The following is a 144179-nucleotide window of genomic DNA, read 5'->3' on the forward strand; positions in this document are numbered from 1 at the left end:
ATGGCCTCTTTAGGGCTAGAGCAGCTTGTCTCTGCCCAATTTAAAGGGCCAGTCCCAGAACGGCATGCTGGAAAAAGTTCCTAGATGAGGGAAAACTTTCACAGAGAGAACTAGCAGGGGGAGGGGCTACTTCTGTACCATTTGTCTCCTCTCCCCCACTTGTCTTAGTAAGGTTCTTCCAGTTGCGTAGTCTCTAATTGCTCTTGGGCTTTACACCTCAGCCCTACCCCACTGAATGGCACGTTTTGCTTTGAAGCCATTTGAGGTTCCATGTTCTCGCAGGCAGCAGGAGCTAGGGCAGCAGATGCTGGCTGAGGGTGGGTGTGGAAGGAGACACCCCTGCAGAGCAGCACACCTCATGGTGCTTACAATCACCATGCATACATGCATGCTGATGCCTGTAGAACGAACTCCTGTAAATTGTCACCTGCTCACAGCCTGAAGCATAATCAACAGCAGAGCTAGTGGGGGACTCTGTGGGGCACCCTTCCTGTGCCCGCAAGGGCGGGGGATGAGATACCAGCGAAAGGAGGATGCTCAGGCCTAAGAATAGTAAACTACGCTTTATGGAAGGAAGAACTTACACGCCAATCTGCGCGGGGAGCCCCTAGGATGCGCGGAGGGGCTGCAGGGGACTCTGGCCATTTGGGACAGCTGACCAGGCAGGACTCCACTGCGGGGGGAGTCCTCTGCAGCGCTATATTCTCCGTGCTTATCTCAGAGTTACATGGGGGCAACAGCTGGTTATATTCTTACATGTATGATGTATGCTTGTTATACAAGTGTAAGCAGAGTCAGGATGAGCTCTACCCTGACATCTGATGGTGAGTCGTGGTGGGTTATGGAAAATAACTTCAGGGGCTGATCTCATTTGCATAGGCACACCCACCCCGCCTAGGTGGTCACTTTGGCTGTTGTAGGAACCCCAGTTTCTCTGTTATTGGGGCAGGAAGAATAAACTGTTATTATTCTGTTTATGTGAATCAAGGACAGTGGAATTGTACTTGGCCTTTTGTTATGATGGAGGGACTCACCATCAACTAAGCAGCACTCGCTAGGCAAGGGTCATGGGTTCCAAAACCCAGTGACTTGAGAGAGGCTGTGTGATAGGTATTAATATTAGGTAGTATGGGCCTCCTGATGAGGGCCCTATATGCTAATTACACCTTCTTCTCTCTATATGGTAGAATATCAGAGCTAGTTTTGATTCCACTATGAGTCTAGTTACAGGCTGCTGAGCTGAATTCACTTTGGGCCAATGGGGTACCAGCACTGAGGTTCCCCTACTACAAGCTGAAATCACTAAAGACATAAAATTACTAAGAGCTGAAATCACTGAGTGTTGCGTTAAGTAGTGGGGGGGCCTGAAGATATATGGTGGAGCAGTTTGCGGGATGGCTGGGGGAGCAGAACAATTTGTGGGGCAGCTGGTGGAGCGGAGCCCCATGGAGAGGTTGGGCAGTCGGCTTTGGACCACGTAAAGTGCCCCTTAGCCCCCCCCATTTCTACCCAGGTTGGGAGGTAAAACTCTGCAGATAAACTTTTGAACTCTGGGGCTGCACTGACCAGGGACAGAGACTTTTGGGTTGTGGGACTTTGGGTGACTTTTGGGTTGCTGGACTCAAGAACCAAAGGGAAAGGACATGGCCCAATTTGCTTGGGGTGAGTTTTGGCTCATGGGTTGTGTTATGAATCCTGTTGGTGGTATTTTCCCAACATAATGCCACATTGTTTCTCTCTGTTATTAAAAGGCTTTTGCTACACTCAGACTCTGTGCTTGCGAGAGGGGGAAGTATTGCCTCTTAGAGACTCCCGGGGGGGTGGTATATATTTGTCCCAGGTCAGTGGATGGGGCTCAAGCCGGTTTTGTGCTGTGTTATTGGAATGGAACCCCTAGATACTCAACCCAGCCCTTGTTGCTGCCAACTCTGATGGGCAGAAGGGTTACACAAACTAGTTCACAAGCAAACATATGCTGAGCTATGATAAGATATCTTTTGGCAGGGTCTGTCAGATAAAGGTCATTGAAACTGCCTGCATCCTCCGCTTACATCCAGTCACGTACTCAGTCCACCACTTAGCTCCTTGCTAATCTTCCGCAACCTTGCCCCTACACTCCACCCCTTGGAAGACTGAGGTGTATTAGTTACTGCCACCAGTGCACGGTGAGCGTGCGCACTGGTTTGGGGGTTGCTAGTCGGGCCAGGAGGGCAGAGGAGGAATTCACACAGCATTGAAGAATGACAAACACACATACAAAGCCCAGTAGTCCAATCAATAGCAGGAGCCTGATGCGTCTCCCACAGGTGTCAAGATCCGGAACCCAGGCGGTTAGCCACTGTCAAAGGTCATCCCATATAGAAGTCTCAGAGCCCATGTCATGTAACACCTTCAAGTGGTCCATCATATTATGAACATCAGTCTCGATACGCTTATCCTGATTTGAGTAAAAACAACAACTTTCATTAATCAAGGCACAAATGCCGCCTTGAGCGGCTAATAAATAGTCCAACGCCATATAATTTTGTAATACAACTTGTGACAAAGAAGCTCCTTCTAATTGCAAGGCTTGAATTGCATCTATGGCATTATTCTCTGTAACCTCTACTGTGGCTGAAATATTTACAATAGCCCCCTCCAGTTCAGCCACCCCTAGCCAGGGGAGGAAAGCGCGGACAAACTGATGAAAGCCCATGGGGCTCTGCACAATGGGGTTTGGGCTCCGTCGTGGACGTGCCACCAATATGTAATTCTGCACTGCATGAGCGTGCATGGTTTGCATTCCATACGTATAGGGGAGGAGCCGTCCCAATGTGCATGGTCCACACCATTGGTTGGGTAGGGTTTTATATGCCCAACGGCTGCATAGCCAGTGCAGCCCCAGCAACCCTGCTGTGGGGAGCCATGTGCTATCTGAGGTGTTGTGACACCAACTATCAGAGCTTTGGTTACACTGAGACCAGTAATGTGCACGCGGGGTTTGCCCGCACCTAATTGTGCTGAGGGACGTTCTCCATACGGGGGCACTGGCATTGTAGGAATACAGAAAACCACGGGTATGTAGTCCCCACTCGCCCCAATGCCACCACTGATGGCGAAGGGTGGTGCCATAGGTATAAGTCAAATTGGTTTTGGAAGAACCGGAGCAATTGTTACTTGAGACCCACACCTCTCCAGTCATCCACTCGCTGTGCAGTTCAGGTGGGCCAGCAGTAACGTTAAATTGCCCGGTGTCTGGCAGGTATTCTGCTATCACTGCACACGAGGAAAGGGGAAGTTCTCCTATGGAATGAGAGGTGTCTGTCGCCGAAGGCTGTTGAACACACCAATACGTGTCTCCCAGTACCACTACCGGTGTCCCTTGGCGCCGGAAAGGGGGCGTTTCATTATACTTAGTGAGAAAGGTGGTGTCGTTAAGGGCCCAGGATTCATTCCATGGCACTGCGGCCCATGGAATACCAGCGCTTGCCAATTGGGGGCATGTGCACAGTACCAACAGTCCGATTTGTTATCTTCTAGAGCCACCGATTGCATCCACTGGATGGCCAAGTTCTGGTGCCATGTGGCTTGGTCACCTATTGCAGCTAAAATCAGTTTGAGGATTATGCTGTAGAGAACACGCTGTAGGGCCATCGCAAGTGTCAGCCTTCGGGTGATGCAACCGGGACACTCCATGGACCCGCCTGAACTTCAGTGCGGCAGTTATGGTTGCCTGGAAGAAAGACGCTTAGAGGGCACATAAATTGGGGCATCTTCCCCTTTTATCAGCACAAGATGAGTATCCCAGGGACTGTCAGCTAGGATTTCCCCTTCGAGCGGGTTATGTTTGGTGGGGTCGTGAACCCAAACTACAAGTCCAGTCGAGCCAAACCCTCCCGCTCGAGTGGTGGGTGCAAGCGCATCCACCGCCTGGACATCAGGCAACCCAATGCGCTCGCAAATCAACTGCGCAATATGTTTGCCTTGGGGAAGGGTTACTGCCTGCAGGCTGTTGTGAACCAAAAGCACCTTCACCTCCCCGGTATAGTCAGCGTCAATTACTCCCGCTGCAACATCTATGCCCTTAAGGGCCAGACTGCTGCGTGGGGCAATGCGCCCATAATAGCCTTGTTGGAGTTCTATGGCCAAGCCAGTACTTACGAGGTTCCGGCTATTGGGCTGTAGAGTGAGGCCCTTTTGAGGGCCTGCAGATCGAGACCAGCACTTCCCGGGGTGGCCTGAATGGGGAGGTGGGCTTGCGGGTGCAGGTGCTGCACTCTCAACACACGGGGCAGCTCGATGACCTCCCCCGTGAATCTAGTGTACGGGGTGGAGCCGTACAAAGGGCAGTCATTGAGCTCAGCTGTGGCCTGGTGAAGATTATGGCTCCACCTGGCCAGGGACTCAGTGGGAGATAGTTTGCATAACCGTTCTTTAAGCAAGCCGTTCATGTGTTCAGTGAGCCCGGCGCCCTGTGGGTGGTATGCGATGTGGAACACCCACGCAATCCCCTGTCCCCTAGCCCATTGTCTTCATTCCATTCCTGTAAAATGGGTTCCCTGGTCACTTTGCACCTCGAGGGGGGATCCGTAGTAGCAGACGAGTTCTTCCAACCCCTTTATAGTCTGTTCCTGTGTGGTGCTTGCGCATGGGTATACAAAGAGCAGACCTGAATACGTGTCTACTGCAGTTAGCACATATTTATGTCGCTGACTTTCAGGCAGCGGGCCGATGTAGTCCACCTGCCATACTTCCCCAGGTTTCTGGCCTCGCTTCAGGTACCCCTTTTCTGCTTTTAAGCACTGGGGGGAGAGCCTGGTACACTGTGGGCAGTGCTGACGGGCGTCCCGCTGTGCACTGATTGTGGTCTGCAAGCCACGATCAGTGGCCCACTGCATTGCTTTTTCCCCTCCCAGATGACCACTCTTTTGATGTATCCACTCAGCCAGGCCGGGGGCAGCTACTACATATACTGTGACTATGTTGTCTACCTCTCTGTTGAACCGGGCCTCCTCTGATTCCTCCATCAGGTGGGCGTCTACATGACAAACAGCAATGGACCTCTGGCTACAGGCATCCCAAACGGCAGGCCACATGGCGTAACCCCAAAGGGGTTTGTCATGCACCTTCCAGCCAGCCACATGCCAGATGGCCATCCATTGAGTCATGCCTTTGTAGACTGCCCTCCGTATACAGCTAAAGGGGCCCTGGGTTCTCTGTGATGGTCATAAACGCTGCTCGTAGCTCAGCCCACTGGCTAGACAGGCCAGGGCCGGTTTCGAACAATATTTCCTCAAGGCAGGGATTATATGCTGCCGCTCACCACCATCATTCTGCCCCCCTGTACGAGGCCGATCCATCAGTGAACCACGCGGCCTCTCGTTGTTCGGTTAAGGAGGCGTAGGGAGGGGCCTCCGTACAGGGGGGTTGAGGCACTTTGAGCAGGGGAGCATAAGTGAGCTGGCCTCCGGAAGGCAGTTCCTCAAAGGTGGCAGCGCCCCGAAGCTGCGCATGCACATCGGTAACGCTTACCTGGGTCATTTGCATACGCAGCTGCAAATAGTGTTTCCATTTCCATAGGGTCTGGGCTACCCCAGTCCGTGTGAGCGGGCTTTCGTCCCGGACCCAATCCATAATTGGAAGCGGGGTATGCACCTTTACAGGCTCCGCGCCCGTTATGGGCTCAGTTTGCTGCAGGGCCCATACTACTGCAAGCAGCTGCTGTTCAAGGGGTGTATAACACTCAGCCGAGCCTCCCAGGGATCGTGACCAATCCCCTATGGGCTCCTTTCGAGACGAAGCTTGCTGCCACAGCCCCCATGAGGCCACATGGTCAACCACCGTTACCTCGAGTTCCAAGGGGGTGCCTCATCTGCCTGGGCTCAGCACTGTGTGCTGGCTGAGCGCCTCTTTAGCCTGCTGGAATGCAGCATGCTGCTTGGCCCCCCGACTAAACGTGGCTTTCTTCCGGATTACTGCTTGTATGGGCTGCAAGATGTACCCTAGATGGGGAATAAATGTGCACCAATATCCAAGGAGGCCTAGGAAAGTTTGGGCTTGGCTTACACTAGTGGGCTCTGGGAAGTGGGTAATTATTTCAATGGCCTTTTGTGGGATCTTACGTTGAGGCCCCAACCAAAGTATACCCAAGAAGATTACCTCCTGGCTGGTCCCCTGAATTTTACCAGGGTTGACAGCCCATCCCCTGGCCGCCAGAGCCTGCAACACATTGTTCTTGGCCTCGGAGAGTGCCGCCTCATGGGGCCTGCTCAGCAGGACATCATCAATATAGTGCTTTAGTACCACTCCTTCTGGAAGAGTCACTGGCTCCAGGCCTCAACTAACCAACTGGTGGCAGATGGTAGGGCTATGCTTGTAGCCCTGAGGCAGCACAGTGAATGTGTACTGCCAATCCTCCCACTTAAAGGCAAATTGATCCTGGCTCTGTGGGGCAATGGCAATGGAGAAGAAGGCATTTGCCAAGTCCAGCATGACATGCCACTGCCCTACTCGCATTGTGAGGCGCTCCATGCTGGAGACCATGTCAGGAACTGCCACTGTCGGGTTGGGGTGACCCTATTTAGGTTGCGGTACTCTACCATCATGCGCCAGGTTCCGTCCTTTTTACGGACTGGCCAAATTGGGCTGTAAAATATGCTCATGGCGGGGCAAATGATGTCTGCCTGGAGCAGACCTTTAATGGTAGGAGTTATTTCCTCGTGCCCACCAGGTATCCACTACTATTTGATGTTGACTATTGTGGTGGGGGTAAGAAGCACCATGGGGTTCCACCGCGGGTGCCCCCGCAGCATGGTTACAACCGCCCAAAGGAGCCCAAAGGAAAAGGGTCCCCCTTGGGTACCTGTGGTCTGCCCTCAGAGGAGGTCTATACCCAATATGTATTCATGAATGGGGGCAATTAAAACAGTGACTCGTATGGGGGGTCCTTCCCGATGGCCAGCCGTAACTGCATCGGCACGGCTCGAACGTCCGCCCCTCCGAGGCCGCTCACAATTACCGGCCGGCCCTGACGGGGAAGGGTGCCATGCAATATAGTCACCTCTGCTCCTGTGTCCACAAGGGCCATTACTCGTTGTCGTCCCCCGCTAGGCCAGTAGGTCTCCCCTGGGACCTAAGGGAGGTGGTCCCCCACTACATAGCACCTTACCTCCAGGGCAGGGGGTAAGGGGGACCCACCACCCCATCAATACTGGGAAGGCAGCCTCCTTTCAATATAGTCTGCTGGCGGGGCAGACGGTTGGGGCTGCCATCGACCTTGTTTTGGGGCCCCCCTTTCATCGGGGCCCCCATCCTCTCCTTGGTACGCTGTTTCGGCTTAAGCTGTAACCAGTGTTTTAACCGCTCAGCATTAGTTTTCCCATCCACTTCCCTCAGAGGAATCCCTGGTTTCAGTTGGTCTTTGAACACAGTATTGTGGCTAACCCTCTCCTTTTGCTTCACATTCACCTGCCGCGGCTTTGTGGTTTTCATCATACCGTCAATTTCCATTAATTGCATCATAAGCTGTGCCGCATCTCCCACCGACCCTACAGCCCCCCCAACCATCGGCAGGATCAGGTGTGTGTGTGTGTGTGTGTGTGTTCCCAGAAGCCAGGTGCGGATGGTACAGGTCAGCTCTACATCAGGCCCTTCAAAATCCTTGGACAATATGCCGGTGAGCATGCCCAGCTGTCGGAGCTGGCTAACCCCTTCTGGGATGGAGGCCCACTGTTCCAACCCATCATCCATGTCTGCAGGCGAGCTCCAGCTAGCTTTAACAGTCATGGTCAACCATGCCATAAGGGAGGGATATAGGTAATTTGCCTCCGAGCTGGCCCCTATCTTGAGACTCCTGCGAAGGAGGGGGTCTGTAGTGGGTGAGCCATCCTGCCTAGCTCAGCGGGGGTAAGGGTAATAGCATCCACCCCATCGTCCCACAACCGTAGCAGCCAGGCCAGCAGCGGTTCCTTGGGACGCTGCATGAAATCCTGTATCTCAGGATTTCAATTCCTGGATAGAATCCCTTCCTACCATTTGATCATTCTCCCTGTGCGGTCCCTCGTATCTTGACAACAGGCCGCAGTTGTGGGTACAGCCCCGCCTTCCTGCTGTCCCCTCCCCGGGGGACTCGTCCTCGCTTGTCTCCCCAATGTCCCCATCCCAGGTCTCTGGATCCCAATCGCTTGTGTGTATCAGTGCGCGTACGGCAAGGGGACGCACGTCTTGCTGTCCTCCCTTTCACCACCACCTCCCTTTCGCAATGTGAGCTGCCATAACTGCATCGGTGCTCTAACTGCTAGGCCCTTTTGGCCGTACTAGCGATGACTTCTTGGGTTAGCGAGTGGGCCTCGTTTGCTTGCTGCAAATCAGCCTCTAATCTTCCTATCCTCTGGTGCTGAACCAGCAGCGCCTCGTCCACTGCGTGGAGCAGTCAGGAAGACCCATCCCAGGTCCCCCGCCGCTTTTCGCTCTGCGGGTCCTACTTTGTGCAGCCGGAGCTTGGATATCAGTTCCTCCAGCCTAACTGGAGTAACCCCCAGCTCCTGCTCGAGCTCCGGCCATGCAGCGGGGCAACCAATCCCGCCAGCTTGCGAGCCACCAATGCCCACCAGCCCGTGGAGGGCCACCCGAGGATGCGGCTCTCTCCCTCCCCATTATCCTTCCTTCCCCAAAGAGGCATCCCTCCGCTGGTATCCTGTTCGTGACACCAATTGTGCCTGCGGGGGCGGTGGGGAAGATACCAGCGAAAGGAGGACGCTCAGGCCTAAGAATAGTAAACTACGCTTTATTGAAGGAAGAACTTACGCTCCAATCTGCGCGGGGAGCCCCTAGGACGCACGGAGGGGCTGCAGGGGACTCTGGTCATTCGGGACAGCTGACCAGGCAGGACTCCGCTGGTGGGGAGCCCTCTGCGGCGCTATATTCTCTGCGCTTATCTCGGGGTTGCATGGGGTCAACAGCTGGTTTTGAGAGGGGGTGGATAAAAGGGCAGAGGAAAGGGTGGGAGCGGTAAGGGGGACAAGGTGGAAGTAGGGGAGAGCAGGAGAAGATAAAGAGTGCTGTTTGTGAGAGGAGTGATGCAGGAGAGGGGTTATACATTATGCCACAATATCCAGATTATAAAGTCTTTAACTATAAAACCAGCGATGGTCTTTTCTCTCTGTGAATCATATTGTAAGAGTGGTTTATTTGAGTCACACAATAATATCCCTTAAAAACAGAATTTATAGTTGACCTATTATAATCCGTGCCCTATAAGCATGACATGCAATGAATGAAGCACAGGTGTTCCACATTGTGCTGGCTTGTCACCCAACCTGTCTGGAGGTTGAGAGGTGTATGTCCATTTTGCAACACTGTCTCTACTGCTCTAGTCGGGAAGCAAGGAACATTTGTACTTCTGCATGTTTGAACAGACTTTCTTGCGTGTTCAGTTGTTTGAGTGAACTCTAGTAACTTGATCTGATCAACTAAAAAGCTGAGTAACATTTTAGTGATCTTTGATGTAAAAAAGTTTCCTTATAAATTAATTTCCCCGTGTATTGTATGAGAATTTCTCATTTGACTGGCAACAGGATATGGGGCATATTGGCTTAACAGTTCATATTTTCTCCATATAGGCCATCACTGTCAGGTAAGTTGATGGGATCAGTCCAGTTCCTGGTTTTAGTGCAAATCTCTGTCTAAGAGGAGGTTTGCTTGCTTTCACAGCACAAACGGCAAGAACTGAATGGCCAGAGGAACTGAATTGCCTGTGTTTGGAGGAGATCAGGAAGGAGGCACACTGGGATATGCTCACTGCTGGTGCCTTGCTGTACCAAAACAAAGGACTTATTTCTCAAGGGCTAGCAATCTAGCACCTTTTGCAAGCACCACAGTCACTTTAAGGGGTTGGGGTAAAGCATCAATTAGAAGTCAGTGTAACGATTCCATAGCGATGTCAGGCCCCTGCCACCTGGGATATTCACAGCATGCTGTGAACATCACATACAATTGCAGCCAGATGGCTGTTGTTTGGGAAATACCTTCTTTACTGGAAGGGATGGTAATAGAAAATTAGACAAACATGATAAATACACACATGTGGTAAGTGTTCTGCATGAATGCATTTTCCATCTTCTGCAACTGAAATATTTATTTCCCGTAAATATGTTTATAAATATGTCAATCAGCATGAGGGAAGGCTTTAGCAAAAATATTTCTAGGGTGTTAATAACGGAGATTGGTAACCTGACAATTTTGTCCATTTGTTGGTTAGTCTTCCAGGGCCTGATTCTCATTTACACTAAAGACTCTACTATAAATGAGAATCAGGACTTCAGTATTCTGAAAGACAGTACAAGGCTCTCATCTTCTGAACTACATGATGATTGACAATTTTTACCGTTCTTGTCAAGAAAAATAACACCCTGCTCAAAGCCAGTTTGATTTCTTCCCTTACCTTTCAACTTTCACTCATTTCTAAGGGCAAATAAATCTGCTGCTGTTTGCACGGGCACATGAAGGGTAGCTTAAACCTTCCACGGGGTAGATTAAACTTTTTTGCTCAGTTCCTGGCTCCCTCTTTCAAAAGAATGAAACGTTCATAATAAACCATAAAAAAAACCTCAAAGGCAAACCTACCTTTTGCTTTGGACACGTTTAAAGAACTGTCAAGTTTTCTGCAGAACCAACAGAAGATAAAATTCCAGTTTTGCTTCAGGCACAAAGGAGTTTGTTTCTTTTTGCACACCTGTTTTATGTGACACATGCAGTGCAATGGTGTATGCTGCAGAATGACAGTTTAGAAAAACTATTTGGGTGACAGGTGAAAGTCAGACAATGTCATCACAACTAATAAAAGAATTTATTGTAAACTTATGTATATTACACAATTTTACATTATAATACAGAATGTGGAGGATTTAAACACTCAACATTTCAAATATGGACAATGTTTGTAAGGAGATCTTTGACTGACATTAAGACTCTTTAAAAAGTCACAGAGCATATAGGGGAATATTTAGAAATATTCCAATATCTTCCACACTTAACTTGGTTTACCAATTTTTACAGCCTTCCCCTTGTTGTGACACAACTTTCTTCCCTTCAGTTCTTACGGAACAGATTATCTTCTCATGAAGAAATGTCTATCCCACCACTCTTGAAAATTCAAAGACCTTCTTGCAAAAATGTCCTACATTTGGAGGACTAAACAAATGTTATTATTGGTAGCTGCTTTTGGTTTCAATGGATAATTTGTTCTTAGCAAATTTCACGTTGGATTATTCTCCTGGGGTAACTATATTAACCTGGGTTTGCTCAGAAATGAATCAAGAGACTCAATTGTAGCTCCTTCAGAATAGATGCCTTGGTTTAGGGGCCTTTTTAGAACTCAAATGCTGAACACTTCGTTCTCTAGTGTTACAGAAAGATCATGTGGCTCAAGCAGTTGGGGCAAGACTTTGAATGGCAGGTGCCCAAAGATGGGCTCCTAAGTCCATAAGAAGTGCTGGGTGCTCGGCACTTTGGAAAACCAGGCAACCAATGAATAATTTAGTACTAAGGGATGGAAGTGCATGTGTCACTCCAGAACACCAGTGCACTGGCTGCCCAAAAGGCCAACTGCCACATAGGCTCTGTAGTCCCATCCCAGGCTGCATAAAATCTTCTTCCCTAACTTAGAAATTGTGTACAAGAGTACCTAAAAGGTGTCAGAGGCTTGACTTCCCTACAGCCTGCAAATAAAACAGCAAGGATGAGAGGCTGCCAGGCCGCAACAGCACTTTGGGAAGCTACGATAGGGCCTGACGTTCCTAAATTAAACTGATTCCTCTCTGCTCTCAGCACTGGCCCAGCCACTGTGCTCTAGCAAGAGTCCCCACAGCAAGAGTACTTCAGACTACTGTAGAGCAAGGGCTGGACTGTGCAGCTGTTCCTAAGGCAGCGACGCGCTCTCATGCAACGGATCTTGCTGGGTGCTCACTAGCACAAGTGAGAATTCCACAGTTGGGCCCCAGAGTGTTTAAAACATCCCCTCCAATGCCATCAAAGCGCTTCATCTCAGAGCCCGACTCCAATTCCCTCTCATCAGTCCCATTTTCAATTTTCAAAGGGCAAACTGAGTAGTACTGGACTCTAGTCCTGTTGATTTCAATGGGGCTATCTGCAGACGAAGGTTCTCTTCACAGTGGGCACCAATGGCCAATTCTGGCCCGAGGAGGACAGTGTCAAGGGTCTATAGTTTAGAAACTAATTTAATTTTATTCTGGTTTGTAACTGCTCTTTGAAAGCCTGAAACCACCTTTTTTCAGCTGAACCACTCTCCCTGGAGCATGCACATAGTTGTGTTTAACTGCAGAGCTCCTGGCATCAAGTTTATTAAGCTTTCTAGTGAAAAAAGCACTCAAGTATTAGTTTTGAAATACACCCTGTTCCCCAACAAAATAAGCTTATTTAGCACTTCTAAAATGCTTTACAATTTGAAATTGCTGCACAAATATTAATTAGGCCTCAGAACACCCCTATGAGATAGATATCCTTATTCCTAATTTTGAACATGGGGAAACTGAGGCACAGCGCAGTGACACAACTTCCTCCAGCCCAAGCAGCAAATCAGTGACCCAGGTGGGACCAGAACTCAGGAGTCCCCAGCTCCCAGGCCCTCATTCAATCTATTATGTGGTACTGCCTCAAAAAGACAAGGACTTTGAAAGCTTGGTAAAGTAATAGTCAAATTTTGGACCCTTCAACCTTGACAGCATGTTTACAATATTGCCAAATACATACTGGGAAGATTTTTATATTCCCGGTTAGACCTTCTTACAACAATTAGCATTCACAAGGCTGCAGGTGTGCCCTTCAGATGTGGCATTCACAAGAAGGAGAACATGGCAATACCTAATGTACGTGAGTGGTGGGACCGGAAGTAAAGGTTCTACCCACAGCCATGGTATCAGATGCTCCCATGTCCAAAGTACCCATGTTTTCCCCAATCCTACTGGGCATCTTTCTGCTATACAGAGTTTAAACCAAAGCTCTGTTGCTGTCAGTTCCTCACAATCTGTGCTGATCATCGACTAATGTTCTCCAGAGATTTAAACAAGTATTACAGAGCTAGTGCCTTGCTCTCCAGCTCAGTAACTAGGATTCTTCCAGCACCCAAGGTCAATACTTGCTAGGAAAGCAAAGGATCTCGCCAATCAACGCCCAGAAATCTTGACACAGAGTTCTCTGTAAAATGAACCACGCATCCAAGTCACTTTACTTTTCCCCTCACATAGATCACATGCTCAGTTAGTCTCTTTAAATTTGACGTCAGTTATTCATCTTGGCCATGCCCCCAACCTACCATCACTGGGATGTCTGAGGTGCTCACTCAGTCCCTCCTAAAGGAAGGAAATATTTGTTACCGTACAGTTAGCCGTATGGTTGATCCTGCTGTGTAACAGAAGCCATGTGCATGGTGTTCAACTGTATCGTCACAAATCGCTCACCACAACATCAGCCGCCAAACAAACCAGCTTCCAAAGCTGCCTATTGCTTTGCATGTATTCGCAGTACCTTGGGAAAATGGTCTCCAATGGCCCCCCAGCTCATAGCAAAACCTGTACTGGTCTGTGGATTGCCTCAAAGGGAGCTGAAGTGCCAAAGAATCATCTCCATCTTAAAAATGCATCACCTCAGCAAGCTATCCAGTCATCAGTTGGAGAAGGCTTATTTCGCTGCCAAGACTTTTTCAGCTAGCAACTGAATGCAAACTGACGAAGTTTGCTCATCCACTTACTGACTAAACGACACTGCAATCTAACAACTTGATTTGGAACAGAGCATCATTTTGTTGCATTAAGGTGCATCTTTAATTGGAGGTAACGATCTAATAGCCCAACATTATAAAATGTATATAATAGCGTCCCACAGAGACAGTGGAATTGTCATTAAATACTTCACTCTTCAATCCATTGTTACTACAGCATCTTCAGGTTATTTCACTGTTCTTCATTTAATATCCTCATATGTTTGTTTGTGAGGAAATCAAGAAAGGGAATATTGCAGATGGCTTGGTGAATATTCATCACTGTGATCTCTCTTGGAATCCTGCAGAGAACGAATCAAAGAAACTATTACAGTATGCAAAAAGCCAACTGACTCTGAAGTGCCAGGCCAATAAATTTACTAATGGGGGGAAAAAGCCAAAAAAGGATAATAGTGTTACAGCTACAGAAAAAAGGTATTAAAATGCCCTAGCACAAAATGTATGCTAATCAGAAAATTTGGAGGAATACTCCTTGGGCATAAGCATACGAAAATTAAAGCGAAGTGCTGAAGTATCAGTTTTGTGGAACAGGCAGTATTTTAATTAAGCCATTTGCTTGCACATATTAAACACTAAGGGTTTTTTTTTTTTTTTTTTTTTTTTCCCAATTGCAAGTTCTGCTAGAACACTATGAAGACAGGGCGAAGAACTCCCTAAATCAACTAAACAAAAGCAGAATAGTGTTTGGATCAGGAGTAAGAACTACTTGATTCCCGTGCTACTATGTAGGCTACTGGGGTCTTGTCAGGCCACTGGCAGATCATTTGTAGGTCAACTTGTTTTGATCAGGGTGGATCAAATATTCCACATCCATCCCAGAATCCTGAAGACAGCCGCTTCCCCCTTAATTTTCATCTGTAAGTCCTTGCATTGCCCCCCACTTGCTCAAGGGTGAAAAGCAGCACTTCGCTAATTCTCCCTTCCCGACTGACTGAGGATGAATTTGCTGCTTCTACAGAAAACTCGAGCCCCTGCCAGCCCAGGAATCATAAGAATGGAATGCAAACCTTTGTAAAACTGAAGTTCTTCTGGTGAAAATACTGGGCCCACACTTACAGTCTAAGCTGATCACTTTAAAGTTAGTTTTCAGGCGACCAATAACTTTACACCCTCATATGTACCGGTCATCTTTAAAGGAAGACAGCCTTCAATGGAAGTGGGACCCCTTACACAAGCCAGCAACGGAGTGAAGATTTTTGTTCAGTAATTCTTGTAGTAATAATAAAATTATAAACGGTTTAACAAAGGTAACAGACATCCTGCAAAGACCAAAAGTGTGCATGCTATAAGACAAAGGAAAGTGTAGGTCCTCTACGTAGCGGGGAAGGAGAGCTAATAAGTGATGACATCAAGAAGGATGAGGTATTTCATGCCTATTTTACTTCAGTCTAAAAAGCTTAATGGTGACCTGTTACTCAACACAATTAATATTAATAGCATAAGAGAAGGAACACAAGTCAAAATAGGGAAAGAACAGGTTAAAGAATATTTAGATAAGTTAGATGTATTCAAGTTGGCAGGGCCTGAAGAAATTAATCCAGGGTACTGAAGGAACTAGCTGAAGCAATCTCGGAACAGTTAGCAATGATCTCCGAGACAGCTGGACTGCTGAAAAGGAACTTGAAGTTATAGTAGATCACAACTTGAATGAGTCAACAGTGCGATGCAGTTGCACAAAAAGCGAATATCATTCTGGGGTATGTTAACAGGAGTGTAATATGTAAGACATAGCAGGTAACTATCCCGCTATATTTGGCACTGATGAGGTCTCAGCTGGAGTATGTCCAATTCTGGGCACCACACTTCAGGAAAGATGGGGACTAACTGGAAAGAGTCTAGAGGAGAGCAACAAAAACGATAAAGGGTTTAGAAAATCTGACCTTTGAGAAAATTAAAAAACAAAAACAAAACTAGTCAGGTTTAGTCTTGCGAAAAGAAGACTGAGGCGGGACCTGATGACAGCCTTAAAATATGTTAAGGGCTTATATACAGAGGATAGTGATCAAATGTTCTCCATGTCCACTGAAGGTAGGACAAGAAGTAATGGGCTTAATCTGCAGCAAGGAGATTTAAGTTAGCTATTAGAAACAACTTCCTAACGGTAAGGATAGTTAAGCTCTGGAAAAGGCTTCCAAGGGAGGTTGTGGAATCCTCATCATTGGAGATCATTAAGAACAGGTTGGACAAATACCTGTCAGGGATGGTCTAGGTTTAACTGGTCCTGCCTCAGTGAGGGGGCTGGACTTGACTTCCCAAGATCCCTTCCAGGTCTACATTTCTGTGATTCTATACACTGAGGGTTCATTGCTCACACAGTTTGAACTATGTGAAGTTTTAACCATTTCTTAAAGCAGGTAAAAACTTTTGTGTAAATGGCATAAATGATAAAAGGGAGGTCAGTCACTGTACCTGTTGTGAGGAGCTGTCTGGTACCCAACAGCCAGTGCTTGCCTTAGGATATCATTCACAAGTTGTTCAGTGGCCTAAGACAAAGGCAGTGTTAGCGGACGACATGTGAAAAGACTAAGCAATGGATATTATTTTTATCTGACTTCAATTTCATAAATAAGCAGCAGCTCAGTCAAAAGTTTGGTTTTTATTTTTTTAAACTCCGGAATCAGTTAGCTTTTATAAAATTGATCAGCCAATAGACTATAAACTGTACCAACAACCTGAAAAAGATTCTGTTGTCCTAAGACCAGCAAAGCCCTGCTAAAAGTGATTTGTATGAGCCCTAAATATAATACCACTAGGACTTCCCAGTTTCAAGTTGTTAAAGGGCTTTGGTGATAAATAGTATATTCTTTGCTTTATCCGAAGTTGCAAATGACATATACTGGTATCATACTCTTGTATGAAGGAGAACTACCACTCATTTCAGGTACCCAGCAGCCTAACATCCAGATGGCCTAACATCACAGTCGAAAAAGGGACAGCAATACTTGGGGAAAAAATATTTAGCCCCTTTCAAACACTAATTAGTCCTCAACATCTCCATAGGGTAGGTAGGTATCTTCTTTTTACAGATTGGGAAACTCAAAGTGACATGTTCAAGGTTACAGAGTGATTCAGTGTCAGAATAAATATCAGAAGATTAGAGTTTAGGTGTTTCTAGATCATAGTACTGTCTCCCTCCCAGCAGACTACAGTTAGGAGGTTTTAAAACACATGCACGCACACAGACTGAACACTTGATTCTGTGCAAGTCTTCTGAACTGATCATTAATCTATATTACTGGGTCTAATACAATTACAGACATGTAATCGCTGTCAGATAATAGCTTACCTTTAAAACCATATCTTCTATTACTGATGCATAAACGTTCTTGTGCAGCTCAACAGGCTGAAAAGAAATCCCTATCTATAAAATGAGAGAGAGAGAGAATTTTTAATCTGACAGATTACAACATCAAATAAAATAACCAATAACAGATAACGCTTTGTTACGGATAAGATGACAGTGAACAATGTGCTTCGGGAATAACTAGTTACAATGAAAAAAACAAATAAACACTGTAAAGTTTTAGTACAATATCATCTCAGGGTTTAGATCCAGTGCAGGTGAAACCCGATCAGACAAATGGCTGTGGGGACATATCTAAAATGCAGAAAAAGTTAAATCAATTTTGATTTGGGGGCACTTGGGGAGCAAAAGCCCCCCAGCCCTTTGTTAAATTTGTATCTATATTTAGCCTAGGTTTAGACTAGTTTCACGTTCTGTCCTCTCCCAGTTGTGAAGATTGAATCTGTATTAAATAGTTTTATTTCAGCCCCCAACGTCCTGCCTTTTGTGCTGGCCATGACTTGCATGTGGTCTGCATATGGAGTTCTGCTCAGATACTGGCAAGAAGGAAAAGTTTTACCCTCTTCCCCTCTGGCTGATGGGACTGGAAGGAGAAAAGCTCTCTCTTCTCCCCTGCTGCTACACAGAGGATCTCCCCTTTCTCCCCAATCCACTACTATGAAGAAATACATCACTTGCTCTTCATCAACTAAGCACCACAGGATCCATCTGGACAAAATACACTATTATAAATATAAGGTAATTACTAGCTCAGTAGCAGTTCATTAGCTTTGTGAATCATGTTTCAATACCTTCTGTGCCATATCCCTCACAAACTCTGATGCAGGCAGGGAGGCCAAGTAGAATTTCATCTCCTCTTGTTTCTCTTCCTGTTCCTTCTTAATGTTTATTTTCAGTGGCTCAGTAAAGCTGAGGATATCCACTTCCTCATCATTCTCTGGTTCTTGTTTCAGAAACTGCTGCAGCTCCTCCAGTTTTTGGCAGAGTTCTTCGCCACTGGTGTAAGAAGATGGGCACTCTAAAAGAGAAGCATTCAGTCTTACTTAAGACATGATGGGAAAAGCCTTTAAAAATGGATACATGCCCAAGGTCTAGTGAGAAATTCAGGTAATTAAAGGGCACATGTTGGTACTCCATGCTTAAGAACACAAGGCTGAAGAAAGAACAAATACTACCTGAGATTCTTCTCTTTAATGACAACAAGTGCAAGTTTACAGTACAAAGTGTTTTCACTCACCAGTTCCTGCTAATCATGCCACTTAAAGAGGCTGCACTTCAAACATTACCAGACTAATGTGGATTTACTAGAAGTCTTCCAGCAGTTCTTTTGTAGAAAAGTCTGATAAACTAGAGGATACTCCCCTCACCACTTTGAGAAATAGAAATGCCACACAGCTCTGAATACTAATCATGTTGCTAAATGTAATGATCTAATTAAAAAAAGAAACAGAGGGGCAGATTCTCCATTGGTGTAAATGTGCATAGCTCTATTTTCTCTGTATGAGAATCTAGCCACAGCCCTGCCAAAAGATGACAATTACCATTCCTCTGAACTATCCTGTCTCCTTTCTGCATGTATTATTCCCCCTAACAGCCAGTCATTAGTAACTGAAAAGGTTGCATAAATTTTTGACCTTTCCTTTTCTACTCATCAGATGCTTTCCAGCCCTACTCGACACTGCTCACAACTGCTGCTTTGATATTTGTCTGGAGAGATTGGAAGTCAGGCACTGTTCCACAGCTGCCTCTCTCTCTTTGGGAAAATCCACATCTTCACTCCATTCTTTAATCCCACTGCCCTTCTACCTCTTAAAAGCCTGACACTTCCAGTAAACCCTCAGAAGCACAACAAACTTGTCATTATGTTAACTGCAGAATGTACAAATTTTCTGAAAGCAATGAGACATCCAAACAGAACTCAATTCATAACTACACGTGGAACTGACAAAAAAAAAGCCCCATCATAGGGTTGTGGTAAGAAAAAAAACAGTTACTCACCTTTGTAACTGCTGTTCTTCGAAATGCGTTGCTCATATCCATTCAAATTAGGTGTGTGTGTGCCGCGTGCATGGCTGTCGGAGAATTTTTACCCTAGCAACACCTGGTGGGTAGGCTGTGGAGCCCCCTGGAGTGGCGCCTTCATGGCGCTTGATATATACCGCAGCCAACCCAGCGCCTCCTCAGTTCCTTCTTGCCAGCTACTCCGACAGAGGAGAAGGGGGGGCGGGTTTGATATCGATTCCAATTAGGTGACCCCCAAACCTTACCTAGGCGGTGGGGTCGGAGTGAAGCAAAGTGGATTGTAGGACAGCTCTACCAAACGCCGCGTTGTCTCTGGCATGCTGGACGATGGCATAGTGCAAAGCGAAAGTGTGTACCGAGAACCAAGTCACGGTTCTGCAGATCTCATGGATCAACACCTGGGCCAGGAATGTCGCTGCCGAAGCCTGGGCCCTTGTTGACTGAGCAGTGAGGGGCGGGGTCGGTACACTGGCCAGATCGTAGCAAGCGCGGAGGCAGGATGTGATCCACGAAGAGATCTGCTGAGAGGAGACCGGGAAGCCTTTCATCCGGTCCGCCACCGCAACGAAGAGCTGGGTCGTCTTCCTGAAGGGCTTCGTATGCTCAATGTAGAAAGCAAGGGTCCTACGGACATCGAGGGAGTGCAGCCACTGTTCCTGGCGACTGGTGTGCGGTTTTGGATTAAAAAAACAGAAGAAAAATGTCCTGGCGGATAAGGAAAGCCGATACAACCTTGGGAAGAAAGGCCAGGTGAGGCCAAAGCTGCACCTTATCTTTATGGAAGATCGTGTAAGGTGGTTCCGAGGTAAGGGCTCTCAGCTTGGAAACACGCAGCCCCGACGTGATAGCGACCAGGAAAGGCGTTTTCCAGGAGAGGTAGAGAAGAGAGCAGGTGGCCAGCGGCTTGAATGGGGGCCCCATAAGTCTGGAGAGGAACAGGGTAAGGTCCCATGTGGGGACCGGCTGTCGAACTTGTGGGAAGAGACAGTCCAGGTCTTTGAGGAACCTGCCAACCATGGGACTGGCAAAGAGAGTGGCCATTCGCACCTGGGTGAAAAGCCGAGACAGCCGCCAGGTGAACTCTGACCGAGGATGCTGCCAGGCCCTGCTGCTTTAGGTCCAGGAGATGCTCCAAAATGAAAGGCACGGACGCCTGGAGGGGGGACGCGATGTGCTGAGTGCACCAGCATGAAAACCTCTTCCACTTAGCTGTAGATGTGGCTCGAGTGGAGGGCTTCCTACTGCCCATCAATACCTGCTGCACAGATTCTGAACAGAGAAGTTCTGAAGGGTTCAGCCATGCAGCATCCATGCCGTGAGGTGGAGCGATCGCGAGTCGGGATGACAGAGGTGACCGTGATCCTCAATGAGGAGATCTGGAAGAAGAGGCAATGGGACTGGGGCATCCACAGACAGCTCCAACAGCATCGTGTACCAGTGCTGCCTGGGCCACACCGGAGCCACCAGAATCACTTGCGCCCTGTCTCTGCGCACTTTGTGCAAGACCCTGTGCACAAGGGGTAATGGGGGAAAGGCGTAGAATAGACTACTTGTCCAGGGGAGCAGGAAGGTGTCTGTGAGAGAGCCCAGGGAGTGGCCCTGGAGGGAGCAGAAAGCTGGCATTTCCAATTGCTGCAGGAGGTGAACAGGTTGACCTGGGGAAACCCTCACCTTCGGAAGATGGGGTGGATGACATCTGGTTGAAGGGACCGCTTGTGGGAGTGGAAGGACCTGCTGAGGTGGTCCGCCAGTGTGTTCTGGACCCTGGCTAGAAAGGACGCGACCAGGTGAATGGAGTGGGCTGTACAGAATTCCCACAGTTGAACGGCCTCCTGACAGAGGGGGGAGGAACGACCCCCCCCCTTGCTTGTTGATATAGAACATGGCCGTGGTGTTGTCTGTGAGGACCGCCACACAACGACCCTGCAGCTGCTCCTGGAAAGTTTGACAGGCAAGCCGCACCGCCATCAGCTCCAGGACACTGATGTGATGAGAGAGTGCGGATGGGGGCCACAGTCTCTGTGTCTGAATGTCCCCGAGGTGGGCGCCCCATCCAAGGGCTGACTCATCCGTGATGAGGGACAAGGAGGGCTGGGGCTGTGAAAAGGGACTCCTTCGCATACCGCCCGGGGATCTAGCCACCAGCAGAGGGAGGTCAGGACCTGCTCCGTGACAATGACCACCAAGTTCAGTCTGTCCCAACCTGAGCGATGCCAGCCAGGCCTGTAGTGGGCGGAGTTCAAGTCTGCCGTGTCTGGTCACGTATGTGCAAGAAGCCATGTGGCCAAGAAGACTCAAGCAACTTCTTGCTAACAAGGTAGGGAAGCTCTAAAGGCTCCGGATGAGGGCCACAATGGACTGGAAACGAGCGTCCAGCAGGAGGGCTTGAGCCTGCACGGAGTCCAGAACTGCCCCGATTAATTCTATTCTCTGGGTCGGTTCTACTGTCCATTTTATGACTTTGAGAAGGAGGCCTAACCGATGAAACATGTCCGTAACCAAGCAGAGGTGGGAGTGCACCTGTTCTCTGGTGTGCCCACGGATAGGCCAGTTGTCGAGGTAAGGGTATACCTGCACCTGTGGACCCTTGAGTGGGAAGGCCGCCATGACCGCCATACATTTGGTAAACACCCGGGGGGCCGTGGAGGGACCGAAGGGAAGGGCCGTGAACTGATAATGTTCGTGGTTGACCACAAAGTGGAGGAAGCGTCTGTGAGCCGCATGAATTGCTATGTGGAAATACGCATCCTTCATGTCCAGGGCGGCGTACCAGTCTCGAGGAAAGGTATGATGGTGCCCAAGTAGGACCATGTGGAACTTCAATTTTACCATGAACTTGTTGAATCCGCATAGGTCTAGGATGGGCCGAAGCCCTCCCTTTGCCTTGGGGATTAGGAAGTAACGGGAATAAAACCCCCTGCTGCTTAGCTCCCTCAGAACCTCCTCAATTGCCCCCATGGCGAGGAGTGTCTGAGCCTCCTGAATAAGGAGCTGCTCGTGAGAGGGGTCCCTGAAGAGGGATGGGGAGGAAGGGAAGAAAATTGGAGAGAGAATCCCCTTTCCACCGTGCGAAGGACCCAATGGTCCGTAGTTATGAGGGACCAAGCAGTGGAAATGGGATAAAAGATTCAAGAAAGGTGGGGTAGGATCCTGAATGAGGTCCGGTACATCGTCCTCGGGTGTCCCTTCAAAAGGTTTGTTTAGAACCTGTTGAGGGCTTGGACAGGCCCTGGCCCTGCCCGGACCGGTGGTTGGAGGGTTTCCTCCTGCCATGCCCCCATCTCCTATAAAAATCCTGCCACGGCTGAAGAGGGGGATAGGAGCATTGTGGAGGCTGCTGTAGTTTAAAGGGCTTCTGCTGGGTAGCTGGTGTGTGCATGCCCAGTGACCTTATTATAGCACTTGAGTCTTTAAGGCGTTGCAGCCTTGAATTGGTCTTGTCCAAAAACAGACCCTCTCCATCAAAGGGGAGGTCCTGCAATGTTTGCTGAAGTTCAGGTGGCAAGCCAGAAGCTTGCAGCCAAGAGATATGCCTCATTGCGATTCGTGAAGATAAGGTCTGAGCAGCAGAGTCTGCGGCGTCCAATGAGGCCTGCAGTGAGATCCGTGCCACTGTTTTGCTCTCTTCTGCCAAACCCCTAAACTCCTCTCTGGACTCCGGAGGTACTAACTCCTTGAACTTCAGCATGGAGTTCCAAGAGTTAACACTGTATCGGCTCAGGAGTGCCTGCTGGTTAGTACTCCTGAGCTGAAGTCCCCCCGAGGAATAAACCTTGCACTCAAACAGATCAAGGTGCTTGCTTGGCCTCTTTTGACTTGGGTGCCAGGGCTTGCTGACCATGCCGCTCCTTTTCATTCACTGAGGCCACGACCAGTGGACAGGGCTGTGGATGCGTATAGAGATAGTCATACCCCTTAGAGGGGACAAAGCATTTCCACTCCACTCCCTTAGCAGTCGGGGAATGGATGTGAGCATTTGCCAGATTGTTCTGGCGGTGGTCTGTATGGTCCGAACAAGGGGTAGGGCCACCCTAGATGGAGCCTCGGAGGACAAAATATTGACCACAGGGTCCTCCACCTCTATCACCGCCTCCGCTTGAAGGTTCACATTCCGCGCCATCCTGTGCAAGAGGTCCTGGTGGGCATGGAGGTCTACTGGAGGGGGACCCGATACTGCAGTGCCCGCCACAACCTCATTGGGTGAGGATGAGGAGGCAGCCACGGGAGGAAGAGGGTCATTTGGAGCCTCTTGCAGAGCCCTGTGCCAGAGATCTTGGTGCCAGTACCAGGAATTGGAGTTGGAGGAGGGCCTGGAGCCAGGAGGGGAGACACCACCGTCTCCATGGTAGCCTCTGGTACTCACGGCTCGGATGGGGCTGATCGAGAAGCCCCAGATGGATCACCTTGGGCTTGGTGGTATGCCCAAGGCGTCCAAAAGGGCCATTGAGTAGACCCTTGAGCGGGACCTTGCTCCTGCGCCTGCCAATATCCAGCCCCTGAATCGAGGTGGCTGAGTTCCAAATGGCGGCAGTCTGACAAGTGCGACCCTGCCTCCAACCCTGACGAACGAGAGGTGGAACGCGATGGACACGGTGGTGCTGAGTGGGTCTGCGCCGAGTCCCATCGACGAGACGATGGAGAGCGGTGCTGCCACGCTGGGGAGTGGTGCCGGGACCTGGATCGGTGCCGGGACCTGGATCTAGGCCGTGACAATGACTGGCGTTGAGAGCAGCGTTGGGTCTGGGATCTACTCCTTGACAGCGACTGGAGCGGTGTCGAGACCAGTGCCGGGAATCAGAGTGGCACCGCAAGTACGACCGGCGCTGCGATGGAGAGTGGTGCTGAGACTGTGAATGGTGTTGGGAGAGGGAACGGTTCCGGTGCCGTGGCTCGACCGACGGTGCTGGTGGGTGGGTAAGTGCCGGTTTGCCCCGGGGACGGTGCCACATGAACTGGTGCCGGTGCCTTGGTCTACTGAGGGGATGCCGACACTGTCATGGCAATCAGATCCCTTGCAGCCGTGAAGGTATCTGGAGTAGATGGCAACTGGACCTCAACCATGCTGCGAGTCGGGGAGTCCAGTCGCACCAGACTCAACAGCTCTGCCCTTGGGGTCGGAGTCAACGGTGCTGAAGCCGCTAGTTGTGCCCCATGGCGCTCCGCTATGGGATGCGACTCCGTGGGCGATTCCAGGGAGGCTGGAGCTTGCTGAGGTGGGTCAGCCTTTGCCGGTGACGCTTCTGGCCAGAAGAGTGTGAACGGTGCTGGACCGATGATGTCGGCTGCGGCGCTGGGGAACGTTGGTGCCACAGGTCTCTATCAGAGTCCAACTGTGGTGCCATTCCTACCGCTGCTGCCGGGGAGCTGAGCACCGAGGCACTCGGTGCCAGATCTTGGCGTGCCGCTGGAGGCTGAGGGCTAAGAGCCGCCTCCATGAGGAGCTGTCTTAGAACGAAAGTCCCACTCCTTCTTAGTCCGGGGATGAAACCCTTTATATATCCTGCACTTCTCAGCTTGATGAGATTCCCCCAGACACTTCAGGCAAGAGTCATGGGGGTCGCCTGTTGGCATGGGCTTAGAGCAGAAACCACAGAGCTTAAAGCCCGGAGCCTTGGGCACGAGTCCAAGAGAAGAACGGGAAAGAGGGAAAACCCCTCCAACCCCACTAACACTAACAACTATAACTATTAACACGATAACTACCACTATAAGTATTAACTATTAAACTATGAGGAATACGCTAGGGAGAGTGGAGAGCAGCAAAGCCGAGCTCCACAGTTCCAATGACCGTCATGGGCGGTAAGAAGGAACTGAAGAGGCACTGGGTCGGCTGGGGTATATATCAAGCGCCATGAAGGCGCCACTCTAGGGGGCTCCACAGCTGACCCACCAGGTGTTGCTAAGGTAAAAATTTTCCGACAGCCGTGCACGCGGCGTGCACACACCTAATTGGAATCGACAGGAGCAAGCACTCGAAGAACCACCCCATTTTCCAGCTCAAGCACAACACGTTTATTTCCACGAGCACAAAGTTTACAAAACATCAAGTTGTGGATGCCAAAGCTGGCTGAACTGTGACTTGCTTCAGAGTGAGGAATAGAAAAGTACAATCATGCTCTTTTATTAGCTTCATGAACGTTACTGATGACTAAGGCTATGTTTTAGTCACAAGTATTTTTAGTAAAAGACATGAACAGGTCATGAGCAGTAAACAAAAACTAATTAAACTTGGGGCGGGGGCAGGGCGCAGGCAAACTCCCTACCCAGCTCCATGTGGCCCAGCAGCTCCTAGTGGGAGGGAAGGCCAGGTGGGCACCGGGTACTGCCCTGCCACGAGCTCTGGCTCTGCAGCTCCCATTGGCCAGGAACTGCAGCCAATGGGAACTGCGGGGGCAGTGCCTCTGGGCGGGGCAGGGCAGAGAACCCCCTGGCCCCTCCACCTAGGAGCTGCAGGGACATGCTGGCCGCTTCCAGGGAGCCCCGCTTTTCCCCCCGAGGTAGACGCCACCCCACATCCCAACCCCCTGCCCCAGCCCTGAGCCCCCTCCCACACGCAAACTGTCCCAGCAGCAGCTGGTGTGGCTGGCCCCGGGGCTGCCTGATCTTCTCAGGGGCCGTGACCTCTGTGACAGACACGCAGCCTTACTGATGAGCGAAGACAGGAGTCACAGTACAAGTATTTACGTGACTAAGATGGACAGTGGTGGCTAAATTCTGTGACGGCCATGGAGCTACTCTGTAGTAAATGATGAATACTGTACACTGATGTGGTTATTGGGATGTTTACTGTACGAATATGTTGGTTTAGCTGAACAGCAGGCTGTAAGGAAAAACAAGCAGGATGGGCAGAAGAATTGCTCAAGATAACAACCCCCCCACCCCCCGCTATCGCTTGAGGATTGTTTGTTATAGGACAATGGCAGAGCCAGTCTCTGAGGTAGGCATAGTCAAATTATTTTTTGTCAAGATCCAAATTTCTTGGTCAAGGTATTGTCAAGGTCCAGACTCTACAGAAACATTTTTCATACCACAATAATAATGAAAGTAAGAGTAAGTAAATAAAAAGATTTTGCAGTCTGTTCAAAAGTAACGGTGGGTCCAGATTTGGCCCGTGGTTCGCCAATTGACTACCCCTACTCTGAGGAGTCTGTCTCGACCTCCTGCTGAGGCTACCAAACTGGTTTTGACAAACACGACCAAAGCCTGGGAGCTGACAAGCGCAAAGGAACTCTGGCTGGATTAAAAGGGACTCACTCTCAAGAGAAGAGGCAGTTGCTAGGAAGTTGTTCCGGGGGACCAGACTGACATGCAGGCCCTGTGGGGGTGTCTGAAGAAGTTAGGCCTGCCCAAGCTACTATCGGGGATGGTAAGCCGTGAGATAAGATAGATACATGTGGACTCTGAACACCCTCTCTCTAATGCTTTGTCCTACCATTAAAATAATTCGCTAGTTTTGAGAAGGCTGTCCTGGTCACTGTATACCACTGGTCACAGACTCCCAAAGGGAAGAACCATGGTGTCTGATCCCAGTTGGACCTGCCAGGCAAGCACAGCTGATACACAGAGTACTGTACCCCAGGGCTGAGAGTGGGAGAACTGCAGAATTCCATGCTAGAGAGGTAAAGGCCTGAGGCCTGACACCAGAGGGGCTGCACTCAGAGTGCAGGAAAAGGACAGATGTGCAGTTACCCCTGTGCCCATGACAGCTGATATTTTATCTTCACAAGTGGCATCTGCGGTATAAAATCAAAGCAGTTAAGTCCCACTAGGGAGCTGTCCCGTGGTTATGGACGGCCTGGTGGCAGAGAGGTGGAAGGCTCATTTCTGTGTAGGTGTAAGCAGTGCCTCTCCCCCAGGCCTCCCATGAGTTAGGCCAGTTTCATGTTCTCACCCTGGGTTTATTTTCCAGCAGCAGAACAGCCTCCCAAGCTCTGAACAAATCTCCTTTCAAAGACACAGAGTCTAATTAGGCAAATTAAAACCCTCCATGGAGTTTCTTTAAACCAAGAGAGCTGGCTCTATATGCACGCTTGCAGTCTGCTGGGGAAGAAGACTATAAAGATTTATTAACACTCAATGTCATTATTTGTCTTGCCACCATTGGTTGCGTCCTTGCTCTTAATGTCAAATAACTGACTACTGTTTCACTGATTTTTGGACTGCTTCTTCTTCCCTGGCCCACTTTAACTGTCTCTCACTCACTCCATGTTGGGAAAGCATGCTCCATTCTGGAAGGCAGAACCAGTAAGGTCTAATGTCCTCAGACTACTGTCCCAGAATCATGCTGGCCAACAGGAAGTGATCAGAAAGCAAAGATCAATCTGACGACCCTTCAGTCTCTACTCCCTTTATTTCATAAGCACATCACTTCTGTAACATGCCTGATCATGCAGGAGGCCAGGGGTCTCAGCTGCACTTAGCCAGACATACCCGATCCAGCACAATGCATTGCCAGGGGCGCAACCCAGGATCAGTCTTTTCACAGATCAATAGAATCACTGTAAGATCAGACCGGGGAGGAATCCAGCTTTAGGAGAGGAATCTGGTTTTGAGAGGGATTATTTGGAAGTGATACAAAGAAGCAGCACAGGAAAGAATGGTATGAAATTCAGAAAGGGGAAATTTTGTAGGGAGAAGATTGTAGGGAGAAAGGGGAAAGTTGTAGGGAGAAGATTCCTGACAGTGAAATGTGTTCAGCTGTGCAATACTATCCACAAGGCAGCAATGGAAACCCCAGCATTCCCCCACTCTTTGTCTTAGACCGTAAACTCCTCAGGGAAGGGGCTGTCTTTCACCTTGTGCTGGTACAGTGTCTAGTCCAATGGAATCCTGACATTGGTCGGGGCCTCTCTATGCTACTGTAATGTCAACAACTAGGCTGCACAGAGCATTGAAAACAAACAATAAGGAACAATTTGGTTTGGTAGGAGTAAGGGGCAGATGTACTATTAGGCCTTTCTGATCTCTGATTTCTGCAATTCCAATAGAGTGAAAATAGCTTCAGGAATGTACTGGAGAATAAAGTGGGAGAGAGATGTGGGGTGTTTAACAGGCAATGTCTTTTGGGGGTAAAGGGCACTGCAGCTGGCCTCCCTTAAACGCTCACCTGGCTCGCTGTCGATTTGAGTCAGCACATCTTCTATTGAATCTTCCTCGTTCCTTAGGGCTTCAGGGTCAGGCGGAGTGTAGCCGTGGCATCGACACCAATGCACCACATGTTTGGTTTTCAGGGGGCTGATGTTGTGAAATCTGGGATGCTTCTCTATGATTTCTTGTAGGATTTTTCTCACTGTCATTGCTCGTTGCCACTGTGGGAAATCAAAGTGAGTGCTTTGTTTAGCCGAGGTGTTTTATGTTCGAGTTCTAGGAGACCAGAACATGGCAAAGTGCAGTAATTTAGGGTCCTAAGAACATGGAGACTGACTACACCAGGTACTTCCTCAGAAAGCAGAATGACCTGGAAGAATGAGCATGGATTGGTGGTCCTGATCCTGAGTCATTCTGTAGCCTTGGACAGGTAATTTAAACTCTGCTTCTGTTCCCACCATCTGTGTCAAACTGAAAGATCCCTACCTCACAGCGGGTAAGTTAGGTACATAGTCAACATAATCACACTTCTGGCTGAACTTCAGCCTTCTATTGTTATAAGCAACACCTATGATCACAGTAACTGAAAGCCATTAGAGGGAAATAAAGTATCTCTATTGTTTTGCAGCCTGTTTAATTCTGTGCACCAGAACCGTGCTGCATCTAGTCAGCCGCATTGTTTCCTACACAGGTCCTTCACATAGCAACAAAGGGAGAAAAATTATGTAAACAATAGGAAAATGCAACTGCAACACCATAAAAATAGCTCCAAAACAATTATACAAAATATTTCTCCACAATGAATTAAGAATCTAGTTCAATAATGGCTCTGCCTGAGAACAGATCTCACTCAGTCCTTCTACAAAGAGCGAACACGATACAGAGCAATTATAATAGAAAGGCACAGGCAGGGACAGGGGATATAGTGACAGGTTTCAGAGTAGCAGCTGTGTTAGTCTGTATCTGCAAAAAGAACAGGAGTACTCGTGGCACCTTAGAGACTAACAAATTTATTAGAGCATAAGCTTTCGTGGGCTACAGCTCACTTCATCGGATGCATAGAATGGAACACATAGTAAGAAGATCTATATATACATACAGATAAGTTGGAAGTTGCCATACAAACTGTGAGAGGCTAATTAGTTAAGATGAGCTATTATCAGCAGGAGAATAATATTAATTATATAGCTCATCTTAACTAATTAGCCTCTCACAGTTTGTATGGCAACTTCCAACTTATCTGTATGTATATATAGATCTTCTTACTATGTGTTCCATTCTATGCATCCAATGAAGTGGGCTGTAGCCCACGAAAGCTTATGCTCTAATAAATTTGTTAGTCTCTAAGGTGCCACAAGTACTCCTGTTCTTTTTGAGAATATAGTGAAAACATATTGGGAGAAATTAGAGACAGTATTATGCCACACAACGATGGCATATGGAGACAATGTTTAAGAAGGAGGCTATGCAAACACTGCATTATATTGTACAGCCCAGCAATTTAAAAATATTCCAAAAAGATTTTAAGTTGAAGCAACTGAAAATTGAACTTTAAGGTTATTTACATTTAATTAATTCTGTAACAGTAAATTGGGGTACTACATGGAAAGAAGCCCGTGCAAATTATTGTGAAACATGCCTCCATTTCCAATATATCAGAGAGTGTTTTTTGTCATAGCTAAGAACTTTGGAGTAGCTCCAGATTTCCCTATGCAGAAGTTTCCCCAGTGCTTATCAAACATGTAAAGAGCGGATTACCTCAGCTGCCCTTCGTTTTCCAATATTCCAGCTGTAATACTGTTCCACCGAACTGGCACGGAAAGAACTGACATCTTCACCTAAAGAGAGCACAGCCAAAAAACTGGAGTTAAATTTTAATAACTCTGAAATCTAATCTACTTTGCTGCTGGCAATTTCTGAAAACCCCAAATAGGTTTTCGTTGGATACGTTGTGCTTGGTGGGAAGAATGGGAAAAATGGGCTCTCTGTGTGCAGTCCCCACAGCACAAAGAATTCTATGCTCTTACAAAGAGTGGGCGCATTCCCTGCACACAGCACGTACGTTCTTAGTTGTACAATCACTCTCTCTCTTTGTCAAGTTAGGCTGATACATGTGAGACCAACCATATTTTAAACTCCCAAAAGACAAAACGCGACTGAAGAAGTTCAGTGGTGCTTTGCTATTGTCAGAAGTAATTTCCTTCTGAAAACACTTATTTGGCTAACAATTAGAAATATAAACACGAAATAGAAAATGCAACAATAAAGCAAAGGACATCTCAAGAAGTTTTTACTGGCACAAATTTAGGAGGAAGGTATTAACTCCCTATCAGCAGATCCATGAGTGTTATATAGGACTCCTAAAATAAGAAGCAATGAAAGCTTTACTGCACAACCCACTACCACCATGTTGCTCATGTTACTGATTTTATTCAGTCTGTCCTTTCCAGTCTCCAGCAGCTTCTCCTCACTGAAGTACATTCATTACTAGGGAAACCTCATTAGTAGTATGTTTCCCAATCACATATATGAGTGGTGTGTGGGTGTGCAATTAAAAAGGACCTTTTCCTGATCAATGACAAATGAAACGGACTGATGGTTGCCTAAAAGTTGCCATCACTGGTTAGATACGTACCAATATTCTAGTGTGAACTACCCTGTCTCTCTCATACAGGCAAGACAACAAATGTTAGGGCTTGTCTATACTTACGGCTAGATCGGCAGTGCTGCGACTGATGCAGCGATGTTGATTTAGCAGAGAAGGTGAAGACCCACTAAGCTGATGACAGAGCGCTCTCCCATTGACTCTGTACGCCAACTCCCCGAGAAGCGTTAGGGAAGTCAGCGGGAGAGCATCTCCCATTGACACAACACGGTGTAGACACCGCAGTAAGTTGACCTAAGTTAAGTTTACTTCAGTTACGTAATTTACGTCACTGAAGTAGCATAACTGAGGTCAACTTACAGCTGTAGTGTAGACCAACTCTCAGTAACTGCCAAAAGCAGGCCATGTTTTGTTGGCAGGATTTGGCTGATTTAGATTCCTAAGTATTTTGCAAGCAACAAAACCCAAAAGTAAGCGTTCTGAGGCAGCAGTTTCACTTCATTCCGTTTTGTGTAATTTTCCCAGCTGCAAAGTGCCATGCACATCTTTGGTGCTATAAGGACGACGAACTGATTGTTTTCATACAGATCTTACTTTTCTCAGCAATTAATGGAACTTTCTTCACTATTGCTGTTAAAAGTTGCTGGACATTCTCCAAATGTTCTATGCTGCAAAGAGAAAGAGCACAGTGAAGAGTAATTACTTTTTAGAAGAGATAAATCAGATATACAGGATTCTAACATCATTATCAATTTAAAAAAAATCCTGAAAAAATGCGTTAACACTGGTTTGAATAAATATTTCCATGCCAGTCCCTGATTTTACAGTGGTATGCACATAGACGGCTCCTTAGTCCTATATGCAGTCCCACTGAAATTAACGAATGGGTTCTCAGTGTGGGCATAAAGTTCCACCCACCAGGATCAGGACTCAAACCAGCCGTTGTCTCTTTTTGGTTTGCATCCTGCTGGGATGGAATCTCAGGAACAGGCCTTGCAGTAATGCCTAAGCAATGTCTACTAACAGTACAGTAGCTGTATGACACCACTGCTTCAAATATGTCTGATAGCAAGATGCGATTTCTGTAAGTTCTCACAGTAGGAATGTGCTAACAGTATGGCAAGATTTATACTTTATAAAACTCTTTGATGCTGTTGGTCCTCGTATCCCTCTCCTATGCTGCTTTATTACAATGAAAGACAAGGGAACATCAGGCACATAATAGCACGTTTGATAAACACTAGGACGTGACAACTGATTGGTAGCAGAACATGTAGAAGTTTAGGCACAAACCTAACCAGTAACCATATTTTAAAAAATATGACCTTTCCCTAGTATTTCCTTGAAGTTATTTAAGACCAACTGGTAAAATTTAAAGAGCATATTGGCTTCTGATTGATTTACATATTGGCATTCCCATGGAAGTCTCCACCAGAGTAAGAGTACTATGACATTTTAAAAAATGGTAACAGGAAAATGTAAGTTATCGGCAGGATTGTGAGCAGAGGGGAGATCTCCTACATTCAGGGATTTCTACAGAAAGTTATTTTGCCGGTCAAGCTCTGGGTGAAGAGCTTCCAAAAAGCACTTGTGATGGCATCACAAAGAAGTCCCCAGATTCTTCCACGATATCAGAAGTGCAAATGCTTTTAAGACACAAGGAATCAGATATCACATCCCCAGGCCTACTCCCAAGTTAGAATGTGGAAAGATCTCGACAATTATAGCAATATGTGAATAACAACATTCACAACCAGACAAACAGAGAGAGGTAACACACATGAACAGAGTTTACTAAAGAAAAAGAAATTGAGGGAGGATCAAATTATCACTTCCCCAATTACTTTCAGCTGTATTCCAAGGATCATAGCCCAGCATTGATCAGAACACGCAATTGCAGTGGGAATTATGAGTGTATGGATTATATTCATAGCAAATCCCAAAAATGATTAAGCACCATTAAACAGCTTAATTTTTAGCTGTTCCGAGTACAATACCATTCATAAAAATCAGTATTTTAATACTATATCCTGCAGATATGGATGTAACTGAGGTCTGAAAATGAATGTCAACCAACAGACTACCTAGATTATAGTACGCTACAGAATGTATCGGTGGCTGTCAGATTTTAATCACTTGACTCCTCAGCCAGCGTTCTGATACTGTTGTGTACTGTCTTATAACCTGCCCAAAGACTAAATCATATAGCTCTTTAGACAGGAAAGAACAATTACTTGATAACGTAATTTCCAAGTTCTGAGCTCTCTTCTGTTTTTACTGCTGCTTGACCATCTTGGGAGACCAGAGAGTTGCAGTTCTGTCCCGCTGAATCAGGCTCCATCTTAACTTCAGAGAAAAACAGAACAAATTTTTAAAATGACAGCGTCATTGATAGTCAGCTGGGAAAAGCCTGATAAAACTCAGAGTGCAGTAAAACTAGAGCTATGCATTTGATCAGACCGGCTCTATTTGGGAGCAGGAGGGAGGTGGGGAAGAATGATTAAAACCACCTGGAATACCCACATCCACATTCCAAAGACCGGTACTGAACAGGGAATACTGTCAACCTGCGTGTGTGGATGAGCTCTCCCCACACATCTGGCAATGCAACCCCACCTTGTGTGTGTATTCTACACTTCCAGCACAAGCCAACCCTGCCCTGCTGGCCATTCATCCTTCATCCAGTGGAGAGAGAGAGAGACTGAAATACAGCTTCACTCCATACCCAAAAACACTTAGTTGTCTTCTTGTAAGAAATATTCATGTCTGCAGCATCAGGTGCTTGTGGGTTTTGTGTAGGATGATCCAATTTCAATGGAACTGCTTGCAAGCGTCCCTTGGTTTTCTGTCAATTGCAAGATCTGGGATGGCACAGTCATTGACATTTAGTGTTGCTGGGAAGCACTGCCAAATGATTACACCACTGAATTACCATTCTTAGGGTAGTGCTCATGCTTTGATTAACACACACTGCTATGAATAGTGTAGCATTGCATACGTTTCCACAGCGGTGGGTTGGCACCATGCAAGTTTTACTACCTATGGGAACCTTTCAAAGTATCCTCTAAGTTCTTTTATCCTCCTCTGTACATGTCTGTCCCATGGACTACGTTGTGGGCATAGTGTCTTTGTTCACTTTTCCAACCCCTAGATTCTATTCCTATTACAACTTAATTGATGGACATCATGGAAAACTGAACCAAAAGGCAATGGGATCTACTAACGGGGTCAGAACACTTCCATACGGCAGCCATGTTCATTCAGGCACAATCAGTTTCTTTGAGAGTGCTACTGACAAGTGACAAATTCATTTTTTTACCTTTAGTGACAGATGTTGTGGAGGGGATGGGTACAACTGTACTAGCTGCAGTTACAGCAGTTGCAGCAGACACTTTGGTGGTAGACAGCGACTGTATCACTAAAGGACAACAGGAAAAGAATAAAAATGATGTGTTGCATACTTCTAGATACTCTTCCCAGCTCGTGCTTCACCCTTGTTTTAGATGGATAGTTCTATTAACCCTTGATAGCAAGTTATATTGTATGTGCAACATGAAAGCTTGGGAACAACTGAAACCCACTACACGCTTTCTTCCTGGGTGTGTATAAGCCTTGTATTGCTGTATGGCAAGAATGGCTGAGCTCTTTGCTATGTCAAACACCATCTAGTGCCCTCCACTGCATTTACCTTTGTTCACAGGCATCAGTATAGTCTGAACACCTCCAGATGCTGTATTTACGCTGAGCTGTTTGATCTGGCTGGGTACCGTCAGCACAGCCTGCTGGGGACTCGACTGGTTTGAGTGGATCTTTAGCAACCCTAAAAGAAGGGGGAAAGAGACATTTTAGACAATGCTTAGTTCAGTCTATCCCCTAATATTTCTCTCTCTTTCTGCATGAAATAGGATGGTATAAGTTATGCTTTGCTATCCTTTTAGCAAGCCCATGCTCACACTGAATTATTAAACAAGTTTTTTGCTGAGTTGGATAGTTGCCAACACACTCAGACATATTATATAACTATACTGCACAGGGCTTTGATATTTGTGAGGTGAGATTTATAATACACAAAAAGAAAAGGAGGACTTGTGGCACCTTAGAGACTAACAAATTTATTTGAGCATAAGCTTTCATGAGCTACAGCTCACTTCATTGGATGCCACAAGTCCTCCTTTTCTTTTTGCGGATACAGACTAACACGGCTGCTACTCTGAAACCTATAAATAATACAGTAATCTTAAACAGAGACTGAGGTGTTGTGTTAATACCTATAGAGTTTTAAAAGAACACGGCAAGATATTCAGCACAAAGGACTCTTGTCAGAATAAGACAAAAGTCTTGACTTACATTTTTCCTGAAACGACAAAGAGTCCAGTGGTGCTTATGCTCCAATAAATCTGTTAGTCTTTAAGGTGTCACCGGACTCCTTGTTGTTTTTGTGGATACAGAGTAACACAGCTACCCCCTGATATTTTTCCTGAACTTATTCTTAGGGATCTGATAAACATAACCTGTAAATGAAGTAAATTATATTCTACCTATATAGCTCCTATTACAGTAGATCTGAACACATCACAGTCTTCCTCAAAACATCCCTGTGCGGCAGGGCCATGCTATTATCCCCATTATACAGATGGGGAACTAAGACACAGAGAGACTAAGTGACTTGCCCAGGGTCATGCAGGAAGTTTGTGGTGAATGGACCTGAACCTGGGTCTCCCAAGCCCTTTAATAATAAATACTGACTGCCTTGAGAAACAAAGCTAATAGGAGCATATAGCATATTTACAAGGGGGATTGATTTCAATAATCATTTTTATCACGATTTAAGTAAGCGGGCAGGAAACCTTGATTTAAATAATTAATTTTAATCTTGTTTTTCATTTGAATTTTCCTAAAGAGAAGTCCATTCTCATTGGTTGGTATAATTATTAAAACATGCTGATTTGCAACTAAGTATAGCTTTTACACTAAAAAGTCGGTATTTCTGTCTGCTAACCAGGAAAATACACTATATCTATACATGTTTATTTAAGCAATTATCTAGCTTAGAACACATTTATTCCAATTCTTAATTTTTACATTTTTTTTACTGTTAGAAAATGGTGAATGACTCCTTCCTTATTTACTAGATGACAGTTCTCTTTCTAATTAGGATTTGGGTCAAGATGCATTTGGATGGTAATTGGAGTTCAATTAAGAATGCACAAAACTGTCAGTTTTCATTTTTTTTTAAGTAAAATGAAACTACCTTAAATGGGCTGGGATGCAAAAGAAAAAAAATTGTTTCCTAAAATGTTATGCATTTAGGACTAACTGAATTATTAAACCAAGGAAATACAAGCCATTGTTAGTGAACTGATGGTTTGGGTACAAACTGTCCTATGTCTGCAGTATTAGTGTTCAAATCTCTTTGGTGTTTTCCCTTTGATACAACCATGTACTTGGACAAGTGGGATGCATCTTTGTAAAAAGAAAGTAAACTTGGCATCAAAACAGAGATTCCTCACTAACCACTAATGGAAGGAAAGCTAAAGTCATTACTCTAACCAGAAACACTCAATATGCAAATAACCTAGGAAGTCAAATTTCAAATTGTTCTTTTCGCAACCTTCTTTCTGTTAATCAAAAAGTCGTTTTACTAAGACAGATTTTAGAAACTAGAGGAAATTGCTAAATCTACAGTTAATTTCTGATAAGAGCTCAAAAATGCAAGTGCTCTGAATTCTACTGCTTACTGTACAAGGTATCTGAAGGAGTTATAGTCCAAGTCTAAATTCCAGTAACAAAAGGCAGAAAGGAAGTTTATTACCTGATACAGCAGCTTTGCCAGAAACAGGGGTTGGTGTAGTCATCAAGGAAGCAACACTTACAACAGTAGAAGAAGTAGTTTTATTAGCTCCTGATGAACCAGACTGCCCCTGGTTTATACAAATTTGGTGTTGCTGTCCTGATGTCTTTGCCACAGGACCCACAGTGGAAGATGAACTGGAACCTGCACCATCCGCTTGCTATATTGGAGAGAGAGACATGGCAGTGTCAAATGCGGTTTTATTTTACTGAGCATTTAAAATAATTTGTCATACTGCTAGAGAGGAGCATTTAAAAGAAATAAAAGCAACTGCATCTAGATCTATCCACAGTCCTACTGTCTTTAGGGAATACTATCATGCAAAGCAAAGCTCTTAAAAATATTTCCAAAACACACACATTTTGGGTCAGTTTCCCTGCAACTACCCTGGAGTTCTGAGCAGGAATGAAACAGACCATACATGTAAGAACTACTGTGCTGCTACTGGAACTTCACGAACAATGTTCTCAGGAACCAAGTCCCCTATTCACACAGGAGGCTTACCTCCTTCTTGAGGTTAGCACAGCACAAAAGTTTACAAGAATCTTGAATATTTCAAGGCTGGTCAGAACTCTAGAGCAGTGGTTCTCAACCAGGGGGATGCGTACCTCTGGAAGCACGCAGAGGTCATCCAGGGGTACATCAACTCATCTAGGTATTTGCCTAGTTTTATAGCAGGCTACATGAAAGGCACTAGCAAAGTCAGTACAAACTAGAATTTCATGCAGACGACTTTATATTGCTCTATGTACTATATCAGTGTTTCTCAACCTGGGGGTCGCGATTTATTTTATAATTATATGGTAAAAATGAGAAAGTCAGCCATTTTTAAGTAATAGCATGCTGTGACACTTTTGTTATTTTATTTCACGGTGTGTTATCTTATTTCAGAGTTTATTTCAGTTTTTAAGTGAGGTGAAACTTGGAGTACGCAAGACAAATTAGCCTCCTGAAAGGGGTACAGTAGTCTGGAAAGGTTGAGAGCCACTGCTCTAGAGCCATCAGCAGAAAAAGGGAAAACATTTTGTCAGTTTCATCTTATAGCTGCCTCCACTGACAGATAATGGTTTTGTTAATGCTTTATCCACATCTTACATTGTTCAGTCAGGTGACTCATTTAAAAAGGGACACTGGTAACTTAATAGTAGGTAAAGAAATTTAGACAGAAGTGTGACTTGTTCCTTTTGTGATCTTAGGGTTTTGTACCGCCACCATTCACCATAGTATCTGAGCAGCTTCAGCGTAAAATAGACAGGCAACATCAACGTCCTTAGCGGACTTCATAGTGTCTCTAACTCTTCTCCCTTTTGGAGACAAACTGTGGGTGGGTGGTGTTGTGAATGAGAGTCTAGCAAAGGTGGAAAGTGACACCTAAGATTATTATAACTGAAAGATTAGAGGAAAAACAGTTTTTTCTTTGTGCATTTGTTTGTGTGGATCTTTCACACAGCAAGAGGGAAGAGAGAAATCCTTTTAAAAAAAATAGGAAAATGAGATTCAAACCACACACACACACACACAACTAAACTATAAAATGGCAGGGGACTCAGCTCAGGGGCAGGTGAGGAGTAACTACTCAACTTTTTTTTTTTTTTTAAACTGACTTGATTGCAAATTGATTGTGTCCACTAAGCTTGCCAAATAGCTCGCTATTCTTTCCCCTGTTGGAGTTATCACTGCCAATTTTTGCTTCAGATTTGATGTTGCTGTTCCACTCACTCAGCTGTAACATCATGTAGTACACAATGGGAATGGGAGTGTAAGGGACAAGTCAATAGAGGGGTTAAAGTTTATTTTCCTGACAGGACCATATTAGGACAGCTTTACATGTCCTTCATAGCACAAGTACTACAATTTCAGCAGGACTGAAAGAAGAATAAAAAAAGAGGTAGAGTAAAATTTTCAGAAGCACCTAAGTGATTTAAGTGGCTAAGTAAGTCATTTTCAAAAATGACTTACACACTCAGAAACCTAAGTCCCAAAGACTTTCAATGAGATCTAGGTTCCTAAATGCCTCATTCATTTTTGAAAATAGGACTTAAGTGTTTTTGAAATTTTTACCAGTAGCCTTTATTTAAATTACATAAATTAGAATATAACTGGCAGTGGACCACTGCTACTTGAGAAAGCCTAGAGGGAACCCCAAAATGTGTGGCTCTCTTTTTCCCAACACTTTTGGAATTTAAATGCCTTATTTCAGGCTCACTCTGCCACTCTGGGATGTCTCTCTCTACAGGGACTGCATTATCATCACTTTATTTAGGGACAAACAGAAGGGTCAAACTTCGAATGCTGAAAATTCACAGGACCACAAACCTTGCAGGCTTCCACCCTCAAGGAGATCTGTTCACAGCAGAGTAGAGACCAAAAAGCTCATAGAGAGTCAAGGATCTCAAATGTCCAATACTTAAGTAACAGCTGCTGGTTATTTGTTGCCCTGTTGTATAGAGACTTTTAAGCACTTCGCAACTTCTGGTCTTCTCTCAGCCAAAGTCAGTATGTGTATTTGAAAGGAGAGTAACCCAAAGTCTGACCTCTTTCAGGGCATGCTGCAAGATCCTTCTTTTTCACAAACCCTTTCCATCATGACTGGATTTATTCTATATTTCAAAAAGAGATACATATAACCCATATACCCCTTGAACCTGCACAATGAAGAGAACAAATCACTCCATATCAGTCTTTTGGGGACCTCACTGTGCTGCTCTAATTTACCAGTGTGGTGCTCAGATACTACAATGATGGGTATTATAGAAAACCCCACAATAGATAACAGATGATGATTAGCACTGGAACACTCAAAGGAGAGACAGTTTTAACAGAAGCTGGATTAGTTACAATGACTTCTGTCCATCTTTTTGCTGTTTTATTCCTCTTCTGCTGTCCACAGGTAAAATGATAAAATATGCCCAAATGGCAAAAAATCCAACAGAAATTAGTTGAGTTTCCTGTCAAGCATAAAATCGGGCAAGAACACAAGCAGATGTCAGAAAACACAAGAGAGCTAATAATGTTGAAGAAAAAAGGTTACTGACGGGGAAGAAACAGCAAATTATTTCTTTAAGATTATATTGGTTAGGAATTAAACATTACATACCGTTATAGACACCTGCATCAGCAGAGACCTGAGTGTAAAGTTTTTATCTTTGTACCAAAACAAAGTTGGTTAGGCATGTACGTCAGTGCACACATGTCGACAAAGCACCAAGTTTGTTCCTCCTCCCGTTAAAGGTCATGAGCAACTGAAGTAGGAGGAGTCCACATGCATAGCATACTCCATGCCAAATTCATGCTCTACTCATGCAAGCACACAAAGATGATTAGAGCAGAAGTGTCTCCAAGCATCACGCTAGCCCCTTTCCTGTGCTCATGTCTTGTACATATGCATCTCCTGGATGCTTTGTTTTTGACTTCTAGGTTCCTGTGACCATGTACTAGCAATGCTTCTTCTCACCTGTGCAACTCCGTTTGCCGGGAGGGACATGGCTGGGGTCGTGGCTGCAGTGATCACCCCTCCTGATACTCTCAGCACGGTGGTGCCGGGTTTGGAGAGCTGTGAGGAAGCAGGCACTGATTTCAACGAACCATCTGATATTTTCATCAGCGATGTTTGTCCACCAGGAGCCGCCTTCAAAAGAGAGAGTTCAGTTTAAGGGAAAGCATTTCAATGAAGTAATTTTTAAAACAGCTGCTTTTTGTACTAGAACAGCAAAAAATCAGAATATTTCTGAGGGAAGAAGAGGTGTTTTTGAAGCCAGATCACTCAGCTTAACTTTGAGACAATTGTTTATAAGCTGCTCATTTTCTACATTAGAGTCTACTTTTTCAGAAGTGACCCAATGATTATGGGTCTCTCAATTTTTGGGTCCCCAACGTGAGACACCTTAAAAGGACCTACTTTTCAGAGAGAACCTGAATTTATTTGCACCTGCAATTTAAGTTACTAAGAAGTCTCTGAGCAGGTCTACAATGCAGGGACATGGGACATTTGCAAGACTCAACCTGTGGATCCAAATAAAACAAGGTGCAATATTGTGTCCAGTTATTTGCACTATGCATATGCAGGGGTCACTGTCTGAAAATCTGGCCCAATATTTCACATACAGTACAAGCATGCTTTCGTTTTGTTTTTTTTAAAAGGCTAAGCCTAAAGTTGGAGTTTTTTCCTCTAGTTAGATTTTTTTTTTTTTGATAACCAATCTGTTGCAATGAAACTATGAAATAAATACAAAACCTGTTGCTTGCCTACCTAAACCAAAAGAGGGCTAAACTTTTTGTAAAAGTGATTACATTATTTCCCCTCATCACGAGACAATACATATAGTTTGAACAATAGAGACAAACAAGACATTTGAAAGTTACCTGGGCAAATAAAGCAGTCTTCTGTCCAGTTATTACTTTTAATGCCTGCTGTCCTTGAGTGGAAGATGCTCCGACTCCTACACTGCCCTGAACAACTGAGGCTGGTGTCAACTGCTTTCCAGAATGCTGGGGAGATGGCTGACCAACTAAAAATGTGCCCTGGTCAAAAATAAAAAAAGTTACCTAGGTTAGGCTCTCTGAGTGGAAATCAAATGGTATGAAAAAAATTGAATTCTGCACCAGTAACGTGACAGTGACATTTGTAACGGCCTTCTCTGATCTGAGATTTTATTTTAAACAAAGATTTCTTGTCCTTCAGGTTGCACAGACTAATCAGATTTGCTACTGTCATTTGGAGTTAACAGAAATATGAAAGCCCATATATCTTGTTTGCTGACCTCAAAGGGTCTTAGAGGAAATCTTCACTCTCCGCAGCAGTAAGAGAGTACACAGGGCTCAAAGCACTTCCTACCACAAAGATTATTTAAAAAAAAAAAACAAAACATTTTGCAATTAATTACAGTGGATGTTCTTGCTAGAGGCAGCACTCTCATCTCACTGTAAAGCGACATTATGTGACACACTGGAAGTGAGAAAACCCCAGAAGAAAAGGTCACAAGCCAGGTTCCAATCTGCTCAGACACATCCACTGTAATTTAATAAGCCTCACATACTTCACAGTTTATTCATTGTGACAAATACAATTTCCCTTCTGAATGTTCAGAGACAGCTGGGCAGAGAGAAAAGGACCGGGGACAGTCTTCCTTTCAGCTCTGAAGCCTAATTAATTCCACAAAGGTCACACCTAGAGCAGAGTTGAAGCCATGCTAGACCCAACAGCAGCTGGAGACCCCACTCTAACAGACTAGCCTGTGGACCCCAGAGTCCTTCCCCACATACCATGACTTAATTGCCACCTCTCACCTGTTTTGTTTGTCCATTCTCTCAGTTAGCTTTTTCATTGGCCTCTTCCCCCCCCCCCCCCCCCGGCCGCCCTTTTCTGGCTTTGCTTCCCATGGCTCACTCTTGCTTTTTCTCCCCAATACCTCCCTCCTCCATCTTTCGATCTCTAGTGCTCTCCCTGCCTACAACTGTTATTATCCCCTAGTGCTCTCTCTTCCCCCTTGGGGCTGCCTCCCTGACTTCTAGCTCTTCTGGTGTGTCCACCTCAACACCCTCCTTTCCCACCTCTGTTTTGGAGGTTGCTTCTACCCCTCCTGTCCCATTTTTGGGGAATACGCTTGCTCCCTGCAGTCATTCACTGGTGCATGTTCTCTCTCCTCCTACTACTCCCTTGTGCTACAACAAACAACAATGCTCTCTGCATCATGCAACAGCCCGCAGCGAGCAGAAAATTGCACCACACAACTCACAGGGGGGAGAGTGGCACAGAACATACTGTCAGCTGCAGCAGAGATGAGAAGAGAGAGTGAATGGCCAGCAGGGCAGAGAGGTAGCCATGCCCTCCAGAAGGGTCTGGCTCCCCCTCAATTTGAAACTCAACTATTACAGGACCACAGATGCTAGCACAAGGTCTGGGCATCCCTGGATCAATTAAAATGCTGTACAACTCTGACCTGTGGTGTCTGTTTGAGGATGTAGGACGTGTAGGTGAGATGCTGGGATAAGCCACTACTTGTGCTTTGGGCAGGGGCTGCTGTTGCTCCTCCTCCTCCCCCTGCACTTGTAGAAGAGCCTGACTGGAGACCTGTAGCAAAAATCAAAACAATGACTCTGCAGAGTTCGGCATCAGAGGCTGAGCAGCCACACCTTTGCAACAGTGAAACTACACAGAAATTCGCTTCTCTCCAACGACACAGCATTCCTCTCTTATACATGTCTGTCCTCAGATGGGTGGGTTCTGTGATAGCTCTTCAACAGGTACACAGAGACAGCAGCTGAGGTATCTGTGTGCATATAACTTTAAAGGCCTTGTGACACGCAGGCTGCCATGCGCTTCGTAAGTGAGCAGCATCTATGCACTGATTTTCCAATGCAGCGGGCACAGCATGATTCTGGGGGTAGTACTGTGCTCTTCCACCTCAGCAGACTCTGGGAACAAACTGAAAGGGACCGAGGCTGCTTGTGGGTGCACGGAAGTCTTTTTTGTTTTGCTCTGCCGTCTCTACAGTCAGAGGCAGATGCAAACCACCAATTTACTAGCTTTTTCAAAAGCCTCTTATAGATTATGCATATGTGAAATCCTACCAATGACCCTGCATGCTACTGAGTTTGCTTTTACATCAGATACACTTCACCAGTGTTTGAATATAATTTCAGAGTCGTTACAGAGCACTCACCAATGATTACTTTGCAAAGAGCGATAATCTAAGGCTGCATTTGGATACGCTTACTGAGCCTACACTGAGAGCAGTGTAAACTCAGTCTTATTTTCAGTCTCTTAAAGTGGGCAAAATGGTTACTGTTTTTCCAAAGAATCAGACATTTGCTTTACTTATGAGGTTATACTGTCCATTTCCCTGCTAGTGCAGGATTGTGCCCAGCCTAGCTCTGAGTCCCAAGCAATGGGGCTCCCAGCAATATATCACAGCCCAAAACACCTCAGTTAGGAAGGTCTTTTTTTTTTTTTTTAAAACACTTCATCCCACTGTTTCTGGTTATAGCCTCGTGTACTGCACTCAAACTCCTCCTCTGCCTTCATGGTGTCAATACCAAAGCTGATCAGAAAATGGGCAAACACCACTCTGGAAATTTTGATTTTTTTGGGTTTCCCAATGAAAATTTGAAAACTGTCAAGGAAAACAGGCACTCTTCTTCATAAAAAATTTCATTTAGTCAAAACCCCCATTTTCCATTAAAAAAGTTTTGACCAGCTCTAGTCAATATCGTTCATAAACTTGTCAAGGTGATCTCCCCCCTCCCCTGGCTCTCTCAGGTGTTGCAAAGCTAAGATACCCCTGTCATCCCTTTGAGCTTTCTGTATAATTTGGTCCCTTGAGCTCCTTGGCCATTTTTGTTGCCTGTTGCCAATTCCCTCTAGCTGTTCTCTCTCTGTTAATTTTGTATTCAAAAGCGAAAGGAGTATTCTAGGCAAAACCGGACCAGCCCAGTCATATGCATTATGCAACATCTTTGCATAAGAAGCCTAAGAGAGCACTGGGCTTTTCTATAGCAGCCACGACACACTGCAAACTAATATCTACTTAATCATCAACCTAATACTCTTAGCAGTACTGCTTCCCAGCTTTTTCACTATGGCCCTGATCCAAAGTCCACTCAACTCAATGGGAGTCTTTCCATCAACTTCACTGGACTTTGGATCAGATCCTATATGAGCATTTGTGTTTTAGATTATTTCCCCCTCAGCCAGAACAGCCTGCCCTTTTCCAAGATGAACCTTCTTTTTCTTATTTTCTGCTCATGTTTCCAGTTTCTCTCAGTCCCTTTCTAATATTGGTCACGAGTTTTCACAACTGCTTTCAATTTAATGTCAGCTGCAGGTTTCAGGAATGTGCTGTACACTCCCTTTCCCGGATTACCAATGAAGGGTTAAAAAAAGCATGCTGACTGGCTGGAATCTTCTTCTTACTTGATCACTATTTGCAGTTATTGCTTTAAAAAAACCTGGGGGTCAAGGGATGACTTATATGAAAGCTCTCAAGGGTCCCCTCACTGAACAGTACCATGCCTTTTTTTTCCTTCTTTAGTGAAGAAACTTGTCCTATTACTAACTCCCAAAGTACCAGAATAAAAGGAAAAATGCTTAACACATTAATTACAAAATGATTACATTATTTAACTCATTAGATTTCCCTGCAAGACTAACTCGCATTGTTTGTGGCTCGCAGTATGGCTCCTTGGGGTATCAGAAGCAGTTTTCCTTTTCCCGAAGGATTCTTGCTGTTGGTGGTAAGGTACAGTTTGGTGCCTGGTGGTAAATTAGCCAAGTTTGCCAGGTTTGTGGCTGGCAACTGCAGCGTAGCCATCACTAGAAACGAAATAAAAAACAGAAAACCATGTTAAAAATTCAGTTTTGCAGAGTAGGATTCATAATAAAACCTGGGCAACTGAAATAAAGTCAGAACAAAATAGTGGCTAACCAATGAACACTGTGCATAACAATGAAAAGACCAGGAGTACTTGTGGCACCTTAGAGACTCACCAATTTATTTGAGCATAAGCTTTCGTGGGCTACAGCCCACTTCATCGGATGGACGAAAGCTTATGCTCAAATAAACTGGTGAGTCTCTAAGGTGCCACAAGTCCTCCTGGTCTTTTTGTGGACACAGACTGACACAGCTGCTCCTCTGAAACCTGTGCATAACCATGAGAATGCTGTGCTTGCAGCACTTTACACAGCACTAGGTATCTCTTCTGTTGAAGACACTTTACATATAACTACACTACACTACTAATTTTAATAAATTTTTACTACAGATCTCTTAGCATGTTGTTTTGACTAGGTGTTTCCATCTCATTCTGAAATATAGTTGTGTTTGGAGTAATACTGGAGCATGACAGAGTTCCAAAATGAATCATCTGATGAAGTGAGCTGTAGCTCACGAAAGCTTATGCTCAAATAAATTGGTGAGTCTCTAAGGTGCCACAAGTCCTCCTGGTCTTTTTGCGGATACAGACTAACATGGCTGCGACTCTGAAATCTGAATTTTGTAATCCAAGTTGTAAAGAAACTTTACCTGAACCTTGAGATCCACTTTTCTGAACCCCTGCCGAAGTCACCTGAGCCTTTGTTAAGGTTTGCACAGGTTGGGCAACAATTGTTCCACCACCTCCACTCACAATGGCTTTTGCTACTCCTTGGGTTACAACCTGCTTTGGACCAACAGCTTTTGCTACTGAAGAGCTGGATTTTGCCACAAGTATCTGACCACCACTGATCGCCACAGCTTGTTTCACCGTTGACTGTAAAGCAGAACCGACGGGAACCCCAACGACCTGTAATAAATAAGCAACCGATGACACTCTTCATGCAGGGTTTCTATGGTACAGCACCTGGAGAGAATTAACATTCCACCTGGTGGGCTACCCAAGAAGATAGTATCTATTTCAAGGCATTTCAGAGGTTAAACAAGCTACCAGGTTACCCATTCTGAAACAACAAACTTAACGTAATGGGGACTCAAACACATTAAAACGTAATTAAGACCAACAGAGTCAGAGACTATTAAAAAAACTGATAAACTCGCAACCATTCCTGTTCAGTCCACTGGTGAGAAAATAACTATAAAACCAACCATGATTTCAGAATGCCCATTAAAAATTTGAGCGTGACACACTCATCCAAGGACCCTCGATATTCCCCAACACAGGAAACTGCTTCATTCAGAAGGAACCTGAAGTTTGCCTTAGTGAAGTGCAGAGAGCCATGAGACCCAAGGAAGCCCTCAATGCCTACTGGCAAAGGGTTCACTATTATGTCAGTAAACTCTTATCAGGCCTGACAAACTCACGACACCTAACACACTACTTTCATAGTATTTATCCAAAAAGTGTCTTGTGAGGTATCAAATGAAAGCCAGTGACACACTGGTCATTGATATCATTGTAAAATGTCTATACTAACACTACAGAAGGAGTTATGTATGCCCATTGATATTATGCCTTAAAGTCTGTAACCAAGCAAAGGGAGAACCAGGAAGGAAGGTAGTTAGCTCTCTGTCAAATATAAAGTAAGTACAGTAAAGCTGACCCAATCCGCATGTAGTCAACAGGAAAAAAACAGGTTGACGAGAGGGTGGTGTAGTGGAGAATTTGGACTCAACATGGGCGACAGCACACAGGAGAGCAATCAACAGGGGCGAAGAGTCTTATCTGTGGGTGCACTTCAAAATGATGCATTTCAAATGTCCACTGAACCATGAGAGGAAGGAAAAAGAACCTCTGTTATCCATTTGCTGAGAAAACCCCTTTGAGAGCATAGGGGTATTCACAAAAGTCTGGGTTGTGGTGATGACTGGAAGCCAGCAAGCTCTGCAGAAAAGCTTTGGTGAGAGACTGTATTAGACAAGGACTGTAGCCTAAGTTTTAATCTCTAGAAAGCGTTATACTTTTGTTGGTAACCATTTCTGTTTCCATTATTCTTGCTCAGCGCTCACCTGAATCTATGACTCTCTGCTCTTTGTTAAACAACTTCTCTTTGTTTTCACTATAAATAGATTACAGTGCTGCGTTATTACAAAGGACCCAATCTTAAGTTGTAACCTTCCAGCTGTGTGCACACTGTCTCTTTGGGGACAGCATACCTGGCAATTACGGAGAGTGTCCAGTGACAGGGGCTAAACATCACAGGGGGATGCTTCTGGGGAGTTCTGGGCCTGGGATACGCTTGGTTTTAATCTGCAAAGTAAAATGTGGGCTGGCAGGGTTCTGATGAATTTGTTGGGGTAGCTAGCTGAGTGTCCAGGAACTGACTCAGGTTGGCACCAGCAAGTCTCTCTCGCTGAGGCAGGGGGGTAACATGCTGACCTACGGTTCTGAAGAAACTTAAGTTTCAACTGACTCATGAAAATAAACTCTGGAAACTTTGGCCCCAGTGTTGAACTAACAAACAGCCTCAGTTTTGTACACAGACAACACATCCAGGGAAGTATCACATTTGTGCACCTGCCAGACTAGGCAAAAAGGTAGTTTAAAGATTAACTGATTTATAAATATTAATATATATTTATATATGCAAATATATTTTGCATACATTGGTCCGTGTGCTTGGCAGGTAGATTTCACTGTATACACCTATTCTACCAGAGTGGGTAGAAAGGCAGGAAGAAACCCTTTTGATGTCTGGATTGTTGAGCCATTACACATGGAGCTGCTAAGCTCCAAGCATGCCCCAGCTGCTTTGCTTCTCTCTCACTGACATATCACGCTGAAATCTACTGTCGTTCTCGTTCCACTGATGCAAAATAAAGTTTCCATTCTGGGCTAGTTTTTCCTGATTCTCTCTCTCTCTCAAACCTTTGCAACGGAGGAGTAAATAGGAAGCAGGAGGTTGTTCCTTGCAGGCACCAATGTGCAGCTGTTTCCACCCTCTTAACTTCCCCATGTAAGTAAAATTACCTATGAAAAATAAGAGGATAAGATCTACCCCTAGAGCTGGACTTGAACCTGTGGCCTAGCACTCCCTTACAAATAGTATCTCCAGCATTTTAAGGTAGCAGCACAGAGGTAGCTGATTTCCTATGACCTCCCCCAAACTCAATGGCTGTAAGAGAAGCAGCACTGACTGCTGCCTGCTCTCCCCCAGTTCTGTGCTAGCAGCAGGGTAGGGGTGCGTCAACGAAACCGCAGTGAGTCCAGGCAGTTTAAGATATCAAAACATTCAATACCTTCGATTGGGCGGTCCCCTCTCCCGTGCTCACGATCTGCTTCTGAGGTGACAAAGCTATCATGTGACTCCCCTTCACAGTGACATACTGCTGCCCTGAGGCCTGCGAGGTTGTCCCAGTCACCGGTAGCTGTGGTTGCTGGGGCAGCTCTCCAGGCTCCTGCTTTATTATCACCTTTTCATAAGGAAAACTGGAGTAAACAAACTGCTTTGTGCTCCAAAAGAAATCATCATCTGCAAGCATCAGTCTTCAGAGAGAGGCAGGAGCTGCCGGGCTGAGAACGACACAGAGAGCCAAAAGCTCCGGAGCTCTGACACCAACTCCCACCACACAGCCTCTGAACCACTCTGACTTCACTTCCTGTTTTGTCAAACGGGGCAAATACTTGCCAACTTTCGAGGGGCCTTATGAGGCTTAGTTAGTGTTTGCAAAGTGATGGGAAAGCCACAAGTGCGAAGTGTCATTATTAATATTAACTATGTGTTTGTTCTGTTTGGAAGCTTCAACTATGCATTTGTCTGCTCAGGGCTGAGCAGTACTCTCGGCTTTTAATTCCCAGCCAGGATCCTGCCCCAAATATGGCCTGTACCCCAGACAAAACCCCAACTGTTGATAAATCCTTTTCTATCCTGCTACATTATGTAAAAGGTGTGCCTTATTCATTTCAGTTTCGACCCCTATTACCACAGGGTCTCAGCAACTTGAATGTATTTATCCCCCTAACTGCTATTATCCCCATCTGGGGAACTGAGGCTCAGAGACTGAATGACTTGTCACAGTTACGCGGGAAGTCTTGTGGAGCAAGACTGCGTCCCGGACTAGCACCGTAAACACTTCACCACCCTTCCTCTCTCATTGAAATTAACTCATAATGTAAAGGAATTAAGGCACCACTCAGAGCTCTGGGATAAACATGTAATTTTGGATGCCAGGGCCAGTAGTTAGAAATGGAAATCCTCTTCTGTTAGATCATCCTATTCATTCCTCTGTAAGGAGTGGGCAGAGTACTGGCTCACAAGACGACAAGTGATACTACAGTTGGTTAAAAGGAAATTTGGACAAGTGACACCTAGGGAAATGCACTTAAACACCAATATTGGACAGTCAGAAACCCTGGTAAAGTACTAGGCGGCAGGGAAAATAGCCTAGAGTCTCAGACCACCGCAGTTTATTTTTAACGTACAGCAGAAACTCAGAGTTATGAACAGCAGAGGTACGAACTGACCAGGCGACCACACACCTCATCTGGAACTGGAGGTACGCGATCAGGCAGCAACAGAGATAACAGAGACAGGAAAAAAAAGCAAATACAGGACAGTATTGGGTTAAATGTAAACTACTAAAAAATAAAGGGAAAGCAGCATTTTACTTCTGCAAAGTAAAGTTTCAAACTGTATTAAGTCAATGTTCAGTTGTAAGCTTTGTAAGGTTATGAAAGAACCACCATAACACTTTGTTCAGAGTTATGAACATTTCATTGTTATGAACCACCTCCATTCCCCAAGGTGTCTGTAACTCTGAGGTTCTACTGTATTATGCAATAAAAGTACAGCTCTTTAAGATTTGCTAGAATATGGCAGCGGTTCATCAAGGAAAAGGATGAATGAGATGGAAGAAGGGAGACAGAAAAGGGGAAGAGGGCAGAGGAACAATCAAGCCAACAGAACAGAATGGAAATGAAGACTAATCTACTGATAGTTGCAAAAGTTTTCATTTCCCTACTCACGTAACAAGGGAAAGGGCAGTCAGGCCCCAAGAACTCACTCCCAATGGTACCGTTACATGCACTAGAAAAGTTACACGCTTTGTGACGAAACCCAGTGTGCAGTGACACTACCAGAACATGCAGCCCTATACAAAGCCAAGAACATAAATCAAATACCTTTGTAAAAGCTCCAAGTCCGCCTGTCACAGATTTAGGGCTTTGCGCCTTAGAATGACTCCCAATTGGACAAAGGGGCGGCATGGTTGCAAATAGAGAATCCTCTTGCTACGGATGAATACATATGACACACAATTAGGTGGAACATGCAATATAAAACATAAAGCAATGACTTCCTGTAGTCACATTACTGATAACCCAGAGTGCCCTGAATTACTTATCTACACTGTTGTTGTAGCCATATTGATCCCAGGATATGAGACACACAAGGTAGCTAAGGTTTTAATGGCTCATTACAACTGGTTTTATGGCTCATTACAACACCAATTTGTCACCCACCCTACCACCTGCAGAACCCTTTATTACCCACTTCATTTTAAGCGATCTCCTACAGTGTGTTTGAACCCCTTATGCTTAACAATCAGTCCCACCTTGTGTTTAGCTTAGACACTCTGGTTACCCTCTACAGACCTCAGAAAGAGCTCGTGAAGCTCTAAAGCTTGTTCCTTCCACCAATAGCAGCTGTTCCAGTAAAAGATATTACCTCGGCCACTGGGAGCTGTGGGCGGCCGTGCCTGCGGATGGTCAATGTAAACAACCTGTCTCATGGCCAGCCAGCGGATTACCCTGACGGGCTGCGTGTGGCCTGTGGACTGCAGGTTGCCCAGCACTGACCAACACAATGGAATCCTGCCAAACAATATAAGCACCTGCAAACACCAAATCCCTTTTTGTTGCAAGTTATATCACCAGCAACTAAAACAATGTTTATTATTGTATGGTAATTAGCGGATAGAAATGGACTGATCGCTGTAGTCACAGGCATGCTAAGTGTTTTTATAATAAGCCTAGATTTTTCCATTCTTTAAATGTTGTAAATTTAAATTAGGCTAAAAACTGGCACACACAATCTAAGAGTTGGGAGCACATTTTAAAAGAAAAAAAATTGGAAAACCATTTGCTGATTTAAAGTTGCAAACAAAACAAAGTTCTGTTTCAGATACATTTTTCTTTCCTCTAAGTAAAAAATTCTGATGGCATGCAAACTTCATAGTAGAACTGGCAGGCTTGTGCAGAAGTAGCGATATTTTCTACCTATATTATGTATGTCACACACCTAGATCTGCAAAATTTTGTTTCTTTCATTCCAGCTGTGGAGGTTGGTAGATGAGTCAAATTTTTTTTTTTGACTTGTTCCATACTCTTTTCAATAAATGTAAATTCTTATTTTCAGTCACTGTGCCAGAAAACTATTGGAGATGAAGAAAAATGCTGAACAGACGATGCTTTGAAATGTTACACTGGACTGTTTTAATACAACAAAATTTGTTTCTACCCATCCAAAATTACATGTTCCTAACCCAGTGGAAGACACATTGAGATTTACAGGGAACAGACTTCCACTTATTTTTCTAATTAACTTCCGATTTCTAAACAGCGTCACCTTGAAAATATGTAATTCATTCCGTATGGGTGGTGTGCATCTCTGGATCTACTCTGATTTGTTTGACACTACAGAGAAGTAACTGCTCCAAACCAGTGAAATAAAGAGTTAATCTTAGCCTTGTTAATGGCAGTCACTGTGAACAGACTTTTTTTTTTTTTTAAATAGAATAAGGGGGTGCAAAAATCACAGTTAAAAAAGCTGCTCCACTTTTGCTGCCTCAAATATGTAAAAACTTGTTTCCTAAGAGAAGTGATACGATCACTCTGGGACAAAGTCTATGGATTGGATCTCTCACTATGATAAAAATACAAGATGGGAATACATGCTTCATTTTACTGAGTAGATCTTGTCATATGTACACAAGTGACAAAATTCCTATTCTAAAGATTCTCAGAGACAGACCTGGTTGGAAAGGAACGTTCTGAATCTCAATTAAAAAAACCAAGAGGCTCTTCTCTGTAGACTGAATGGCAATTATCCAGGCAGCCTAAAATCAATTATTCTTGCATGTGCTGAATAGGCTAATGCTGACAAAGCTCCAGCACACCCCAGGCTCCACCAACTACTTTCAAAAGGGGGCGTCACTGATGCCATTAATCTGCGAAAATACCCTTCTCTGTAAAGAAAATGGGAAAGGTTTTGTCTGAATTAACCCAGCTCCATACCTTTAGAGCTTTCCAGCTGTAAAGCACAGACCCTATTCATTCTCAATTTACCGTCAGTGACTCCACATTTGTCTGGGGCAAATACTTTTTTGTAGCTAAAGCTTCCAATGTTGCTAGCGCATTGGCGCTCTTTTTATCTCCCAGTTGTTGACATGAACATTCTTTTGATGGAGGTAGCTGTAAAGTCACTGAATGTCAGCTATTAGCCTAATATGAATGTATCAGTCGTGCAGAAAATTTGGAACTGAGATTTTAAAAATATGCACCTCTCGTTAAATCTGATATCACCACCAACCAAGCCAAAAAAGATCAGAGTCTTTTACAGAACAGGGTCTTTGAAAGATGAGGTATTTTGACAGTACCGATAACTGTGCCCTCCAAGGATTTCCTTATACGCTAACAAAAGACTGGCACTTTTCAGAGAAGTACTCACAACTCTAATTAGAGCTGCATGGAATTACACTATCATACCATATAAACAATTGTGCTAGGGCGGCTAGACAGAGTAAATGTTCAAATGTACTAATGAGAACATGAAGTTGTCTGGAATCAACATTTATGATGCTAAAAAAGCCTGCTCCACATGAAGCTATTTCTTTATGGAAACAGACAACCTAACAAGAATATTACCTTGACAGCTGATGTTACCAAGCTGCTTCCATGGATCTTTGAGACTGGAGATCCGGCTCCATGAGAGGCTTGAGAGACACTTGTCTGTTTGCTTGTTGGGCTTCCTGTGTATTGGAAGATAAGTTTTATGCAATGTTGTTGTAGCCATGTCGGTCACAGAATATGAGGGGGGTGGGGTAACGTCTTTTGTTGGACCAACTTTTGTTGGTGAGAGACAAGCTTTCAAGCTTACCCAGAAGCTCAAAAGTGTGTCTCTCTCACCAACAGAAGCTGATCAAACAAAAGATATTACCTCACCCACCTTGTCTCTCTATTGGAAGATAAGGCAGATTTCAGCATAAGGGTTCAGTGCTTGGTACCATTGAATAAATACAGCTTTTCATCAAACAAGGAAGACATGATCAGTGGAGATCAGGATGGGGACAAGTTACATTAGTGTTCTGTTACAGAAGACAACGTATAGTCAAAAGCAACACAAACTAAACAGCCCTTCTTTAAAGGAACAAGACCTCGCTAAACATAATGCTAAAAATCTCATTTCTTCTTCAAGTACTTTTGAATATTAAAACACACATTTTTTAAAATCTGCTTCTTCCCTGTTTGAAGAGTTTACATTTTGTACTCCACTCAACAAAACTAGTTTCACTTTTTGATTCTCAATCAATGGTACAGTTCTGCAACACATGGGTTTCACATATAATATATCCCCTTGCAGTGTTTATTTATAAACTGTTTAGATTTATATTAAAAACAAAACTATACAGATATTTCTATTGAGGGTAGGCTTTGTGAAAGCTGGCTTCTACAAAACCTTTGTTTCAGACTTCACCTGACTTAGTAGTGTCCCTTTGTTTTACCCTCTTTTTAAAAAATTAAGATACTGGGTGGGAATTTGAAAACTACCTATGTGACTCTGACACACAAGTCCTCACTGACTTCCAATGGAACTCGTGCCCCTAAGCCACTTAGGTGCTTTTGAAAATTCCACTCATTATCAAATTGCATCGGATTTACCCAAGAGAGCTCAAAAACAGAGATTAAAAGAAATTCAGCTACTGCAAACATACAGTGGTTTTCCACCACTCAGTTTTCCTCCCACACAGTTGTACGGGGGTGCTCACTGAAAAAATGTGATTTTCTGACAAAGAAAGGGGACACATTTTAATGAAGATCTTCCCCCTTTTTCAGCTATGTCTAGTGAAAAACACATACTACATAGATCACTGTAACCAGGATGAACATACTATGTCAGCTCCAAGTGTCATTTTGAGAAGCTATTATACACACCTATATATAATTACGTATACGTGCATTTAGACAGGAAGTTCTTGATCTTTCTCTAATAATGGACTCACAAAGTTATTTTTCCTCCAACATGCAGGCAAGGGTTTCCAACTGGCTCCCATTGCCTTCCATCTGTCTCCTGCAATCTGTACTCCCCAGACCGACAGACATTCACTGCATCGGTTCCCCTAGCGTAGAGGTGGGCAAACTATGGCCCACGGGCCACATCCGGCCCGCAGGACAGTCCTGCCCAGTCCTTGAGCTCCTGGCCAGGGAGCCTAGCCCCCGGCCCCTCCCCTGCTGTTCCCCTCCTCCGCAGCCACGTGGTCTCGTGGACAGCACAGCTTGCTCTGGCCGGGTGGCAGGGCTGCGAGCTCCTGCTGCTCTGAGCTGCATGGTAAGGGGGCAGTGTGTACATTGGATAAGGGGCAGGGGATCCCGGGGGGGCAGTCAGGGGACAGGGAACTGTTGGATGGGGCGGGGGATGGTCAGAGGACAGGGAGAGGGGGTGGTTGGATGGGTGTAGGAGTCCCAGGGGGACTGTCAGGGGGCAGGGGGGTGGATAGGGGGCATGGCAGTCGGGGACCGGGGAGGAGGGAGGGGTGTTGGATGGGGAGGGTCCCGGGGGGCGGTTAGGGGCGTGGGATCCCAGGAGGAGGTGGTCAGGGGACAAGGAGCAGCGGGGGTTGGATGGGTTGGGGATTCTGAGGGGGGCAGTCAGAGGGCAGAAAGTGGGAGGGAACGGATAGGGGGCCAGGCTGTTTGGGGAGGCACAGCCTTCCCTACCCAGCCCTCCATACAATTTCGCACCCTGATGTGGCCCTCGGGCCAAAAAGATTTCCCACCCCGCCCTAACGTCACCTCTGAAGCACCGTGGGAATCCAGTTAAATGAGTCTGGGGTGATCCTGAAGCCAACCAGCTAGAAGCAGCTGAATGAAAGTTCACAGTTGCACAAAGGTTGATACATCTCCTCTCCAGACCATCTTAATCCAATTGACCTATTGTTTCGATACAGCTAGAGAAACGCATGCTGGAATCTCTAGTACTTGCAGGTCACACTTCTGGGTTAAAGATGGGGAGGTGGCGGGGAAAGCACTTCGGCCATGGCAAAGGCACAGCTTTAAGCGTCCTTGCTTTTTATCAGCGTGTAGCATAGCCTTACATTCCTTGCTTCTCATCTCTGAAATGTGTACACTCCCTGGGGAAAGGAATGTGTGGTTTCTATTTGGCCTTACTTTTTCTGTCACGGCCAAAAGCAAATTCCTTTGACGTTAAACAGACACATTCTGTACATTAACTATACAAACCAATGATACTGCTCTTCCTTTCTAAAAGGCTTTCAGATCTTCACAGATCTAAGTGAAGATAGGCTTGAATGTATAAAACTAACCTGCTACCTTCTACAGATCAAATTACGCACCTGTGCTTGGGGTTGCTGCTCCGACCATCTGTGCCGGCTTGTCCACAATAACGTATGGGTTATTAATGACTGAACTAGCAGACCCCAGCTTCATGTGCACTGGAGTGGAGGTTGGGGTACGAGGTAGTGGAGATGGGCTTGGGGTCGATATTGGAGAACCTTAAGGAAAAGAGTCCAACACTTCCATCTCAAATTTCGTAAGGACATAAAAATGCAATAATAAAAAATGACTTGTAGTTTGGACATTTAGCTCACAGTGCACTTCCAGCCTGAGCGGGGTGCCAGGGCTGCAGGGGTAGCTGATTCCAAAGCTGCATGATTCCAGACCTCCCCTCTCGCACTGTCAATATGCTCCTGTAGATGAGGGTGCTGAACAGCTCCGTGAAGCCATTCATCTTCCTTCACCTAGAGTGCCCCCTTTTACAGCCCACCACAGGAACAGCTCATGAATAAAGGGCTGTAGGCTCAGGCAGTCAACCACTTAGCCAAGCCTCTATTCTATCCCACACTCAGTTCAAATGCAAGAGCCCCCAAGAGCCATTACATTACCACCATGTGGACTCTTGGGAAGTGGAAGGGGATTAAACTGAGGGTGGAGGAAGGAGGAGACAAAAAAAACAGATGAGTTAAAAGGGGAGCAGAGACAAAAAGATGGAAGAGTGAGAACATAAGACGGAAAAGAGAGGGCAGCCACTGCATCAGGGAACAGAGCAAGGGGACTGTGTGTCGGAGAAGGCAATCCTCCAATAATCTGCTCTCTTGGGAGAGAGGGCAGGAGGATTGCCAGCTAACAAGGAGCAGAAACACTCAATCCAGGAAGACCCTGATGATTTATCGTGACTATCACAATCCGAAAGGAGTCTGGGGTCTTAGCATGAAAAAATTAGCAGAGCCTAAGAAATGTTTAAGCAGGGGAACATCTGGAACAGCAAAGCTTGATATAGAAAAGCTGAAGGGTTTCAAGGAAGGCAAGATGGTTCTGTAACTCTCACCCACTGGAAAGCATCAGAGTCTCACTCATGCGACAAAGAAAAGAAGAGCAGTGGGACAGTACGTTAGGATAAGAACAGCTGGCACACATTCAAACATAAGCTGCTGGTGCCCTGGGTACTACTTTAACATGGCAAGGACGACTATTGGCAGAAGAGAAAATACAACCACGCACAGGAGAAGTCAAGTTGGGAAGAGATCATCAGTAGCACCCTGCTTGGTACCCTGGTTCTTCATTCTCTATATGAACTTCAGATGAAGGTGGGGCTTTACAGACAAGGCTCCCAATTTCCCAAGTGACCCAGCAGGGTTGGCCATTAAAAATTTTTGATACAACAATACAGCCCGGTGTAAGGCATTGCGTCAATGAAGAGAATGCACATTATGTTTGGCAGACGAGGGACTAGAGGTGAAAAGAGTTAACAGTACAGGCAAATGTAGCATGACTGTCTGGTTGAGAAGTTACTAAAAGGAAATCATTTTGCCAACTGCAATCAGCTGTTTATCTAAACAAACAGGGAATTACTGTCAATGGGGAAGGGAGGAAGCAGTCTGATTCTAAGGAGGGGACTTTGTTACTAGGAGAATAACAATTTATATACAAGTTTAAACCCTGTCATTTCCCTGATAACATAAAAGGAAACACCTTCACCCACTTTACCCAGCCCAGTTGTTTGGCAATTTGCAAAGGGAAGAAGCCCTTCTTCCCACGCACACATCCTTACATGCAAGATGCATTTCAATATTATGTTTTGAACTAAGAATTTTCACGCCTGAGCCCATTAGCAGCGGTAGCAGCCTTACTAAAGAGTGATCTCAAGTGGGTTGCTGGTAGTATTTATGCCCAGTGAGAGACTAAAATTAGTTCCCATCCTGCTTTTAATCTTGAATTCACAAATTAATCATTTTGTATAAGTTTTTTTTTTTTAAAAGATGGAATCTTGTTTAGTGCATTACACTGGATCTCCCTATTGCCTAACGTGTAATCTTAGCATGAAAAACGGGAAAGGACACAAAGCAAGACCAACTAGTTCAATCTCATCGTTCAGTATGAAGTATGATACTGAAACTAAAATGTACCTGATACAATCTTGCAGCTCATGGTGATGGGCTGGAAGGATTTTCCTGGAGATTCTGCGGGGCTCGGGATCTGACCCTGAGGTACTATTTTGCAACTAGCTGCAATTGGCTGAAAAGCTGAATTTCCATGAGAGCCAAAGGTTACTTTCTGTGTTGCCAATTTGGTGGGAGTCCGTTCTATTGAAGATGGCAGGGAATAAAAAGTGGTATGTCTTTCAGTTTCAGCATTCACAGGGAATCCTGATTAAAATATGGAAAAGAGAAATGTTTCTCAGGCTGACTCATCAAATTCCTTGTTGCGTTTCTCTACACAGACAAAAATTAAGATATGACAAACATGTCCACAAATATAAAGCATAAGAAAGTGGGGGTTTGGTTATGACTTTTTGCATTTTCATTTGTTATTTTGCTGGATACATCCTGAACAAAAAATTAAGACCCAGACTAACCATATTCTGTTTTACCCAATATGCAGTCATGCACATTCGCTTTTGGCATATTTTTCAAAGTCACATTGACTTACCTAAAACTATTAAGTTTTGAGTGTTCATAAGACAGATAGATCAATGTAGCGGAGGGGAAGTTTCCCCTGAAGAAAATCCCTGTCCCTGCATATTTAGGAGTAATTACCTAGGGGTAAGAGAGCTGACTACCGCCCTCTTATATTGGCCCATAGTCTACTCTGGTGTGGCAGAAGCTGTATTACTGAGGAGCTCAGTTACTCATGGATAATGGGCCACTAACGGAGACGCCAGTGTAGAGGTCCCAGGGGATGAAAAGTAGGTTTCCTCTTCTCAATTTGTTTTATGGGCTGTCCCTCCAGATGTATTTAGTGTCTTTGCTCAAGTCTGAAAAATGCTAGTGTATTGATAGTTCAAAGGCCTGCATTTTCCTTTTTTGGTGTGAGACCATCAAAAGCACTCACTGAAACCTTGAACCTTCTCCCCTTTGCCTTCCTCACCCCCCAACTCAGAACCACTGCCACAGCACGCTGCAGGAGTAGATGACATGGGTGGAAAGGACGGCTGTGCCACAAACACAAGCACTCCCACAATTGGAAGAGCTGCATCAGGAGATTTTACCAGAGATGTCAGGGTAAATAAGGCCTCAGAGCTACAGCCACCAGAGCCAAGCCAACACTCCATGTTCGAGCATTTTGTGGGGCATAAATCGCACTGGAATACAGATGCTAACCAGGAAAGCAAAGGGTTTCTTGCTCTTTTCATCCCAGCTAAGAAAAATAATTGTCCCACAGGACCAGATACCACAACACCCATGAAAAAGTAAAACGGCAACAGGGTCGGCCTTTGTTTTGCTATGCAATCTGAAGACCAGACTGCTGGGCTCAGATGGCCTCAGAATGGTTTGTTGCCCCCAGTTCAAATGATTTTAAAATCTCAATTGTTGGAACATTGCAAAGGGCACACATGACAATTAAAGGAAGATGTTTAAAAGAATGGAGGCTCAGTGGGATTCTACCTGTCCCTAAAGGAAGACAGCGAATGCAAGATTACGATGATCAACAGATGGCTCAGGCAGTAGTGCTATAAGGACGGCTTCGGGATATTTGACCACTAGGAGGCATTCAGGGACACAGGACTGTCCTCATGGGATGGACTTCACCTGAGCAGGGAGGGACAGACTTATGGGTTGGAGGCTGGCAAAACTGATTAAAAGAGCTCTAAATTAGGAATTTGGGGGAGACCGTTGGGAGATGCTCATCTAATCTCCAGGTCTGATTCTAAAACCCGAGTGGGAGGAAAATCAAGTAAAAGAGGATACAGCAATGGAGAAAGGAATAACGGAGTGCAGGAGAATGGATAAGAAGAAAAGACAATGTCAATAATCATTAACAGTAACAGTCAGGTAGGCAATACTCACAGTAAAATGACTATGTCTACGCAAGCAAAGAATCTAGGAGAAGCCATACAGGAACAACTAAGATGTCTGTACGCCAGTGCAACGCCAGAGCCTGGGTAACAAAATGGAGGAACTAAAACTACTGGTGCAGGAAGTGAAACTAGGTATTATAGGGATAAGAAAAACATGATGGAATAGGTTTCAGAGTACTCCTTTACTTTTCATGATGGAATAGTATTCATGACTGAAGTACAGATATTGAAAGGTATGTGCTGATCAGAAAAGACACTATGTTAATGACAGGGTAGAGTGTAAAGAAATTAGAAGTGATGGAATGGATAAAACTGAATCTGGGTCAAAATAAGTGTGGGGAAGAAAGGCAACAGAGGCTCCACACCAAGATAGTGCTCAGGGTCTGCTACAGACCCTCAGGATCTGACGTGGATAAGGATAGAGACCTCTTTCATATTTTTAATGAAGTAAATACTAGTGGAATTGTGTGATCATGGGATACTTTAATTTCCCAGATATAGAGTGGAGGACAAATGCTACTAATAATGGTAGGACTCAGATATTCCTGGATGTGATAGCCGACAGATTTCTTCACCGAACAGTCACTGAACCACCAAGAGGTGATGCCATTTTAGATTTAGTATTGGCAGGTAGCAAGGACCTCGTAGAAGAGCTGGTTGTAGAGGGCAAGTTTGGTTTGAGGGATCAGGAGCGGCCTAGTCCAGTTTAAACTAAATGGAAGGAAAAACAAAAAATGGTCTGCAACTAATGTCCTTGATTTCAAAAGGACAAACTTAAAAAAAATTAAGGGAATTAGTTAGGGGAAGTGGTCTGGACTGAAGAACTCAAGGATCTGAATGTGGAGGTGGCTTGGAATTACTTTAAGTCTAAGGGCTGGTCTACAGTACAGTTGTAAGTCAACCTAAGTTACACTACTTCAGTTACATCACTGAAGTCGATGCAACTTAGGTCCACTTACTGCAGTGCCTACGCTGCGCTGTGTTGACGGGAGATGCTCTCCTGCAAACTGCCCGGGAGCTGGAGTACAGGCGTCGACGGGAGAGCGCTCAGCCATTGACTTCACCAGACCCACTAAATCGACACCGCTGCATCGATCGCAGCACTGCCGATCTAGATGTAAGTATAGACAAGGCCAAAGTTGAAGAAACTAGGTGGAGCCTGCATCCCAAGCAACAGGAAAAAATTCATAGGGAAGAGTTGCAGACCAAAATGGATGAACAAGCATCTCAAACAGGTTATTGGGAGAAAGTAGAAAGCTTTCCTTGCTGATCCATTACTTGTAGGCTCTCTCTTGGGGTATTTCTACACTGCAATTAAAAACCCACGGCTGGCCCATGCCAGCTGACTAGGGCACGCAGAGCTCAGGCTAAGGAGCTGTTTAACTGCAGTGCAGACGTTTGGGATCAGGCTGCAGCCTGAGCTCTGGGACCCTCGTGCAGACATTCAGGCTCAGGGAGGGTCCCAGAGCTCAGACTGCAGCCTGAGTTCAAACATCTGCATCACAATTAAACAGCCCCGCAGCCCAAGTCAGCTGGGACAGGCCAGTTGTGGGTGCCTAACTGCAGTGTACACACACACTTGGAGGTCAGAAAGTGTAGGGAAAAAGTGAGAGCTGCCAAAAGCCAAGCAGAGTTGGATCTTGCAAATGAAATTAAATACAAAATAAAAGGTTCTTTAGCTATATAAATAAAAAGAAAACAAGGAAAGCAGAAGTGGGAGTGCTAAACATGGAGGATGGGGTGGAGATTAAAAATAATCAAGGTATAGCCCAACACCTAAACAAATACTTTGCCTCAGTTTTACTCAGGGTAACGAAGAGCTTGGGGGCAGTGGCAAGGTGGCCAATGGGACCATGAATATTTTAGGAATTGGCACATGAAATTACAAGCCCAACAGCATTGATTTTCAATGAATCCGTAAACTCAGGAGTCACGCCCTATGATTAGAGAATTGCAAATATAGTATCTATATTTAAGAAAGGGAAAAAAGTGATCCAGGAAACTACAGGCCTGTTAGTTTCAATTCAATTGTATACATGGTGTTAAAACAAATTTTGAAATACAGTAGTTAAGGACAGAGGTAAACGGTAACTGGGATAAAATACACCATGATTTTACAAAAGGTAGATCGCACAGAATTCTTTCCCAGGCATTTGGCTGGTGGATCTTGTCCACATGCTCAGAGTCTAACTGATCACCATATTTGGGGTCAGGAAGGAATTTCCCCCCTAGATTAGACTGGCAGACACCGTGTGGTTCTTTTGCCTTCCTCTGCAGCATGGGGCATGGGTCACTTGCTGGTTTGAACTACTGTATAAATGGTGAATTCTCTGTAACTCAAAGTCTTTACATCAAGATTTGAGGACTTCAGTAACTCAGCCAGAGATTATGGGCCTATTACAGGAGTGGATGGGTGAGGTTCTCTGGCCTGTGATGGGCGGGAAGGTCAGACTAGACTATCATGATGGTCCCCTCTGGCTTTATAAATCTGAGTCTGAATGTAGGGCAGGATCACGGTAGCTTTTGTTATATAACAGAAAATAACTTGCTTTAATGGTGCAAAAAGTTGGTGTTTAAATAAGACTAAACCATGCTTAAGGAAGAGAGTGTTTTAATTTAGGCTATTTGGACAATGAAAGTTTCTGTAAAATACACAGAAGTAAAGATTGCTCAAATGTTCAAAGAAAAGGTGGCAGCTATTTTTGACAGTGCCCAGGACACTTAAAAGATTATCCCAGAGGAACAGCCCCTGAAAGTGGGAATTATCTTCCTGCTTAAGCAGTAAGAGAAGTATAGGTCCTTGCTTTGAAATATCCTATCAACCGTGACAGAATCATGACTGACACAGAAGGTGCAGACAGCGTGGAGGGGTATGGCAAAAACTGCTCTATTTAAGCCTAGTGAAGGCATTTGCTTCAAACGGTGAGGAACTTCTGGTTAAGGCTCAGACAGAAAGTCAGGAAATCTGAGTTATATTCCCAGTTCTGACACATTTCCTTGGACAACTCCCTTAACCTTTGTAAAATAAAGATAATTCCCTGACTCACAGGGGTATAATGCGGCAAAATTAATGTTTGTGAAGTGTTTCAACGTCCCAGGATAGAAAGCTCCAGATCAGTGTTTCTCAAACTGTGGGTTACGACCCCCAGATTGAGGAGAGGTGATCATACATTTGGGGTCGGGGGGAGGGGAAGAAAACACCCCCGACGCTTGACACATCTGCCCCTCGATAGAGTGGGGCGGATGTCCCAAACCCGGTGGCATTGAATCACCATGCGCTAGGTCGCAACACCAATCAAATTCAGAGGCAGGGGGCGCAGGGCCACATTTGATTGGCACTGTGACCTACCACATAGGATCGCAATGCCACTTTGGTTTGGGACATCAGCCCCTCTGTCTCCATCTGTGGAGAGGTGTATGTGCCTAACCTGGCTAAGATGCAACACCTAGAATAGAGAGTTGGGCCCAGCCCTGCGGGACAGGAGCTGCTGCTGTGGGGTGAGTGCAGGGTAGGCTCGTTCTCCAACAACCCCCCTCCTTTTTGTAACCACTGGGGGTTGTGTTAACAGAGGTGAGCCCCAAAGGGTATCATGGCATGAAAAAGTTTGGGAACCACTGCACTAGAGGATGGTCCAGTGGTTAAGCACTAGCCAGGAAATCAGGAATCCTGGTTTCAACTCCCCTGTTCCACTACTGACTTCCTTGGGAACCTTGTGCAAAGTCACTTAGTCTCGTTGTGCCCCAGCCCCCCATCTGTAAAACAGGGATAGCATCACTTCCTTATTTCACAGGGATAGTGTGAGGATAAAAGCCATTAAAGATGGGAGATGCTCAGATACTGAAACAAGAGGGGACATATAAATACTGCAGCCTTCCCATTCCCCTAACACCTTCATAGGCAGTCCTTTTCTGCAGCCAACACAGACAATCTGCAGTACAATCCCAGTACTCATAAATGTACGTTTATGCCTGAAAGGCTCACACATTTAAACAGGCTGAGAAGATCACCTGTCTAACTTACCTGAAATGCACAGAGCAGAACTGAAAGCACTATTCACCAAGTCACCCTTTCCAAGTGTATGTGCTGCAGAAAGCTTTTTCTGTTCCTGAGTTTTGCAGAATGACCTACTCAATGAACTCTTGATAAATAATACTTCTGGAATCTCTGAATTCAGTTTCTGTCACAAGCCTGTTGCTTCCTCAATACACTTAGCAGCCAGGTGCCAGTCAGATGATTTATGGGCTATTTCAATATAGCTTGAAGTAAGAGTGTGGTAACTTGTAAACCAAAAACCCATTAAAAGTGACAGCCCCAGTACTAGCCACATATTCTAAACAAAAAGAGAATACACAAATACCAGTTTGCTTTACCTTTTTCCACAGAAGCATCTGGAATGGACTCAAGTAACTGTTTAATTGGTGAAGAAGCTTTCACTGGCGCTGGTATACTTAGTGGTAATGGTAAAGACGTGGGGACATCAGAAAGGTCAGATTCAGAAGACTGGGAAAAGAGATAATCCTCGCCAAGAGAATGCCGATGTAGCTCAACATCCACTACCTTCCAGAAAGAGGTGAAAGGATTATGATAAATTATACACTTGGCAGCCCAAATATTGTGAGTTACGATGCCTTAATTTGGCCAAAGCCTGCAAGCCCTCCGCACATGGAACTACCACTGATTTCAAAAGAGGCTGCATGGGCAAATGTCTCGCAGGATCAGGCCTACAACAAAACCTAGAAAAATACGATTTGTGATATTAAATACCACAACAAAATAGCACATATCTACCCCTACAGAATTCTGAACAGTGATCATCATCAGGCAAAGTTCCCAGTAACTCAGGACCAGATCCTGAACAACTAATCCGTGTGATGTCCCATTAAAGTCAGTGGGATTCCACATAGGTGCAGGGGTATGTGTTTTTCAGATCTCAAAGCAGGATTAAGGGCTAACCTTGTATGCTTGGTTTGGAAATCCCTTGAAGCATACACTACAGCATTTGTTTACGCTTCAAAAATGTTCCTCACTATCTTGAGGAAGCCCATATTAAAATCTACTTCACTGAGTGAAAAGCTGAGATTATGCAACTGCACAGAAAATCCTTCAATTTAGTAAAATAGAGAAAAATCAAAATCAGAGATGATAAACTATGACTGAAGTTAAGTGACTTATCCCAAGTCTAAAATAGAATCTTGTCTTTAATCCCACAGTCCTGAGCTCTAACCACTAGATTACAGTGCCGCCTATACTGCAGAAAACAGTCAACTAAGCACAACAGGAAGGAGTTCACCGAACTATGGCTAAAAGTGAACAAGTCATAAAATCACTGTGAATCAAGAGGATAGTTCATTTGCTGGCCACTGGCTTCACTATTCTCTATTTTGACTATTAGCTCTAAATTCATTCCGTTTTTTAACTCATTTTTATACTTGTGTGCTACATTTTCTGTGTGTTATTTTTATGTTAAGCTCATTCAACTGATCTTCTAACAAATATACACATACACTATTTATATCTTGAAAGTTTGCTTCTCTTAAAAATATCTGAATTCATTTCTCTTGAAAATAACGAAGATGAAACATCAGCGACTTAAGGGAATGAGCACTGCATCAAGCCAAGTCACTTTCCAGAACTGCTTTATCATTTCATGTTGTAATACAAATCTAATCTATTGTTACAAGAAAAGGTAGTTTGGAGGGTTGTTGTAGCTGTGTTGGTTCCAGGATATTAGAGAGACAAGGCGGGTGAATTGATGTCTTTTATTAGACCAATTTCTGTTGGTGAAAGAGACAAGCTTTTGAGCGACACAGAGCTCTTCTTTAGGTCTGGAAAACGTGCTCCAAGTGTCACAACTAAATAAAAGGTGGAACACAGTTTGTGGGTTTACAACACAAGCATAATATTTCTTCTCATGCAGCCATTTTTAAAAAGAGTTTCCATGCTTTTATTATGAAAAGTTAAAACTATGGTAAAATTTTACTTGGCTACAGTCACTACAATTCCAGTACTAAACTTCTTACTTTGCTAAGTGTTCTGGGATATACAGTCCATGAAAGATTTTATATAACAGCTAGCATTTCCATTCTACAGCTCAGTAACTCACCGTTTCTGCACCAAGTGTCTGCAAGCCAGTATAGGTTCTGTCCAACTGTGGAAAACAATTAGATGAGTGAGTACATTGCAACATGTTAAAATATTAATATTTTAGCTAAAGTTTACAACTAATCTTTTCTGAAACAGTAACACAGCAGCAAGCTCCTAACTACAATAAACTGTGATTCCATAGCAGAGCAGTGATGTATCAAATTTACCAAAGCTAGAGATCACATTTTCTTTGGCAAGTAGCACCGTTTGCACTTTGTAGTGAGCAGAAAAACCATGCTGCTGCTAGGAGGGGGGGAAGGTAGGGTGCGCGTGCGTATAAATCTGTAGGGGGAGGGGAGACTGGCATTCTGCATTAATTAGAATAAATTCTAATTAATTTAAATTAATTACATAAAAATAATTTAAGGTACAAGTGACTCTATCCTCGGACAAGTGTCCTTTTTATTCTTTGCATAAACCCAAATAAATATGAAACAATCTCAATTATATGCAGCAGCAGCATTAAATGGAATTTTTGTTACTGCTTAGCTAGTTTACCCTCAGGCCAACTAACCGACTGAGGTCACCTTACCCAGTGCTCCATCAGTAGATAAGAGACAGGAAGTTTCAGTGAAAACTGTGACACCAGCCGACAGAAGAACCCAGTAGCAGAGACTGCCTGAGCCATACAAATTTCAGAAGAACTCATGCTAGCAGACTAAGGCCCTGTCTACATTAAGGACATATGCACCAGTGTGCAAACTCTTAACACAGACATGATCTACTGGCACAAAGCAGGGTTTACAGTGATGCAGATTAACTGGTTCATTTACCAGATTAAGCTGCACCACAGTAAACTGCAAGTCTACTAGAGCTAGGTGGAGATGAGATTTTGTTGCAAAGTCAAATCAAGAATATTTTGGACAAAGCCAGAAATATTTCAATTCTGAAATACCGCAATGGTGCCTCAAGGGAGTCGTAGTTCAGTTGCTTCAGGCTCCCATTCACTTCTACAGGCCAGGCTCACTGGCCAGATGATGTCTTCCAGAATGGACCAGGGTCTCTCCCCAAGGTAAAGGGATGCAGTGCATCAGGGCAGTCACTTGGCCAGGACCCACGGTGATGCAGTGCACCTGGGGGGCCCACCCACAGAGAAGGGGAGTATGGGGCATCCCTTCTATAACTCCCATGTGGCACAGCAGTGGCCATTCAGAATTGGATTATTTCAGTTTTCCAGGATTTCAGTGAAAAGTTTCATTTAGTCAAAAAACAAATTTTCCATCAAAAACCAGTTTGGATGGAAAGTTTGCAACCAGCCCTAATGCCTAAACCATGAGCATGCATCAATGTAGTCACACTGGTGAGACTTTCCTTAACATAGACAAGACCCAAGTCAAACTATAATAGTGCAGTGACAAAGTTCTGAGGACAACTAAGAATAGTGAAAAAGGAAGGGTAATAAGTGAATTCTGCTGGGGTTGGGCTCAAGTAATTAAAAAGAAAATAAAAGTAATGGCCATTTTCAGAAGTGCTGTGCACCCATTAACCCTCTGCATTCCAGAGACTTTGGAAGAGTCAGGCCCATAAGAAACAAATGAGGATTCTGGGTTTTCCCTCTTCACCCCTTCAAGAACAGGATAAGTCGAATTGTCAGGCTGCAGATCCTTGGTAGCTGCAGGTAAAACCACGGGAAGGAACTAAATAGAACCACCTCTCCTTATGTAGGAAAGATGCCCCTATTAAAAGCCTAGCAAGTTAAAATTGATGAGAAGATGATAAAAATCCAAAATCACAAGGGAGAGCAGCTAAACACTTTACTTCTCTGACCAGAGTCAATTCCAACTTCTTAGACATTGGATGCCCCCAATGGAACATCACCTCTTATATGGCTGATGTCACTTACTTTGCTGTATTTTCCATCTTCATCTCATATGTCCCCTAGTCAGACGTCAAAGGGCAGCGGTACACAACACAATAGAGGAAGGCCACAAACACAGCACATTCCATAGGTTCTCTTGCTGACTCTATCACCCTTTGTACCAGCCATTCTATTGAAGTACCTTCAGATTGTGTATGATATCGATCCTCTTGTTCTGGCTGTCCTTAAAGTGAATCTGAACCCTCACTGGAAATTCTCCCCAGCCTCGTCTGGTTAAATGAAATGGAGGCTCTCTGGAAACAAACAGAAATTCACATTTTTTTTTTTACAGATACCCGTACTACAACTTCCACATTCATCTCTTCAAACAAAAGAATGCTTTCCTGATTGGCTGCTAATTATCCTCAATCCCACTCTCCACCAGAGAGAGAACATGCGGTCTACATAGACAGTCACAGAGACATCTTCATTGTGCATGGGGGAAGGTAAAAGAAAATGATGCCAAAATGGTGAACATTGTGCCAGAAGAGAAAGTAGTAGAGTCAGTTCCTTAATAAATGGCTGCATGATGTCAGATGGTCAGTACCAGTGAAAATCAGTACCATTTGACACTGTCGCAAGCTGAATTTCCAATGCAGAGTTATTATTCTTTCCCTCCTACCATCTACCTAGTCATAAAAGACATTATTATAGTGTTGGTAGACAAGACCAAAGCAACCTCATTTTGACCACCACCTTCCCTGAATACTTCTGGACCCTCACTCTTGCCAGTGCAGGTTTGTCCTTTTATAGGAAGTATGTCCCAGCTGAAGGGATGCATGTTAGAGAGATTATTATAAAAAAAAGAAACTACAGAAATTTATAGTAGCCTGGGATTTTATTTAATTTATATCAGTTCCTGAGGTTGGGACAGATAGCTAGCCCTGCCTCCCCCACCCCTTTCAATCCTGACTGTCCAGGAGCAATGCAGTCTCAAGAACACTGGCCATGTATACACATTTCCAGGTCATAAATCAATGAAGGGAATAAGGGTTGTTAATTTATTAGTAGGGAAGGAATGCAGGGAATGAATAGTGCATGTTATTTGCCCAAACCTCATTTTCTCAGCACTCTCACTGCGGGAGTGTGAAAAAGGTGAAAATAGGTGTCAGATAGTTCTTTCTAAGGGCAGGTCTACACGATCGATTTAGCAGGTCTAGTAAAGAGTAAGGTAGACGGAAGAGTAAGGTAAGACGAAAGGAGATTTTCTCCCATCGACCCCACGGTAACTCAACCTAAGGTACGTCGACTTATTCACATAGCTGGAGTTGCGTAGTGTAGGTCGACTTACCGTAATAGTGTAGACATAGCCCCAGAGAGGGAAAGAAGGGACAGGGAGAGGAATAGATCCTATAAAAACCCCATCTACAGTGGTTTCACACCAGTGTTTTAAAAGGTGCTTGGACAAGTCCTGTGGAGGGACTGAGGCCAATGTACATAGGAGTTACTTTCCTAATCAGTCTGAGTGTGTTATGCCCTTATCTTAGTGGCAGAAAGAAGAGTGGAAATCTACTGTGGGGGAAAAATCCTGTAGTTTACTCTGTTGACCTCAGTGGGGAAATATTTTTCAACAATGGTTTTGGAGAGGGAATGTTGACACTACTACATTTGGCACTGCTTTTCTCTAGTGTCAACACAGCCATACTGTTATTGTAGTCATTCCTCAAAGCATGAGGTTAAACCCAAGACTATGAGTTGCCCACAGGAGAGAGCAGGAGGAAGGCATTTCAGGAAAAAGCTCCTTACTGAAACACACAAGTATCTTTAAACAAATGGGAATTCTAAAAACTCTGGCAAAGAAAATGAACTTTTCACATTGGACTGGGTGGGAGAGAACATCTGTTTCGTCTGGGGTGCAGCCAAACTTGCAATGTAAGTGACGTAATGAAAATAACAGATACACAAGTCCATACTGCTAATATGAAATACAGCATTTCAAGTTTCTCTCAGGTAGGAAAGGCTCTCTTTAATCTGTTAAAACAACTTGGTATGTGTTTCACAAGACTGTGGCATAACAACTAGCAAATGCTGACAAACACCTGGAGAATTAGCTATAGTTAAGCCAAGTTAGAAGTTAAGCTAAAATACCAACAATGCAGCCATAAAAAGAAGGTGAGAATTTCAGTATTTCAATCCTGACAAGCTCAAAGATTCAAGTAATTCTTGATTACCTGACTTCCACCAGGTCGTTAGGTTTGTAACTGGGATGAAGGAAGAACCAGACTTTCTTGACAAAATGATTTATGCTGGGTTCTCTCCGAGAGCCTCGTACATACACCATCCATTTATGGGTTGACTGATCGTTCTCCTCTCTCTTGTCAGGAGGAATATACCTAGCAGAAAAAGTAAAAATAAATAAATAAATTTACATACACAAAAGATTTTGCTATGCTGGTTTTGGATCAATTTGGCAAGAGTTTTAGGAACAGTAAAAGGCTAATTTAGGCCTATATTACTGGCCATACTTGGAGCATCTTAACTGCTTCGTCCAACATTTCACCAAACCCTTCAAACCCCCTTATCCAGGAACAAATCTGAATGGCTTTTATGTACATCTATACTCTTTGCTTTAACTGCACTCCTTCGTATCTCAATATATACATGCTACCCTTCCTGTGAAATAGCTCTGTGTAAATTTCCACCATCTAATCCTTGTTTCCTAATTAGGGGGTTTAATTTTAACCCCTCACGAGTGAGAGAAATTTACCTATCAAATCCTCTTCATACAGTTTTGGAGACAAATCACCTTGAAGAATGGTAAGAGTCAAGCATAATATATACATAAATCTTAACTTATAATAAATGACAGGGCTTGACCCACAAAGTCAAGATCTGGACCCAGATTTCTCAGTGTTTATGGGTGTTTTTAGGACCCATCTCTAATGGTAAGAAAAACAACATCCAACATTCACCACCAATTTGATACTTTCTACTCTGTGGAAAAAAAAAAAGGACATGAGTAGTGCTGCAGCTGGGGCTGATGGCCAGAAGTAGAGCTGTTCAAAGCTTTCCAAAATGAAAATTTTTTTCTCACCAAAACTCAGCCTTCAACTTTGAGAAAACATTCAATTTCTTTTTTAAAATTTCCCATTTTTTGAAAAATTTCTCCAGAAACTCTAGATTAAAAATAAAGGAGACTTTTGGTGATTCTGCTAAATTAGGTATATTCTCTCCCCTCCCACATTTTGGGGCTGGTTTCATCCTTTTTATACTGTCAATTTTTGATTGGTCATTTTAGTCACACGGGGGGATTTGCTAATCCAGAATAAAGGAATCCCATTTTTAAAAATTTCTGATTTTGGAAAAAAACATTTAAAACGTTCTGGAAAATGAAAAATGGAATGGTTTTGGAAAACAATGGAATTAAAAACAAGTTTTGAGTTGTCAACATTTCTGTGACTCCGTGTTTATTTTTTTAACTAGCTTTTGCTAGAGGTGAGCTGCACTAGCAATAGGATGTAAGGGAATTCGCACAGTGCATGCCCGCACTGTGCTAGCCACACCCATTTCCAGAACTTTAATGACAAAATTAAGTGGCTTTGCAAGGGTTTTGACAGAAATGCTGCTCAATCTGACACAAAAAACATGAAATGACATTTCCTTAATTTGTCTTCACCTTAATTCAATGACATTTCCAAAAATTACCATACAGCACTATGGTATTAACTAAGCCTGCATCTCTTACCATAGTGGGAATCACATAGTAGCTCAGTGCTATGGTCCTAGTCCAGCTCTGACTATCCTGGCTTCATTGAACCACATCCCATCAAATACTAACTCCTACCTTCACCAAAGCAGGGTTCTGATCCTGCAACTGGAGCCCTGTGGGGTCTCAGGGACTTCCCAGGCAGATCCTATTGCAGGATCAGGGCCTAGTGCTGCAGGTGGTGGGGCTGGAAGAACTGAATGGGTCAAAATAATTTCTAAAAACCTTAGTTTTGAAGCAAGTGCAGAATCAAACTCCACAACTGTTATTACGATGAGCACTAGCCCTGGGTCCCACAACAGCTATTGTTCACACCCCATGGCCAATAAGGAAGGACTGGACTAGGAGTGCTGGTATAGCTATCGTTTGGAGCGTGCCTCAATTTTAGCTACTTCCTAACTTTAATCCACAATTCAACTCGATAGCTAGCAACTAAGACAATTAGTAAGACCTTAGATACTAACTTGGAGACGTTGCCAACCACGATTGTTTTCTTCACATAAAGCCGTGAAGTTTCATCATTTAACAGACCGGCCTTTCGCTGGCCTGTTTTGTGAGAGCTTGTAACACCAGAAGTGTCCTGAGGGGCAAAAAAAGCAAAAATCAACTTCGCAAACACAGACTTCTTTGGTACTAGAAAGTAAGCTGCTGTAGACCAATAAAAAAAAACAACATTCTAAAACAGACACACACAAATTGCTAACTGCCCATTTTCAAGTAATTTATGTATACAGCAAATAAACACTATATGGCAAAGCCGGGGTCCAGTTATCTGACATACACAATTGGTCTGGGCCAATATTTTACAATAGCAATTAATTAATTTGGATGGCCACCTCAAGATACTTGATTTTCAAAAAGTGCTGAGCACCTGGTGTCTGAAAATCAAGCCCCTTTCAGGAGTCTCAACTTGAGCATCCAAAAATCAGTAGCTGTTTTTTAAAAATCTTAGCCCTGATCTCTAGAACCAAATTCTGCCCCCCAGGGCCTCTATAATTACTTCAATGGAAGTGCCAGATATGTGTCTGGAGGAAAAATGTGGCCCTACTCCAGTAAGAATGATGGATAACAACAGAGCACCAACATCCAGATAAAGCCAGTGAATAGGCAGTAATCATCAGGTATAACACAAACAACCCAAGTGACCTTGTAGCGATCACTTATTAACTGAAGGACAAATCTACAGGAGAAGGTAAGATTGTAATCAGGTCCAGGACCAGTATGTGCTTCAGTGTCATTTGCAAGGGGACTAGAGATACTTTTCTGGGCTCTTGACTGTCTGAAAATGTTGCCCTGAGAATATGGTAGGGCAGAGGTTCTCAACCTCTTTCTTTCTGAGACCCCCCCACAACATGCTATAAAAATTCCAGGGCCCAGCGGCGGAGAGGGGACTTGGGGCTCTGGACCAGGGTGGGGAACTTGGGCATAGGTGTAGTTTGACTTTTATTTTGGGTGGGCACAGGCCAGTGGGGATCGAGCCAGCTCCGCATGGCAGGGTATGTGGAGGGAGCGCCACCTCCACTCCCTGACTCACCTCAGCAGGCCACCTACCAGTCTAGGTTCGGGGGAGGAGGGAAGGAAAGCACAACCAAAATTTATAACTCAAAGGTGGGGGACTCAGCTCAAAAAGTTTGAGAACAGTTCAGGGTGCAGGTAGAGGGGTACCTAAGGGCTGTGTGCAGGCATGGGGGTAGCTCAGGGAGTAGCTTGGGACTGTGTGCAGACAGAGGAGTAGCTCAGGGTGCAGGGAAGGGGGTAACTAGGGGCTGTGTGCAGGCAGGGGGTAGCTCAGGGTGCAGTGAGAGGAGTAGCTAGGGGCTGTGTGCCGGGAGGGCTCTCCTGTGGTCTCTGCTCCCGGAGGGCTATGCCAGCCACAGGTCCTCCATAGGCTCTTACCGGGTGTGAGAGCAAATGGGGCTGGGAGCTGAGGAACAGCTTCAAGCCCCTGCACTAGCAGCAACAGGAGACAAGGGAATGCTGCAGATGCCTGCTCCATGGCACCTAGCCAGAGCAACAGCTACTGCCCAGCTCTGGCTTCCCGCTTCCGACCTGGCCAGGGGGTGGGAAATGTGTGTGGAGCTGCCCTGCTCTTGCAGTGTAGGCGTTTTTGGTTTTGGTTTTTGGTTTTTTTTTTTGGGGGGGGGGGGGGGGGGCGACATCCCCTTGCCTCCCAACTCTGCCCATGGGCTCAGAGCTTCTGCTCTGTGGGGAACACCGAGGTTCCAGCCCCACTGCTCCTGGCTTCAGCCCTGCAGGGGGGTGGTCATCAACCCCGCGGATCCTGGCTTCAGCCCTGCAGGAGGTACTGGGGCTTGGACTCTGGGTTCTAGCCGCAGGACCCCATGGCCCCCCCGAAAAGGTTTGCGGGCCCCGCTGTTGAGAACCGCTGTGGTAGGGTCTTCAGTAATCTGACAATCCACATGTCTACAATAAAAATGGATTCTGTGTTGAGTTTATTGGAGAACAGACGATTGAAATCCTGTCATGGAAAGTAAGGGGCTTACTGCAGGCTAACTGGGGGGCACTCTGGCAGTCAGTAACTCTCCAAAACAGGGCTGGGGCCCTGCTACTTGACTGGTGGTTCTGGGCTGCCTCCCTGCTTGCTCAGCATACTACTCCATTCCGCTGGGCATTATTCAACTTCACGTGCCATACAGAATCAGTTATTTCCATCACTGGTTACTGCTACTTGCCAAACTGTGGAATTCAATTATCTTCAATGGGTCAACCCATCACCGGTATGGATTAACGAGGTTCTGCTATAATAGTAACTACAGGGCTCTGATTTTTTTTATGCTGGAAATGGAGAGACTCTTTACAGGACTCTTCTGGCAGATCTGGATCATTTCTATTAGTCTGTATGTTATTAAACAATCATGCCTTGGTTTAGGCAATGCTGTGTAATGATTAGGGCCACGGGGTGGGGGGCAGAGACAGTACCAGGAATCAAGACTCCTAAGTTTCTCTGCCAGCTATGCAACCAATTCATTGAGAGACCCCGAGCAAATCTGAGAACTTCCTTCTGTAAAATGGGTGCAGTAATAAGTACCGCCTGCCTCGCAGGTATGGTATAAGTCTTAGTTCTTATTTGAAAAAGGGCTCCGAGATCCTCAGGTGAAAAGATGCTATTGATTCTTCATAAGCTTAAGTCTGGGAATTTATAAAAGAGTTGAACACTTTCCTGGGAACAGTGGAAAAAAACAGATCCCACCTTGCTGGCAGCATTCGGGCTGCAGCCAGAAAGGAAATGGATACCAAGTTAGGCTAATTATGATTTCCCAGAGAAGCAGCTGGGTACAGATGAGAAGATTCCCCTTTCTCCGGTGTAGGGTTGTTAACTAGGGCTGCTTACGAGGAATCTGTTTCTCCGGAGAAGACACCGTTTGCTACTGTTCAGAGAAGAGTTAATTTGTTAACTTGCAACCCCCAGGAGCAAGTGAATTAATTTGTTTCTATTCCTCTGAAGGAAATGAGCTGACAACTGACCACACTGAAAACAGGGGAACAGTTGGTGCTTGTTATAGGAAAGGGAACTTTTTTCCCCTTCCTTCCCTTTCTGAGGGAAGGAGATGGTTTTTGCTTTAACACCGTCAGGATGATTTAATCAGTGAAGACACCCTGCCAGTTAGTATCATATTATCTAAAGGGGTGCTGAGCAGACCAAACCTCAGATACAGTAGATGAAGTCTTCAGAATTGCTGTAAGTGATGCAATTCCCATAGCAACTAGCAGCCAGGCAGCTGCACCACTGAGAGACACATCCAAAACAATGAGCGTCCCAGCACGTGCCAGCAGAAAGCCACCATCTGGCAAGACAACTTGGATGCTCACTTGGATACAACACTGCTGGGAGCCACAAACTTCCCCCTCCCTCTCAGGGCTTTTCTTCACTGCACAGTTAACTCAAGCGTTGCCACTAACTTGAGTTCCATTCACAAACAAACCTCTTAGCTCGAGTGTGGTGGTGCTTTTAAATCAAACTGGCTGACTCCCCTCCCTGCACCCTGAGCTACCCCCTGCCCGCACACAGCCCCTAGTTATTCCCTCCCTACTCCCTGAGGTACCCCTGTGCATGCACACAGCCCTTAGTACCCCTCTCCCTGCACCCTCAGCTGTTTTCAAACTTTTTGAGCTGAGCCCCCATTTTTGAGTTATAAATTTTGGTTGCAGCCCCACCCCAAACCCAGACTGGTAGGTGGCCTGCTGAGATGAGTCAGGGAGTGGAGATGGCGCTCCCTCCACATACCCTGCCATGCAAAGCTGGCTCGATCCCTGCTCACCTGTGCCCACCCAAAATAAAAGTCAAACTAGACCTATGCCCGAGCTCCCCACCACCCTGGCCCAGAGCCCCAGGTCCTCCGTTCCCTGCTGGGCCCTGGAGTTTTTAATAGCATGTTGTGCAGGGGTCTCAGAAAGAAAAAGGTTGAGAACCTCTGCCTTAAAGGACCTGTGTGCTAACTGGATCTGTAGCCTAACTCAGTGGTTCTCAACCTTTCCAGATGACTGTACCCCTTCAAAGAGGCTGATTTGTCTTGCATACCCCAAGTTTCACCTCAATTAAAAACTACTTGCTTATAAAAATCAGACATAAAAGTACAAAAGCATCACAGCACACTATTACTGAAAAATTGCTGACTTTCCCATTTTTACCATATAATTATAAAATAAATTGATTTGGAATATGAATATTGTACTTACATTTCAGTGTGATAGTTGAGCCTGTTTTTCACTTGTGAGCCTTGTCTGAAGCCTGAACCCAGGCAGCGGGGCTGAAGCATGTGATTTAGCTTTAGGGGACCCCCTCTGGCATGCAGCCCTGGACAACTGCCCTGCTTGCCAACCCCTAATGCTGGCCCTGCACTTGTGACCTCCCTTAAACCCATCCCTCGACCCCTATGGGGGCTGTAACCCCCAGGTTGAGAAACACTATCTAGATGAGTTGAGTACCCCATGGAAGATCTTTGAGTACTCCCAGGGGCAAATGTACCCCAGTTGAAAACCACTGGTCTAACTTATTAGCTGCCAACCCGATCACTCTGCAGTTCAAGCATTATTTCACAGCAAGGCCGCTCTCACTGGAACTAACTTGAGAGGAGTTAACTTGAGTTAATTCTGTAGTGAAAACCTATCCTCAGTAAGTCTGCACAATCAGCGAAAGGCAACAGAACAACCTGCTGGTGGGGCATGGAAGGACCCCCACAGTATGTCTACACCATGATAAAAAAAATCTTCCATACTGAGTCTCAGAGCTCAGGTCAGCTGACGCAGGCTCACAAGGCTTGAGCTGCAGGGCTATAAAATTGCAGTATAGACATTCGGGGAGAAGCCTGGTCACCGAGACCTGGGGTCTCAGAACCTGGGCTCCAATCTGAGCATCTACACTGCAAGTTTATAGCCCTGCAGCCTGCCAACCTGAGTCAGCTGACCAAGCCAGCCACAGGTTATTATTGCAATGTAGACATATTCCCAGAGAGCAGGGTTGAGAAAAATATACTCCTCACCCTGCTCCCCTGCCAACGCTGGCACAGGCCCTCCAGGTAGTTGGGAAAGAATTTCTGGGACCACACACACCTTCTGTCTTTCTGCCCACCCCCTTTTCACAGCTTTACATTACCCGTCCGGTATTTCTGCTTGGTCTCTGATCCAGGTTGTTTGCCAATCGCTCTTCCATGTCCAGACTGCCATTGTCTTTCTCCAGGAGGAAGTCATTGTGCTGAGATAATGAGTCACTTTCTGAATGGTTAGCAGATGGAGTTTCTGATCCATGATTAGCAGGAGATGAGGATCTGGATGGCGATTCCAAGAACTTCTTGACTGAAGGATGATTAAAAACCATAGAGTCGCATGTCTTGGCTCCCTGCAATAATAAAGTTCAGGCAGATCCATTATTTTTTCCACCTCAAATAAAATTGGCCAGAAAATGAAGAGAAGAGTATCAGCATACAGAAACAAAGAACCAATATTTAATCATAGGTAAATGATGATTGAAAAACTGACTACTGCTCAAGAAAAGAGGGCCAAATAACCTACTCCAACACTAAAGATGCCTTGGTCCAAAAAAAATCTCCACTGCAACACACCCAGACTACTTTGCAGGATGACATTAAACCAAGACTGGCTTCTTTAGGCTTGCAGGCATGTACTTTCCCATAACACAGGTGGTAACATCACACCGTGTATGCTGCTCTATTCCTGTGGTCAGGCAGGGTATTTAAATGCATTAGACTCTTATTCTTCATACAACTGGCATTCTGCAAAAGACTAAGAGATAAGCTGCATGCATCAGTGCCCTGCCTGCTCACAGAAGGTAACCAGAGGGTCAAGAGTCACATGCTTGCTCATGCCTGCAAACCAAACCAGGCATACTAGATCTCATCTTAGACCTACCTTCCTTAACAGAGTCCCTTTATAAGTGACCTGCAAAGGACAACAATGGGTTAATGCCCCTCTTTTGGCTTTTTATTATGTATAAAGGCAGCCTAGGAGGCTTCTTCTTGCTTGCCAGTTTAACCTTAAGCATATAAATCTGCCTCATCAAGCAGCTCTCCTTGGAAGAGAGAGAGACCTGGAGCAATAACTTTCTCAGCCCTGAACTGAAGAGGTAGGAGGTGGGGGTTCTGAATCTTTGGGGGATGGAATTTTCAACAGTGCTTACGGGCAGTGAGAAGCACTTCAGTGTTTCGAAAAATCCCATGGCTAATAAAGCTCTTTCCTCCCAACTGTTTGTTAGGCAATTGCGTTCAATAGACTCATAGAAGATTAGGGTTGGAAGAGACCTCAGGAGGTCATCTAGTCCAACCCCCTGCTCAAAGCAGGACCAACACGAACTAAATCATCCCAGTCAGGACTTTGTGAAGCTGGGCCTTAAAAACCTCTAAGGATGGAGATTCCAGCACTTCCCTATGTAACCCATTTCAGTGCTTCACCACCCTCCTAGTGAAATAGTGTTTCCTAATATCCAACCTAGACCTCCCCCACTGCAACTTGAGACCATTGCTCCTTGTTCTGTCACCTGCCACCACTGAGAACAGCGGAGCTTCACCCTCTTTGGAACCCCCTTCAGGTAGTTGAAGGCTGCTATCAAATCCCCCCCTCACTCTTCTCTTCTGTAGACGAAACAAGTCCAGTTCCCTCAGCCTCCCCTCATATGTCATGTGTCCCAGCCCCCTAATCATTTTCACTGCCCTCCGCTGAACTCTCTCCAATTTGTCCACATCCTTTGTGCAGTGGGGGACCCAAAACTGGACACAAGGCTCCAGATGTGGCCTCAGCAGTGCCGAATAGAGGAGAATAATCACTTCCCTCAAATACTCGCTAATACTCACTAATTAAATACTCACTAATTAAAACAAACTTTTTAGACAGCCTGGCCATCTCTACACTAGCGAGTTTACAGCGACATAGCTATACTGATGCAGCTGTGCCGCTGTATGCCGATAGAGATAGCTCCCCCGTCGATATAATTAAACCACCTCCAAAGAGCGGCAGTAGCTATGTCGGCGGGAGAGATGACTCCTGCCAACAGAGATCTGTCCACACCGGCGCTTCTGTTGGTGTAACTTATGTCACTCAGAAGAGTGTGTTTTTTTCCCACACCCCTGAGCAACATAAGTTACACTGACAAAAGTGCTAGTGTAGACATTGCCAGTCAGAGGCTCTCTCTTCCCCTCCTGAATCCTGAGCTTTGACTTCCTTGGTATTTGTGATGTAATCATCCTACTAGTTCTCCAGTTACCCATAAAATATTCCATGAAAAACCTTTCAGCCTTCTCTGTGCATCAAAGGAGCAAATAACCAAAAACCCATTTTGTTTATACTCCTCTAAGCAAAGAGGCTTACTAAATTTCAGGAAAAAAGTTAATAACTGAAACCATATTTAATTATAAATCTCAAAACCCATCTGTACTGCAGTAAGTTCACATGGTCAGAAAAGCTGGTTTTTATTTTTAAATTACAGCAGATCAAGAATGTTGTAAACACAACTTGCTGGAAGGTCATAGGTATTTTAAAAGGGAACACAATGAATTAAACTACAACAGACTGACACACTTTACTAGACATGAAAGCAAAACTATGGTAGCTGCCGATAAAACCAAACCCTTACTTAAAAACATTGCATAGATGGCAAAAAATCTAGCAGCCTTGTAAAATGAAAGGAGCTTTGGTCTGGCCAACATGCAAGTTAGACCCTTTGAGTGAAACTCAAATTCAATCAGAAATGCATCTGAACTTCAGCACCCAGCACAAACTCAAAAGCTGTAGAAAAAAACAGGGGCAATGGCTGTACTTTCATAAAGATTTCTTTAGCAACTTTTGAAGTGAATGTAATATTTGTGAAGCACATCAGACTCACAGATAAATTGGGGAAACAAACTCTCCATCTGATAGAACAGATATAGAAAGCAGGAGGAGGCAGTACAAACCCATTGTTAATGTGCCTTCCCCGTGGTACTAGAGGGAGCACTTGAAGATCAGAAGTAGCTCAGTCATCCAGAATAGTCAACACAGAAATCCAGAAAAAACATTCCTCCCATCACCACCAAATTCTCTGTCCATACCAATTCAGCAACATGTGTTTGAAGAGGCAAAAAGCGAGTCAGATTTTAAAAAATAAAATTGTAAAAAGCCTCCTGGAAGTGCTAATAGGATACTAGTGTAACAAAAGCAACCCCTGCTGAGTAGAACCACACATCTGGGTATTCTCTAGGCAGGTAAGGCAAACCCCTGGTTTCCATCCACACGCCCGAAGTTTGACACAGCAGTTCCATCCTTTATTAGAACACAGATAAAACATTAACCTCAATCCAAACATTAGCAATTTAAAGGTGAACTGCAAGTCAAAAACAAAACTTGAGTTAAACCCAGACACAGCACATGTCCTGACAGTCCAACTTGCTAGACCACAGGGGCACATAGCATGGAAGTAAGTTTTAGCTAGCTGTTTCTAAATTCACTTTCTCCCATTTATTACATCTCCTTGGTACTCCCTGGTTCACGGCAGGTATTATTCTGTGAAGTCATAAATACAGTGGGCTCCATGTGTAAAAGTAAGGATGGTTTTGAAGTTAAGGCACTGACTGGGACTCAGGAGATCTGGGTTTCTGTTCCCAAATCTGCCAGATTCCCCGTGTGACCTTGGATAAACCATTAATCCCTCTTCTATCTCAGTTCTAATCTGTAAAATGGGATAATATTGTCCTACTCTAAAGAGTGTTGCATAGATAAATTCATTAATAGTTGTGAAGTCCTGTGTACTAATACCGTGATGAGCACTGTAGAAAAGACACTACATTTCAGAAAACAAAACATGGGTGGGTGATGGTTTTTCAGGGAGAGGAGGGAACAGTGTTTCTGGGATAAAATAATTTAACAGCGTAGTTAAAATCTGTCTCTGCTGAATGCCCCTGCAGCCTGTTTTGTGGCAGCACAAGTTTTGCACAATTCAGTTACCACGTTTGTTTTACAGTTCAGCTTTCAAGCGTTTACGATTGTACCACAAAAGCAAAACAGGAAAGCTACACAGTGGCTAAACTATGCAGTCTAACTTTGCAAATATTCTGCAGTTTTACTGTTCCAAAAATAAATTTTTACCTCTCCAACTTTAAGGAGACCAGCAGAAGCATAATAGTTAGCCACAATGCAGGCACGAAGCTTATCCATCATCCTCCTTGCCTCAAGCAGGCGCTATAAAAAGAAGAGAAACTGTATTATAAAGTACTGCTATTGCAGCACCTTTCAATACTTCCTGATCCTCTAACTTATCTCCTTTTAAGAGAGAGACCTTTATACCTGATCTATGACTTCAATCTCATGTTCCTTATTCTTCATTTCAACAGCAAACTGCTCTTTAATAATTGTCTCAATCTTCTGTACAGCAGCATCTCGAGCTGTTCAAAAAAGCACATTAAAGTAAAAGGGAAGTTTTCAGAGGCAAGGATTTATAGTTCAATCCTAAAGGTTCTAAGTGAAAAGAAATGTTATAGAAGGAAAAATAAAGTTTACGGTAACTGAGCACAACACAATGAAAGGGATCTCTAGCACTGAGTGCCAATTTCTTTTTATTTCTGGTCCGCACCAGAATATAATTTTTCTTAAAATATGTACATAAGTTGGTTTTTACAAGGATTTTTTTTTCTTGTAAGCACTGAGGTGGGAGACCAGTCACGAGACACTGTTTACTATTAGATCTGAAAAGTAGTAAATATTAAAAGAGAAAAAAATGCCACACACACTGCAACATAGCCATTAGACTATAACAAACATATGCATCAATATGCAAACACAATACAGAGAGGATGACGGGGCAGAACCACACACACACCAAAGAGGAAGTCTACAGATGGGAAAGGGAAGGCTGTATCCTACTATGATATACAGCAGTGGTGCCCAACCTTCGACCCACCAGAACATTTCATAAGGCCCATGGCCCGCTTCAACATAATACACTAACGGCTGATTCATTAGTATTTCTTGTCATGTTTATATCATTTTAGTTTATACAAGGAAGTATAAAAAAATGCGATAAAGAATGGGTTGTTTTTTTTAATTGAAGTGTCATGTTTCATATAAAACAAGCCTGTAAACAACAACTCTCTGCATTCGCAGCTCAGCTGTAGACTAACTGGACCAATTAAACATATACTTCTTTAGTGATTGTTGCTATAAAAATTCAGGAAGACATCTTCGGACATGCACAGATTAGCTGTAGTCTGCCCTAGATGCAATACTTTTGATTGGCAGGTAAAAGCAGATGACGCACAAAAATGCCTCCAACAAAAAAAAATGGAAATTGAGCGTTGAATGTCATGTTTTTCAAAGTAAGTGGACCGATCAATTCTTTTTTGTCCTCATCAAGGCCAATCATTATGTCTCATTTAGAAATAAACAGTTGCAGTGTGGAAGGAATATAACATCAAGAGACACTATGACACAAAATACAGGAAAAAGTATGATGCATAACAAACTGCAAAGATCATGTCTTTGAAAAAGGAAATTGGAAGTTTACAGCAAATGCTAAGAAAACAAGAAGAAAATGCAACAGAAGTGAAGGCAAGCTACTGTATTGTGTATTTACTGGGCACTAAATGTTGATCTTTTTCTGACAGGGAGTTCATAAAAAAGTGTCTGAATGTGGTTATGGAGGAAACGTGTACTAACAAAAGGAACCTTATTGAAGCAGTAAGTCTGTCTCGCCAGACTTTTACTTGAAGAATAGAAGATATCAGTGAAGATTTAAAAGAACAGCTCTGTGAAAAAATCCAAAATTATGAGATTTTTTCAATGGCTTTGGATGAAAGCAATGACATTACTGATGGTGCTAATTGTCAACAAGGCATTTCAAGACACTGAGGAGTTTGTGGCGCTCCAGACACTTCATGGGAAAACTACTGGTGAAGACTTGTTTTGGAGATTTGCCCATACTATTAGGGAACTCCGTCTGTCTTGAAATCAACTTGCCACAGTAACAATGAACAGCACTAAGAACATGGTAGGCCACAAGATTGGACTGGTGTACAAGGCTGGTGATTCGTTGAACGCTGAAAGGCCAATGGCCTTGCATTGTATTATTCACCAACATGCTCTGTGTGGAAAACTTCTAAACTTGGAAAATGTAACGACAACCATGGTGGCCACTGTAAACTCGATTAGAGCACCTGGGTTGAATCACTGCTCATTTCAAACATTCCTCAAGAAAACTAATTTAGAATACGAGGATGTGCTGTACTATAGTGAGGTATGCTGGCTTAATCGTGGAAATGTGCTCAAACTTTTCTTCGCCTTGAGGAATGAAATCAGTATTTTCATGAATGAGAAGTCTAAAAATGTATCTGAACTCTTAGATCCAGTGTAGTTGTGGGATTTGGCAACTCTAACAGATTTAACAAGCCATTTGAATGATCTCAATTTGAAATTGCAAGGTAAAAAAAAGGCTTGTTTCCCATTATACTCAGATGCAAAAGCCTTTCAAGCAAACCCAAAACTCTTGCGACAACACCCAGAGAGAGGAACACTATCTCACTTTCCTTCCTGTGAAAAACTCAGTCGGGATGAAAACATTAGCATTCCGGTTCCATAAGCCCAAATGGTAAAATTACTGGACCTCCTGGGTGAGAATTTTGAGGTCAGATTTTCTGAATTCAAGTCACACACAAGTAACGTTTGACTGTTTGAAAAATCCTTTTGTTGCTAAAGTGGATAATATCCCAGCCTCTCTGCAAATGGAGCTGATTGAACTGCAATTTAATGGACATGTTTCATAAAAAGAAACTAGTGGAGTTTTACTCACTGTTGCCCAATGATCAATTATAACAATAGTTCACTGCGAAGCCAGAGACCCACTCGAACACCTTAATCTCTAGTATGGCATCAGATGCTCGGTATCACAGTAAGACACCCGCATGTCAAAGTAATTTAACTTTGAATATAAAAGGGCAGGGTAGTCTTTCATTAATGCAAGTCCCAGCATAGCATCATCTAATTTTTGCAAAGCCTCAAATACTAAGAGTTACTCTCCTTGAAACTGAAAGTTAGAGACTTCAGCCACAATGGTGACTGAGTCCATCAAGGAAATACGGTGCCCACAAATTGGGCTGTTGTGATCTCCTTATGGTGCCCTTAATTCCCGCTACATCAGCCCACAACTCAGTTTCTGCAATATGTTACAAATGGAACACGGCACTCTGGCCTGGCTGGAAAATTAAACTGCCTTTCCGGGAAAAGTAACTGGGTTCAAATTAACTGACTGTAGCTGAAAGTCCAGGTCAATCTCTCCTCCTCCCACTCACCCAAACCTCGGATCAGAACATTTAAGCTTTGTCTACATTCAAAGCTGCACTAGTTTAATGTAAATCCATTTAAAACCCGACTTAGCTAAACCAGTGCAAACAAACATTCTTAAACTGACTTCAACTGACTCGGATTGCTTACAAATTAAGCTAAAAATCGATATAAGCCAGGTTTAAATAGATTTAGGAGACTGTCCACACAGGGGTTTGCACCAGTTTAACAAAGTAGACCAGACCTGACAAGTACATTCAAACTAAAGCTCTGCCTCAGGCATGCCTACTAGTGCACTTCCCCCTAGTCTCACGTCCAAGTTACTTATATAGTTGTCAACATCTTCCCCGCTCCTGGCAGCTCAGTTCTGTTGTTCTGCTCCAGCTCCTTAGCTTCCTCAGATCCCAGACAATTCTGTTCCTTCAGCTCTACTTCCACTCATCCCCTCCCCTCCCACTAGCAGCTCAGAGATGCTATGCCTGTTGTCGCTCAGCCCACTCCACGTCCTGTGACATTCACTTGCCCAGAGAACACTTCAACTTGTCTAGAGCTGCCAGGCAATAGGATTGTTCCCAAATTTAGCATTTTCCATTGTGCTGAATGAAAACCCATTCACCCTGCTGCTTCTTCTCTACTCTCCACTGTATTCTTCCATCCATCCAGCTTTCCTCCATCAATTTTACCTTCCCTGTCTGCCTCTTTCTCCCAAGTCTCTCTCCCCTATGCTGCTTCTCCAAGTTTCACTTCATTGGCCTCACCTGCCAAAATTATGATCATTTGTCTCCGCTTCTGCAAGATTCAGACCTCTAAACATTAGCAACAGCCTTCTCTTCCCAGCTATGGTTTGCCACCCAATTATATCGTGTGAGCCTATGCACTGTCTGTCAGCACTGTCTTGTTTCTTTACTTAGGCCTAGTCTACACCTAAAACCTAGGTCAATCTAGCTACTTCACTCAGTGGTGTGAAAAATATACACCCCTCAGAGATGTAGCAAAGCTGCCATAAACCCTAGTACAGATAGCACTAGGTCGACAGAAGAATTCTCCCAATTTCTATGCATTATTTGCTTCCTTATCATCAGTACTCACTGTAACTCTAATGTAACGCTGGTTCGTCTGCTCAGCTAATAGAGCTCAATACCTGCAGTCTTCCATAGGGTACAGTACATGGAGAGTTTTATGTTCCATAAGATTCCATGACACACAGTTCCTACCTGACTGTTCTGCTGCTTTGTGACGTTTATTTGGATGGGTGACTGAAATCTCCTCATAGTCTGGGTCCTTCTCCTCAATCACTCTCTTGATTCCAGACATGGTAGTTTGACTGCTTCACTGAGAGGAGAAAAAAAGAAATCCATATGTTATTCCCCACATTGACAATCGAACTGACTTCAGGCCTCTAAAGCCACATGATTTAATAGGGGAAGTCTGCCCTCCAACTGGTAAGAGAGGAAAGCCTATGTTTTGAATGGCTGTTTCCCTTATTGCTCCTAGCTGTGATTTATCAAACTGCTTAAAACTCTACATCGTTCCTGTTCTGATTTTGTTACACACTACTATACAATCCAAGAGTGCAGCTCCACATCCAGGTTTGTTTCTCTCTACAAACACAGGCAGTGGTACCTTTTTAAAGTAAATTTTTCACTGAGATGGCAGGCCAGAAAGCAGACGTTATCTATCTTGCCACTGAACAGTTACATCAATGCAAGATATCTCATCCCTCACCTGGAGGGAACATCTTTACAGGAGCTCACTTTCCATACCTTTTTTTTTTCTTGGCCCCTTTGCCAAGACTTCTAACAAAGAAGTCAGTTGTCATGGACTTGCAATAGGCACATCTGCCCAGTCAGAAGTAATCAGAGACCACCAACTTTTCTCCCACAAACTAGTGAGGGATGTTCGCTACCAACTGAAGTGAAGGCACCAAATCCTGTTTCTAATCCTCTGAATCATCCAATCTCTTATTACTGGAGTGTCTGTGCTTCTTCAGTGTTTAGAGAACATCCAAATTTGTCTGGATTAACTGATTAATACCCAATTCTAATAAAGCTAGGATTCTCAACAGCATGTCAGTTGTCATCCCCTTTCTTTCTCACCTAATTATTATACAGTAATTTGTTCAATGCAAATTGATTCATTCTTTGGTATCAACAAACTGGGCAAGTATAATTGTGAATCTGCTGAGGTCCAAATAAGCAATAAAGATTTTTAAAAAAGCAACACCAGTAGAAAAAGCTAGGAAAGTTATACAGGTATGAGGTAGGGTGTGAATTTAAGCCACTGTAGATATACCAGTATAAGGCTCTGATTTGATACTTTTATTCCAGAATGAGAGTGCCTTTTTCCAGTTTCAGTTATGTTGCTTTGGATGGGGTTTAAACTAAGCCCAAAAAAGTCATTCTTATTCCAGAATAAGAGAGTTCACAAGGTGAGTTATACTTGTATAACTAGAAAAGTTCCCCATGTAGACAAGCCATTAGAGATCTGAAATTACGTAAGGATTTGCTTTAACATAAAACTCTGCATTTTTCATTTCAATAATCTACAGTAAAAAATGATATGACAGCATGTATGCTTGTGTCAACTGTAACTAGGTTTAAAATGAGTGCCCTTTCACAATCAGGTACAGTCGAGAAACATGGCTGATCTTAGCTGCATAGTTCGGCTGCATGCTACATAAACATTTTGCATGTGCTTTTATTTTTTACCTTTGAGATATCAGCAACGTAAAGTCTGGTTTCCCCTGCCTTTGCTAGGGAACGTGTGGGAGGTGTCCAATGTGGATTTTAAACTCTCTGCCCTTTTCCAAGGAGTGGAGTGTTGAATCTCGAACAGATGTCCCCTTTATTGCCGAAGTTAAACGGACATTAACAAAGCCGTTTTAAAGAGTCAGAATAAAAGTTACTTTCTTTCAATTACTCAGCTTTCAACTGTGATTTGTGTTACCACTAGTCTTCCAGGTGCCTTTAGACTTTGCGGGGTAGACAAGACCTGAATTTGAAATGAGAAAGGGAAAAAAAATTCTTAGATGATCTTTATGTGGAGAGAAAGAGGGAGGGCCCCACGAGGTTACCCGTACCCCTGGATCTGGGGAGAACATGGCTGCTTGCAAACAGGGCATGACCCTCCCCCGCCACTCACGTCGCCCGTTGAGGAGGCAAATGTGCCACCTCTGTGTCTCCTGGCTGCGGGGGGGGCAGCAGCGCGCCCTGGGCATGGGGTGCCCATGGGCTCGCACATCCCCCCAGCTGCACGTACCGCAACCCCCCTGCCCGTTCGGCGCCCGACCCAGCCCCAGGGGGAGCTAGCCCTGTCCCAGGCCGCAGCCCCAGGGCGAGGGGGGGGGTGAGAGCCGGGGCGCCCCCTGGTGCAGGGCAGCGGCCCGGGGGCGATTGCCCCTGCAGAGCCTACACCGGCGGCAGGGCTCCGGGCAGGCCCCGCCTGCTGCCCCCGAGCCATGCGGCCGCCCCCGCATTGTCCCCTCGCCGTGCTACCCCAGCCCCGCGCCGCAGCCTCGCCGCCTACCGGCCTCCGCTGCTCGCCCCGCCCGGCCGCCGGCCCCGAGCGCTCAGCGCGGCCCCCGGCCGCCCTGTGCAGCAGCCGCCGCAGCGAGCGCCGCCATCGGCCCCGCGCCCTGCTCGGCCCCGGCTGCCAGTCACTGCGAGGGGCGGGAGCCGCGCAGGCGGACGGCGGCGAAGGGGCGGGGCGGGGCGGGGCGAGCCGCCCGGCGGCCGCCGCGGGGCGCCAATGGGAGCCGTGGCGCCTAGGTCGGGTGTAGCGGAGCCGCTGCCAGCCCCACCTCGCCTGCGGCTCACGGTAGATCGAGGCCGGCCCCAGCTCTCCCGTGACCCGCTGGGGCCTGGGCCGAAGCCAGGTGTTCTCCAGCCGGGCCGCTGCTCCTGGGTTGCCCAGCTGGAGACCCCCGGAACGGGTCAGGAAAAGCCCCCAGACACACACCGACTGCCGTGGCCAGTGTAGAGTTTGAGCCGCAGTCTCTTTGTTAGAATAGGAAGGGCCCTGCAAGGGGTAACGCGGCTCTGCACAGCGCCTGGGTGGCAAAGCGCCCTTGTCACACAGGAGACTGATTTTAAGGGAACTATTAAAGTTTCTCTCTCTAAGGAATAAACATCTTGCTCCATGAGTCAAGGAGCCATTGGCAGCCTGGCTTATCCCTTTTTAATTCTACCTCGTTCACTCTGGTTGACCTACTAGTACAAAACAACCAAGGGACACAATGATCGCGTGAAATGCTCCTTTAAAAATAATGGCTCCACTCTCGCATACAGTTTTTTTCCTCTAAAAGCTATCAATACTGCCATTGTGGGAGAGCAAGAGGAACTCTGCTGGAACAGGCTGGAGGGGTTAGGAGACTTGGGGATTTGATGTTTGTCTGAAAGGCAGAGTGGGAACTAGTAAATATTTTGCTCAGAAAAGAGACCTTTGACTTATATGCAGGGCTGCCAGCTGCCAGACATCTGATTTTGACCTGCTGCATGTCTAATCCTGCTTTGTATTGTTGGGCTCACACTAGAGTCAATGGTGAGCAGTGACAATTGTAGTAGCAGCCATAAACCCCCCCATATAGGCTGCAGCATGGCTGGACCAGAAGGCAAATCAAAGTAATTCATTATTTTTTGAGGCCTGATTCCTGATTTGTTGATGTTTAAGGGCTGGCAATTCTGAAACTGACACAAATATAAACTGAGGGCTGGTCTACTCTAAACAGTGAGGTCAACCTAACTATGTTGCTCAGGGGTGTGAAAAATTCACATCCCTAAGAGATGTAGTTAAGCTGACCTAAACCCCAGTGTAGACAGGGCTAAACTGATGGAAGAATTATTCCATCAACATAACTACAGCTTCTGGGGGGATGGATTTACTGCAGCGAAGAACCCTTCTGTCACCATAGTATGTGTCTGCACAGCATCATAGCTGCAGCGCTGCAATTGTGCCGCTGTAGAGTTTCTAGCATATACGGACCCTGACCCTCCCAAATGTGCCCAATACTCCTCTGAGGGATGTCTATGCAAGTATGTCAGCCACTCAGACTATGTCCACACTAGAAATGCTGCAGCTGCAGTGCTTGCTGTAGTAAATTCACCTAAGAGGCAGTAGAAGAATTCTTCCATTGACCTAGCGATGTCAACACGGGGCTTTGGTCAACTTAACTAGATGTTGAGTGCTGTGAAAAATTTCACACCCTGTTCAATGTAGTTAATCTGACCTAACTTTGTAGCGTAGACCAGCCCTTGGTTTCTGCAGCTCTGAGGTCTCACTCTGCCTCGTCTTGCCCTGCACTTTCCCCAGGTTTTGCTGCTGGCCTGTAACTCCACTGGTTGACAGACCTCCACAGCCTTCTCTCAAGGTTTTCCTGGCCTCACATGACTTTTGCTAAGTACCATTGCTCTCCACAGTCTATCTTTCACCCCCACAGTTAGTTGCATGTTTTAGTTTAATTCACATAAAAGTAACACTAACATGGCTGCTACTCTGAAATCTCTCCTGACATAGGTTACCTTCATACTAAGGCTTTGAGAGACACTGGGTCCAACTGCAAAAAGGGAACAGATAAAGAGAAGTCATTTTGAGAAGCTGGTTAAAAGAGTTTAGGACTGACAGCATGGAATATGTTTTCTCTAAAAGGATCAGCAGCATATACTGGAATCTTTGGAACTGATTTATTGGGAAGTAGGGGAGACAGATGATACATTTCAAATAAGGATAATAATTTATGTTCTCTTGTCAAGAGGGGGGTTGGTGGAGACACCAGGCAGCACAAAGGTTTTCACCATTCTGGAAAATGTATGTATCTATTCCAGACCTGATCAAATTAGATGAGGCTTGTATTTTTGCACTGCGAGTTCTTCCCAAAGAAAAACTGTACACCTTTCTGCTTTCTCCCATGCTGTCCCTCACCCATGGGAGGAGCTCCCTGTAAACATCTGCAAAGCTATCTCATTGTCCTTCCAGTCCCTCCTTAAACTGTCTTCTGACATGATGCATACAAAAACAGGACAGTGGTTAGGCATCCGCTGTGCTGTGTGACGACAGTTTTCCATTGCTGACCAGTATTGTCTCATTTTGTGGCACTTGTCTATTTGTTGTAACCACTTGTTGTCTCTTTAGGTCAGGAATAGTCTCTTTGTTGTGTGTTTATACTGCACTGTGGGGCCATGATCCACAATAGGGCCCATCGGTGCAATCACAATGCAAATGATAAGTATGGACAAATTTTAACATAACCAAAATGTGCCACTGATGTATCTAGTAGCCTCTTGCCAACATTAAGAATAAATATCTGTACTAAAGAAATGGTATTCACCTCATAATATGTCATGCTGTCTGGAGTGGTTCAAGATCATGAGTGCCAACCTGAGGGCAGACTGTCAAAAAGCAGGGCAGACACCCCACACTGGTGGTGTGTTCTATTATTAGATTTCACCAACCCAGTAACAAATGTTAACTCCTGGCATAGGTGCCGACTCTGTGGGTGCTCTGGGGCTGGAGCACCCATGGGAAAAAATTGGTGGGTGCTCTGCACCCACTGGCAGCTCCCCGCCCCACCCCAGCTCACCTCTGCCTCCACTCCGCCTCCTCCCCTGAGCGCGCTGCCACGTCCTGCTTCTCCCCTGGCTCCCAGTGCTTGCGCTGCAAAACAGCTGTTTTGCGGCAGCAAGTGCTGGGAGGGAGGGGGATGAGGGGCAATGCAGCATGCTCAGGGGAGGAGGCGGGGCTGGGGAAGGGATTTGGGGAGGGGTCCAATAGGGGCATGGAGGGAGCAGAGTTGGGGTGGGGACTTTGAGGAAGGGGTTGGAATGGGGGCAGGGCAGGGGTGGAGTCAGGGTGGGGGCGGGGGGGGGCACGAGCACCCACCGGTGCTGGGAAATGTTGGCGCCTGTAACTCCTGAATCACTGTAACAGCTTTACCATGGAGTCAGAGACGGTCCCCTTGAACACTGCAGTATATCTTGCCACCCAGGCAAGCTGGACATAATGATAAATGGTCACTTACTCCAAAAATCAGAAAATACTAGACCAGTCACTTTCCCCAGATCAACTTGTACCTGAGATCTCACACCAAAGACAATGCTGGTAGCCAATTCTATAGTAAACGATTTATTAACTAGGAAAAAGAAATGAGAGAGTTATTTATAGGTTAAAGCAAACAACATATAAACACAGATGAGTCACAGTCTTATGTTCCAAAAAGTGACAGAGATGTAGTAGTCTGTCCTCTGAATGTCTTTTAGGGCTAACCCAGGTTGATCCTCGAGAACTCTTCTTTTGTTTCTTTGCTCCAGCCCTTGTGAGAGTCCAAACAGCAAAGAGAGAACCATTTCTTCTGTGAGCATCTTTGTATGCCCTTCCCCCAGAGTTCAAACGGATGGAACGAGAGCTCCTGCCCATAACTTCTTCATGGGTGGATGGGGCAATCAACAAAGTTTTTGTCCTACAATTGCCCATTTAGTCTTAATAGTCCTTCTTGATGGGTGGGAGGGAGGGGGAGAACCACTCTTCCTGCCTAGGTTCACAAGCTCAGAGTAGGCATTTTTACAATTATAAAGCAAAACATTCATATTACCTTATAGCATGGGATACAGACATTACAAGTAAGATTAATGCATGCAGCAACTTACAAGCATTTTATAGAGACTACACACATTTTTACAAGTCTAACGCCTATCTTGAACAATATTAACACAGGTGAGCTTCTCTGGTTTCCAGCTATGAATTTGTCAGTGCTCAGCTAACACCTACAGCCTTGACAAGAACAGGCACCTCATTTACCAGCATCACAATATAAGTATCAAATTAAATACATTTAAATTTCCATTTTTGTTTTGGAATTTGGTTTGGTGTTTCTTTTTTAATCAGTGTTTGGAAAATAGAAAAAATACATATATAAAAAGATTCCTTTATAATTACAAAGGTAATTCAGGACCTATTATCCCAAATTAAAGGATAATTTTGCATAGTATTCAGACTTCATTGTTTTAATGCCTTTGTAGCATACATATTGTCCACCATTACTTGGGAAAGGCAGGTAAAGACTAGTAGTTCTGTAGCATAAATATCCTTCAAGACCAGAAAAAGGAAAGGAAAAATAATAAATAAGCATATTTGGTTTAAGTATCAGGGGGTAGCCATGTTAGTCTGTATCCACAAAAACAACAAGGAGTCCAGCGGCACCTTCAAGACTAACAGAGCTTATACCCTAATAAATCTGTTAGTCTTTAAGGTGCCACCAAACTCCTTGTCATATTTGGTTCAGGTATTTTACATATCAGTGTAATTTCAAAGCAACATTGTCAATTTTTTTTTTAAACAGGAAATAGTGAAAGAGCATCATTATTAAAAAAACATGATTATTTAAAAAAGTACATAACATAGGAAATAATGTATATACAGATCAAGGTGCAAGACAAAAATCCACTCAGGAAATGAAAATAAAATCTTGTTATTTCACACACTGTAATTTGCACAAAAAGTAGTACTCTTCGCTTGTTTGCAAAGACTTATTAGCAGTGAGTTGCAGCAAACTCATATTACAAAGATTTTTTTCCTTATAAAATATACTACACTTTGTTTACTGTTTATAGTACTTCACAATATACTAAGTGAGAACTTAAATTGTCAGAATAAATCAGCAAGATTAATTTTGCGATGTCCTCTTCTTTCTTTTTTCCTTCTTTCATTTAGAGCCAGATTCAGATACCAATAATCATGTCAAACAGTACCTTGTTCCACAAATAGTCCCATTGACTCTGGAATAAACTGTTACCCAACAGCATTAAAGGTATGAGAATTGGGCCCTTATTTTCTAATTTGCAAAGGGGATCAGCAAAGATTCTGCTGTATTATATGATATTTAGGGCCTGATCCTGCAAACCCTTTAATCTCTACTTAGCTTCAGTATCAATAGTCAGGCAAAAAATGTTTTTAGGTTCTGCCCCCCAGGCTCTGATCCCACAATCATTTCTGTGATTAGTTCCAGTGAAGTCAATCAAGGGCAATGGAACAACTCAAATGAACAAATGTTCCCAGAACAGGTTTTTTAGTTTATACCCTTTTCCTCAGTAATGTTATCAACATGTTTTAGTTTGGTTTTATTTTCTTTCTAGTCTCTGCTTAAAGGATAAAGGAGGGGGTAATACGGGGAGCTGTTGAAATGATTAACATTGTGAGCCTGCTGTTTTCAAGATTTAATGTGTTCTAAGAACAGTTCCCAGATACCTATAAATGTATTTATTTTCATCGCTTTGTAGTCAGCAGTCTGCTCTTTCATGTGAGATTACTTCTGCCAGTGCAGAGCTCACTCATTTTCTGAGTGTTTTAATTCATCTTTAGTGTCTGAGTAAGATTAATTTGGCTCTCACAAATGATGCTGGAAACACTCTGGCCCCATTGTGAAACACTGAGGCAGCAGATACACTGCTGGCATGGCAAACTTGATAGTTCCCATTACCAAACATTTATTTAAAAATGCTATATACCTGATGGGTAAAATACTTAGTCTCATATATCACTAGCGGGCCTGATTCAGCTCCACAGAAACAAATGGGAATACTTAAATTTTCTGATGTAAGTTTGAATCAGGCCCTTCATCTGCTCTTGGTTGAGAACAGCACCAGCATTTAAATTACTCCCATTGCAATATAAATGGTGTCTATTATCAATTCTGCAATTTGACTGTATTAGCTTTAGATATGTCTTGGACTATACTGAGTGTCAGGTCCCAAGCAGTGATGGAATAGTATCTCTGGAAGTACAAGCACTGTAAATCCACCTCTTGAAATATATTAAATAAGGGAGGGGAAGGTAATGATGGCTGCTTGGGTCTCAATGAAGTTCAGTAATTTATAAAAATTGTGTTTAGACAAACAGCTCTCGTGTTTTTATTTTTCATAGTTTTTCTACCTTCGTTCAACTTTAGTAATATAATCCACTTACTCCTTGATCCTGGAATCAGCAGTTCTTAAGGCAACATCTTCTATTTATGGATGCCCACACTGGAGATATCTTAGTCTGAATCAAACCTATAAGAAGTTTGCAATAAGGCGTTAAGGGGTTGGTCACAGATCTCCTCTTGCCCACTCAGACACAGGGAGTCAACTGCATTTGCACCCTGAACTCTGAGGGGATGGGGTCTGTGCTGCATTAACTGTTCTATGCTCCTTCCCTTTTAGCCCTGGCCTACACTAGGACTTTAGGTCGAATTTAGCAGCGTTAAATCGATGTAAACCTGCACCCGTCCACATGATGAAGCCCTTTATTTTGGCTTAAAGGGCTCTTAAAATCGATTTCCTTACTCCACCCCTGACAAGTGGATTAGCGCTTAAATCGGCCTTGCCGGGTTGAATTTGGGGTACTGTGGACACAATTCGACGGTATTGGCCTCCGGGAGCTATCCCAGAGTGCTCCATTGTGACCGCTCTGGACAGCACTCTCAACTCAGATGCACTGGCCAGGTAGACAGGAAAAGAACCGCGAACTTTTGAATCTCATTTCCTGTTTGGCCATCGTGGCAAGCTGCAGGTGACCATGCAGAGCTCATCAGCAGAAGTGACCATGCAGAGCTCCTCAGCAGAGGTGACCATGATGGAATCCCAGAATCGCAAAAGAGCTCCAGCATGGACTGAACGGGAGGTACGGGATCTGATCGCTGTATGGGGAGAGGAATCTGTGCTATCAGAACTCCGTTCCAGTTTTCGAAATGCCAAAACCTTTGTCAAAATCTCCCAGGGCATGAAGGACAGAGGCCATAACAGGGACCCGAAGCAGTGCCACGTGAAACTTAAGGAGCTGAGGCAAGCCTGCCAGAAAACCAGAGAGGCGAACGGCCGCTCCGGGTCAGAGCCCCAAACATGCCGCTTCTATGATGAGCTGCATGCCATTTTAGGGGGTTCAGCCACCACTACCCCAGCCGTGTTGTTTGACTCCTTCAATGGAGATGGAGGCAATACGGAAGCAGGTTTTGGGGACGAAGAAGATGATGATGATGATGAGGTTGTAGATAGCTCACAGCAAGCAAGCGCAGAAACCGGTTTTCCCGACAGCCAGGAACTGTTTCTCACCCTGGACCTGGAGCCAGTACCCCCCGAACCCACCCAAGGCTGCCTCCTGGACCCGGCAGGCGGAGAAGGGACCTCCGGTGAGTGTACCTTTTAAAATACTATACATGGTTTAAAAGCAAGCATGTGAAAGGATTAATTTGCCCTGGCATTCGCGGCTCTCCTGGATGTACTCCCAAAACCTTTGCAAAAGGTTTCTGGGGAGGGCAGCCTTATTGCGTCCTCCATGGTAGGATACTTTACCACTCCAGGCCAGTAACACGTACTCGGGAATCATTGTACAACAAAGCATTGCAGTGTATGTTTGCTGGAGTTCAAATAACATCCGTTCTTTATCTCTCTGTGTTATCCTCAGGAGAGTAAGATATCATTCATCTTGGACCTGGTTGAAATAGGGTGCTTTTCTTCAGGGGACACTCAGAGGAGCCCGTTCCTGCTGGGCTGTTTGCCTATGGCTGAACAGAAATGTTCCCCGCTGTTAGCCACGGGGAGGGGGGAGGGTTGAGGGGGTAGCCACGCGGTGGGGGGAGGCAAAATGCGACCTTGTAACAAAAGCACATGTGCTATGTATGTAATGTTAACAGCAAGGTTTACCCTGAAAAAGTGTAGCCACTGTTTTATAAAATGTGTCTTTTTAAATACCGCTGTCCCTTTTTTTTTCTCCACCAGCTGCATGTGTTTCAATGATCACAAGATCTTCTCCTTCCCAGAGGCTAGTGAAGATTAGAAAGAAAAAAAAACGCACTCGTGATGAAATGTTCTCTGAGCTCATGCTGTCCTCCCACACTGACAGAGCACAGACGAATGTGTGGAGGCAAATAATGTCAGAGTGTAGGAAAGCACAAAATGACCGGGAGGAGAGGTGGCGGGCTGAAGAGAGTAAGTGGCGGGCTGAAGAGAGGGCTGAAGCTCAAATGTGGCGGCAGCGTGATGAGAGGAGGCAGGATTCAATGTTGAGGCTGCTGGAGGATCAAACCAGTATGCTCCAGTGTATGGTTGAGCTGCAGCAAAGGCAGCTAGTGCACAGACTGCCACTACAGCCCCTGTGTAACCAACTGCCCTCCTCCCCAAGTTCCATAGCCTCCACAACCAGACGCCCAAGAACACGGTGGGGGGGCCTCCGGTCAACCAGCCACTCCACCACAGAGGATTGCCCAAAAAACAGAAGGCTGGCATTCCATAAATTTTAAAGTTGTAAACTTTTAAAGTGCTGTGTGGCATTTTCCTTCCCTCCTCCACCACCCCTCCTGGGCTACCTTGGTAGTCATCCCCCTATTTGTGTGATGAATGAATAAAGAATGCATGAATGTGAAGCAACAATGACTTTATTGCCTCTGCAAACGGTGATCGAAGGGAGGAGGGGAGGGTGGTTAGCTTACAGGGAAGTAGAGTGAACCAAGGGACGGGGGGTTTCATCAAGGAGAAACAAAGAGAACTTTCACACCGTAGCCTGGCCAGTCATGAAACTGGTTTTCAAAGCTTCTCTGATGCGTACCGCGCCCTCCTGTGCTCTTCTAACTGCCCTGGTGTCTGGCTGAGCGTAACCAGCAGCCAGGCGATTTGCCTCAACCTCCCACCCCGCCATAAACGTCTCCCCCTTACTCTCACAGATATTGTGGAGCGCACAGCAAGCAGTAATAACAGTGGGAAGATTGGTTTCGCTGAGGTCTAACCGAGTCAGTAAACTGCGCCAGCGCGCCTTTAAATGTCCAAATGCACATTCTACCACCATTCTGCACTTGCTCAGCCTGTAGTTGAACAGCTCCTGACTACTGTCTAGGCTGCCTGTGTACGGCTTCATGAGCCATGGCATTAAGGGGTAGGCTGGGTCCCCAAGGATAACTATAGGCATTTCAACATCCCCAACAGTTATTTTCTGGTCTGGGAATAAAGTCCCTTCCTGCAGCTTTTGAAACAGATCAGAGTTCCTGAAGATGCGAGCGTCATGTACCTTTCCTGGCCATCCCACGTTGATGTTGGTGAAACGTCTCTTGTGATCCACCAGAGCTTGCAGCACTATTGAAAAGTACCCCTTGCAGTTTATGTACTCGCCGGCTTGGTGCTCCGGTGCCAAGACAGGGATCTGGGTTCCGTCTATGGCCCCACCACAGTTAGGGAATCCCATTGCAGCAAAGCCATCCACTATGACCTGCACATTTCCCAGGGTCACTACCCTTGATATCAGCAGATCTTTGATTGCGTGGGCTACTTGCATCACAGCAGCCTCCACAGTAGATTTGCCCACTCCAAATTGATTCCCAACTGACCGGTAGCTGTCTGGCGTTGCAAGCTTCCACAGGGCTATCGCCACTCGCTTCTCAACTGTGAGGGCTGCTCTCATCTTGGTATTCATGCGCTTCAGGGCAGGGGAAAGCAAGTCACAAAGTTCCATGAAAGTGCCCTTACGCATGCGAAAGTTTCGCAGCCACTGGGAATCGTCCCAGACCTGCAACACTATGCGGTCCCACCAGTCTGTGCTTGTTTCCCGAGCCCAGAATCGGCGTTCCACAGCATGAACCTGCCCCATTAGCACCACGATGCATGCATTGCCAGGGCCCATGCTTTCAGAAAAATCTGTGTCCATGTCCTGATCACTCACGTGACCGCGCTGACATCGCCTCCTCGCCCGGTATCGCTCTGCCAGGTTCTGGTGCTGCATATACTGGTGGATAATGCGTGTGGTGTTTAATGTGCTCCTAATTGCCAAAGTGAGCTGAGCGGCCTCCATGCTTGCCTTGGTATGGTGTCCGCACAGAAAAAAGGCGCGGAACGATTGTCTGCCGTTGCTCTGATGGAGGGAGGGGTGACTGACGACATGGCTTACAGGGTTGGCTTCAGGGAGCTAAAATCAACAAAGGCGTGGCTTTACATCAAGGAGTATTTCAGGCAGGACTTCACGGAGGGTTCCAATAAGAAATGGTGCACCTAAGTTATTGTTCTTATTGGAACAAGGAGGTTAGTCTGGCCTTTGATTGATACATGGCTAGATTTACCTCGCTGCACCTTCTCTGTGAGTGACTGCAGTATGACCTAGAGGAATGAGTCCCCTAGACAGGGGAGGGGGTGGAAGCAAATGAGTACAAAACAAATCTGGTCTATTTCTTGTTTTGATCCACTCCATCTATCTTTTACATCTTTGGCTGGCAGCAGACGGTGCAGAAGGACTGCATGCCATCCACATCTCATGGCTGCTCGGCAGAAGATGGTACAATAGGACTGCTAGCCATCCTCATCTCTTGCCTGCCCGGCAGAAGATGATGCAATAGGACTACTAGCAATCCGTATCGCCTGCCTGCTCACCATAAGATGGTTCAATAGGACTGACTGCAGGACTAAAGAGAATGACTTGATCAAGTCACTCCAAATTTAGTCCCTGTGCCCATGTCTGCCCAGGCGCTCCTGGCCGACGTGGCCAGGAGCACCTCAGACATGACGATGACAGCTACCAGTCCTATTGCACCGTCTGCTGCCACAAGGCAATGGGTTGCTGCTACTGTGTAGCAATGCAGTACCGCGTCTGCCAGCACCCAGGAGACATACGGTGACGGTTACCTGAGCGGGCTCCATGCTTGCCGTGGTATGGCGTCTGCACAGGTAACTCAGGGAAAAAGGCGCGAAACAATTGTCTGTCCTTGCTTTCACGGAGGGAGGGAGGGAACGGGGGCCTGACGATATGTACCCAGAACCACCCGCGACAATGTTTTAGCCCCATCAGGCATTGGGATCTCAACCCAGAATTCCAATGGGCAGCGGAGACTGCGGGAACTGTGGGATAGCTACCCACAGTGCAACGCTCCGGAAGTCGACTCTAGCCTCGGTACTGTGGAAGCACTCCGCTGAGTTAATGCACTTAATGCACTGAGAGCATTTTCTGTGGGGACACACACACTCGAATATATAAAACCGATTTCTAAAAAACCGACTTCTATAAATTCGACCTAATTTCATAGTGTAGACATACCCTAAGTGTGTGTGTGTGTGTGTGTGGTCTGAGGCTGCATTAAGTGTTCTGTGCTCCTTCCCTTTTAGAGAGAGTGTGTATTTGCACACAAGCATGCACACTGCAGGGAAAGTCGTCCTGCCAGAGAGACAGAGGGGAGGAGTTTCAGAGTAGCAGCCGTGTTAGTCTGTATCCGCAAAAAGAAAAGGAGGACTTGTGGCACCTTAGAGACTAACACATTTATTTGAGCATAAGCTTTTGTGAGCTACAGCTCACTTCATCGGATGCATGCAGTGGAAAATACAGTGGGGAGATTTTATATACACAGAGAACATGAAACAATGGGTGTTACCATACACACTGTAATGAGAGTGATCAGGTAAGGTGAGCTATTACCAGCAGGAGAGAAAAAAAACCTTTTGTAGTGATAATCAACGTGGGCCATTTCCAGGAGTTGACAAGAACGTCTGAGGAACAGTGGGGCGGGGAGGAGAATAAACACGGGGAAATAGTTTTACTTTGTGTAATGACACATCCTCTCCCAGTCTTTATTCAAGCCTAAGTTAATGGTGTCCAGTTTGCAATTCAAGAGGTGGAGGGTACTCACCATCAAACTAAATCATCTGGGGAAAACTCCGCAAGGGGGATCTGCAGTTTCCTCCCTCCCCAACCAAGCCCCACCTGTGGATTCTTCCATGGGTTAAGCACAACACACAAAGCAATATTCAAAAGACAAATGTTTATTAGATACACAGAACTTAATTTAAAAAAAAAAGAATTATGCAAGAAATACATTTAAATATAACAAGTACATAACATGTTATTGAAATTCTTTGCTACATTACAAAAAGGCATCTTTTTCCACTGCCAACATAATATGAAGATCTCTAAAATTGGGTTTGTGCAAGGTAATATTCAGCTGATTCTGGTACATGTTAAGTGGTCTGTACTTTTGTTCAGATCTGATTTGTGCTGTACCAATTTGTTCCTGAAAACAACATTAGCTCGTGGAGGAACAAAATGTTTTACTGTTCTGTACATAAGGAAACTGGCCAAACTCCCCCCCCCCAAAAAAAACCAACCCAAGCGAAAACAAAACAACAATGAACTGCTTCCAAAAAGGAAAACACAAAACATAACCCCAGGTGAGGAAAGTATATCTGTTGTTTAATGGGTGTATTCTCTTTCGCTGGAGAGGTAATGCCTATTAATGTGACTCAAAGTTATTATGTGGGTATGCACTGAAAGGAGAATAGACCCTTATGTCATGTGCTCACCCATATGAAATGCATACCAATACATCTTATTCAAGTCTCTTGGTCTCACTTATTGCCATGCTGCATTATACAGTTGCTTCATATTATATTCTTTGGGGGGGAGGGCGGAGGGAATTGTGTTGTCCTAAACAAGATATTTCTGACAGAAATTTCAGCCAATGTCCTGAACTAAGATACTAATAAAAAATGCACTGTACACATTAAGGACAGTTGGCTAAAAACAGCAACATTACTCTCCTTTGTCACAGTGGGAGTTCTAGAAACAGAAAATAGAGAATGGAAAAAGCACACTATTACATCCCCCCATCAATTAAATCCCCCATTACTTTTTAAAAAAACAAAGTTTACATATTCTGCATAAACTGATTTAATTGTGCTTTAAATTAATGAATGTATAGATTGCTGTCATTGACAAGGACATTACTATTCTGGGTACTAAAACTGACCGTCACAAAATATTCAGCAGGAACAATATAAGCTCAGACTGAAAGTAGATGAAGTATTAGTGAGTTCAAGGCACACATATTTTGGCAACTTTAAACACATTCTTTTCTTTGGAACCAGTGGTACAAAAGAAGCTGCAATTACATATCTGCCACCATCACTTAAGTACAGCTACTTACATGCTCCACACAGTGACTTTACCTATTTATCATTTTTGTAAAAGATCGTCATAAGCAGTATCATAAAATGATCAGAAAATGTAATCACACACACATAATACAAACACACAAATCATTAAAAATATTGACTGAAGCATTATGATATGATATAGAGGAGAATTTCCTGTAAATAAAACTCTCAGGCAATGTTATCTATGGATACACACTCCTAAGTTACCTGGACTCTTGTACGTAACATCAGTTATGAAAAACTGCTGCCATGTGTTGTTAGTGCCTTAAGAACTTGTGACTGACAAATCTGACCTGGAGGGACAATGAGAGGCTGGCTACTATTTTTGCATTAGTATTGATGGAATCTAGACATTCAGAAAAAGCTAAGATTGCAGTGGATTTTTATAGAGGCTACCTGAAGGCTAGGCTATGTAAAAAAAACCCCAAACTTGTATGTAAGACGTGAATATAAATATTTGGCTCCATGACAGATATCAAACTTCTACATAAAATTATACCTTGCCTAACAGATTCTCTTTCAGTACATAGGACAGAGACTTTTTAATCAGACACACCAGCCAATTTAATTTGTACCTTCTCATGTGCAAAAGAGTCTAAGTTCAAATGAAAACATCTGCCTTGCTTCTGAATGACAAAGTCTAGCAAGTTTTATAATCCTCTTGAATTGGCTATTGCCATCTTCAACAGTAAAGAAAACGCTGTCAAAATTGAGCAAGTAAGAAAACTCAACCCTTCTGTCTTTCCTGAGCTTCATCACTAGAAGGATCACAAGCATATGAACATGTGCATCTTTTTCTCCGAAGCTGAAGACAATGAACTGCTAAACATGATGCCATTTTGTTAAATGAGTCAATATCTGAGATCATGAACTGTAAGAATGTCTAGAAAGTCCTGGTTAGAGCAACCTCAACTACCAAATGAATGCACTGGAATTTATCTGTTACCTCTCCCATCCATCTATTCAGATTCTTTCTATTAATTTTCTTCTGAACTGGAAAGAGAATTAGTTTATAACTCCATCACCTCCCCTTTATGGTAGGGAACAATGAAGGTCCAGTGCACCATCAACTCATTGTGGAGGAGGAGAAGAGTCTTAAATAGTAAGAAATTGATTATTTCTCATCTTGTGTCCTTGCACTTTATCAATTTAAGCAGGATAACCTGACTAATCACACAAGATAAGGCAGTGAACTCAGTCTGTCTTCTAGAATAGCTAACAATCATCAGTGTCTCCTGCTTTCAAGCACAGATGTCCAAAGTTTCCTCTTTGAACTTCTCCTCTGTGAAGATGAACACTTCCTTTTCCTCCATCGTCAGCCTTTCCCTGAAGCTGCAGAGTGTTGAAAATCCTATAAAAATTCTGGATGAATTAATATAGGAGGAGTCCATATCAACCTCTCCTGAGTTAAAGACATCTGTGTGCCAAGGACTAAGACTATCAAAGCAATTTTTAATGCTGTTGTATTAGTGGATGAGTCAAAAATCAGTAATATGTTGAACTCCCGCTGTTAGGAGAGAAAACACAGTGCTTAATCCTTGGATCATATAGGATGCATACATTGCAAGATGAACTATCAGATGGTACAAATGGAAGAGGTCCCACAAGTTCAGCCAACCCTGAAGGCATATGGGGTATGAAGGAACCGACCAGAAAATGAGCAACTGCTAGACTCTAGGAAATGTAACGTGCTGATGACTATAAAACTGATGTCATGCATGGTGTGTTTAAAAGCAGAAGGTTATAGACCTCTCTAGGATGCACTACTCAAATTATTTAGATGGTACCTTCTTGACAGTCAAGTTGCAATTAAGTACCAATGTTCTTTTCAGTCAATGCCAAGATTCTGAAGATTGGCGTGACAAAGCTCATGAACATCAAAACTCAGAAGGAAAATATTTAATCTAGCTTCTTTTAAAGCTATGAGAATTTAAGCAAATTACTTATCTCTGTTAGCTAACTATAAGGTAAACTCTTAACAGTGAGTTTTTAAATAGCTGGAACAGCTAGAAAAGATTTTGCCCTGCTTCCCAAGCATAGCTATTTTGAAGTTATATCCTTGAGCAGATCTCATTCCCTGGGAGCTAGCACAAGTTGTGACTTTTCATCATGAAGAGCTTTTGATTACACTGAAAGGCACTTCAGTATTTTCTCTCAAGGAATACAAATCGATTTTTTTTTGTCCATCAGGGCACGTAAGATCCAATCCAATGGGTTTGCATCATGGTGAATCTTTGAATCCATCTGTCCCTAAACGAAATATCTTGGAGAACAAGTGACCCAGGAAAGTGGCTCCATATATAATAGATCCCTCTAGAACATGTTAGATTTTCAATAACAAGTAGTTTTCTTCTACATTTTAAAAATTATTTTTTTGACAGAATGGGTGATAACTTCAACTATATATGTACTGAGTCAAAAATATAAAATATTGACTGTTCACTTAAAAGAAATTACTGCAAAAATAACTTCTGCCATTTTAGCTATACTCAACACACTAATTCTTCCATTACTGGTACAGGGTCTAAAAAGCTGCATGCAAAAAAGTTTCTTCTACATCTAAATGTCTGCATTTACTGGTACAGTAAACAGCTACTTTCAAAATTAATATGTAACAGTAACAAGATACATGTAAACAGTTAACATAGAAAAGACAACATTCTAGACTATACACTGAATCTTCATACACATGGAAAGCAATGTGTTTGTATTTACAGAGTCTTCTGAACACAAATCAAAAGTAATCGCCACACAAATAACATTATATATCTACAAAATAAAAAACACTTCAGAACAGCTTACTATAAGGATCAACATTCAGTATCTTAATACAAAAAGGAAGGAAGTTGGGGGAAATGGAAATCTATCTTATTTCTAATCAGGTGCTCCTTCCATAATTACATTTTCGCTTACAATGATGCACAAACTATTTACCATGTTACTACAAAACAGTTACTGTGCAACTACCATTGCTGTCAATGGACCTTATTCACGGGTGCTGGAATTATATTTTCAAAGTCAGGCTTGGTGAGCCAAGAAACCCAGAAAAGGATTCATTTATCTGATTCACTTTTCTTACACTACTCCATTCCCTCCAAATTAGGACCACCTGGGTGTATATACTTATGGACTGATTCGCTAGTTACCTCAGTAATATGCTGTGACGTTACTGACATAAACTGGGACCGTATAGATCATTGTTGCAACCAAGGTCCTGTAGTGGCACCAAATATTGTATAAAGGGGGTCAAATGAGGTGTTTAAGACAAGGTTATGGTTTGCCGGTTATGATTATGTGATCTATATGCATGTATCATTTTTGTATTTAAAGTTATAAGTATTGGCTCTATACTGTCTGTATTTCAAACTTGTGCTCTGCTTCTGGGTGATATCTCAGACAAGTTGGTGTCAGCTCTGCCTAGCCTGTTTGATGGCCCATTAAGGACCATCAGATATACAACTGACCCACTGAGAGAAGGCAGACATGCCATGGGACTCAGCAAGGTATGCAGGGACATGCCTATGGACTGAACTCTGAGGTTTTTCCATGCCATGTGATGGACAGCTTGTCTTTGGAACAAAGAAAGAAAAACCACATGGCAAGAGACTATAAAAAGCTGCTGCAGCTCCTCCATCCTGTCTTCAATCCTGCTTCATACCTCTGGAGGAACTTTGCTACACTGAAGATTTGAACCAAGGACTGAAAGACCCATCCCAGCTGTGGATGTACTCCAGAGACTTGATTTGAACCTGAAGTTTATTCTATCACTGCTGCAAGCCTGAACCAAGAACTTTGCCATTACTGTATGTAATTGATTCCATCTCACCAATTCTAGCTCTCATCTATATATTTTCCTTTTATGAATAAACTTTAGATTTTAGATTCTAAAGGATTGGCAACAGCGTGATTTGTGGGTAAGATCTGATTTGTATATTGACCTGGGTCTGGGGCTTGGTCCTTTGGGATCGAGAGAACCTTTTTTCTTTTACTGGGGTATTGGTTTTCATAACCATTTGTCCCCATAACGAGTGGCACTGGTGGTGATACCGGGAAATGGGGTGTCTAAAGGAATTGCTTGTGTGACTTGTGGTTAGCCAGTGGGGTAAAACCAAAGTCTTCTCTGTTTGGCTGGTTTGGTTTGCCTTGTTGTGCACAGAAACCCCAGCCTTGGGCTGTAACTGCCCTGCTTTAAGCAATTTGTCCTGAATTGGCACTCTCAGCTGGGTCATGCCAGAATCAGCATTGTTACATATGCATATAATTTTATTTAATCAATATACCTAATATACACTACCAGTGTTTGGTATTTTGCTAGAAATTGAAGTCTGCACACATTCCTGAGGTTACAAAAGAAATGGCACAATGTGCAGTTAACCACTCAGTGCTCCTTTATAATGTCACCACTAACTCAGTACTGAAAATGATGACTCTCTAAAGGAGTCATATCCACACCAAGAGCCAGAATACCCATTTAATGGAAAAATGTGTGGGAAGGAGATGGAGAAGAAATTCCAAGGAGAACAGATTATGTTCCAGACATGTGGTTTGTTCCTATTTCCTACAGACTGAACAAAGAGTTCAGAACCCATAAATCTCCTGGGTCTGCTAGAGATTAGGGTTGTCCTTGAAGAGGCCCTTTGTGTTCATCTGCTCCAGTATTGTCTGTTTTCCTGGCTGGCAGCTATCCTCAGAATTCCTCATAAAGGGAGTTCAAGGTAAGGAGAGGCTTTATGGGGATAGAGGATATGGTGTCACTCCCTGCCTTCTGGTAGGAAATTGGTGCATGGAGCAAGCGCCCCTTCCACATGCAAACTCCGAAGCGCTATGTACAGATTCATGAATTTGTGCCCCAACTATACAAGCATATAGTTCTGTTACAGAGATCTAAGTAGGAATTGGAGGAATATCTTCAGCAAGATTTTCAGCTTCATTGAAAAGCAATGGGCCAAAATTTGGGAGGATATTTTGAAAGTCTCTAAGCCTTCAAAATTAAAACAAGTAAAAATATGCTACTTTACACAGTCACTTGGCTAAATGGACAGGTCCCTGGGTAGTGTTCTGGTGATGTGGGGGAACTGTCAGGTCCACACATGCCCCCTATAGGGTTTACAGGAGCTCAATAGCGCTGGAAAAGGTGATTGTCTGAAAAATCTGTAGAAACAGAGTTGGCAGATATCCTGGAACTTTGCATAAATGAGGTACCACAAAGATCAATTTATAAAACAGCAGAGTTAGAAAGACCCAGGGACTACAGGCCTATTCACACAGAGTTTACACTGTAGAATTCATGAAGTTAGAATATCCCCTTGACTAGGGGTCTATTCATGCAGTAGAATGATGAAAGGTACCTTGCAGTTAGCGAAGAACGATACCAGGAATTAGCCGACTTCAGCTCTACAATTTAAGGAGGTCAGAACTGGATATAAAACTGCTTCACAAAAGTGTGCCTATGCTGCAAGGGTCATTATTTTTTCCATATGCATGTAGTCCAGTATTTGTAGGACTTCTAATAAATTATTAGCAACACTAAGGTCTGTTACTATGAAAACGATAGTTACTGAAACTTTTTGTAGTAGCTCAGTGAACAACCATGATGCCACTGTATTCCCTATCCATTTACAGAGGAAAATTATTTCTCAAAGGTTTTAATATTTATTTCCTATGAAGCATTACATTAAAAAAATTCTATAGTAGTGGGTGATCATGAAATAAAGTCTATTTGGTAAGCCAAGCAATTTTCTGATAAAAGAACATCAAGGTGGGTGAGATAATATCTTCTATTGGGCCAACTTCTCCTGGTGAGAGAGACAAGCTTTTGAACTTACACACCAACAGAAGTTGGCCCAATAAAAGATATTACCTTCACCCACCCTGTCTCTCTAATATCCTGGGACCAACATGGCTACAACAACACTGCATCATGCCTGTTAATCAGAATGATATGCACTCTTTTAAACTAACACATTTTTTGTAGGTCGACTTGGTTAAATACTTTCAGTTAATAGACTCTGAAATAACTGAAAAAATAATACAGACATCAATCCTTAAGATATAGGCACAGCTACTTGTGAAGGCACATTCCCTACACAACATACAAGATTTTAATTACTGATCACAAAGAAGGGGAAAACAATGTAAATATTAGTTCACGGCTATCATGCGAGAAATGGCTGAACAGTTCATGGATATGTTTGTAGATTTTCTTTTACCTTTTAATTAATTGAAAACATTTTGTTTTAAAAGGCACATGGATATTTAGTTTCATATGGCACTGAGGGAAAAGCCAGTTTCCCATTTTAGGAATCTTTGAAATCCTGTCCTGTACCAAGGCACTGCATTCTTTCATAAGATTTCCTTTCTTTACAGTTTAAAGCCTTTTTCATTGTATCTATGAATAGTCACACAGCCATGATACGATACTGGCCTGGGCATGGCTGCTACTCCCGTGATGATGCCTGTTGCAGGATCATAACAAAGAATGGTGTCTGTGGCTTCTCCATTTTCTCGTCTTCCACCAAGGATATAGATTTTGCCATTACACACAGACATGCCACAGTTTTCCTGTTTATCAAATACACAAACAAATGCATGACTATTTACAAAACCCAAACCCTATTCAAGGTTGGAGAGATGGTACAGCATTTTGGCTACCAAAAGGAGATAGCTTGGTGCTATATTATTTCCTTCTGTTACTGCCCATTGGAGAAAGCAGGACCTTTGCTCTTCTGGGTCAACTCGGAGGAAGTAGCAGCATGATAATCCTGAAGACTTGGGCTATTCAGGCATCAGGCCTATGAAGGGTTGAAGCAGCTAAGTGTGGCTGATTCAGACTCTGTACATGAGATATCCAGCATTTGGGGATAGTACAAGTAAGCAGCTAAGATAAGAAAACAGTGGAGAGAATGGAGGGATTGAAAGAAGAGAGAAAAGTGGAAAGACTAAATGTAGCAAATGTGGAATGGGAACAGGGAGAGAGGTTAAAGGAACAGAAGTAGGTAACAATTAGTGGTTAGAAAAAGGGAAAGGAAGACAGACCCAGGGATAGAGTAAATAAGAGACAAAGAAAGGAGATGCTGGGCTCTAGAGGAAAAAAGGGAGGCTAGGAGTTATTTTTTCCTAAAGGAGAAACAGAAAGAGGGAGTCAAAGCAAAAACATTATGCAGAAAATGGTAAAAGGAAGAGATGGAAAGTGGGGGGAACGGGCAGAAGCAGATCTCTTTGAGGGCATTTTCCCCTCCATTTTTCATTAGCAGATTTTCAAAAAATATGATGAAATTTATTGCTAAAGCATGACATACAAATAGTATCCCAAGGGGAAGGACATACACTGAAATTCTGTTCAGAAGGCTCATTCACACATTGCTGTGACACTGCTCTCTGCTGCTTTTAGATCTACACAGACCAGTTTTATGCTCTGTTTAAAACATTTTCCTACAACATTTTGTAGTTCTGATCAATTTCAAGGAAACAATATTTTGACTAAGCAAAAGGATCCAATTTAATTTAGTATAAATCCATGTTTGGATGTGTTAAATTGGGGTAGTGGTTTCCAATCAGTAGACTGCTCATTCTAACATACTGGCACTCACCTGAAGTGTTACTTTTAGATGTTTCACGGTTTGTTTGAGTGTCTAGCCTATAATGAGTAAGGATACAATTTTGTCATGGAGGTCATGAATTCTGTGACTTTAACAGACCTCCATGACTTCTTTGGCTTCAGCCCCCACCAGAGCAGCAGGGCTGAAGCAGGGCTGAAGGGCAAACAGCACCAGGGCTGGAGCAGCAGCATCCAGGGTGGACTTCAGGGCTGGAGCAACCACAGGGGCTGGGCTGGAGTAGCAGCTGGGGGCTGGAGCAGTAGCTGGGGGCTGGGTGTGGAGCAGAGGCCAGGACTGGGTCCTGGGCTGGAGCAGTCGACTGGGCTGGAGTAGCAGCTGGGGCTGGAGCACCGCCCAGACTAGAGCAGTGGCCAGGGCTGGTTCAGCCCCTTGGGGCTGAAGCAGTGGCTGGGGCTGGAGCAATGGCAACGGTTGGGGCAGCCACCCGGGGGCTGGTTTCAGCTGCCAGGGGCTGGAGCAGTGGCCAGGGCTGGAGCTGTAGCCGGGGTTGGAAAGTCAGGGACAGGTTGTGGGCTTCCATAACTTTTTGTTTATTGCCCACGACCTGTCTGTGACTTTTACTAAAAATACCCATGACAAAATCTTAACCTTAATAAATGAAAAGCTAAAACTAGCGAATCTGAGAGATGTAATTTAACAGAGTTTCATATCAAACTCATTTCATATTAAATTATTAATACAAGGAAGATAAAATACATTTTTAGACGTTTCCAAGTATTTTTAGTGTTTATTACCTGTCTGCTGAATGTATTCTGTACATGCATCCAATAATCCTCAACTGGATCATAGCAGTAAATTGCCTTGGTGAGCCCTCCCGCAACATAGATTAGATTGTTTAGAGATACAGCTGTTATGCATCTCTTTGCAATGGGGATAGTTGCACGGAGCAACCAAGAATTAGTATCAGGATCATATGATTGAACCTGAAAACAAGTAAACACATTTTAGGTTTAACACCGCAATTGAACAAAAATCAAACTTATTATCTGAGGTACACACAGAAGTTTTGATTCAAAGAGATTAAAGGTAACTATCTATTTGGAGTGCTTCACAAAAAACCCAAAGTAACTCAAGATATTGCTATGTCAAAAACATACACCTTGTTCCTACTGTACATCTATAACATTAAAAACAAAAAATATTAAACAGCAGTAGCTTACATAATAAATTATATAGTATATTACATTATTTACTTAAATATGCAGTTTCATTAAGAACCTGAATAGCTCTTAATACACAAAGCGAAAGATGATGTGACTATGACAAAGACTGTATTAATGGCATAACTGTGCTTTATTTAATTAGCTTTTTCTACTGTGAGATATATACTTTGCATTCAGACAATAGACTGGGCCGGGAGATTTGTAATTCAGTTGAAAAATCTCTCTGTATAATTTACATTTTTAGCAGTATTATTAAGATACATAGAAAGGAAATAACTAACTTTGTCAGAGCACGTGTTGTCATCAGGACCTCCACCAATCACAAACAATTTGCCTACACAGCTGGTTACTGCTGGAGAACTCACTGCTTCTTTAAGTGGAGCTACCTCTGTCCATCGATTGGAAAATGAATCGTAACATTCTACACTGCTGAGTCGACTTTGCCCATCATACCCTCCAACTACATACACCTATGCAAAACAAAGAGAAAAAAACATCTTCATCTTTATCTTTATCTCCAGTTTTAATTAAGCAAGTATAGGATTAAACTCATTCAAAGCTTCAGTGCCTCAGTTCTGTTTTGCTGTATTTTTGAATGCATAGGTTTTCCCCCCAGAAAACTTCTATGCAGAAGAACAGGAATATTGCCTTTTAAGATACTGAGCTAAAGAATCAAGAGAGCAGCCATACATTGGTATGTAGGGATACTGGAGCCAATGGACACCTGAACATATGTTACAAATATGGACATTAGATTCTTACTTGAACATGCTCTATAAGAAATCTCTATGATTATCTTCACTGATATTACAAATTATATTCAGAAATAAAAAAAACTCCATGTTAACTTAACCCTTTTCTCCTCAGTTTTTTACTTCTCACTTTCCTACTGTCTAAAATGACATTCTTTCCTCTGATTTACTTTTTGATCATATATTTTCTTATCTGGCTGCCTATCACATAAGTTTAAGAAAAAGAGACTCATAAAAAAGTAAGAATGGCCATACTGGGTCAGATCAAAGGTCCATCCAGCCCAGTATCCTGTCTGCCGACAGTGGCCAATGCCAGGTGCCCCAGAGGGAGTGAACCCTAACAGATAATGATCAAGTGATCTCTCTCCTGCCATCCATCTCCCCCCTCTGACAAACAGAGGCTATGGACTCCATTCCTAACCCATCCTGGCTAATAGCCATTAATGGACTTAACCTCCATGAATTTATCTAGTTCTCTTTTAAACCCTGTTATAGTCCTAGCCTTCACAACCTCCTCAGGCAAGTTCCTTGCGCTGTGTGAAGAAGAACTTCCTTTTATTTTAAACCTGCTGCCCATTAATTTCATTTGGTGGCCCCTAGTTCTTATATTATGGGAATAAGTAAATAACTTTTCCTTATTCACTTTCTCCACACCACTCATGATTTTATATACCACTGTCATATCCCCCCTTAGTCTCCTCTTTTCCAAGATGAAAAGTCCTAGCCTCTTTAATCTCTCCTCATATGGGCCCCGTTCCAAACCCCTTTTCATTTTAGTTGCCCTTCCCTGAACCTTTTCTAATGCCAGTATATCTTTTTTGAGATGAGGAGACCACATCTGTATGCAGTATTCAAGATGTGGGCGTACCATGGATTTATATAAGGACAATAAGATATTCTCCGTCTTATTCTCTATTCCTTTTTAAATGATTCCTAACATCCTGTTTGCTTTTTTGACTGCCACTGCACAGTGCGTGGACGTCTTCAGAGAACTATCCATGATGACTCCAAGATCTCGTTCCCGATTAGTTGTAGCTAAATTAGTCCCCATCATATTGTATATATAGTTGGGGTTATTTTTTCCAATGTGCATTACTTTACATTTATCCACATTAAATTTCATTTGCCATTTTGTTGCCCAATTACTTAGTTTTGTGAGATCTTTTTCAAGTTCTTCACAGTCTGCTTTGGTCTTAACTATCTTGATTCACAAATATATTAACATTAGCATATTGACAGATATACTGTCTCTGCTCAATTTGTTCACCTCAGGTCAATCCCAGCTTGAAGCAGGTGCTGTTATCTTTAAGAAGTTACATACTACAGTTAACTGACGAGCGTATATATCGCCACTCACACTCATGAATGAAACCTGTTCATAAATAAAATAGGCCTTTGGAAATGCAGCAAGAATAAGAGTTTCTTTATTGATTTATATTTTGATTTAAATGTTCAATATACATGCAGAATATTAAATAAAAAGGCCCCGATATTCTGCTAAAGTCATGATCAATTTGAGTTAGTGGCTACATAAGTGAAGGATTTGCAGATAAAAATGTCTGAGGCCCAGTTTTATTTTATGTATCAAATCATTGTTGGACACATGCTTAACCTCTGTGTTTATGAAGAGGTGTAATTTGCTGCTCATTTGTACCCATAACATTTAATCTCCTTTTAGTTCTTCCACAATGTACCACAACAGTGCTCCATTGCAAAACAAACAAACAAAAACAGTTACTCACCTTCTCGTAACTGTTGTTCTTTGAGATGTGTTGTTCATGTCCATTCCAATCAGATGTGTGCACGCTGCGTGCGCAGTTGTCGGAAAGTTTTCCCTTAGCAGCTCCTGTGGGGTCAGCTGCGGAACCCCCTGGAGTGACGCCTTCATGGCGCTCAATATATGATCCAGCTGACCTGGCCCCTCCTCGGTTCCTTCTTGCCAGCTACTCTGACAGAGGGATGGGAGGGTGGGTATTGGAATGGACATGAACAACACATCTTGAAGAACAGTTATGAGAAGCACTTCTTCGAGTGTTTGTTCATGTCAATTCCAGTCAGGTGACTCCCAAGCTCCACCCCGGAGATGGGGTCCGAGTTAAGGAAATGCTGATTGGAGCACAGCTCTGCCAAATGCTGCATCATCTCTAGTGTGCTGGGTAATAGTATAATGAGCGGTGAATGTATGCACTGAGGACCACGTTGCTTCCCTGCAAATTTCTTGTTATCGGGACCTGGGCCAGGAACGCTGTTGACGAGGCCTGTGCCCTCCTGCAATGTGCTGTAAGTGCAAGGGCTAGGACCTTGGCCAGCTTGTAGCATGTGTGGATGCAGGACATGATCCAGGAAGACACTCTTTGAGATGAGATAGGGAGCCCTTTCATCCAGTCTGCTACCATTACGAACAGCTAGTTCAACTTCCTGAACGGCTTAGTGCGCTCGATGTAGAATGCTAGCGCTTGCCAAACACCCAATGAGTGTAGCCTCCGCTCTCGACTACTGGCATGAGGCTTAGGATAGAAGACAGGTAGAAAAATGTCTTGGCTAGTATGAAAGAGTGACACTACCTTGGGAAGAAAGGTTGGGTGTGGCCTGAGTTGCACCTTATCCTTGTGGAAGATTGTGTAGGGTGGATTGGAGGTAAGGGCCTTTAGCTCTGACATCCTTCTAGCTGATGTGATGGTCACCAGGAAGGCTACCTTCCACGATAGATAGAGAAGGGAGCAAGTCGCTACTGGCTCAAAAGGGGGCCCCATTAATTTGGAGAGGACAAGATTGAGGTCCCATACTGGGACAGGCTGTCTGGTCTGAGGATGTAGGTGTTCCAAACCCTTGAGGAAACGATCTACCATGGGGTTAGCAAATACCAATCGACTGGACGCTCCCGGGTTGAAGGCTGAGACAGCAGCGAGATGTACTTTGATGGATGACGCTGCCAGTAATTCTTGTTTCAGGTACTGAAGATACTCTAGAATGAGTGGTATAGATGCCTGTAGTGGAGGTGTATGCTGCTGGGCACACCAGCAAATGAACCTTTTCCACTTAGCTAGATATGTGGCTCTAGTAGATGGTTTTCCTACTGCCAAGTAGGACCTACCTTACTGGTTCTGAGCACAGAAGCTCCATGGGGTTTAACCATAAAGCTTCCAGGCTGTGAGATGGAGGGACTGGAGGTCCAGGTGGTGAAGGCAACCATGGTCCTGAATGATCAGATCGGGATTCAGAGATAACTCAATGGGATAGATATAGTTCCAGTTCCAGGAGGGTGGTGTACCATTGTTGTCAGGGCCACCAGAATTACCTCTGCTCTACCCCTGAGAAGTATCTTGTGCATGAGAGGAATCGGGGGAAAGGCATACAACAGGCGGCCTCCCCAGGGAAGCAGAAACGCGTCAGTGATTGAACCAGGACTGTGACGCTGGAAGGAGCAGAATATTGGACACTTCCTGTTGTTCCTGGTGGCAAACAGGTCGATCTGGGGAAACCCCCACCCTTGGAAGATGGAGTGTATGACATCTGGATGATGGACCACTCATGATTTCGGAACGATCTGCTGAGGTGATCTGCTAGTTTGTTCTGCACTCCTGGGAGATAGGACGCCTCCAGGTGAATGGAGTGGGCTATGCAGAACTCCCATAGCTGGAGGGCTTCTCGACATGGGGGGAAGAATGGGATCCACCCTGCTTGTTGAGGTAAAACATGGCAGTGGTGTTGTCCGCCATGCACTGACCTCATGGCTGGGCCTGCAAGGTTTGGCATGCTAACCATACTGTCCTGAGCTTCTTGATGTTGATATAAAGGGGAAGCTGCTCCCATGACGATACGCCCTGTGTTTGTAGGTCTCCCAAATGCGAGCCCAATCCCAGAGCCAATGCGTCCGTTACAAGGGACAAGGAGGGCTGGGGGCTGGAACTCCCCCCAGGAATGGAACTCCCTTGCAGACTGCCCGGGGGTCAAACCACCATTGGAGGGACTTGAGTACTTGCCCTGGCACCATGAACATTACATCCAGACTGTTGCGTCCCAGGCAGTAGGCCGAAGCGAGCCACACCTGGAGTGGCCTGAGCCTTAATCTGGCATGGTGGATCATGTAAGTGCAGGCTGTCATGTGGCAGAGGAGACTCAGGCATGCCCTTGCTGTGGTGGTCGGGAATTGCCTGAGGCCTTGAATAATGTCTGTCATGACCTGGAATCGGGTCTCTAGCAAAAATGCTCTTGCCCATACTGAGTCCAGCAGTGCCCCGATGAACTCTACTCCTTGGGTCGGTGACAAGGTTGACTTGTTCACATTGAGGAGAAGACCCAGTCTGTTGAAAGTAGATCTGACTAATTGGACTTGAGACTTCACCTTCTCACTGATGTGGCCCCTGAGCAGCCAGTCATCGAGGTTTGGGTATACCTGCACCTGCCTCCTTCGAAGGAAGGCTGCTACGACGGACATGCACTTAGTGAACATTCAGGGGCTGCTAACAGGCCAAAGGGGACAACTGTGAACTGATAATGTTTTTGGTCGACCACAAACCAGAGAAATCGTCTGTGTGCCGGTCGAATGGCTATGTGAAAATAGGCAACTTTCATGACTAGGGCAGTGTACCAGTCCCCCGGACCTAGAGAAGGGATAATTGTACTTAGGGAGACTAGGCGGAACTTCAACTTTATCATTAATTTGTTGAGTCCTAGCAGGTCTAGGATGGGTCTGAGACATCCCTTGGCTTTGGAGATTAGGAAATAATGGGAATAGAATCTCTTGCCCCTTAGCTCCTGAGGAACCTTCTCCACTGCCCCTGTTGCAAGGAGCACTTGCACCTCCTGGATAAGGAGTTGCTCGTGTAAAAGGTTCCTGAAGAGGGATGGGGAACGGGGTTGGGAGGGAGGAGCAGAATTGGAGAGAATATCCCACTTCTACCGTGTGAAGAACCCAGCAGTCCGATGTTATTTGGGACCACACACAGTAAAAGTAGGATAGACGATTCATAAAACAGGGGGAAGGATCCAATGTCATGGTGAGTAAGCCATCCTCAGGCATCCCTTCAAAAGGCCTTTTTAGAGCCAGATAAAGGTTTGGTTGGGCTTTGGCCCTGCCCTGAAGTGGGACTGGAAGGTTTGTGCCTGTTGTTCCTGCCCCTATGCCTATGAAAATCCTGCCTCGGCGGAGGAGGATATGGGCTATGTTGTAGTAGTTGGGGCTTGAAATGCTGTCGTTGGGTTGCTGGGGTGTGCATACCCAACGACTTCATAGTCACCCGGGAGTCTTTGAGACGGTGCAGCTTGGATTCTGCTCTGAAAATAATCCTGTGCCTTCGATTGGTAGGTCCTGCAGGGTTTGCTGCAGCTCCAGGGGCAACTCGGTTGCCTGTAGCCATGAGTTCCTCCTCATGGCTACTCCTGAGGAAAGGGTGCGGGCAGCTGAGTCCAATGAAGCCTGGAGGGAGGTTTGCACCACTGCCTTCCCTTCATCAATGATAGCAGAGAACTCAGCTCTGGAGTCTGGTGGAATCAGCTCCTTAAGCTTCAACATGGAGGACCAAGTTGTACCTGCTGAGGATAGCTTGCTGGTTAGCTATCCTCAGCTGCAGGACCCCAGTTGCATAGATTTTCCTGCCGAAAAGGTCCATCCTTTTCGGCTCCTTAGATTTAGGGGCCGGCTCTTGCTGCCCCGTCTCTCTTTCTCATTGACCGCCGATACTACAAGGGAGTATGGTTGTGGGTGAGAGAACAGGTATTCGTATCCCTTGGAGGGAACGAAGTACTTGTGCTCTACCCCCCCCAGTTGTGGGTGGGATTGAGGAAGGAGTTTGCCACAGAGTCTTAATATTGCTCTGGATAGATTTTATTAGTGGCAGACCTACCCTGGACGGTCCCTCTGGCGCAAGGATGTCGACCATGGGGACTTCGGGTTCGACCACCTCCTCCACCTGTAACCCCATGTTACGGGCAATCCTTCATCGAAGGTCCTGGTGGGCCCTGTGGTCAATTGGAGGAGGGCCCGAGGTTGAAGATCCCGCCACCGCTTCATCTGGGGATGAAGATGAGGAGACCAGAGGTGATATGAGATCCTCCTGACTCTCCGGCTCCCTGACCTCCTTCTCTTCAGCATCTGGGGCCTCTGTGGCGACTGTAGCCTGGCCTTGCAATGGGTTGTGCCTCAGAGTTGCCTTGGTGGCGATCTGGGCCGGCTGTGGGGCTTGCGCCAAGGTCGCCTCGGAACCACGGGGCATAGGTCAATCTTTGCCTGTCTGGGGTGGTCTGGGCTCCGAGGCCACCAAACGGGAGCCCCTGGAAAAGGAGCCCTGTGCCCGATGGTAAGCTCAGGGGGTCCAAAAAGGCCATTGCGCTGGAGGCTGCCACTGGGGTTGCCATGCCATTGGTGCCTCCCTCCATCGCTTGTCAGAGCTATGCCTACTGCGATGGGAATAGTACGAGTCACCATCTGAGTCCAAAGACATGGATCTCGACTGAGATGACCATGGTGGTGCTGCATGGTACTGCGCTGGGGACCTGTGCCAATGACGCAAGGGACAGGTGTCGAGATTCCCAGGCTGGGAACCGAAACCAGGAATCCAGTGTCGGGGGGTCCAGTGCTGAGGGACCAGTGCCGAGAGTCCAGTGCCGATTCTCTCTCGGAGCCAGGGATTGCTGCTCCTCCCTTGTTGGTGCCGGGGAGCGTTGTGCCGCTGGTGCTGGAGAACCCCTCATGGGGTCTGGTGCCGGAGAGCGGTGCCTTGAGGATGGCGATCTGGAGCCGTGCTGAGGCGAACAGTGCCAGGCAGGAGAGGGTGACCGCTGCATCATGGCTGGCTTGCCTCTAGATGGCGACTGTCGTGGTGATGCCGGGGGCTTATCTCTGAGCACCAGGGGCTGAGGAGCCGTCATCACTAGTAAGTCTCTGGAGGCTTCAAACGTTTCCGGGGTGGAGGGTAACTCCAACTCCTCCACCTGGCACTGCCCATCCCAGGAGTCACTGTGTGCCAGACTCGACAGTCCCCTCGTGGGAACTGAAGTCGATGGCACCCACTCTTGCTGCCTATATAGCGAGGGCTTCACGGGACACCCTGATACTGTGCCTGCAGGTCCCGCTGTTTTCTGCTCTGGGGAGCATCCTCTGTCAGCTTTTCTATGCCGCTTGTGTGGCATTGGTGAATGTGAGCAGTGCCGGGTTGTCTGTGCATCCTGAGGTGCTGGAGAGCTCTAAGACGAGAGTCCTTCCTTGAAACTGTGTCACGTACTGATGCTGGGGCACTCCGTATGGACGCACTCGGTGCGGGGTCCTGGCAGTCCGCAGCAGACTGGGGACGAAGGGCAGTTCCATAAGCAACTGCTTCGACTGGAATTCTCACTCCTTTTTAGTTCTGGGGCGAAAAACCCTGCAGATTTTGCAACTTTCTGTCTGGTGTGCCTCCCCCAGACACTTCAGACATGAGTTGTGGGGGTCGCTTGTTGGAACAGGCTTGCTGCAGGTTCTGCAGGGTTTAAAGCCTTGGGCTCGCGGCATGCCCTGGAGCCCAAGGGGGGGGGGGGAGGAGTTTTGGGGAAACCCCGCTCCCAAACCTCACTATGTACAATATATACACTAACAACTAAGACTAACTACAACTAAACTAGGCTAAGCTAACTCTATGAAAGAACGCTAAGGGAAGCACTTGCTAAGCAAGTGACCGCAGTTTCAACAACGGTCACTGGTGATAAGAAGGAACTGAGGAGGGGCTGGGTCGGCAGGGTCATATATTGAGCGCCATGAAGGTGCCACTCCAGGGGGCTCCACAGCCGACCCAACGGGAGCTGCTAAGGGAAAACTTTCCCACGACTGTGCATGCGGTGCACACATACCTGATTGGAACTGACATGAACAAGCACTCGAAGAAGAATCAAAAGTTCGGGAAACATCAGTTTAACTTCTATGGACACTGCCAACCTGACTGAGCCCATAATAACTGGTTATTAAAAGCAATAGAAGTTGATGGGGAATGCAGTCTAACTGTAATAGTTACACATCGTTTTACATTTAAGTTTTGCTTATATTTGGGAAATGTATTAGCTACAATAAGTAATAAACTATTTCTCTTACTTTACCAAGAAGGACAGCCATTTTATGACGCCATCTGCCTTTGTTTAGGGAAGCAACTCTGATCCAAATGTTAAGCTGAGAGTTATAAATCCACACATCACGGCTGTTAATTCTTCCACCTTTAAAATTATGAAAAAAGACAGAAAAAAAACCAATGTATCTTTGACTAAGGAAGTTATTAAATAAGAGATGCTGGATACTGACATATTCCTCTGCAGTAGACCATGGAAAATGTCACATCCTATACATCTGATGTAGACTCATCTGTAATTATATAAATTTCAGTAGATAAAGGTTTTCAGATGTTCTTGGTCACTGTGTAGAGGAAGTGCATCTCTTATGAAGTGAAGTCTCCCAAAACAATAATCTCTTCCAACCCCTTCGCCCAAAATACCATCTACCATAATGATCTACACCATTCTTCTCCCCACCCGCTACAAAGTACAATCTCCCATGATCTATCTCAGATAAGGCACCTATCCGTGTGGTATCTTCATGCTGTAGAGAAATTGGAGAGATCTGTTTCTTAGATGGCAATTCTCAAAGCCTCCTTTGTTTCTGATGTGCATGTTTGTTTGCTCTTGCCTTCTATTTGCTAGTTGTTGGTGGTTCCTTAGAAGATGTCACTGCTGGAGAAAAGTCTAACAAAGAGGCAAGGCCTGCATTTTAATCTAAATAACCACTGTCCTCCACTTTAAGACAACAGATCCTTTGTTAATTATAACTTAGACAAACAATTCTAATAAGTCTCTCACAGATAATTAATACTAAAAAGTAACGCTTTTATCTTAATTGTTAAGTCAGTATTGAGAAGGATATTATCAGCTATTTTTGACACTGGATCTCATTCTGCTGTGTCATAAAACATTACATTTCAATAAGGCAGTTGTTCAGAAGTAGACTGAGAGGTAGACTCAGCAAACATCATTCTGAGATGTATTAGCAGGAGTGTTGTAAGCAAGACACGAGAAGTAATTCTTCCACTCCACTCCGCGCTGATTAGGCCTCAGATGGAGTATTGTGTCCAGTCCTGGGAGCCACATTTCAGGAAAGTTGTGGACAAATTGGAGAAAGTCCAGAGAAGAGCAACAAAAATGATTAAAGGTCTAGAAAACATGACCTATGAGGGAAGATTGAAAATATTGGGTTTGTTTAGTTTGGAAAAAAGAAGACCGAGAGGGGACATGATAACAGTTTTTAAGTACATAAAAGGTTGTTACAAGGAGGAGGGAGAAGAATTGTTCTTCTTAACCTCTGAGGATAGGACAAGAAGCACTGGGCTTAAATTGCAGCAAGGGAGGTTGCAGAATCTCAATCACTGGAGACTTTTCAGAGCAGGTTAGACAAACATGTCAGGGATGGTCTAGATAATACTTAGTCCTGCCATGAGTGCGGGGGACTGGACTAGATGACCTCTTGAGGTCCCTTCCAGTTCTGTGATTCTATGAAATGTTAATATTAATAAATATTTTCAAACATGAAAATACACGAGAAATACGTCCCATTGTGCAAACCTTTCAGAATAATATGCTGAGCAAAATACATGCATTTTTTTGTGATAAGACATCACACGAACAGATTTTTTAATGTTGGGTAATATTTCAATGACTTTCTCCACACTCTTTAGACTTCTTTGAGCACCACTGCATGGATGAACCACTGGAAAGGAAATCTCTAAGATGTATATGCTATGAGGCATGTACATAATACTGGCTGTTTTCCTCTACAGCGTTCATGCATATGTCCCCCTCTCAGTTTCACTGTCTGTAATGGGGGAAATAGATAGTTCCAGGACAGGAGTTAGTATCCAGTTAAGTCTGTCACCATTGGTCCAGATGACAGACATGGACCCAAATAACTATTTTTTTGTCTGAACTTCAGAGGTGCTGAGCATCTACAACTGCCACTGACTTCACTGGGAGATGCAGGTGCTCAGCATCTCCAGGTCAGTATTTAAGAAGGGTGAGGTATTTGCTTCTACTCTGCATTTCTATGCTGAAAAAAGGTTTGATCTGTTTTCACTGCAGAATCTGAGCACTAATATTTAAAAGCTGCATACTTAACTGGTATGGAGGAGGACATACTGGATTGTGGGTCAGTTCATATAGTCATTTAGCTCTAAGCTCCACTCATATCAATATTATATCCCCAGACCTCCTTGATGAAACTTCAGCCGTGGCTGTAATGATTAATGATTAAAAGCAAAACAATAAGAGAAAAATATCTGTGGCTACCAAATATAGGCACAGGGTTTATGCTCAAGACATACGGAGGGAGATGATTTGGTAAGCAACAAATAGGCTAGAGGGGGTGAAATTCATGAAATTTTCATTTCAGCAGCTTCTCGAAATTCAAAGCGCAACAATCTCCTAAAGAACTGTAAATTATCCAAGGACGTTCCTGCTGTCATCACGATACTAAGCTTCCTGGAATTATTTACCTGAAACAAGAATATCGTTCCGTAAAGCACACACTGCATATTCAGACTTGGTAAATTCTGGGAGCTTAGCCAGTGACTTCCATTCTCCTGTCACAGGATCGTAGCATTCAGTGTATGGCAGATTAAACCCCCCAACTCGTTCACAGCCTCCGACAATGACTATCACCTCAGAATAACCAGTTGATCTAAAAGAATGAAAACAGAAAGACAAAATAGATGTTTATTAAAGCATATGTAGCAAACAATATCAGCTTGAAAAACCAAGATCATACAGTTTTAAAATCTGAAAATCTATTATTTAATGTGATACTGACTTCTACAGCAATAATTATTTCCTTACAAAATGGTTAAGGGTTTTCACTGTATTTCCAGCCGTCCCACTGTGTGCCAGGTAACCATGCCAATAAGTAACCTTTTTTTCTTTTTTTTTTTTTTTAATAAATGGTGGAGTTATATTGTATGATTGTTCCATGAAAAAATCAATTTTTAAAAAAGAAAGCCCTTAAACTTGAAGATTGTTTTCCTCCTCTGACTGAAAATGCAGAAATATCAGAGGTAAAGCTGAAGCCATGTGTGAGAAATTTATATATGCAGTTTTGGAAGTTTCATATAAAATCCATCATATTGAAAACAGTCTTCTGCAAAATTACAAATCTCACAAAGAGTCCTGTGACAGTTTACACCACATTAATATTTCACAAATTTAGAACTAAATATCTTCCAAGTGTTACAGAAAATTTCTTTTTAAAAAAGTTTTAAACTTATGGATCAGACAAAAACTTTATTAGACAGGATGTATGGTTGCAAATATGTATCAGTAATGTGAAAGTGGGTGTGGTAATGGAGGGAAACTTTAAAGAAGGTTGAAATAATAAAACCAAGTACCAAAGCCAGCAAATTCAAAGTTAATGTTACACTTATCCAAAAAACAAAATAAAATCCAATATCAAATCCAAACATTTGAAAATATGGAAATGCAGAGTTAAAGAAGCTTAGACATTAACCCTTCTCCATAGTCCTGCTCACTTTCCAGTCAAATTCTTAAGAAAACCTGGTACCTGCAGATTATACTTCTATAGTTATAATATAAAATAAACATACCTCACTACAATATCTCATTCAATATATGAATGGATAGAAAGGATCAACCAGCTACTATATATGAGCCTACCAAATCATTAGTCCCTCCCTCAAATTCACTTTTGCTCATGAGCCACCTATAAAAACCTCTCTCCATTTAAGCTTCTCTAGTTTAGGGAAATTTGCACCCATGTAATTACATCAATGCTAGGGCTGCCTGAGTTGCCCCCGGGCTAAGCGCACCAGCCACTGCAGAAGTCACAGAGGTCACGGAATCAGTGACTTCCGTGACAACTCGCATCCTTATACAGGATTGCAAATCTTTTTTAAATTAAGAAATAAATGAGCCAATATCCGTGGATCGAAAATACTGCCTGAGAGTGGTGATGCATAGTTTTGCTCTCTCTGAAGGAGAATTGATTTACTAAAATATTGTAAATCCAGAACTGGATTTAAAAATAAACAAACCACACCTCTGGATGGTCACACGTGTGGAGATTAGGGTCTGATCTACACTAGAAAATTAGGTCAACATAACTACGTCATTTAGGGGTATGAAAAATCCACACCCCTGCCAACTTAATTATCTAGTGCAGACCAGGTGTCTGTGTAGACAGCTCTAAGCTAGGTCAATGAAAGATTTCTTCCGTTGACCGAGCTACCACCTCTCAGAGAGGTGGATTACCTACATCAAAAGGACAATGCCTCCTGTTGGCATATACAGTCTCAACACTGAAGTGCTGCCGCTGTGCTGCTGTAGCATTTCAAATGCAGACAAGCCCCAAGAGGCAGTAGCTAGGTTGACAGAAGAATTTATCCACTGACACAGTACTGTCTACACTAGGTGTTAGGTCAGCTTAACCACATTACACAGAGGGGTGGATTTTTCACACCCAAATCCACCCCGAGCTACGTACTTAAGACAACTTAATTTTCTAGTGTAGACCAGACCTTAGAATTTTTTGCAAGTAGGACAGTGTGCTGTGAATAAAGATAATAGGGATCACATTAAAAAATAAAGAGGCAGGCACAAAATACAATTAGGCATAGGCTGTTAATAGCAACAGTTAACTATTGAAAAAAAATGCAAATGGAGGTAATCAGAGCTGTGGTTCTCAAACTGTGGCCTATGGACCAGGAATAGTCCAAAGATTCCTTCTGGCAGTCTAGAAAATGAAATACTGTGAGAAGCAAGAAGGGTGGGCCCAGGAGATGGCATGGAAAGTGGTCCATGAGATCTCTGTCATTACGTGGTCCCCAAAATAGAAAAAATGGAGAACCACATTACTAAAGTAACATTCATAGATACTAAGGTCAGAAGGGACCATTATGATCATCTAGTCCGACCTCCTGCACAACGCAGGCCACAGAATCTCACCCACCCACTCCTGCAAAAAACCTCTCACCTATGTCTGAACTACTGAAGTCCTCAAATCGTGGTTTAAAGACTTCAAGGAGCAGAGAATAAAGTGACCCAGTGCCCCATGCTACAGAGGAAGGCGAAAAAACTCCAGGGCCTCCTCGAATCTGCCCTGAAGGAAAATTCCTTCCCGACCCCAAAGATGGCGATCAGCTGAATCCTGAGCATATGGGCAAGATTCACCAGCCAGATACCCAGGAAAGAATTAAATCCAGTGCTTTCACAGAAGAAATTAAAAATCAGATTTCTGATGTACTTCACACAGGAAACTATACAGCTCTCATGACATTATTTGAAGAAGCTGAATTAAACAATATAGACCAACAAATGGCTGCCTGGGTAGCAGTCCTTTAATCAGTTCAAAGAAAATCTGTTAAAAAAATTTAAAATTTCCACAGACAGAAATTCTGAGGGATTTTGAAAAATCAGTAATTTTGTCTGTAAAAGCATCCGCCATATTTGGGTGCTGCATAAAAAATAATAGCCAGCAGTGCAGTAGTTAAATACAAAGTAATTCACTTAAGAGGAAAAAATTACTGAATTCTTACTTTTTAAAAAAAAAGTAGTTGAGAAGAACTGGTTGAAATGGATAATATGATAATAACCCAACTAAAAGTACATCTGGATACATTTTTATTAGACAGGTCTAGTGGGTCTGTGCACTGAAATAAGCAACAACTGTAAGACAGTCTAAAGATATTCAAAGCTTATGGTATGCAATTCATATTTTGTTTTGAATACACAGGAGTCCACCCACTAGAACAGGGGTGGGCAAACTTCTTTGGCCTGAGGACCGCATCTGGGTATAGAAATTGTATGGTGGGCCATGAATGCCTAGTCGGGGAGGGGGGACTCTATGGGATGTAATGTGGGGGAGGTCTCTATAAGGGATGTTACCGAGGTGGGGGGAGGAGGGACTTATGTGGTGTCGTACCAGAGATTCCTAGGGGCCCTGCCAGCAGCGGCACCAAGGCAGCCATACCAGGCCCTGCCATGGGTGGAGACACCCTAGCTGAGACGGGTGGGGCTGCTGAAGACCGGGAGGGGATTGGGCGTCCTGCTGCATTGGGGGGGCTGCCGCGTAGGGGCGGGGTTCTGATACCGGAAACAGCATAGTGAAGTCACACCTGCGCAGTGTGGCTCTGCGTGTTGGAAGATGGTGCTCATCAAGGGAATTGTGAGTCAGGGGCTGGGGAGCGCCGGGTGAGTGGAACGGGGCATGCCCCCAACCCTCGGTTGGAGTGCCAGAGTGGGCCAAGCCCATGACCATGCTCCCTAGCAGGAGCTTGAGGGCCAGATAAGAACATCTGATGGGCTGCAAGCAGCCTGAGGGCCGTAGTTTGCCCACCTGTCATAAATATAAAGGGAAGGGTAAACCCCTTTAAAATCCCTCCTGGCCAGAGGAAATCTCCTCTCACCTGTAAAGGGTTAAGAAGCTAAAGGTAACCTCGCTGGCACCTGACCAAAATGACCAATGAGGAGACAAGATACTTTCAAAAGCTGGGAGGAGGGAGAGAAACAAAGGGTTTGTGTGTCTGTCTATATTTTGTCTTTGCCGGGGATAGACCAGGAATGAAGCCTTAGAACTTTTAGTAAGTAATCTAGCTAGGTATGTGTTAGATTATGATTTCTTTAAATGGCTGAGAAAAGAATTGTGCTGAATAGAATAACTATTTCTGTCTGTGTATCTTTTTTGTAACTTAAGGTTTTTGCCTAGAGGGGTTCTCTATGTTTTGAATCTAATTACCCTGTAAGGTATTTACCATCCTGATTTTACAGGGGGGATTTCTTATTTCTAATTCTATTTTTATTAAAAGTCTTCTTGTAAGAAAACTGAATGCTTTTTCATTGTTCTCAGATCCAGGGGTTTGGGTCTGTGGTCACCTATGCAAATTGGTGAGGCTTTTTATCCAACATTTCCCAGGAAAGGGAGGGTGCAAGTGTTGGGAGGATTGTTCATTGTTCTTAAGATCCAAGGGTCTGGGTCTGTAGTCACCTAGGCAAATTGGTGAGGCTTTTTACCAAACCTTGTCCAGGAAGTAGGGTGCAAGGTTTTTGGGAAGTATTTTGGGGGGAAAGACGTGTCCAAACAGCTCTTCCCCAGTAACCAGTATTTGTTTGGTGGTGGTAGCGGCCAATCCAAGGACAAAGGGTGGAATATTTTGTACCTTGGGGAAGTTTTGACCTAAGCTGGTAAAGATAAGCTTAGGAGGTTTTTCATGCAGGTCCCCACATCTGTACCCTAGAGTTCAGAGTGGGGGAGGAACCTTGACACCACCCCTGCACTGGAACAACATAACCACTAGATGTCACTGAGAAGCTTAATGGAAATATGACAGACAACCTCAAGATGTCAGTGCAACTGTATTCAGCTATCTGGCTCCCACATCCCCACTTTGTTCTACAAAGAAATCTTAGGGCAGGAGTAGTCAATAGGCCAACCGCAGGCCAAATCCTGACAATCAAACACTTTTGAACAGAATCCAAAATCTTTATTTACTTATTATTATCATTATCATCATTGTAGTTATTTTTATTATTTTTCTTCCCTGGAGTCTGGACCTTCACTATACCTTGACCAAGAAATTTGGGCCTTGACAAAAAAAAATTGACCACCCCTGGCTTAGGGGCATAAGGGACAAGAAGGGAGGATCAACAGCTGTCAACCCAAGTGTCATAAACATAAAAGGAAGGGTAACCACCTTTTTGTATACAGTGCTATAAAATCCCTCCTGGCCAGAGGCAACATCCTGTTACCTGTAAAGGCTGAAGAAGCTCCGCTAACCTGGCTGGCACCTGACCCAAAGGACCAATAAGGGAACAAGATACTTTCAAATCTTGGGCGGGGAAGGGCTTTTGTTTGTCCTCTTTGTTTAGTGTTTGTTCTCTCTTGGGACTGAGAGAGGCCAGACAGAAATCCATCTTCTCCAACCCATCCTAATCCAAGTCTCCAATATTGCAACCAGTATAGGTAAGCCAGGCATGGCGGATTAGTTTATCTTTTGTTTTATGTTAATTTTCCCTGTGTTAAGAGGGAGGTTTATTCCTGTTTCCTGTACTTAACTCTAGCTATACCCGAGAGTTAGGAAAAAAAAAACAAAACTTGTGAATTTCCCTGCAGGCGGTTAACTACCCTGCCTTTAGGTAGAGAAAACTCCAGCTCAAAAAGAAAAATCCCTTTGTAAAAAAACTAACACCTCTGTCTCCAGGCAAATAGACAGAAAACCCTCTAGCTGCTCTCAGCTTAAAAATCAAACCTCTTCAGGTCTGTGCTTTTGGTTCAAAATGATCTCTAGTTCAAAATGATCCCACCGCTCTGCCACCATGTCAGGGTTCCTTCCCCACTCTGAACTCGAGGGTACAGATGTGGGGACCCGCATGAAAGACCCCCCTAAGCTTATTCTTACCAGCTTAGGTTAAAAACTTCCCCAAGGTACAAACTTTGCCTTGGCCTTGAACAGTATGCTGCCACCACCAAGCGTTTTAAACAAAGAACAGGGAAAGAGACCACTTGGAGACAGCCCTACACCCCTTTCCTGGAGAAGGCTTGATAATAATCCTCACCAATTTGTACACGTGAACACAGACCCAAACCCTTGGATCTTAAGAACAATGAAAAATCAATCAGGTTCTTAAAAGAATAATTTTAATTAAAGAAAAGGTAAAAGAATCACCTCTGTAAAATCAGGATGGAAAATACTTTACAGGGTATTCAGATTCAAAACACAGAGGATCCCCCTCTGGGCAAAACCTTATAAAGTTACAGAAAACAGGAAAAAACCTCCCTCTTAACACAGGGAAAATTCACATAAAACAAAAGATAAACTAATCTGCCTTGCCTGGCTTACCTGTACTGGTTGCAATATCGGAGACTTGGATTAGGATGGGTTGGAGAAGATGGATTTCTGTCTGGCCTCTCTCAGTCCCAAGAGAGAACAAACACTAAACAAAGAGCACAAACAAAAGCCTCTCGCCCCAAGATTTAAAAGTATCTTGTTCCCTTATTGGTCCTTTGGGTCAGGTGCCAACCAGATTAGCTGAGCTTCTTAACCCTTTACAGGTAACAGGAGGTTGCCTCTGGCCAGGAGGGATTTTATAGCACTGTATGCAGAAAGGTGGTTACCCTTCCCTTTATGTTTATGACACCAAGTTTTAAACGTGCAATGACATCAGACAATTTTTCAAATTTTTCTTGCTTCAAAAGAACTCAGACCAGAATCCCACAGTTTTTGAACAGCTAGTCAGAAACCAGTTTAAGTATAGAAACATACTGATACATATGCACACACAATCCCCAGAAAAGTTCGCCAGAAAAGTTTGAGTAAAAACATTAATTCTGGTATATAAAACTTTCAGTAGGTTCTATGCTTTTTCCTCACTAACAAAGTTTACATAAAAGCAAAGCAGGAGAAAGACGAGGCAGCAATACATGGAACATAGGGAGGGAATGGGGAAAGGAGTTACCAAAACCCCATTTTAGAAGAAATAAAAGGGGAAAGCATGGAGGAGGCTGGGAGGAATCTGGTAACTTTTACAAAACTTTATCCATTTTTGCAACAGAATCAAATGACAAGGAACTATCCCTTGAATTTAATAATAGATACAGAGAAAAATCATTGCTGGGAGACCAGGCAGCTTCTCTCTTTATAAATTACTCCTCTTGTTGCTGCATTCATGATTCAGTGTTTATTTTCGTCTTAAATTTAGTAACAAAAACCCTGCTCAGAAAATGTCTCTGTTAAACATAAGTAGTGGAGTGGAGGTGGGTGTCTCCTTTTTCAGTTCTCCAGTGCAGCATTACAGGTAGCCAACTAACCTTCTCAAGTACCTATGTTATGTTTGGCAGAATTTCCAGGCTTAAACATTTTAGTTTTCCTTCTTTACCATTCTTTCAAGAATGTAATGTTTTTAGCAATTACCTGTGAAGGTATATGGCAGAATCCAAAAGAAATCCCCATAACCAACAGTTCCAAAAATACCACCACTGGCATTTTTTCTCATTTCCTCCTGTAGCTTACAGCAGCAATTTCCAGTTTTATTATGGGATAGTAAGAAGTAATGTTTTAGAATTTAAAAAAAACAGGTTACAATATTTAAACTTAAAATATTTTCTGTAGCTACTATGTAATTCTGTAAATATATATATTTGTTTTGTTATTTCATCTCTAAATCTGTTATATAATTCTAGAACTGTATTACTAATCTTGTAAAGTGTCTTATTAAACCTGTAAAGTGTTTTGTGGTGTAACAATGGGATTTTCAAAGCAGTCGCTATTGCCCTGACTGAAAAATGCCACCCAGCTCCTTGATAAGTGTACATTATTATTTTACACTGTAAAAATGAAATAATTATGAAATGTAGTGGATTAATGGCTGCATTGTAATGAGCTGGAATGAAAGCTGCTGCAAGTGGCTTAACTGGGCAACTAGTGGAAAGGGCTTAGGATCTCATCCTGCCAACATCTACACCTGTGAGTAACTTACTGATGTAAAAGTCCTTCCTCCTGAATTCTAGGGGACTACTCATCAGTAAAGTTACATATATGTGTGAATAAGATTACTCAACGGCCTACTTAAAGTTAAGCATGTGAGGTGACCAGCCTTTGTGTGGATAAGGCAGTAAAAATGCAGAACTCGGTAACACAAAATAAAAGACACTTTCAAATTTTTCTTCTCTATGCTGCAGTCTTGGTTACAGTTCATATCCACTAGACAAACAGGTAAAAAAATCTGCATACAAAAATAATGTTCTTCTAGGACATATCAGAAAAACAGTAAAAAAAACCTCTCACCTGCGTGGTCTAGTTCTTGGGGACATCATTTCATTTCCAAGTATGTGGTATCTTCTTGCTTCATGCAGCAGCTGATAACACTCTGGAGAATTCTGAATCAGCTGTTCCACTTCCACTGTCTGTACAAAATAGTTAGGGTGTAATAAAGGGAGTCTCACATGCGTCAGAAGTTCCTGTAACACTGGCCTTCTCAGATCAACAGCACGGTAAACCCAGCGCATAACTGCTTCAAAAACCATCTCTTCTTTACTAATCACCAACTCATCACTACAAATATAATCAATAAGCTCATCTTTCCCAAGCTCGAGAAATTCTTCATGCTGAGAAACATCCTCAAATGTCTGCAGTGCAAAATTTCTGCATTTGGTGAAGAGTGTCTTTAGTGAGTGTGTATCAGCAAAACGCTGGATTCCCAGGCAGTTACAAGGATCCAGCTGCTCTTCCAGGAACTTGGCACAAGCATCACGCAGAACACTAATTTGAAAGAGACTTGATGTTTCAAAGATATATTGCACATTTTCTGTCGTGATTTTCACCTTGCCAGTGTACACGTACTGTAAAAAGCAATCCATAGCTTCAGCAAAAATGCCATTGATCTCCACCAACATTTCTCTGCTTTCTCTGTGATCATTGCAAAACATAGCTCTGAAGTAGCTACTGCAGGCTGAGAGAACAGCTCGATGGCAGGGAAACTCTCTTCCTTCCACACAGATAATTACATCTGTGAACAAGCGGCTGTCTCTAAACTCATTGAAAATCTGGAGTATGCTTTCAGCATGGGATGATCCTGAAGAGAAGTCAAAAAACTCATGACTTGATAAGGACTTTGGGTCCATTTCAAAAACTTTACGTTTGGTTGCAGGGGAATCACGGACCCCGCTATCCTCTCTATTCAGTCTGCGGCCCAGTATTAGTACCATTGTTACATCCGTTGACTATAGAATCATTGAGAAAAGATTTCTGAGTGTCTTCTTTACGGTGCTATGGCTAGAAGAATTAAAACATTTTAGTACCCAATCAATCAATTCTGACAGTTAATGCCATGAAAGAATTATGAAATTTATGAAACTTACATAATACAAAACAAATAGCCTGATCAGTCTAAAATCAGTGTAACTTACACTACTCTAGTAAAGGTCAAAAGTTGTTATTTGGCAAATGATATGTGACATCATGCAATGCAGTGAAATATATCCTACTGTAATGCATACACACAAAGAACAGAGTTAAGGCTGCTGTGGGAACCATCATTATGAATACCCTAGCCTTTGTTTACTTGAAGTATCACCCTTATATCAAGCTTAAAAATGTCAAGAGGCTAAATCCTAAATTCCTTACTCAAGCAAATCTCTCGGTTGATATCAGCAGGAGTTTGCCCGAGTAAAGACCTCCGGATTTTGCTATACAGATTTTTAAACTGCTTCTTACTATGTGTTTACACAGCCCCTAGCACAATGTAACTCTGATCTCAGGGCCTCCAGGTGCTCCTGTAATACCTCTAATAAAAGTAATATTAAAGAAGACTGAAAATTTTAAACTAGAAAAATTGCAGAGGGAGGCTACAAATCACATCTCCATCTTCAGTATACATTAGTACCACAATGCAATCTATGGAGTTTAATGATTTTGTTTTCCAAGTGACCATTCTTGATCAGCAAAAGCAAATGTCTTAGCTCTTCTTTCTTATCAGCAAAACAATCAGTTAATCAATATGCTAAGGTGAAATTAAAAATTAATACAGGTTGCTAATGTGCATTTTGGAAAAAATACTTAAAATTCATGTTGAAGCATAATGTAGATACCGCAGAAAAAAGGCAACCACGTGAATAATTATCAAATAATAATTATGTATATTTGTGAGAAATCCATTATGCAAGCAAATGAATAAGGAGTCTTTGCATCTGGAAGTAAGAAGTGGGGGCTACCTAGTGAGTTAAAGGAGAATTTCTGTTTTCTGACCTTAGTTAACTCCTATCTAAAATTTATAAGCAAAGACTACAGTCGAAAGCATTGTATCATCATCAATATATACAGCTCTCTCACTCAAACGCAAATTATGTTGAAAGAACATTGTTAAGATTGCAAAGTCAAACACTCAAAGGTTAGGAAATGAATTAAGGTTGCCTGTGAACATAATACGATTAATTTGCCTAGACATAGCCTGGTGAAAGTATATATGATGATCATCCCTATAAGCATAGCTCAGTTGGTATATCTTTTGATTCCCGATTTTTAAAGCCAACTGGACTAAAGCCCTACCAAAAAAACCCAAAAAACAAACAAAACAAAACAAAAAACCCCACGCCCCACTGGGAAGCACTCCTGCACTAACTTCCATAATTCTAAGTGCATGGATTTATTTTTAAACTTCCAGGAAGATGTGTCTCAAATTATTTTAAAACTTGTGCAAAAGGTTTTTTTTAAAAAAAAAAGGATTCTAAGAGATTATGTTAATTTCCTCTCATTCCCCAGAGACAGTACAGAGACAGTAAATGCTGTTTCTAACACTAATTTTATTTCCTGACTGCCCAGCATCTTCAGAGCTGCATATTACTGGACCAAGGTCTGGCTACACCATCTCTTAACATAGAACAAAATGAACCATACTATTTTTTAAACAGGCTTTTTATAAAGCCTTTTTAGAAGATACTATTCTTGACTGTATTCTGTAGTACAGTTTCCTCACTCAGACAATTTTAAAAAGGAACACTATGAATATACCAAACATGTCATACTGTTGCTTTTTACATAGGGCTCAAATCTATTTCAGAAATAATTTAATGAAAACCTTTAGAAATTATTGACAAGGTAGAAAATACTTTTGATGAAGTCATATCAAGGCTACAAAATAATTATCCTTAATTTGGATTAACACATGGATTACATGTCAATTTATTGCCTAAAGAATACTGTTGCATTCAATGTAACATTTTCAATAAAGCCTGCTAAAGCACGCAGTTAATATTGTGTCACTAGATATTCTAATCTGTATCTCTATAGTCTATCCAATTTATTTTGCACGTTTTACCCAGTAATGACATCTCCTGGGCCAGATGAAAATATTAAACTCACCAGTTATACTGTTTTCTAAGGAACTAAAATATGAAATTGCAGAACTACTAACTGTGGTATGTAACCTATTGCTTAAATCAGCATCTGTACCAGACGACTGGCAGATAGCTAATGTAACACTGATTTTTAAAAAAGGCTCCAGAGGCAATCCTGGCAATTACAGTCCAATAAGCCTAACTTCAGTAGCAGGCAAACTGGTTGAAACTATAATAAAGAACAGAATTATCAGATGCATAGAGGAATGTGATTTGTTGAGGAAGAGTCAATATGACGTTTGTAAAGGGAAATCATGGCCCACCAATATACTAGGATTCTTTGAGGGTGTCAACAAACATGTAAACAAGGATAATCCAGTTGATATAGTGTACCTGAACTTTCAGAAAGCCTTTGACAAGATCCCTTACCAAAGGCTCTTAAGCAAAGTAAGCAGTTATGGAAAAAGAGGGAAACTCCTCATGTATTAGTAATAGGTTAAAAGATAGGTAACAAAGGGTCGGCATAAATGGTCAGTTTTCACAGTGGAGAAAGGCAAAAAGCGGGGTCCCCCAAAGATCTGTACTGGGACCAGTGATTTTCAAGATATTCATAAATGATCTGGACAAGGGGATAAACATTGTGGTAGCAAACTTTGCAAACAATTCAAAATTACTAAAGATAATTAAATCCAAAGCTGACTGCGAAGCGTTACAAAGGGATCTCAAAAAACTGGATGACTGGGTAACTGGACACTGAATTTATGGCTAAGGCTTCAAGTTTGTCATGGAGGTCACAGATTCCGTGACTTTCCATGACCTCTGTCACTTCTGCAGTGGCCGGTGCACCTGGCTCAGGGCAGCTCAGGCAGCCCCTGCGCCAGCCGTACCAGCTGGTGCTCAGGCAGACTTGGGCCACTGTGCTTCCCCCCGCCCCCGCCCACCAGCAGCAGAGTTTGGGTGTGGGAGGGGGCAGGGGCACAGGATGGGGTGAGCCGGGCTCTGGGCAGTGCTTACCTGGGGGGTTCCCTGGAAGCGGCAACATCCCCATCACTCAGCTGCTAGGTGGAGGCGTGGCCAGGAAGCTTTGCACCCTGACTCTGCCTGCAGGCACCGCCTCCACAACTCCCACTGGCCACGGTTCCCGGCCAATGGGAGCCACAAAGCCAGCACTTTGGGTGGAGGCAGCTCATAACCCTCGCACCCCCTCCAGCACTAGCAGGGGTCCCAGGCTGCGTGCCGCTGTCTGCCCCACTCCAGCACCCAGGCCACACTCCCCCAGTTTTAGTCACGGGTATTTTTAGTAAAAGTCATGGACAGGTCACGGGCCGTGAATTTTTGTTTACTGCCTGTGACCTGTCTGTGACTTTTACTAAAAATACCTGTGACTAAAACGTAGCCTTATTACAACAATCTGTAACCCACTAACCCCCTCATTTTGTCCTATGACTGCAGAAGTTTTAACTGGCCACTGTACCTTGAATGGTCCCTTACAATATGTGCTAACTACTTATGCTAAACAATCTTTTCCCATTTAGTTTAGTTTGGACACTCGACATATCTTTCCCAGACCTCAAGAAGAGCTCTGTGTGGCTTGAAAGCTTGTCTCTCACCAACAGAAATTGATCCAATAGAAGATATTACCTCACTCATCTTGTCTCTCTAATATCCTGGCACCGACATGGCTACAACTACACTCCATACATGGGTAACCAAATGTCAGATGAAATTGAATGTTGATAAACTATTGTGAATTGAAAAACATAATCCCAACTGTACTTACAAAATGATGGGGTCTAAATAGCTGCTAACAGTCAAGAAAAATCTTGGAATCACTGTGGATAGTCCTCTTAAAAAATCTGCTCAAAGTGCAGCAGCAGTCAAAAAAGCTAAGAGAGTATTAGGAAAGGGATAGATAATAAGATAGAAAATACCATAATGCCATTATATAAATCTATTGTATGCCTACACCTGGAATATTGCATGAGGTTCTGGTTGCCCTGTCTCAAAAAAGATATATTAGAATTGTAAAAATTACAGAGAAGGGCAACAAAAATGATTAGGGATAATGGAAGACTTTTCAGATAAGGCGGGATTAAAAAGACAGTGTTCATCTTAGAAAAGAGATGACTAAAGGGGGGAACATGATAGAAGTCTATAAAATCATGAATAGTGTGCAGAAAGTGAGTAAGGAAATGTTATTTACTCCCTCACATAACACAAGAATCAGGGTCACCTGATGAAATTAATAGACAGCAGGTTTACAACAAACAAAAAGGAAGTACTTCTACACACATCACACAGTCAACTTGTGAAATGTTGTGAAGGTTAAAAAGATAACTAGATTAAAAAAAATTAGATAAGTCCATGAAGGATAAGTCCATCAATGGCTATTAGCCAAGATAGTCAGGGATGCAACTCTGTGGTCTGAGTGTCCTTAAATCTCTGACGGACAGAAACTGGGACTGGATGACAGAGATGGATCACTTGCTAAATTCACTTGAAGGATCTCGCACCAGCCAATGTCAGATGACAGGATACTGGGCTAAAAGGACCATTGGTCTGAATCAGTATGGTTATTCTTATGTTCTTATATTGAGGGCCTAATCCTGCTACATTTACTCATATTGGGACTAATTGTACAGTAAATTCAGGCTACTCAGCATAAGAAAGTGTGGCAGAATTGGGATTTACATCAGCAGTAAAAAAGGAAAGTGCAACTGTGAGAATATAACTATAAACCTAAAGGCCTGATTTTGATATAACTGATGTAAATAAGAAATAACTTCAAAGAAGCTGGTAGAGTTATACCAAGGTAAAACTAGCATGTAAACAGAATCATGGCCTTCATGTATAGCATAACAGGGTAAAATTCTGTTCATCTTATTCCCGTGAGCAATCTTATTGATTTCAATGGAATCATTCACATAAGTAAAGAAAGCAGGATTTGGTTCTTATTAAATTGACAATGTTAAGTTTTAGCATGCAATATGCCGTGCAATTCATAATACTCGTTAATTGCTTAATAAGGGGCATTGTGTTTTCAAGCCATATACCTCAACCAACAGTTCTCAAACTTCATTGCACCGCAACTCCCTTCTGACAACAAAAATTACTATACGACCCCAGGAATGGGGACCGAAGCAACCCACTTTGGAGTCCCGAAGCACAGTTTGAAAACCCCTGACCAAAAATGTTCGATCCTTGAGGAAGGCAATGTGTCTCTTCTATACTTTGTACAGGGATGAGGACAAAAGTCAGCAATCAATTAGTAAAATAATAATAATGTGATAAATAATAAAATACAGCTTCATAAAAGTGCATGGTACTTTAAAGACATGCTCTCAAGAGCTACCAGACTTCTTTCATTTCTTTAAAGTACCATACTCTTTTATGAACCGTATTTTATTATTTATCACATTATTATTACTAACAAAGTATATCACACAAATAATACCAAAGGGGGGAAGAAATTAGGGAGAAAAGCAAATTACAACAAACAAATATTAGAATTCACTGCTTTTAAATGTATTAGATTGCAATGCTTGTCCTGCTGAATTAAAAGGCTATATTTCCACTAACTGCAGTGGGAACAGGAATTAGTTCCTAGAATTCATACGTACTGTCCTTTCTATGGCCTTGTTTAGGTAATATCAGAAAAATACTCCCATTGGTCCTACCACCCATTCAGTTGCATTAGTGTTAACAGGGAGAATGGGGGTGGGCCCTAGGGCTTGTCTACACTTGAAAGTTAACATAGGTAAATTAGGGTGTGAATGTAAAGTGCAACAGCTGTTCCTGACTAACTCCATGTTACTGGATTCAAAGTGGATTAAACTAAACAGGAACAAGGCACTATTGTTCCTGAATAAACCTAGGTTTACACTTAAAATTTAGATCGACCTAGCTACATCGTTCAGGGGTGTGAAAAATTCCCACATCTGACTGCCGAAGTTAAGATGACCTAACCCCCGATGTACGTGCAGCTAGGTCCACTGACCTATCTACGCTGCTCAGAGAAGTGGACTAACTTCAGCGATAGTAAAAAAGCCCTTCTATCACTGTAGCGCCTGTAGTGTAGACATGGCTTAAGAGTGACCACACTATTCCTGAATATCTCCATATGTACACAAACCCTAAGTGTTGAGTTTCAGGTTCTCTGCAACAAATTTAACTAAAGCTAAAGAGACAGAAAAGAACAATCCCACAAAGAGTAAAATTTCTAAGCAGCCCCTACATCTCCAAAATGACATTATGCAGAGAAGAAAATAATGGCAAAACCTGTGTAAATCTTTATTTACATGGAGCGTCACATGGAGGTAACTGGACTACTTGTGAGAGTAAAGATGACTTGCATGAGGAAGGTTTGGCGAGACTGGACCTTAAACCAGCACAAAGAAGGTATGTTCATTTATTGAATCAGAAAGAACAATCAGTTTTTGAGGTCACTTTAATATTTACATCCTGCAATAAGCTATGTGTAGGCAAACCCGGGAGCCAGGCAGAGCTCACTGGAGAACCCAGCTCATAAATTTTCACTGTTTCAGTACAGCAGTCTTTCATGTCACTTTTATAATCCCGTGTTATCAAGTGCACTATACATCAACTGTAAAACGCTGCTTTGGTTTATAAGATTTGTGTAGTGGGTTAATTTTTTTTAAACCACATTTTAATCCATAATTTGGATACGCTTAAAATTATATGAAAGGAAAAGTTTGACAGATGTGACATACTTTTTGTGCTTCTGTAATTAAAATTGGCAAGAAAGTTGCTCCCTAACATAATCTTAATTACTTGTATTGCAAAAGGGGACCTAAAACCTTGAAAACCCCAGGTACTTCATAATAAAAAAAGTTTTACTTAAGCCTAGCCAAAGGTTAACTGAAAAAGGCAAAAAGCTGTTCCAACTTGTTTTTATCTATTCATCTTTGGTATTCATATAGTACCAATCACTGTTGTAGCTGGCATTTTTCTGGTGGCCCTACCATTTTCTGTAAAAAATAAATACTGTAAATGTTTAGCTTTACAGTTGTGAAGAAAACGTCTGGAATGTGAACCACTGTGCTTCTCTTTTCCTGAGTCTGCAGACAACCTGAAACAATAGATTGGAGAGATGTGAATTTCCCCATTCGTCTAAACTCTTTGGGGCAGGGACCATCTCATACAGCTCCCCCATAAGCTTCGATTTCACTACATTAGCACATATTAAAGTCTGTGCTGTCTAAGGGCTATGCTACACATGGCCTGATTTAGGAACAACTGTTCCTGAATAACTCCATGGGGTAGGCCTGATCTCTACTACAAATTTACGCCAGCATAATTATATTGGCTAAGAGTGTAAAAAATCATACCCCTAGCCAATATAGCTATGCTGGAAAAAAAAAACAGTCCAGTGTAAACCCAATTATTCCAACCAAAGAGTACTTCTGTCAGCACAGCTGATGTTGTTCGGGGTGGTGGTATTAGGGCTGGTCTACACTAGAAACAGGTTGACCTAGCTACATTCATCAGGACTGTGAAAAAGCCACACCCTCAGAGATGTAGTTAAAACAACCTAAGCCCCAGTATAGACAGTGCTAGATTAACAGAAGAACCTGTTTGTTGCTGTAGTATGTGTCCATAGCTATATATACCCTCCCTATATATACCCTCCCTAAGATTCTTTTGCAGGATAAACTGCATCTACATGGGTTTTTTTTGCCAGCATGTTGGCTAGGGGGATGATTTTTTCATATTCTAACTGACATAAATTGTGCAGGCAAAACTTTGTAATGTAGACTTGGCCCATGTGTAGATGAGCCCCAAGGCCAGGTCTACATTATAAAAGGTTTGCCAGACTGACCACTGAGCCCGACCTGATCTTGGAAGTCATTGTATAGGAGTTTCTGTATTGTTATTCATATGTTAAAATAAACTAAGCTGCTTAAGAAAAGTTTTTATAAAGGTAGGGGACACACACTATAAGGAATTATTTCAAATAGGCTTTGCTATCAGCAGTAGACCTAGTGAGACCTAGCAGTTAGCATAAACAGTTGACGTAAGTTAGCTTGAGTGTTTGGTTTAGGTTATAAGGACTTTTGCAACACAGATCTTGTAATAAATAAGTAAACCGCAAAAGAACAAAAACTAGGGGGACTTTTAGTATGTGTAGTCATAAAGTTAACTGCATTGATGCATTAGAAATATTAGGAAATGTACTGAGGCATATGGCTTGTGTCAACAATCAGAACCCCAGTTATGGTTTTCTGGATAGCCCTACATGAACCTTAGGCTGGAAAACAATCTAAATATGGTTCCTACATGTGTGGGTGCTCAAGGAAAAGGAGTATAAAAGAAGATGTATGGCCAACCTCTGGTGTGTGCATCAGGGTGATCAGATGGTGGAAGCCAGGAGCATTACACCCCACTTATGATGTTCTGCACTGACTGTTTCTGCTATCTTCACCAGTCTCTGTTATATTGTGAAAAGAAAAGGAGTACTTGTGGCACCTTAGAGACTAACCTTAGTCTCTAAGGTGCCACAAGTACTCCTTTTCTTTTTGCGAATACAGACTAACACGGCTGCTACTCTGAAACCTGTTATATTGTGAGTATGTCAGCAGGGACTACTTTATTCTTTATATGTGTTTTCTGTGTATTAATGCTTATTAGGGCTGTTGATTAATGGCAGTTAACTCACGCAATTAAAAATTAATCACGATTAATAACATTAATCATGATTAATCGCCATTTTAATCACACTGTTAAACAATAGAATACCAATTGAAAATTATTTCGTATTTTGGATGTTTTTTCTACATTTTCAAATATTTGATTTCAATTTACAACACAGAATACAAATTGTACAGTGCTCACTTTATTTTTTATTACAAATATTTGCACTGTAAAAATGATCATAAAAATAGTATTTTTCAATTCACCTCATACAAGTACTGTAGTTCAATCTCTTAATTAGGAAAGTTGAACTTACAAATATACAATTATGTACAAAAAAACCCCTGCACTCAAAAATAAAACAAGTCCACTCAGGCCTACTTCTTGTTCAGCCACACACTAAGACAAACACGTTTGTTTACATTTACGGGAGATAATACTGCCTGCTTCTTATTTATATCACCTGACAATGAGAATAGGTGTTCACATGGCACTATGGTAGTCGGCATCGCTAGGTATTTACGTGCAAGATGTGCTAAACATTCATAAATGCCTTCATGCTTTGGCCACCATTCCAGAGGACATGCTTCCATGCCGATGACGCTTGTTAAAAAAATAATACATTAATTAAGTTTGTGACGGAACTCCTTGCGGGAGAATTGTATGTCTCCTGTTCTCTTTTACCTGCATTCTTCCATATATTTCATGTTATGGCAGACTTGGATGATGACCCAGCACATGTTGTTCGATTTAAGAACACTTTCACTGCAGATTTGACAATATGCAAAGAAGGTACCAATGTGAGATTTCTAAAGATAGGTATAGCACTTGTGACAAGTTTTAAGAATTTGAATTGCAGTCCAAAATCTGAGAGGGACGAGGTGTAGAGCATGTTTTCAGAAGTCTTAAAAGAGCAACACTCCGATGAGGAAACTACAGAACCCGAACCACCAAAAAAGAAAATCAACCTTCTGCTGGTGGCATCTGACTCAGATGATGAAAACGAACATGCGTCGATCCGCTCTGTTTTGGATCGTTATTGAGCAGAACCTGTCATCAGCATGGACGTGTCCTCTGAAATGGTGGTTGAAGCATGAAGGGACATATGAATCTTTAGCGCATCTGGCACATAAATATCTTGTGGCGCTGGCTACAACAGTCCCATGTGAATGCCTGTTCTCACTTTCAGGTGACATTGTAAACAAGAAGCGGGCAGCATTATCTCCTGCAAATTGTAACCAAACTTGATTGTAGTGACTGGCTGAACAAGAAGTAGGACTGAGTGCACTTGTAGGTGCTAAAGTTTTACATTGTTCTAGTTTTGAGTGCAGGGTTTTTTTTGGTACATAATTCTACATTTGTAAGTTCAACTTTCCTGATAAAGAGATTGCACTACAGTTCTTGTATGAGGTGAATTGAAAAATTCTATTTATCATTTTTACAATGCAAATATTTGTACTAAAAATAAATATAAAGTGAGCACTGTACACTTTGTATTCTGCATTGTAATTGAAATAATATATTTGAAAACGTAGAAAATATCCAAAAATATTTAAATAAATGGTATTCTATTATTAACAGAGCAATTAATTGCGATTATTTTTTTTAATCGCTTGACAGCCCTAATGATTATACTTGGATTTATTTGGATAATTCAAGTTTCTATTGTGACCTACCAATCTCGTAATTAATAATTTAAAGTAGCCACCTGACTAAAGAACCTGTCATTAGTGACTTGTATAATCTGCAACCCAAATTAATGAAAGACTACGGTCAGTATACCTCTACCGGCAAACCCATTTAGTGCACATACAGCTTGCCCTGGCAAAAATTGCTTTTGTCAGAACAGCTTATACTGGTTCCCTGAGCAAAATAAGACACATAGGCAAAAGCACTTTTATGCCAATATAACTGCATCTACACTAGGGCTTTTGCCAGCATAGAAATGTCATAAGAATAAGATCATACCCCTACCAACATTACTACATTGCCAAAGTTGCTAATGTTAGGGTGATCAGATGTCCCAATTTTATAGGGACAGTCCCAGTATTTGTGGGTTTTTCTTATATAGACACCTATTACCCCCTATCGCCGTCCCAATTTTTCACACTTGCTATGTCGTCACCCTAGCTAATGTAAACATGGCCTGAAGCCTTGTCCTTACCAGGAAAACAGGTGTTTTTTTACCACATTACTATCACATGGTAAAAACAAACAAAATCCAAATCCATAGTCTGGCTGCACCCTAGGAGTTTTGGAACATGTGTAGTACTAGGTGTTATATAACCTCTTCTAATAACACACCTTTAATCCTAGTCAAGATAAAGCTTATGTGTTTGTATAGCACCGTCCCAGTATAATGACCTGGGTTGGCCTCTATTGTAAAAGAAATAAATAAATAATAAAACCACCCGTGTTTATGCTGAAGCCTAATAACTGCATTTTAATTCTCATTCTAATTATTTTAATGATTATTTTAACAAACACATCCAGTGGATGTGCTTTATTCCACATTGTTGGACATCATAAATCACACACAGAAAAGACAGTTCATCTAGTCCATCCTTCTAACCAAATAGGATTGTCCCTACAGTATATTCTCTAACTTTTGTTGGGTCTATTTTTAAAAAGTGATGTGCAAAAGGGGGGAAATGTTTCATTTTTTTTGTTTCTGTGTGACATAAGAAAGGTCTAAAAAGTTTCAGGGATTTTTAAGAGTTTTTTTCTGCTTGTTATTTTACACTAGAAATTCAGGTCTTACATGCTCTTGAAAACTGTGACTGAAGAACTGACGTGCAGTACACTAAAACCACCCCTAATGCCTTAGTTCAATGGGATTTCCTTATGTCACATCCTTATGTGGTAGTTTTGAGCGTGTAACAATGGGAAGATTGGTTTTATACATATGTTTATACACTTAAATATTTCTTTGTTAAAAAGATCCCATAAAAACAAAGAAATAGAAAAAAGATGCACTGTACCATCAAGGCTGTAAAAATAATGGACAAAAGCCAGGAAATTGAAGGCTGATATGGTCCTAAATTTACACTGTTGACTTCTTCCTGTTTACAGCCACTTGAGTCAATGGGGGAACTTGTGTTACTGGCTTTTGTCTAAAGGAGTACTTGTGGCACCTTAGAGACTAACAAATTTATTTGAGCATAAGCTTCGAAAGCTTATGCTCAAATAAATTTGTTAGTCTCTAAGGTGCCACAAGTACTCCTATTCTTTTTGCGAATAAAGACTAACACAGCTGCTACTCTGAAACCTGGCTTTTGTCTGATTGCATCACAGCCCTAATGTTATTTAAATTATATTTTGCATACGTTATAAATGTATTTCCTGAAACTTGTGTGCTATTTCATCAGGTATTGTCAGAAGGATTCTATTTATACTTTGTGCCTTGAGGGCTAACTGCTAACTAGCAGTTACAATCGAAAAGTGCTTTAAGGTTGTTGTTCCCCACCCCCTTTCCCCATACACACACACACAGACACACACACAAGTGAAATGTCAAAAAATGCTACAAAGGATTGCAACATAAAGGCCTACCAAGGTCAACTGGAGTTTTGCCTAAGTGAGTTGTGAGGCCCATATGGCAATATTCCCAGGCTGAGGCAATATACGCATAACTTGTTTACTCTATGTACTGTCAGGATGAATAATACTACAAAAATAGAAGCCTGGTACCAGTCTTCCCAGTGCTTGATTTACCAGACTGTAGATTATTTGCAATAGAAACAATATATATTAAAGAGACACAGTTGTGTTGCTGTGTCACTGTCAACTAAGTGACCCCTCTGTTCTAATCTCTGTGATTTGGAATTATTTAGGACAATCAGTGTGGGACAGAAATCATTTAACTGCTTTGAGAAGGACTGCCAAATATCTCACTTTAGTACTCTTTTAATCCCACTTTGGACTTGTCTATACTAGAAATTTAAAAAACCCATTTTTAAATAGGCACAGTTGCATACGTTTTTAAAATGGTTTAAATGGCATTTCAGACCTAACAAATGCATTTCCAAACTAGTTCAGACTAACATGCAATTCAGGGTCTGTCTATATTGGAGAGATTCTGTTCTGCAAAAGAGGGTCAAGGCTTTACCTAGGGCACGTCTTTACTAGCAACGTTAAAGCGCTTTAAAGTGGCTTGTGTAGTCGGGACACAGCGCTGGGAGAGAGCTAGTGCAGCACAGTGCTGGCAGCTGTTCCCCTCCTGGCGGTGGTTTTTTAATAGCACCAGGAGAGCTTTAACGTTGCTAGGGAAGACGCACCCTAGATCCTCCACAAAGAGTTGTTCCAGGTCAAAGAAAGCCATGTTTGCGGAGTTTCTAGTATTTACCTCGAGCTAGGTAACTGGCAATCTGTTACCTGGAATCACAACACAGGGGCGCTTGCAGCTACAGGCGCTGTGCGCGCACCACTGCCGGGGCCACAGGGGGGCGGCACAAAGGGGACAGCAGCCCCGGGCCCCCCTACTTGAGACGGCCTCCACAGCTGGCACTTCCCGGCCGAAGCCCGCTCCACACAACTACTCTAGGCGGTTTGGAGGGAAGGGGGGGGCTACTGCCTGGCCCGCCCGCCCCCTTCCCTCAGGCTCCGGGTGGAGACCGTCCGGCGGCGAACCAAGGGGATGGGGGTAGGGGGCGCCTCAGACTGGCGCCAGAGACGATAACCATCGCGACCTCCACGGGCCACCGCATGGTGTGCGCATGCGTATTACCACAACGGGCTCCCTCAAGGCACCACCAGCATCATGGGCTGCCACGTGTGCGCACGCGCGCGCCCTCCAGCTCACCTTCACCCGGGGCAGCCTTAGCGACAAGCCACCTCCCCTCCCGAATATTTCTGCCCAATCAGACCGAGGCAGCACCAAAGTCCCGCCTTCTGCTCCCTTTTTATCCAATCGCCAGTATCTTTAATCCCCCCCAACACTATTGTTATTAAGAGGAGGAGGACAAGGAAGGAAGGATCCAAAGTACTAAATACCAGGGGAGGCAGCGCCACCCCTTCCCTCCGTTGTGGTTTGCCCCAGTCCACATACACCCGGGGGAGGGGAAGAAAGAACGTTACTGCCCTCTCTAGGCCCTGCACTACCCTGGCCGGGCCCGGAGGGGTTAATGTGATGGGGGGACAGCA

At 43.8% G+C, this 144179-nt stretch overlaps 2 protein-coding genes across 7 annotated transcripts in view; both read right to left on the bottom strand.

Annotated features, from left to right (window-relative positions):
* Positions 1 to 10936: 10936 nt before the first annotated feature.
* YEATS2 (YEATS domain containing 2) lies at positions 10937 to 87080 on the bottom strand. 5 transcript variants are annotated; one of them, XM_074963991.1, is made up of 31 exons: positions 86798 to 87080; positions 85304 to 85421; positions 81102 to 81199; positions 80904 to 80996; positions 76927 to 77169; positions 71777 to 71892; positions 69778 to 69939; positions 67749 to 67860; positions 65708 to 65752; positions 63975 to 64161; positions 57712 to 57888; positions 55642 to 55800; positions 52937 to 53040; positions 50195 to 50302; positions 48313 to 48486; positions 45664 to 45922; positions 44793 to 44954; positions 42583 to 42713; positions 41006 to 41164; positions 40098 to 40271; positions 36605 to 36803; positions 34481 to 34612; positions 34112 to 34210; positions 33027 to 33138; positions 31387 to 31460; positions 29946 to 30025; positions 28207 to 28408; positions 17870 to 18096; positions 17061 to 17135; positions 16184 to 16257; positions 10937 to 14055 (listed from the first exon to the last, which is right to left on the bottom strand). In XM_074963991.1, the coding sequence occupies exons 2-31, from the start codon at positions 85401 to 85403 to the stop codon at positions 13947 to 13949; spliced, it is 4146 nt and encodes a 1381-aa protein (XP_074820092.1). In that variant the 5' UTR covers positions 85404 to 85421; positions 86798 to 87080; the 3' UTR covers positions 10937 to 13946. The 5 variants fall into 5 exon arrangements, with proteins under 5 accessions (XP_074820092.1, XP_074820091.1, XP_074820093.1 ...); XM_074963990.1 differs by having other exon boundaries at positions 57712 to 57951; XM_074963992.1 differs by lacking the exon at positions 81102 to 81199 and having other exon boundaries at positions 57712 to 57951.
* A 12856-nt stretch (positions 87081 to 99936) lies between these two features.
* The window catches only part of KLHL24 (kelch like family member 24), a 44978-nt gene continuing 735 nt past the window's right edge, over positions 99937 to 144179 (bottom strand). Inside the window, exons 2-8 of one of the 2 annotated variants that reach the window (XM_074964000.1) lie at positions 137411 to 137475; positions 129340 to 130326; positions 121048 to 121232; positions 118608 to 118726; positions 110075 to 110263; positions 109365 to 109553; positions 99937 to 107572 (exon numbers count right to left, since the gene is read on the bottom strand). In XM_074964000.1, the coding sequence (XP_074820101.1) occupies positions 107372 to 107572; positions 109365 to 109553; positions 110075 to 110263; positions 118608 to 118726; positions 121048 to 121232; positions 129340 to 130259 (1803 nt within the window). In that variant the 5' untranslated portion in view covers positions 130260 to 130326; positions 137411 to 137475 and the 3' untranslated portion in view covers positions 99937 to 107371. The remainder of the gene's footprint in view (positions 107573 to 109364; positions 109554 to 110074; positions 110264 to 118607; positions 118727 to 121047; positions 121233 to 129339; positions 130327 to 137410; positions 137476 to 144179) is intronic. The other variant, XM_074964001.1, reaches the window with a different exon arrangement.

This window comes from Natator depressus, chromosome 9 (assembly GCF_965152275.1).
Source record: "Natator depressus isolate rNatDep1 chromosome 9, rNatDep2.hap1, whole genome shotgun sequence".
NCBI lineage: Eukaryota > Metazoa > Chordata > Testudines > Cheloniidae > Natator > Natator depressus.

What these genes read in the sequence shown, in the direction of transcription:
- YEATS2 (XM_074963990.1), bottom strand. Translation starts at nt 85,403, where the DNA reads ATGTCTGGAATCAAGAGAGTGATTGAGGAGAAGGACCCAGACTATGAG. An exon ending in GCGAGCCACAAACAATGCGA is followed by an intron (nt 42,714 to 44,792) that starts GTTAGTCTTGCA and finishes TTTTTGCTACAG; the next exon opens with GTCTCCAGTCAGGCTCTTCT. An exon ending in TCCTCAAACAGACACCACAG is followed by an intron (nt 41,165 to 42,582) that starts GTCAGAGTTGTA and finishes ATTTTTGACCAG; the next exon opens with GGCACATTTTTAGTTGGTCA.